The 144,179-nt window shown below is 44.7% G+C and overlaps 3 long non-coding RNA genes across 3 annotated transcripts; 1 reads left to right on the top strand and 2 right to left on the bottom strand.

The window, feature by feature from the left end:
- Positions 1–75,810: 75,810 nt before the first annotated feature.
- LOC125396466 (uncharacterized) lies at positions 75,811–93,176 on the bottom strand. Its single transcript, XR_015735008.1, has 3 exons — positions 90,185–93,176; positions 86,703–86,904; positions 75,811–82,130 (listed from the first exon to the last, which is right to left on the bottom strand). It is a non-coding gene; the product is annotated as an uncharacterized LOC125396466 (long non-coding RNA).
- Positions 93,177–101,911: 8,735 nt separating this feature from the next.
- LOC148119689 (uncharacterized) lies at positions 101,912–114,593 on the bottom strand. The gene is made up of 2 exons (XR_015735006.1): positions 103,824–114,593; positions 101,912–102,769 (listed from the first exon to the last, which is right to left on the bottom strand). It is a non-coding gene; the product is annotated as an uncharacterized LOC148119689 (long non-coding RNA).
- A 1,537-nt stretch (positions 114,594–116,130) lies between these two features.
- On the top strand, positions 116,131–117,595 carry LOC148119688 (uncharacterized). The gene is made up of 2 exons (XR_015735007.1): positions 116,131–116,241; positions 116,491–117,595. It is a non-coding gene; the product is annotated as an uncharacterized LOC148119688 (long non-coding RNA).
- Positions 117,596–144,179: the final 26,584 nt, after the last annotated feature.

The following is a 144,179-nucleotide window of genomic DNA, read 5'->3' as shown; positions in this document are numbered from 1 at the left end:
CTAAGATCCAAGACTACTCCAAGAAGATAAGAACACAACAAAGGGTTTAACTAGGTCACCTTAAGTATATTTAAGTGAATATAATAGCTGGGCAATATGGATACTTTGTAAGGTGAATTTCCTACAGTATCTGCTTATGGTCAAGTTCCTGAATCAGAAACTGGGTCTTCACACAGATTTGATGCTGTTGCGGTCAAGTCGACTCTTTGCCAGCAACAGCCTTTATTATTAAGCTCAATCTCTGTCCCCAGACCCTTGCTTCTGCTCTGCGGGGTGTCCAGCAGCCCAACCTGGTTACTGGGAAACACCTGTATGAACCTGTCCTGCCTGGGTGGGGTGGAGGTTCAGCTTCCTCAGGGTTCGACTGCAGTCAGGAGTGTGGCTGTACCCCAAGAAGTCGTGCTCAAAATGACAAAGTGCAAGGTTGTGGCTGCCCGGATACTTTGCATGTCAATGATCCCTTTTCTTATTAAGCTTTACAGATGGCTGCAAAATGAAAGTCAAATTCTGGCGGCGGGACCTATGCAGATCCCTGGGGAGCAAAGTCCCCTAGATTCTGGTCCCTCAGTAGTAGGAAGCACTTACTAACCCGAGCCTGGTCTGCTATTTCTCCCTGCAGCAGTTTTCTCCCTGCACATGTCTGCCCATGGCTCCTGGGCTGGGACTGGAGTTTCAGAGTTTTCTAAGCCGAGGTGGGGCCCTTCTCTTTTGTTGAAGGCAAGTCTCTGCCTCCCCCGCTCCCGCTAAAGATGCCAGGGAACCTCTGGGCTCCGGTTCATTGACCACCAGGGCGCTGGTTATGAATTTCGCTGTTTTCAGCTGGGCACTGACTTGGCCGATGAAAAGCGCCATCTCCCACCATGGCAAAGAAATCCGGGATGCAGCAGGATGGTTAGTAATCTTGACAGTGGTTTCTCTGTCAGTCCACCAGAGCCTCATGGCGGAGGAAGCGAACGACTTTGAGCACGTTTGGAAGCCTCGGCTCATTTTCTGGTTTTGTTTTAGCAGAAGGACTGATGTTATTATTTTCTGTAGCAGCGTTCGTTTTCGGCTTTTAAAAACCGATATCATTTTAGTGGTTTTCTTCTTGAGTTTTGCAGTCTGCCTCAAACCCCGCCCACTGGGTTGCGTCAACACTCGGGAAGCCAGTGACAGCCGGGCTCCGCCCCTACTTGGAATGGTAAAAAGAGAGAGCCCAGAGGCTAAAGCGGGCTCTGCCTCATTTTACCCAGCTTCCTAAGGAAGGCTATTTCACCACTCTGTGTGAGACTGAAAACCTGTCGCCGAGAGCTTAAAGGGTATAAAAATTCACTGCTGAGAAAAACAAAAACGGTATATGATTTTACAGACGAGATAAACCAAACCAGTATAAGAATTTACTAATGCGAAATACCAAAACGGTTTAAGAATTTACAGCGAGTAAAACATGACAATTTGAGACTTTTCATCGGAGAAAAACCAATCCGCTCTAAGAAACTGTACCCAATCTGGTAAGCAAATGCTGCTGCTCTAAACTTTGTAAGACTGAAAAAACCCTGTGTCTACCTGAATCTTCGTGCTGGGGGAGGTGTTTGTGCCATGGAGCCAAATGTCTGGTCTGTGTCAGTGAGAGAGGCTTGGGATGCCTCAGGAATAGCAGCTGCGGAGCCAGGTCTTGTGGGGTCCTGACCTGGGATCAGCTGCAGCCTTGGAAAATGCCTATCTTGCTGCCCTTGAGTAAGCTCTCCTTTGGTGAGGGCTGCTCTTCCCCTGAGGAAGGTCTCCCTAGACTGGGGGCAGGCTTGGGGGGACTGCCCTGGGACAGGGATTCTGGCAGAGTGCAGGGCAAGCCTGGAGGCTGCTCCCCTGCCTTCTGTCCTGAAAGTCAGCAAGCAGAGGCTGTGGTGGGAGAGGAAGCCCAGGCTGAAGCCCCACCTTGCAGGCTCATGCTGCAGCAGCCCCCATCCCTCTTGGATCCCCAGCCTGGTGCTTCACAGCAGGAAGCCCAGACCTCTGACCAGGAGCCCCTAGGCCAGTGGGGTGTGCCTGCAGCCTCCAGCTGGTGGAGAAGAGGCCCCTTTGCTTTCTCAGGCCTCCTGGAAAGGTCTTGTTGTTGCCCAGCTTTCTCCTTCAGACCTGCCTGCTGCCCTTCAGCCTGTGGCACCAGGCAGCCTTAGAAATAGCAGGCGCCTTGGGGCTACTGCTCCCTGCAAGCATGCTTCCTTTCTGATGCCTCCAGCTTCAAAATAAAAACGCACTGATAAATGCTTAACAGTTTCTGGTCAATGTGTCAGTTATTTTATGGTTAAAGCGTCATTTGCGGAGTAGAGCTGGGTGAGGTGGTGCAGACCTGTACTCCCAGCACTCTACCTGCAGAGGCAGGAGGCTGGCTGCAAATTCCAAACTCACCACTTAATAGCACAGCCAGATCAGTCCTGGCTTTCCTGGGACTCAGTCTGTAGACCAGGCTGACCCCGAAGTCAGAGGAGCCCCTGCCTCTGCCTCCTGAGTGCAGGGAGTAAACATGTGAGCCACCAACCCAGCATCATTTCCTTTTTATCACAATACTTTTTATCTTATTTTCCTATAACACTATTTCTTTTTGTGATTTCATGTCATTTCATTATCTGATTTCACTTCACTACATCTCCTCGTCAGTCTTTCAAAATACATTTGATTTATATCATGCCGCATGGGTGATATCTATGGCCCTATTGTTTCTTTTCCTGGCATCACGTCATGCCATTATTTCTTTCCCTGGGTCGTCCCATCGCATCCCCTGTGTTATCACATGACGTCTCACGGCAGTGAGTGACATCGTACATCATTTTGACTCATGTCATTTTATAACTGGGTGTTATGGTCTCATTTTAGTTCTTGATTTCTTTTTCTCAACTTCCCACTTGAGTTCATTGTCATCCCCGTCTTTTACTGCACAACTTCACCTGCATCCACTGAAATTAATCCCATGACTTTACAATTCATTTCAGCTCCTTCCCTGATTCACATCTAGTCCTCAATATTATTTCATCTCATTGCTTCCTTTCATGGCCATCTCATGACTCTTTTATTACTTTAAATTATCTTTCATTGTATTCACTAAGTTTCATTTGAGTTTTGTCTTGTTAGTTCATTTTACCCCATTATTTTATCTCATTTTCTCTTTCAAGTTCCACTGCATTTCACCCCATTTTCTCTATTGCCGTCTTTCTCCAGCTTTCAGTTCAGTTTCATTTCTTTTCATGAGGCCATGAAATCACCATGGCATTTTAATTTTTATTCTGTTTCATGAGCTCCTTTGAGCCTTCTGTTTAGCTCTTTTTACATTTATTTTTACATTATAGTTGTTGCAGGGTCCACATAGATCTAAAACAACGCAGGCTCACAAGAGTTCACTGTGCAGAGCAAGATTATCATTGAATTGGGAACAAGGCTCAACAGTCAGGGACCACAGGAACCTTCAGAACTAACTGAGACCCAGAATGTTCTATCAGGCAGGTTATTTTACCCAGAAAACCACAAACATCCTTGCCAACCCAAACAGGATACAAGTTCTGCACTACATCCATCAGATACATTTCTTTTTTGTGTGTTTAGATCTAAAGTTGATTAAGAGGCTACTTTCATGCCAAGGAGGAAGTTCTTCTGCCCTAATGGGAAATTCCAGAGCCAGACAGTGGTGGTACAGGCCTTTCATCCCAGCACCCAGAAGGCAGAGGCAGGTGGATTTCTGTGACTTTGAGGCCAGCATGTTCTACTAGAGCTAATTCCAGGATAGGCTACAAAACTACAGAGAAACTTTTAATCAAAAAAATTAAAAAAACAACAGCAACAAAACAAAACAAAAACCCAAAACGAAAAACAAGAAACAGAAAAACAAACAAAAATTGTAGGGAAATTCCAGTTTCCCAGGGTCTGGGATCTTGAACTTTGCTTTGCCTCCATCTTAAAATGGAGTCTGGAAACAAGATGGCAGTACTTAGGGCAAGTTTCCTTTGTTTGATCCCTACATAGGGGATTATGTTACATGCTTCATTTGGGTATTACACTTCTTTATTTCATTGTTTGTCACCTCATAATTTTATCATACTATGCCAGTGTATTTCCTTCATTCAAATGATTTCATTGTCACATTTCAGCCAAGCTTTGTAACTTGGGTACAATGAGGCTGAACTGGCCACAGTCAGAATGCTCTAAGTCTTTAAACCGTTTTGGTTACTAAATGCTGTAAAATCTTACGCAGTTGATTGTCGGTTTTTTCCTTCCTCTGTAAAGTCTTACACCATTTTTGCTTTTCTCTGCTCTAAAGTCTTAAACCGTTTTCGGTTTTCTCTGCAGTCAAGGTTTCTAACCTTTGGGTTTCACTTTGCAGTAAAGGTTTAAACCTTTCTGGTTTCTCTCAGATGTAAATAAAGTCTTAAACCTTTCTGAGTTTTCTGCTTTTAATCTTACACCATCTTGGATTCACTCTGCTGTCAATCTAATATCTTTGAGTTTTCTCCACTGTAAAGTCTTAAACCGTTTTTGTATTTTTCTGCTGTAAAATTTTGATCGTTTTGTTTCTCTCTGTTACAGTTCCTTATGGTGCTTTGCTTTATTTTTTCTTCTGTAAAATTTTATACTGTTTTTGTTTCTCTCTGCTGTAAAGAATTAAACTGTTTTGGTTTTTTCTCTGTTCTAATGTCTAATACCATAGCTTCTTGGTGACAGTTTTGAGTATTACAAATATTAGTACAACAGTATTTTTTTTTGCTGTCAACCCTTTACCATTTTTATTTTTCTTCTGCTGAACATTTTATACCGTTTCTGCTTCCCTCTGCTATACTTTTTATATCATTTTTTTTTTCTGTAATGTCTTATGCTGTTTTGGTTTCTCTCTGCTATAAAGTCTTATAACGTTTTAGTTTCTTGGAGATAGTTTGTCATTCTTACACAGATTAGTACATCAGTATTTTCTTTGCTGTAAATTCATATGCCTTTTGGTTTTGTTTTTCTGCGAACTTTTTATAGCAGTCTTGTTTCTCTCTGCTGTAAATTCTTATAACGATTTTTTATTTTCTGCTGTAACATTTTATACCATTATAGTTTTACTCTCATGCAAAATCTTATATCATTTTCGTTTCCTGGCGACAGTTTTTCAGTCTTACATAGATTAGTAGAATAGAAAAGTATTTGTTTCCTAACTTGGGTACAATGAGGCAGAGCCTGTCTCAGTCAGGGGCTCTGCATTTCTTACAGTCCCAGCTGGAGACAGAGCCCTGCTGTCACTGAGAGCCTCAGTCTTGACACAGTCCCAGTGGGCTGCTTGTGAGGCAGAAGGCAATCTCTAGAAGAAAACCGTTAAATTTACATCGTTTTCTAAGAGTGGAAAGCAAAGGCTGCTACCGAGAAGAAGAGGATGAACACTTCCGCGAACAAATGGCAGTTAGACCTACCAGGCAGCGAAAATCTAAAGGTGCTGGAAGCTGCTTGCATCTGCAGCCATGGCACTCTGGAGGACTGACAGAGAAACCACTGTGTACCCGGGTTGCACGTGTGGTTCTCTGCCAGTGTGGGACCTGGCAGTGCCCATCGACCAAGGTCAGGGATCTCCTGAAAACACAAACAGCCAAGCTGGAGGCCCCTTAGCTGTGCTGTGTCCCTGATGGCCCCTAGGTGCTTCCCCACCCCCCTCACACCCCCACAGAAGAGCCTTGCCTTCAAAAAGGGGAAGTGCACCCTCTGGATTTAGAAACCTAAAACTCACAGTCCCAGCCCAAAGCCCCTGGAGTACATTTGCAGAGAGAAATCTGCTCCATGGAGAAATCTCAGACCAGGCTCTGGCTGGTTTGCTTGCTACGACTGAGGGATATGAATCTTAGTGCCCTTCCTACAGAGCGATTTGCAGAGGTATGGACCTCTGAAATTTGACTTCCATTTTGCAGCCATCATTAGAGGAGGAATAAGAAAAGGGATCAATGCTATGCACAACATCCAGGCAAGACAAGAGAGGACTTTGTCCATTTGAGTCAGGACTTCTTGGGGGCAGCCATGCTCCTGAGAGTAACCAGACCTGCAGGCAGCTGGTTGACCACCTCAGGCAGGCCAGCTTCACCCAGTCCTTTGCTGCTCACCAAAATGAGCGGCTGAACACCCTGCAGGACACAGTACAGGTACTGGATTAGAGACTAAGCTTAAAAATGGTCGTTTCTGGCAAATACTTGGTTTGACCAGCAGCTGTTCAAATCTCTGTGAAGACCCAGTTTCTTATTTAGGAGCCTGACCCGCAACAGATACTGTGAGAAATTCTTCCCATTAAATATCCATTTGGCACTTTGGAATCCATTGGCAATCATATACCAAGTGTTAGTATTAATTTTAAACTTAAGGTGATAGTTAAACCTTTTATTGTGTCCTTGTCTTTTTGGAATAATCCTTCATGTTAGGACTAATATTTGACTAAACGTTATGGGTTTCATCGACAAGTAGTATTTATCTTCATTACCAAAATATGGTAAGATACTATACCTTCTGATGATTCCTTATGTGATCATTTTTACTCTATGTATTTTATCACTTCTACGAGGTAGCAAACAACTTAATTCTAGCAAGATAGTCATATTTCCTTGAAAACACTGGGTGCTCTGTCTCAAAAAATACAGAGGCCTCCAGAGGTCTGGAGACCTTTTCCTCACCTGAATGAAAATGAAAAATCCATTCAGCATTGAAACCTTACTCTGCCAGGTGTCTAGAGACTGCTTTTCTTCAAAGAAAAAAAATCACAGTAATTTAAAATCTATGCCGGAAAATTTCACAATCGAACACCACACATTTTGTTGCCCGTGGATCTGATCTTTTCAGCCTTGTAATGAACAGTAGCCATTTTCATGGCAATGTCCCCTTCAAATAGATGTCACCATTTCAGAAAAAGTCAATTTCATTATGAAGAAATATTCTGTTTCATATAAATCCTTCCGTTAAAAAAAGAAGAAACTGTCTTTTTCATAAAATTCAATCATTGTAAACAACGATTCCATCCAGTCAATAAAAGTTCCAAATGAAAAGGTATCATTTTCATTTTCATAAAGTTCAATCGTTCTTATGAAAAGTCAATGCTTTTGATAAAAGTCTGATTGTAAATAAAAAGCTGAATATTTATGAGAAACTTTGTCTCAAAAAATAAAACAAACAACAACAAAACAAAATAAAAACCCCATATCAAAACTAACCAAACAAAAATGGTAGGGAAATTCCAGCTCCCTATGGTCTGGGGTCTGCAACTTTGCTTTGTCATTCTTATACAGGTTAGTTCATGAATATTTTGTTTGCTGTAAATTCATATACCTTTTGTTTTGTTTTTCTGCTAAACTTTCTATATCGTTCTTGTTTCTCTCTCCTCTAAAATTCTTATACCGATTTTTTTTTTTATTTTCTGCTGTTAAACCTTATACCGTTTGGTTTTTCTCTGATGCAAAGTCTTATATCAGTTTAGTTTCCTGGCATAAGTTTTTTAGTCTTACATAGATTAGTACAATAGCATTTATTTAGTAACTTTGGTACAATGAAGAAATATTCTGGTTCATATAAATCCTTCCATAAATAAACAACAAGAAGAAGCTGTCTTTTTCATAAAATGCAATCATTTTAAACAAGGATTCCATCCAGTGGATAAAAGCCCAAACTGCAGGGGGAAAAAAAGTGAACCATTTTCATAAAAGGCCAGTTTTTCATAAAGAGTCATTCCTAAGTGCAAGTTTCAAATGAAAAGGTATCATTTTCATTTTTATAAAAGTTAATCGTTCTTATGAAAAGTCAACGCTTTTGATAAAAGTCCAATTGTAAATAAAAAGCTGAACCTTTATGAGAAAGTTTTAGGAAAGGTTCAAACTTTAGATAAAAGTTGACCCTTTCTATCCTTTTATCTAGAGGCAAACCCTTTAATAAAAGTTCATTTTTTTCTTTCTGGAGAACTCCTCTACTATAAAGTTCATTCTTTAAAGAAAAGCAGTCTCTGGGCACCTGAAAGAATAAGACTTCAATGATGAACAGATTTTTCATGTTCACTCTTGGCAAACAGAAAGGTCTTCAGGGCCTCTGGAGGTGTCTGGTCCTTGTGAGACAGAGCAGCCTGTGTTTTCACAGAAATACGACTGACTATCTTTATGATTAGGTCGCTTTCTGCATCGTAAGAGTGAAAAAATAAGCAGTGAAATCCATCCCAGAGCAGGTTGCCAGAAGTTACCGTGTCTAACTGTGTTTTGTTGATGAAGGCAAACACTATTTATTGATAAAAATCCACAATGTTTTGTCAAACATTAGGCCTAAGATCCAAGACTACTCCAAGAAGATAAGAACACAACAAAGGGTTTAACTAGGTCACCTTAAGTATATTTAAGTGAATATAATAGCTGGGCAATATGGATACTTTGTAAGGTGAATTTCCTACAGTATCTGCTTATGGTCAAGTTCCTGAATCAGAAACTGGGTCTTCACACAGATTTGATGCTGTTGCGGTCAAGTCGACTCTTTGCCAGCAACAGCCTTTATTATTAAGCTCAATCTCTGTCCCCAGACCCTTGCTTCTGCTCTGCGGGGTGTCCAGCAGCCCAACCTGGTTACTGGGAAACACCTGTATGAACCTGTCCTGCCTGGGTGGGGTGGAGGTTCAGCTTCCTCAGGGTTCGACTGCAGTCAGGAGTGTGGCTGTACCCCAAGAAGTCGTGCTCAAAATGACAAAGTGCAAGGTTGTGGCTGCCCGGATACTTTGCATGTCAATGATCCCTTTTCTTATTAAGCTTTACAGATGGCTGCAAAATGAAAGTCAAATTCTGGCGGCGGGACCTATGCAGATCCCTGGGGAGCAAAGTCCCCTAGATTCTGGTCCCTCAGTAGTAGGAAGCACTTACTAACCCGAGCCTGGTCTGCTATTTCTCCCTGCAGCAGTTTTCTCCCTGCACATGTCTGCCCATGGCTCCTGGGCTGGGACTGGAGTTTCAGAGTTTTCTAAGCCGAGGTGGGGCCCTTCTCTTTTGTTGAAGGCAAGTCTCTGCCTCCCCCGCTCCCGCTAAAGATGCCAGGGAACCTCTGGGCTCCGGTTCATTGACCACCAGGGCGCTGGTTATGAATTTCGCTGTTTTCAGCTGGGCACTGACTTGGCCGATGAAAAGCGCCATCTCCCACCATGGCAAAGAAATCCGGGATGCAGCAGGATGGTTAGTAATCTTGACAGTGGTTTCTCTGTCAGTCCACCAGAGCCTCATGGCGGAGGAAGCGAACGACTTTGAGCACGTTTGGAAGCCTCGGCTCATTTTCTGGTTTTGTTTTAGCAGAAGGACTGATGTTATTATTTTCTGTAGCAGCGTTCGTTTTCGGCTTTTAAAAACCGATATCATTTTAGTGGTTTTCTTCTTGAGTTTTGCAGTCTGCCTCAAACCCCGCCCACTGGGTTGCGTCAACACTCGGGAAGCCAGTGACAGCCGGGCTCCGCCCCTACTTGGAATGGTAAAAAGAGAGAGCCCAGAGGCTAAAGCGGGCTCTGCCTCATTTTACCCAGCTTCCTAAGGAAGGCTATTTCACCACTCTGTGTGAGACTGAAAACCTGTCGCCGAGAGCTTAAAGGGTATAAAAATTCACTGCTGAGAAAAACAAAAACGGTATATGATTTTACAGACGAGATAAACCAAACCAGTATAAGAATTTACTAATGCGAAATACCAAAACGGTTTAAGAATTTACAGCGAGTAAAACATGACAATTTGAGACTTTTCATCGGAGAAAAACCAATCCGCTCTAAGAAACTGTACCCAATCTGGTAAGCAAATGCTGCTGCTCTAAACTTTGTAAGACTGAAAAAACCCTGTGTCTACCTGAATCTTCGTGCTGGGGGAGGTGTTTGTGCCATGGAGCCAAATGTCTGGTCTGTGTCAGTGAGAGAGGCTTGGGATGCCTCAGGAATAGCAGCTGCGGAGCCAGGTCTTGTGGGGTCCTGACCTGGGATCAGCTGCAGCCTTGGAAAATGCCTATCTTGCTGCCCTTGAGTAAGCTCTCCTTTGGTGAGGGCTGCTCTTCCCCTGAGGAAGGTCTCCCTAGACTGGGGGCAGGCTTGGGGGGACTGCCCTGGGACAGGGATTCTGGCAGAGTGCAGGGCAAGCCTGGAGGCTGCTCCCCTGCCTTCTGTCCTGAAAGTCAGCAAGCAGAGGCTGTGGTGGGAGAGGAAGCCCAGGCTGAAGCCCCACCTTGCAGGCTCATGCTGCAGCAGCCCCCATCCCTCTTGGATCCCCAGCCTGGTGCTTCACAGCAGGAAGCCCAGACCTCTGACCAGGAGCCCCTAGGCCAGTGGGGTGTGCCTGCAGCCTCCAGCTGGTGGAGAAGAGGCCCCTTTGCTTTCTCAGGCCTCCTGGAAAGGTCTTGTTGTTGCCCAGCTTTCTCCTTCAGACCTGCCTGCTGCCCTTCAGCCTGTGGCACCAGGCAGCCTTAGAAATAGCAGGCGCCTTGGGGCTACTGCTCCCTGCAAGCATGCTTCCTTTCTGATGCCTCCAGCTTCAAAATAAAAACGCACTGATAAATGCTTAACAGTTTCTGGTCAATGTGTCAGTTATTTTATGGTTAAAGCGTCATTTGCGGAGTAGAGCTGGGTGAGGTGGTGCAGACCTGTACTCCCAGCACTCTACCTGCAGAGGCAGGAGGCTGGCTGCAAATTCCAAACTCACCACTTAATAGCACAGCCAGATCAGTCCTGGCTTTCCTGGGACTCAGTCTGTAGACCAGGCTGACCCCGAAGTCAGAGGAGCCCCTGCCTCTGCCTCCTGAGTGCAGGGAGTAAACATGTGAGCCACCAACCCAGCATCATTTCCTTTTTATCACAATACTTTTTATCTTATTTTCCTATAACACTATTTCTTTTTGTGATTTCATGTCATTTCGTTATCTGATTTCACTTCACTACATCTCCTCGTCAGTCTTTCAAAATACATTTGATTTATATCATGCCGCATGGGTGATATCTATGGCCCTATTGTTTCTTTTCCTGGCATCACGTCATGCCATTATTTCTTTCCCTGGGTCGTCCCATCGCATCCCCTGTGTTATCACATGACGTCTCACGGCAGTGAGTGACATCGTACATCATTTTGACTCATGTCATTTTATAACTGGGTGTTATGGTCTCATTTTAGTTCTTGATTTCTTTTTCTCAACTTCCCACTTGAGTTCATTGTCATCCCCGTCTTTTACTGCACAACTTCACCTGCATCCACTGAAATTAATCCCATGACTTTACAATTCATTTCAGCTCCTTCCCTGATTCACATCTAGTCCTCAATATTATTTCATCTCATTGCTTCCTTTCATGGCCATCTCATGACTCTTTTATTACTTTAAATTATCTTTCATTGTATTCACTAAGTTTCATTTGAGTTTTGTCTTGTTAGTTCATTTTACCCCATTATTTTATCTCATTTTCTCTTTCAAGTTCCACTGCATTTCACCCCATTTTCTCTATTGCCGTCTTTCTCCAGCTTTCAGTTCAGTTTCATTTCTTTTCATGAGGCCATGAAATCACCATGGCATTTTAATTTTTATTCTGTTTCATGAGCTCCTTTGAGCCTTCTGTTTAGCTCTTTTTACATTTATTTTTACATTATAGTTGTTGCAGGGTCCACATAGATCTAAAACAACGCAGGCTCACAAGAGTTCACTGTGCAGAGCAAGATTATCATTGAATTGGGAACAAGGCTCAACAGTCAGGGACCACAGGAACCTTCAGAACTAACTGAGACCCAGAATGTTCTATCAGGCAGGTTATTTTACCCAGAAAACCACAAACATCCTTGCCAACCCAAACAGGATACAAGTTCTGCACTACATCCATCAGATACATTTCTTTTTTGTGTGTTTAGATCTAAAGTTGATTAAGAGGCTACTTTCATGCCAAGGAGGAAGTTCTTCTGCCCTAATGGGAAATTCCAGAGCCAGACAGTGGTGGTACAGGCCTTTCATCCCAGCACCCAGAAGGCAGAGGCAGGTGGATTTCTGTGACTTTGAGGCCAGCATGTTCTACTAGAGCTAATTCCAGGATAGGCTACAAAACTACAGAGAAACTTTTAATCAAAAAAATTAAAAAAACAACAGCAACAAAACAAAACAAAAACCCAAAACGAAAAACAAGAAACAGAAAAACAAACAAAAATTGTAGGGAAATTCCAGTTTCCCAGGGTCTGGGATCTTGAACTTTGCTTTGCCTCCATCTTAAAATGGAGTCTGGAAACAAGATGGCAGTACTTAGGGCAAGTTTCCTTTGTTTGATCCCTACATAGGGGATTATGTTACATGCTTCATTTGGGTATTACACTTCTTTATTTCATTGTTTGTCACCTCATAATTTTATCATACTATGCCAGTGTATTTCCTTCATTCAAATGATTTCATTGTCACATTTCAGCCAAGCTTTGTAACTTGGGTACAATGAGGCTGAACTGGCCACAGTCAGAATGCTCTAAGTCTTTAAACCGTTTTGGTTACTAAATGCTGTAAAATCTTACGCAGTTGATTGTCGGTTTTTTCCTTCCTCTGTAAAGTCTTACACCATTTTTGCTTTTCTCTGCTCTAAAGTCTTAAACCGTTTTCGGTTTTCTCTGCAGTCAAGGTTTCTAACCTTTGGGTTTCACTTTGCAGTAAAGGTTTAAACCTTTCTGGTTTCTCTCAGATGTAAATAAAGTCTTAAACCTTTCTGAGTTTTCTGCTTTTAATCTTACACCATCTTGGATTCACTCTGCTGTCAATCTAATATCTTTGAGTTTTCTCCACTGTAAAGTCTTAAACCGTTTTTGTATTTTTCTGCTGTAAAATTTTGATCGTTTTGTTTCTCTCTGTTACAGTTCCTTATGGTGCTTTGCTTTATTTTTTCTTCTGTAAAATTTTATACTGTTTTTGTTTCTCTCTGCTGTAAAGAATTAAACTGTTTTGGTTTTTTCTCTGTTCTAATGTCTAATACCATAGCTTCTTGGTGACAGTTTTGAGTATTACAAATATTAGTACAACAGTATTTTTTTTTGCTGTCAACCCTTTACCATTTTTATTTTTCTTCTGCTGAACATTTTATACCGTTTCTGCTTCCCTCTGCTATACTTTTTATATCATTTTTTTTTTCTGTAATGTCTTATGCTGTTTTGGTTTCTCTCTGCTATAAAGTCTTATAACGTTTTAGTTTCTTGGAGATAGTTTGTCATTCTTACACAGATTAGTACATCAGTATTTTCTTTGCTGTAAATTCATATGCCTTTTGGTTTTGTTTTTCTGCGAACTTTTTATAGCAGTCTTGTTTCTCTCTGCTGTAAATTCTTATAACGATTTTTTATTTTCTGCTGTAACATTTTATACCATTATAGTTTTACTCTCATGCAAAATCTTATATCATTTTCGTTTCCTGGCGACAGTTTTTCAGTCTTACATAGATTAGTAGAATAGAAAAGTATTTGTTTCCTAACTTGGGTACAATGAGGCAGAGCCTGTCTCAGTCAGGGGCTCTGCATTTCTTACAGTCCCAGCTGGAGACAGAGCCCTGCTGTCACTGAGAGCCTCAGTCTTGACACAGTCCCAGTGGGCTGCTTGTGAGGCAGAAGGCAATCTCTAGAAGAAAACCGTTAAATTTACATCGTTTTCTAAGAGTGGAAAGCAAAGGCTGCTACCGAGAAGAAGAGGATGAACACTTCCGCGAACAAATGGCAGTTAGACCTACCAGGCAGCGAAAATCTAAAGGTGCTGGAAGCTGCTTGCATCTGCAGCCATGGCACTCTGGAGGACTGACAGAGAAACCACTGTGTACCCGGGTTGCACGTGTGGTTCTCTGCCAGTGTGGGACCTGGCAGTGCCCATCGACCAAGGTCAGGGATCTCCTGAAAACACAAACAGCCAAGCTGGAGGCCCCTTAGCTGTGCTGTGTCCCTGATGGCCCCTAGGTGCTTCCCCACCCCCCTCACACCCCCACAGAAGAGCCTTGCCTTCAAAAAGGGGAAGTGCACCCTCTGGATTTAGAAACCTAAAACTCACAGTCCCAGCCCAAAGCCCCTGGAGTACATTTGCAGAGAGAAATCTGCTCCATGGAGAAATCTCAGACCAGGCTCTGGCTGGTTTGCTTGCTACGACTGAGGGATATGAATCTTAGTGCCCTTCCTACAGAGCGATTTGCAGAGGTATGGACCTCTGAAATTTGACTTCCATTTTGCAGCCATCATTAGAGGAGGAATAAGAAAAGGGATCAATGCTATGCACAACATCCAGGCAAGACAAGAGAGGACTTTGTCCATTTGAGTCAGGACTTCTTGGGGGCAGCCATGCTCCTGAGAGTAACCAGACCTGCAGGCAGCTGGTTGACCACCTCAGGCAGGCCAGCTTCACCCAGTCCTTTGCTGCTCACCAAAATGAGCGGCTGAACACCCTGCAGGACACAGTACAGGTATTGGATTAGAGACTAAGCTTAAAAATGGTCGTTTCTGGCAAATACTTGGTTTGACCAGCAGCTGTTCAAATCTCTGTGAAGACCCAGTTTCTTATTTAGGAGCCTGACCCGCAACAGATACTGTGAGAAATTCTTCCCATTAAATATCCATTTGGCACTTTGGAATCCATTGGCAATCATATACCAAGTGTTAGTATTAATTTTAAACTTAAGGTGATAGTTAAACCTTTTATTGTGTCCTTGTCTTTTTGGAATAATCCTTCATGTTAGGACTAATATTTGACTAAACGTTATGGGTTTCATCGACAAGTAGTATTTATCTTCATTACCAAAATATGGTAAGATACTATACCTTCTGATGATTCCTTATGTGATCATTTTTACTCTATGTATTTTATCACTTCTACGAGGTAGCAAACAACTTAATTCTAGCAAGATAGTCATATTTCCTTGAAAACACTGGGTGCTCTGTCTCAAAAAATACAGAGGCCTCCAGAGGTCTGGAGACCTTTTCCTCACCTGAATGAAAATGAAAAATCCATTCAGCATTGAAACCTTACTCTGCCAGGTGTCTAGAGACTGCTTTTCTTCAAAGAAAAAAAATCACAGTAATTTAAAATCTATGCCGGAAAATTTCACAATCGAACACCACACATTTTGTTGCCCGTGGATCTGATCTTTTCAGCCTTGTAATGAACAGTAGCCATTTTCATGGCAATGTCCCCTTCAAATAGATGTCACCATTTCAGAAAAAGTCAATTTCATTATGAAGAAATATTCTGTTTCATATAAATCCTTCCGTTAAAAAAAGAAGAAACTGTCTTTTTCATAAAATTCAATCATTGTAAACAACGATTCCATCCAGTCAATAAAAGTTCCAAATGAAAAGGTATCATTTTCATTTTCATAAAGTTCAATCGTTCTTATGAAAAGTCAATGCTTTTGATAAAAGTCTGATTGTAAATAAAAAGCTGAATATTTATGAGAAACTTTGTCTCAAAAAATAAAACAAACAACAACAAAACAAAATAAAAACCCCATATCAAAACTAACCAAACAAAAATGGTAGGGAAATTCCAGCTCCCTATGGTCTGGGGTCTGCAACTTTGCTTTGTCATTCTTATACAGGTTAGTTCATGAATATTTTGTTTGCTGTAAATTCATATACCTTTTGTTTTGTTTTTCTGCTAAACTTTCTATATCGTTCTTGTTTCTCTCTCCTCTAAAATTCTTATACCGATTTTTTTTTTTATTTTCTGCTGTTAAACCTTATACCGTTTGGTTTTTCTCTGATGCAAAGTCTTATATCAGTTTAGTTTCCTGGCATAAGTTTTTTAGTCTTACATAGATTAGTACAATAGCATTTATTTAGTAACTTTGGTACAATGAAGAAATATTCTGGTTCATATAAATCCTTCCATAAATAAACAACAAGAAGAAGCTGTCTTTTTCATAAAATGCAATCATTTTAAACAAGGATTCCATCCAGTGGATAAAAGCCCAAACTGCAGGGGGAAAAAAAGTGAACCATTTTCATAAAAGGCCAGTTTTTCATAAAGAGTCATTCCTAAGTGCAAGTTTCAAATGAAAAGGTATCATTTTCATTTTTATAAAAGTTAATCGTTCTTATGAAAAGTCAACGCTTTTGATAAAAGTCCAATTGTAAATAAAAAGCTGAACCTTTATGAGAAAGTTTTAGGAAAGGTTCAAACTTTAGATAAAAGTTGACCCTTTCTATCCTTTTATCTAGAGGCAAACCCTTTAATAAAAGTTCATTTTTTTCTTTCTGGAGAACTCCTCTACTATAAAGTTCATTCTTTAAAGAAAAGCAGTCTCTGGGCACCTGAAAGAATAAGACTTCAATGATGAACAGATTTTTCATGTTCACTCTTGGCAAACAGAAAGGTCTTCAGGGCCTCTGGAGGTGTCTGGTCCTTGTGAGACAGAGCAGCCTGTGTTTTCACAGAAATACGACTGACTATCTTTATGATTAGGTCGCTTTCTGCATCGTAAGAGTGAAAAAATAAGCAGTGAAATCCATCCCAGAGCAGGTTGCCAGAAGTTACCGTGTCTAACTGTGTTTTGTTGATGAAGGCAAACACTATTTATTGATAAAAATCCACAATGTTTTGTCAAACATTAGGCCTAAGATCCAAGACTACTCCAAGAAGATAAGAACACAACAAAGGGTTTAACTAGGTCACCTTAAGTATATTTAAGTGAATATAATAGCTGGGCAATATGGATACTTTGTAAGGTGAATTTCCTACAGTATCTGCTTATGGTCAAGTTCCTGAATCAGAAACTGGGTCTTCACACAGATTTGATGCTGTTGCGGTCAAGTCGACTCTTTGCCAGCAACAGCCTTTATTATTAAGCTCAATCTCTGTCCCCAGACCCTTGCTTCTGCTCTGCGGGGTGTCCAGCAGCCCAACCTGGTTACTGGGAAACACCTGTATGAACCTGTCCTGCCTGGGTGGGGTGGAGGTTCAGCTTCCTCAGGGTTCGACTGCAGTCAGGAGTGTGGCTGTACCCCAAGAAGTCGTGCTCAAAATGACAAAGTGCAAGGTTGTGGCTGCCCGGATACTTTGCATGTCAATGATCCCTTTTCTTATTAAGCTTTACAGATGGCTGCAAAATGAAAGTCAAATTCTGGCGGCGGGACCTATGCAGATCCCTGGGGAGCAAAGTCCCCTAGATTCTGGTCCCTCAGTAGTAGGAAGCACTTACTAACCCGAGCCTGGTCTGCTATTTCTCCCTGCAGCAGTTTTCTCCCTGCACATGTCTGCCCATGGCTCCTGGGCTGGGACTGGAGTTTCAGAGTTTTCTAAGCCGAGGTGGGGCCCTTCTCTTTTGTTGAAGGCAAGTCTCTGCCTCCCCCGCTCCCGCTAAAGATGCCAGGGAACCTCTGGGCTCCGGTTCATTGACCACCAGGGCGCTGGTTATGAATTTCGCTGTTTTCAGCTGGGCACTGACTTGGCCGATGAAAAGCGCCATCTCCCACCATGGCAAAGAAATCCGGGATGCAGCAGGATGGTTAGTAATCTTGACAGTGGTTTCTCTGTCAGTCCACCAGAGCCTCATGGCGGAGGAAGCGAACGACTTTGAGCACGTTTGGAAGCCTCGGCTCATTTTCTGGTTTTGTTTTAGCAGAAGGACTGATGTTATTATTTTCTGTAGCAGCGTTCGTTTTCGGCTTTTAAAAACCGATATCATTTTAGTGGTTTTCTTCTTGAGTTTTGCAGTCTGCCTCAAACCCCGCCCACTGGGTTGCGTCAACACTCGGGAAGCCAGTGACAGCCGGGCTCCGCCCCTACTTGGAATGGTAAAAAGAGAGAGCCCAGAGGCTAAAGCGGGCTCTGCCTCATTTTACCCAGCTTCCTAAGGAAGGCTATTTCACCACTCTGTGTGAGACTGAAAACCTGTCGCCGAGAGCTTAAAGGGTATAAAAATTCACTGCTGAGAAAAACAAAAACGGTATATGATTTTACAGACGAGATAAACCAAACCAGTATAAGAATTTACTAATGCGAAATACCAAAACGGTTTAAGAATTTACAGCGAGTAAAACATGACAATTTGAGACTTTTCATCGGAGAAAAACCAATCCGCTCTAAGAAACTGTACCCAATCTGGTAAGCAAATGCTGCTGCTCTAAACTTTGTAAGACTGAAAAAACCCTGTGTCTACCTGAATCTTCGTGCTGGGGGAGGTGTTTGTGCCATGGAGCCAAATGTCTGGTCTGTGTCAGTGAGAGAGGCTTGGGATGCCTCAGGAATAGCAGCTGCGGAGCCAGGTCTTGTGGGGTCCTGACCTGGGATCAGCTGCAGCCTTGGAAAATGCCTATCTTGCTGCCCTTGAGTAAGCTCTCCTTTGGTGAGGGCTGCTCTTCCCCTGAGGAAGGTCTCCCTAGACTGGGGGCAGGCTTGGGGGGACTGCCCTGGGACAGGGATTCTGGCAGAGTGCAGGGCAAGCCTGGAGGCTGCTCCCCTGCCTTCTGTCCTGAAAGTCAGCAAGCAGAGGCTGTGGTGGGAGAGGAAGCCCAGGCTGAAGCCCCACCTTGCAGGCTCATGCTGCAGCAGCCCCCATCCCTCTTGGATCCCCAGCCTGGTGCTTCACAGCAGGAAGCCCAGACCTCTGACCAGGAGCCCCTAGGCCAGTGGGGTGTGCCTGCAGCCTCCAGCTGGTGGAGAAGAGGCCCCTTTGCTTTCTCAGGCCTCCTGGAAAGGTCTTGTTGTTGCCCAGCTTTCTCCTTCAGACCTGCCTGCTGCCCTTCAGCCTGTGGCACCAGGCAGCCTTAGAAATAGCAGGCGCCTTGGGGCTACTGCTCCCTGCAAGCATGCTTCCTTTCTGATGCCTCCAGCTTCAAAATAAAAACGCACTGATAAATGCTTAACAGTTTCTGGTCAATGTGTCAGTTATTTTATGGTTAAAGCGTCATTTGCGGAGTAGAGCTGGGTGAGGTGGTGCAGACCTGTACTCCCAGCACTCTACCTGCAGAGGCAGGAGGCTGGCTGCAAATTCCAAACTCACCACTTAATAGCACAGCCAGATCAGTCCTGGCTTTCCTGGGACTCAGTCTGTAGACCAGGCTGACCCCGAAGTCAGAGGAGCCCCTGCCTCTGCCTCCTGAGTGCAGGGAGTAAACATGTGAGCCACCAACCCAGCATCATTTCCTTTTTATCACAATACTTTTTATCTTATTTTCCTATAACACTATTTCTTTTTGTGATTTCATGTCATTTCGTTATCTGATTTCACTTCACTACATCTCCTCGTCAGTCTTTCAAAATACATTTGATTTATATCATGCCGCATGGGTGATATCTATGGCCCTATTGTTTCTTTTCCTGGCATCACGTCATGCCATTATTTCTTTCCCTGGGTCGTCCCATCGCATCCCCTGTGTTATCACATGACGTCTCACGGCAGTGAGTGACATCGTACATCATTTTGACTCATGTCATTTTATAACTGGGTGTTATGGTCTCATTTTAGTTCTTGATTTCTTTTTCTCAACTTCCCACTTGAGTTCATTGTCATCCCCGTCTTTTACTGCACAACTTCACCTGCATCCACTGAAATTAATCCCATGACTTTACAATTCATTTCAGCTCCTTCCCTGATTCACATCTAGTCCTCAATATTATTTCATCTCATTGCTTCCTTTCATGGCCATCTCATGACTCTTTTATTACTTTAAATTATCTTTCATTGTATTCACTAAGTTTCATTTGAGTTTTGTCTTGTTAGTTCATTTTACCCCATTATTTTATCTCATTTTCTCTTTCAAGTTCCACTGCATTTCACCCCATTTTCTCTATTGCCGTCTTTCTCCAGCTTTCAGTTCAGTTTCATTTCTTTTCATGAGGCCATGAAATCACCATGGCATTTTAATTTTTATTCTGTTTCATGAGCTCCTTTGAGCCTTCTGTTTAGCTCTTTTTACATTTATTTTTACATTATAGTTGTTGCAGGGTCCACATAGATCTAAAACAACGCAGGCTCACAAGAGTTCACTGTGCAGAGCAAGATTATCATTGAATTGGGAACAAGGCTCAACAGTCAGGGACCACAGGAACCTTCAGAACTAACTGAGACCCAGAATGTTCTATCAGGCAGGTTATTTTACCCAGAAAACCACAAACATCCTTGCCAACCCAAACAGGATACAAGTTCTGCACTACATCCATCAGATACATTTCTTTTTTGTGTGTTTAGATCTAAAGTTGATTAAGAGGCTACTTTCATGCCAAGGAGGAAGTTCTTCTGCCCTAATGGGAAATTCCAGAGCCAGACAGTGGTGGTACAGGCCTTTCATCCCAGCACCCAGAAGGCAGAGGCAGGTGGATTTCTGTGACTTTGAGGCCAGCATGTTCTACTAGAGCTAATTCCAGGATAGGCTACAAAACTACAGAGAAACTTTTAATCAAAAAAATTAAAAAAACAACAGCAACAAAACAAAACAAAAACCCAAAACGAAAAACAAGAAACAGAAAAACAAACAAAAATTGTAGGGAAATTCCAGTTTCCCAGGGTCTGGGATCTTGAACTTTGCTTTGCCTCCATCTTAAAATGGAGTCTGGAAACAAGATGGCAGTACTTAGGGCAAGTTTCCTTTGTTTGATCCCTACATAGGGGATTATGTTACATGCTTCATTTGGGTATTACACTTCTTTATTTCATTGTTTGTCACCTCATAATTTTATCATACTATGCCAGTGTATTTCCTTCATTCAAATGATTTCATTGTCACATTTCAGCCAAGCTTTGTAACTTGGGTACAATGAGGCTGAACTGGCCACAGTCAGAATGCTCTAAGTCTTTAAACCGTTTTGGTTACTAAATGCTGTAAAATCTTACGCAGTTGATTGTCGGTTTTTTCCTTCCTCTGTAAAGTCTTACACCATTTTTGCTTTTCTCTGCTCTAAAGTCTTAAACCGTTTTCGGTTTTCTCTGCAGTCAAGGTTTCTAACCTTTGGGTTTCACTTTGCAGTAAAGGTTTAAACCTTTCTGGTTTCTCTCAGATGTAAATAAAGTCTTAAACCTTTCTGAGTTTTCTGCTTTTAATCTTACACCATCTTGGATTCACTCTGCTGTCAATCTAATATCTTTGAGTTTTCTCCACTGTAAAGTCTTAAACCGTTTTTGTATTTTTCTGCTGTAAAATTTTGATCGTTTTGTTTCTCTCTGTTACAGTTCCTTATGGTGCTTTGCTTTATTTTTTCTTCTGTAAAATTTTATACTGTTTTTGTTTCTCTCTGCTGTAAAGAATTAAACTGTTTTGGTTTTTTCTCTGTTCTAATGTCTAATACCATAGCTTCTTGGTGACAGTTTTGAGTATTACAAATATTAGTACAACAGTATTTTTTTTTGCTGTCAACCCTTTACCATTTTTATTTTTCTTCTGCTGAACATTTTATACCGTTTCTGCTTCCCTCTGCTATACTTTTTATATCATTTTTTTTTTCTGTAATGTCTTATGCTGTTTTGGTTTCTCTCTGCTATAAAGTCTTATAACGTTTTAGTTTCTTGGAGATAGTTTGTCATTCTTACACAGATTAGTACATCAGTATTTTCTTTGCTGTAAATTCATATGCCTTTTGGTTTTGTTTTTCTGCGAACTTTTTATAGCAGTCTTGTTTCTCTCTGCTGTAAATTCTTATAACGATTTTTTATTTTCTGCTGTAACATTTTATACCATTATAGTTTTACTCTCATGCAAAATCTTATATCATTTTCGTTTCCTGGCGACAGTTTTTCAGTCTTACATAGATTAGTAGAATAGAAAAGTATTTGTTTCCTAACTTGGGTACAATGAGGCAGAGCCTGTCTCAGTCAGGGGCTCTGCATTTCTTACAGTCCCAGCTGGAGACAGAGCCCTGCTGTCACTGAGAGCCTCAGTCTTGACACAGTCCCAGTGGGCTGCTTGTGAGGCAGAAGGCAATCTCTAGAAGAAAACCGTTAAATTTACATCGTTTTCTAAGAGTGGAAAGCAAAGGCTGCTACCGAGAAGAAGAGGATGAACACTTCCGCGAACAAATGGCAGTTAGACCTACCAGGCAGCGAAAATCTAAAGGTGCTGGAAGCTGCTTGCATCTGCAGCCATGGCACTCTGGAGGACTGACAGAGAAACCACTGTGTACCCGGGTTGCACGTGTGGTTCTCTGCCAGTGTGGGACCTGGCAGTGCCCATCGACCAAGGTCAGGGATCTCCTGAAAACACAAACAGCCAAGCTGGAGGCCCCTTAGCTGTGCTGTGTCCCTGATGGCCCCTAGGTGCTTCCCCACCCCCCTCACACCCCCACAGAAGAGCCTTGCCTTCAAAAAGGGGAAGTGCACCCTCTGGATTTAGAAACCTAAAACTCACAGTCCCAGCCCAAAGCCCCTGGAGTACATTTGCAGAGAGAAATCTGCTCCATGGAGAAATCTCAGACCAGGCTCTGGCTGGTTTGCTTGCTACGACTGAGGGATATGAATCTTAGTGCCCTTCCTACAGAGCGATTTGCAGAGGTATGGACCTCTGAAATTTGACTTCCATTTTGCAGCCATCATTAGAGGAGGAATAAGAAAAGGGATCAATGCTATGCACAACATCCAGGCAAGACAAGAGAGGACTTTGTCCATTTGAGTCAGGACTTCTTGGGGGCAGCCATGCTCCTGAGAGTAACCAGACCTGCAGGCAGCTGGTTGACCACCTCAGGCAGGCCAGCTTCACCCAGTCCTTTGCTGCTCACCAAAATGAGCGGCTGAACACCCTGCAGGACACAGTACAGGTACTGGATTAGAGACTAAGCTTAAAAATGGTCGTTTCTGGCAAATACTTGGTTTGACCAGCAGCTGTTCAAATCTCTGTGAAGACCCAGTTTCTTATTTAGGAGCCTGACCCGCAACAGATACTGTGAGAAATTCTTCCCATTAAATATCCATTTGGCACTTTGGAATCCATTGGCAATCATATACCAAGTGTTAGTATTAATTTTAAACTTAAGGTGATAGTTAAACCTTTTATTGTGTCCTTGTCTTTTTGGAATAATCCTTCATGTTAGGACTAATATTTGACTAAACGTTATGGGTTTCATCGACAAGTAGTATTTATCTTCATTACCAAAATATGGTAAGATACTATACCTTCTGATGATTCCTTATGTGATCATTTTTACTCTATGTATTTTATCACTTCTACGAGGTAGCAAACAACTTAATTCTAGCAAGATAGTCATATTTCCTTGAAAACACTGGGTGCTCTGTCTCAAAAAATACAGAGGCCTCCAGAGGTCTGGAGACCTTTTCCTCACCTGAATGAAAATGAAAAATCCATTCAGCATTGAAACCTTACTCTGCCAGGTGTCTAGAGACTGCTTTTCTTCAAAGAAAAAAAATCACAGTAATTTAAAATCTATGCCGGAAAATTTCACAATCGAACACCACACATTTTGTTGCCCGTGGATCTGATCTTTTCAGCCTTGTAATGAACAGTAGCCATTTTCATGGCAATGTCCCCTTCAAATAGATGTCACCATTTCAGAAAAAGTCAATTTCATTATGAAGAAATATTCTGTTTCATATAAATCCTTCCGTTAAAAAAAGAAGAAACTGTCTTTTTCATAAAATTCAATCATTGTAAACAACGATTCCATCCAGTCAATAAAAGTTCCAAATGAAAAGGTATCATTTTCATTTTCATAAAGTTCAATCGGTCTTATGAAAAGTCAATGCTTTTGATAAAAGTCTGATTGTAAATAAAAAGCTGAATATTTATGAGAAACTTTGTCTCAAAAAATAAAACAAACAACAACAAAACAAAATAAAAACCCCATATCAAAACTAACCAAACAAAAATGGTAGGGAAATTCCAGCTCCCTATGGTCTGGGGTCTGCAACTTTGCTTTGTCATTCTTATACAGGTTAGTTCATGAATATTTTGTTTGCTGTAAATTCATATACCTTTTGTTTTGTTTTTCTGCTAAACTTTCTATATCGTTCTTGTTTCTCTCTCCTCTAAAATTCTTATACCGATTTTTTTTTTTATTTTCTGCTGTTAAACCTTATACCGTTTGGTTTTTCTCTGATGCAAAGTCTTATATCAGTTTAGTTTCCTGGCATAAGTTTTTTAGTCTTACATAGATTAGTACAATAGCATTTATTTAGTAACTTTGGTACAATGAAGAAATATTCTGGTTCATATAAATCCTTCCATAAATAAACAACAAGAAGAAGCTGTCTTTTTCATAAAATGCAATCATTTTAAACAAGGATTCCATCCAGTGGATAAAAGCCCAAACTGCAGGGGGAAAAAAAGTGAACCATTTTCATAAAAGGCCAGTTTTTCATAAAGAGTCATTCCTAAGTGCAAGTTTCAAATGAAAAGGTATCATTTTCATTTTTATAAAAGTTAATCGTTCTTATGAAAAGTCAACGCTTTTGATAAAAGTCCAATTGTAAATAAAAAGCTGAACCTTTATGAGAAAGTTTTAGGAAAGGTTCAAACTTTAGATAAAAGTTGACCCTTTCTATCCTTTTATCTAGAGGCAAACCCTTTAATAAAAGTTCATTTTTTTCTTTCTGGAGAACTCCTCTACTATAAAGTTCATTCTTTAAAGAAAAGCAGTCTCTGGGCACCTGAAAGAATAAGACTTCAATGATGAACAGATTTTTCATGTTCACTCTTGGCAAACAGAAAGGTCTTCAGGGCCTCTGGAGGTGTCTGGTCCTTGTGAGACAGAGCAGCCTGTGTTTTCACAGAAATACGACTGACTATCTTTATGATTAGGTCGCTTTCTGCATCGTAAGAGTGAAAAAATAAGCAGTGAAATCCATCCCAGAGCAGGTTGCCAGAAGTTACCGTGTCTAACTGTGTTTTGTTGATGAAGGCAAACACTATTTATTGATAAAAATCCACAATGTTTTGTCAAACATTAGGCCTAAGATCCAAGACTACTCCAAGAAGATAAGAACACAACAAAGGGTTTAACTAGGTCACCTTAAGTATATTTAAGTGAATATAATAGCTGGGCAATATGGATACTTTGTAAGGTGAATTTCCTACAGTATCTGCTTATGGTCAAGTTCCTGAATCAGAAACTGGGTCTTCACACAGATTTGATGCTGTTGCGGTCAAGTCGACTCTTTGCCAGCAACAGCCTTTATTATTAAGCTCAATCTCTGTCCCCAGACCCTTGCTTCTGCTCTGCGGGGTGTCCAGCAGCCCAACCTGGTTACTGGGAAACACCTGTATGAACCTGTCCTGCCTGGGTGGGGTGGAGGTTCAGCTTCCTCAGGGTTCGACTGCAGTCAGGAGTGTGGCTGTACCCCAAGAAGTCGTGCTCAAAATGACAAAGTGCAAGGTTGTGGCTGCCCGGATACTTTGCATGTCAATGATCCCTTTTCTTATTAAGCTTTACAGATGGCTGCAAAATGAAAGTCAAATTCTGGCGGCGGGACCTATGCAGATCCCTGGGGAGCAAAGTCCCCTAGATTCTGGTCCCTCAGTAGTAGGAAGCACTTACTAACCCGAGCCTGGTCTGCTATTTCTCCCTGCAGCAGTTTTCTCCCTGCACATGTCTGCCCATGGCTCCTGGGCTGGGACTGGAGTTTCAGAGTTTTCTAAGCCGAGGTGGGGCCCTTCTCTTTTGTTGAAGGCAAGTCTCTGCCTCCCCCGCTCCCGCTAAAGATGCCAGGGAACCTCTGGGCTCCGGTTCATTGACCACCAGGGCGCTGGTTATGAATTTCGCTGTTTTCAGCTGGGCACTGACTTGGCCGATGAAAAGCGCCATCTCCCACCATGGCAAAGAAATCCGGGATGCAGCAGGATGGTTAGTAATCTTGACAGTGGTTTCTCTGTCAGTCCACCAGAGCCTCATGGCGGAGGAAGCGAACGACTTTGAGCACGTTTGGAAGCCTCGGCTCATTTTCTGGTTTTGTTTTAGCAGAAGGACTGATGTTATTATTTTCTGTAGCAGCGTTCGTTTTCGGCTTTTAAAAACCGATATCATTTTAGTGGTTTTCTTCTTGAGTTTTGCAGTCTGCCTCAAACCCCGCCCACTGGGTTGCGTCAACACTCGGGAAGCCAGTGACAGCCGGGCTCCGCCCCTACTTGGAATGGTAAAAAGAGAGAGCCCAGAGGCTAAAGCGGGCTCTGCCTCATTTTACCCAGCTTCCTAAGGAAGGCTATTTCACCACTCTGTGTGAGACTGAAAACCTGTCGCCGAGAGCTTAAAGGGTATAAAAATTCACTGCTGAGAAAAACAAAAACGGTATATGATTTTACAGACGAGATAAACCAAACCAGTATAAGAATTTACTAATGCGAAATACCAAAACGGTTTAAGAATTTACAGCGAGTAAAACATGACAATTTGAGACTTTTCATCGGAGAAAAACCAATCCGCTCTAAGAAACTGTACCCAATCTGGTAAGCAAATGCTGCTGCTCTAAACTTTGTAAGACTGAAAAAACCCTGTGTCTACCTGAATCTTCGTGCTGGGGGAGGTGTTTGTGCCATGGAGCCAAATGTCTGGTCTGTGTCAGTGAGAGAGGCTTGGGATGCCTCAGGAATAGCAGCTGCGGAGCCAGGTCTTGTGGGGTCCTGACCTGGGATCAGCTGCAGCCTTGGAAAATGCCTATCTTGCTGCCCTTGAGTAAGCTCTCCTTTGGTGAGGGCTGCTCTTCCCCTGAGGAAGGTCTCCCTAGACTGGGGGCAGGCTTGGGGGGACTGCCCTGGGACAGGGATTCTGGCAGAGTGCAGGGCAAGCCTGGAGGCTGCTCCCCTGCCTTCTGTCCTGAAAGTCAGCAAGCAGAGGCTGTGGTGGGAGAGGAAGCCCAGGCTGAAGCCCCACCTTGCAGGCTCATGCTGCAGCAGCCCCCATCCCTCTTGGATCCCCAGCCTGGTGCTTCACAGCAGGAAGCCCAGACCTCTGACCAGGAGCCCCTAGGCCAGTGGGGTGTGCCTGCAGCCTCCAGCTGGTGGAGAAGAGGCCCCTTTGCTTTCTCAGGCCTCCTGGAAAGGTCTTGTTGTTGCCCAGCTTTCTCCTTCAGACCTGCCTGCTGCCCTTCAGCCTGTGGCACCAGGCAGCCTTAGAAATAGCAGGCGCCTTGGGGCTACTGCTCCCTGCAAGCATGCTTCCTTTCTGATGCCTCCAGCTTCAAAATAAAAACGCACTGATAAATGCTTAACAGTTTCTGGTCAATGTGTCAGTTATTTTATGGTTAAAGCGTCATTTGCGGAGTAGAGCTGGGTGAGGTGGTGCAGACCTGTACTCCCAGCACTCTACCTGCAGAGGCAGGAGGCTGGCTGCAAATTCCAAACTCACCACTTAATAGCACAGCCAGATCAGTCCTGGCTTTCCTGGGACTCAGTCTGTAGACCAGGCTGACCCCGAAGTCAGAGGAGCCCCTGCCTCTGCCTCCTGAGTGCAGGGAGTAAACATGTGAGCCACCAACCCAGCATCATTTCCTTTTTATCACAATACTTTTTATCTTATTTTCCTATAACACTATTTCTTTTTGTGATTTCATGTCATTTCGTTATCTGATTTCACTTCACTACATCTCCTCGTCAGTCTTTCAAAATACATTTGATTTATATCATGCCGCATGGGTGATATCTATGGCCCTATTGTTTCTTTTCCTGGCATCACGTCATGCCATTATTTCTTTCCCTGGGTCGTCCCATCGCATCCCCTGTGTTATCACATGACGTCTCACGGCAGTGAGTGACATCGTACATCATTTTGACTCATGTCATTTTATAACTGGGTGTTATGGTCTCATTTTAGTTCTTGATTTCTTTTTCTCAACTTCCCACTTGAGTTCATTGTCATCCCCGTCTTTTACTGCACAACTTCACCTGCATCCACTGAAATTAATCCCATGACTTTACAATTCATTTCAGCTCCTTCCCTGATTCACATCTAGTCCTCAATATTATTTCATCTCATTGCTTCCTTTCATGGCCATCTCATGACTCTTTTATTACTTTAAATTATCTTTCATTGTATTCACTAAGTTTCATTTGAGTTTTGTCTTGTTAGTTCATTTTACCCCATTATTTTATCTCATTTTCTCTTTCAAGTTCCACTGCATTTCACCCCATTTTCTCTATTGCCGTCTTTCTCCAGCTTTCAGTTCAGTTTCATTTCTTTTCATGAGGCCATGAAATCACCATGGCATTTTAATTTTTATTCTGTTTCATGAGCTCCTTTGAGCCTTCTGTTTAGCTCTTTTTACATTTATTTTTACATTATAGTTGTTGCAGGGTCCACATAGATCTAAAACAACGCAGGCTCACAAGAGTTCACTGTGCAGAGCAAGATTATCATTGAATTGGGAACAAGGCTCAACAGTCAGGGACCACAGGAACCTTCAGAACTAACTGAGACCCAGAATGTTCTATCAGGCAGGTTATTTTACCCAGAAAACCACAAACATCCTTGCCAACCCAAACAGGATACAAGTTCTGCACTACATCCATCAGATACATTTCTTTTTTGTGTGTTTAGATCTAAAGTTGATTAAGAGGCTACTTTCATGCCAAGGAGGAAGTTCTTCTGCCCTAATGGGAAATTCCAGAGCCAGACAGTGGTGGTACAGGCCTTTCATCCCAGCACCCAGAAGGCAGAGGCAGGTGGATTTCTGTGACTTTGAGGCCAGCATGTTCTACTAGAGCTAATTCCAGGATAGGCTACAAAACTACAGAGAAACTTTTAATCAAAAAAATTAAAAAAACAACAGCAACAAAACAAAACAAAAACCCAAAACGAAAAACAAGAAACAGAAAAACAAACAAAAATTGTAGGGAAATTCCAGTTTCCCAGGGTCTGGGATCTTGAACTTTGCTTTGCCTCCATCTTAAAATGGAGTCTGGAAACAAGATGGCAGTACTTAGGGCAAGTTTCCTTTGTTTGATCCCTACATAGGGGATTATGTTACATGCTTCATTTGGGTATTACACTTCTTTATTTCATTGTTTGTCACCTCATAATTTTATCATACTATGCCAGTGTATTTCCTTCATTCAAATGATTTCATTGTCACATTTCAGCCAAGCTTTGTAACTTGGGTACAATGAGGCTGAACTGGCCACAGTCAGAATGCTCTAAGTCTTTAAACCGTTTTGGTTACTAAATGCTGTAAAATCTTACGCAGTTGATTGTCGGTTTTTTCCTTCCTCTGTAAAGTCTTACACCATTTTTGCTTTTCTCTGCTCTAAAGTCTTAAACCGTTTTCGGTTTTCTCTGCAGTCAAGGTTTCTAACCTTTGGGTTTCACTTTGCAGTAAAGGTTTAAACCTTTCTGGTTTCTCTCAGATGTAAATAAAGTCTTAAACCTTTCTGAGTTTTCTGCTTTTAATCTTACACCATCTTGGATTCACTCTGCTGTCAATCTAATATCTTTGAGTTTTCTCCACTGTAAAGTCTTAAACCGTTTTTGTATTTTTCTGCTGTAAAATTTTGATCGTTTTGTTTCTCTCTGTTACAGTTCCTTATGGTGCTTTGCTTTATTTTTTCTTCTGTAAAATTTTATACTGTTTTTGTTTCTCTCTGCTGTAAAGAATTAAACTGTTTTGGTTTTTTCTCTGTTCTAATGTCTAATACCATAGCTTCTTGGTGACAGTTTTGAGTATTACAAATATTAGTACAACAGTATTTTTTTTTGCTGTCAACCCTTTACCATTTTTATTTTTCTTCTGCTGAACATTTTATACCGTTTCTGCTTCCCTCTGCTATACTTTTTATATCATTTTTTTTTTCTGTAATGTCTTATGCTGTTTTGGTTTCTCTCTGCTATAAAGTCTTATAACGTTTTAGTTTCTTGGAGATAGTTTGTCATTCTTACACAGATTAGTACATCAGTATTTTCTTTGCTGTAAATTCATATGCCTTTTGGTTTTGTTTTTCTGCGAACTTTTTATAGCAGTCTTGTTTCTCTCTGCTGTAAATTCTTATAACGATTTTTTATTTTCTGCTGTAACATTTTATACCATTATAGTTTTACTCTCATGCAAAATCTTATATCATTTTCGTTTCCTGGCGACAGTTTTTCAGTCTTACATAGATTAGTAGAATAGAAAAGTATTTGTTTCCTAACTTGGGTACAATGAGGCAGAGCCTGTCTCAGTCAGGGGCTCTGCATTTCTTACAGTCCCAGCTGGAGACAGAGCCCTGCTGTCACTGAGAGCCTCAGTCTTGACACAGTCCCAGTGGGCTGCTTGTGAGGCAGAAGGCAATCTCTAGAAGAAAACCGTTAAATTTACATCGTTTTCTAAGAGTGGAAAGCAAAGGCTGCTACCGAGAAGAAGAGGATGAACACTTCCGCGAACAAATGGCAGTTAGACCTACCAGGCAGCGAAAATCTAAAGGTGCTGGAAGCTGCTTGCATCTGCAGCCATGGCACTCTGGAGGACTGACAGAGAAACCACTGTGTACCCGGGTTGCACGTGTGGTTCTCTGCCAGTGTGGGACCTGGCAGTGCCCATCGACCAAGGTCAGGGATCTCCTGAAAACACAAACAGCCAAGCTGGAGGCCCCTTAGCTGTGCTGTGTCCCTGATGGCCCCTAGGTGCTTCCCCACCCCCCTCACACCCCCACAGAAGAGCCTTGCCTTCAAAAAGGGGAAGTGCACCCTCTGGATTTAGAAACCTAAAACTCACAGTCCCAGCCCAAAGCCCCTGGAGTACATTTGCAGAGAGAAATCTGCTCCATGGAGAAATCTCAGACCAGGCTCTGGCTGGTTTGCTTGCTACGACTGAGGGATATGAATCTTAGTGCCCTTCCTACAGAGCGATTTGCAGAGGTATGGACCTCTGAAATTTGACTTCCATTTTGCAGCCATCATTAGAGGAGGAATAAGAAAAGGGATCAATGCTATGCACAACATCCAGGCAAGACAAGAGAGGACTTTGTCCATTTGAGTCAGGACTTCTTGGGGGCAGCCATGCTCCTGAGAGTAACCAGACCTGCAGGCAGCTGGTTGACCACCTCAGGCAGGCCAGCTTCACCCAGTCCTTTGCTGCTCACCAAAATGAGCGGCTGAACACCCTGCAGGACACAGTACAGGTACTGGATTAGAGACTAAGCTTAAAAATGGTCGTTTCTGGCAAATACTTGGTTTGACCAGCAGCTGTTCAAATCTCTGTGAAGACCCAGTTTCTTATTTAGGAGCCTGACCCGCAACAGATACTGTGAGAAATTCTTCCCATTAAATATCCATTTGGCACTTTGGAATCCATTGGCAATCATATACCAAGTGTTAGTATTAATTTTAAACTTAAGGTGATAGTTAAACCTTTTATTGTGTCCTTGTCTTTTTGGAATAATCCTTCATGTTAGGACTAATATTTGACTAAACGTTATGGGTTTCATCGACAAGTAGTATTTATCTTCATTACCAAAATATGGTAAGATACTATACCTTCTGATGATTCCTTATGTGATCATTTTTACTCTATGTATTTTATCACTTCTACGAGGTAGCAAACAACTTAATTCTAGCAAGATAGTCATATTTCCTTGAAAACACTGGGTGCTCTGTCTCAAAAAATACAGAGGCCTCCAGAGGTCTGGAGACCTTTTCCTCACCTGAATGAAAATGAAAAATCCATTCAGCATTGAAACCTTACTCTGCCAGGTGTCTAGAGACTGCTTTTCTTCAAAGAAAAAAAATCACAGTAATTTAAAATCTATGCCGGAAAATTTCACAATCGAACACCACACATTTTGTTGCCCGTGGATCTGATCTTTTCAGCCTTGTAATGAACAGTAGCCATTTTCATGGCAATGTCCCCTTCAAATAGATGTCACCATTTCAGAAAAAGTCAATTTCATTATGAAGAAATATTCTGTTTCATATAAATCCTTCCGTTAAAAAAAGAAGAAACTGTCTTTTTCATAAAATTCAATCATTGTAAACAACGATTCCATCCAGTCAATAAAAGTTCCAAATGAAAAGGTATCATTTTCATTTTCATAAAGTTCAATCGGTCTTATGAAAAGTCAATGCTTTTGATAAAAGTCTGATTGTAAATAAAAAGCTGAATATTTATGAGAAACTTTGTCTCAAAAAATAAAACAAACAACAACAAAACAAAATAAAAACCCCATATCAAAACTAACCAAACAAAAATGGTAGGGAAATTCCAGCTCCCTATGGTCTGGGGTCTGCAACTTTGCTTTGTCATTCTTATACAGGTTAGTTCATGAATATTTTGTTTGCTGTAAATTCATATACCTTTTGTTTTGTTTTTCTGCTAAACTTTCTATATCGTTCTTGTTTCTCTCTCCTCTAAAATTCTTATACCGATTTTTTTTTTTATTTTCTGCTGTTAAACCTTATACCGTTTGGTTTTTCTCTGATGCAAAGTCTTATATCAGTTTAGTTTCCTGGCATAAGTTTTTTAGTCTTACATAGATTAGTACAATAGCATTTATTTAGTAACTTTGGTACAATGAAGAAATATTCTGGTTCATATAAATCCTTCCATAAATAAACAACAAGAAGAAGCTGTCTTTTTCATAAAATGCAATCATTTTAAACAAGGATTCCATCCAGTGGATAAAAGCCCAAACTGCAGGGGGAAAAAAAGTGAACCATTTTCATAAAAGGCCAGTTTTTCATAAAGAGTCATTCCTAAGTGCAAGTTTCAAATGAAAAGGTATCATTTTCATTTTTATAAAAGTTAATCGTTCTTATGAAAAGTCAACGCTTTTGATAAAAGTCCAATTGTAAATAAAAAGCTGAGCATTTATGAGAAAGTTTTAGGAAAGGTTCAAACTTTAGATAAAAGTTGACCCTTTCTATCCTTTTATCTAGAGGCAAACCCTTTAATAAAAGTTCATTTTTTTCTTTCTGGAGAACTCCTCTACTATAAAGTTCATTCTTTAAAGAAAAGCAGTCTCTGGGCACCTGAAAGAATAAGACTTCAATGATGAACAGATTTTTCATGTTCACTCTTGGCAAACAGAAAGGTCTTCAGGGCCTCTGGAGGTGTCTGGTCCTTGTGAGACAGAGCAGCCTGTGTTTTCACAGAAATACGACTGACTATCTTTATGATTAGGTCGCTTTCTGCATCGTAAGAGTGAAAAAATAAGCAGTGAAATCCATCCCAGAGCAGGTTGCCAGAAGTTACCGTGTCTAACTGTGTTTTGTTGATGAAGGCAAACACTATTTATTGATAAAAATCCACAATGTTTTGTCAAACATTAGGCCTAAGATCCAAGACTACTCCAAGAAGATAAGAACACAACAAAGGGTTTAACTAGGTCACCTTAAGTATATTTAAGTGAATATAATAGCTGGGCAATATGGATACTTTGTAAGGTGAATTTCCTACAGTATCTGCTTATGGTCAAGTTCCTGAATCAGAAACTGGGTCTTCACACAGATTTGATGCTGTTGCGGTCAAGTCGACTCTTTGCCAGCAACAGCCTTTATTATTAAGCTCAATCTCTGTCCCCAGACCCTTGCTTCTGCTCTGCGGGGTGTCCAGCAGCCCAACCTGGTTACTGGGAAACACCTGTATGAACCTGTCCTGCCTGGGTGGGGTGGAGGTTCAGCTTCCTCAGGGTTCGACTGCAGTCAGGAGTGTGGCTGTACCCCAAGAAGTCGTGCTCAAAATGACAAAGTGCAAGGTTGTGGCTGCCCGGATACTTTGCATGTCAATGATCCCTTTTCTTATTAAGCTTTACAGATGGCTGCAAAATGAAAGTCAAATTCTGGCGGCGGGACCTATGCAGATCCCTGGGGAGCAAAGTCCCCTAGATTCTGGTCCCTCAGTAGTAGGAAGCACTTACTAACCCGAGCCTGGTCTGCTATTTCTCCCTGCAGCAGTTTTCTCCCTGCACATGTCTGCCCATGGCTCCTGGGCTGGGACTGGAGTTTCAGAGTTTTCTAAGCCGAGGTGGGGCCCTTCTCTTTTGTTGAAGGCAAGTCTCTGCCTCCCCCGCTCCCGCTAAAGATGCCAGGGAACCTCTGGGCTCCGGTTCATTGACCACCAGGGCGCTGGTTATGAATTTCGCTGTTTTCAGCTGGGCACTGACTTGGCCGATGAAAAGCGCCATCTCCCACCATGGCAAAGAAATCCGGGATGCAGCAGGATGGTTAGTAATCTTGACAGTGGTTTCTCTGTCAGTCCACCAGAGCCTCATGGCGGAGGAAGCGAACGACTTTGAGCACGTTTGGAAGCCTCGGCTCATTTTCTGGTTTTGTTTTAGCAGAAGGACTGATGTTATTATTTTCTGTAGCAGCGTTCGTTTTCGGCTTTTAAAAACCGATATCATTTTAGTGGTTTTCTTCTTGAGTTTTGCAGTCTGCCTCAAACCCCGCCCACTGGGTTGCGTCAACACTCGGGAAGCCAGTGACAGCCGGGCTCCGCCCCTACTTGGAATGGTAAAAAGAGAGAGCCCAGAGGCTAAAGCGGGCTCTGCCTCATTTTACCCAGCTTCCTAAGGAAGGCTATTTCACCACTCTGTGTGAGACTGAAAACCTGTCGCCGAGAGCTTAAAGGGTATAAAAATTCACTGCTGAGAAAAACAAAAACGGTATATGATTTTACAGACGAGATAAACCAAACCAGTATAAGAATTTACTAATGCGAAATACCAAAACGGTTTAAGAATTTACAGCGAGTAAAACATGACAATTTGAGACTTTTCATCGGAGAAAAACCAATCCGCTCTAAGAAACTGTACCCAATCTGGTAAGCAAATGCTGCTGCTCTAAACTTTGTAAGACTGAAAAAACCCTGTGTCTACCTGAATCTTCGTGCTGGGGGAGGTGTTTGTGCCATGGAGCCAAATGTCTGGTCTGTGTCAGTGAGAGAGGCTTGGGATGCCTCAGGAATAGCAGCTGCGGAGCCAGGTCTTGTGGGGTCCTGACCTGGGATCAGCTGCAGCCTTGGAAAATGCCTATCTTGCTGCCCTTGAGTAAGCTCTCCTTTGGTGAGGGCTGCTCTTCCCCTGAGGAAGGTCTCCCTAGACTGGGGGCAGGCTTGGGGGGACTGCCCTGGGACAGGGATTCTGGCAGAGTGCAGGGCAAGCCTGGAGGCTGCTCCCCTGCCTTCTGTCCTGAAAGTCAGCAAGCAGAGGCTGTGGTGGGAGAGGAAGCCCAGGCTGAAGCCCCACCTTGCAGGCTCATGCTGCAGCAGCCCCCATCCCTCTTGGATCCCCAGCCTGGTGCTTCACAGCAGGAAGCCCAGACCTCTGACCAGGAGCCCCTAGGCCAGTGGGGTGTGCCTGCAGCCTCCAGCTGGTGGAGAAGAGGCCCCTTTGCTTTCTCAGGCCTCCTGGAAAGGTCTTGTTGTTGCCCAGCTTTCTCCTTCAGACCTGCCTGCTGCCCTTCAGCCTGTGGCACCAGGCAGCCTTAGAAATAGCAGGCGCCTTGGGGCTACTGCTCCCTGCAAGCATGCTTCCTTTCTGATGCCTCCAGCTTCAAAATAAAAACGCACTGATAAATGCTTAACAGTTTCTGGTCAATGTGTCAGTTATTTTATGGTTAAAGCGTCATTTGCGGAGTAGAGCTGGGTGAGGTGGTGCAGACCTGTACTCCCAGCACTCTACCTGCAGAGGCAGGAGGCTGGCTGCAAATTCCAAACTCACCACTTAATAGCACAGCCAGATCAGTCCTGGCTTTCCTGGGACTCAGTCTGTAGACCAGGCTGACCCCGAAGTCAGAGGAGCCCCTGCCTCTGCCTCCTGAGTGCAGGGAGTAAACATGTGAGCCACCAACCCAGCATCATTTCCTTTTTATCACAATACTTTTTATCTTATTTTCCTATAACACTATTTCTTTTTGTGATTTCATGTCATTTCGTTATCTGATTTCACTTCACTACATCTCCTCGTCAGTCTTTCAAAATACATTTGATTTATATCATGCCGCATGGGTGATATCTATGGCCCTATTGTTTCTTTTCCTGGCATCACGTCATGCCATTATTTCTTTCCCTGGGTCGTCCCATCGCATCCCCTGTGTTATCACATGACGTCTCACGGCAGTGAGTGACATCGTACATCATTTTGACTCATGTCATTTTATAACTGGGTGTTATGGTCTCATTTTAGTTCTTGATTTCTTTTTCTCAACTTCCCACTTGAGTTCATTGTCATCCCCGTCTTTTACTGCACAACTTCACCTGCATCCACTGAAATTAATCCCATGACTTTACAATTCATTTCAGCTCCTTCCCTGATTCACATCTAGTCCTCAATATTATTTCATCTCATTGCTTCCTTTCATGGCCATCTCATGACTCTTTTATTACTTTAAATTATCTTTCATTGTATTCACTAAGTTTCATTTGAGTTTTGTCTTGTTAGTTCATTTTACCCCATTATTTTATCTCATTTTCTCTTTCAAGTTCCACTGCATTTCACCCCATTTTCTCTATTGCCGTCTTTCTCCAGCTTTCAGTTCAGTTTCATTTCTTTTCATGAGGCCATGAAATCACCATGGCATTTTAATTTTTATTCTGTTTCATGAGCTCCTTTGAGCCTTCTGTTTAGCTCTTTTTACATTTATTTTTACATTATAGTTGTTGCAGGGTCCACATAGATCTAAAACAACGCAGGCTCACAAGAGTTCACTGTGCAGAGCAAGATTATCATTGAATTGGGAACAAGGCTCAACAGTCAGGGACCACAGGAACCTTCAGAACTAACTGAGACCCAGAATGTTCTATCAGGCAGGTTATTTTACCCAGAAAACCACAAACATCCTTGCCAACCCAAACAGGATACAAGTTCTGCACTACATCCATCAGATACATTTCTTTTTTGTGTGTTTAGATCTAAAGTTGATTAAGAGGCTACTTTCATGCCAAGGAGGAAGTTCTTCTGCCCTAATGGGAAATTCCAGAGCCAGACAGTGGTGGTACAGGCCTTTCATCCCAGCACCCAGAAGGCAGAGGCAGGTGGATTTCTGTGACTTTGAGGCCAGCATGTTCTACTAGAGCTAATTCCAGGATAGGCTACAAAACTACAGAGAAACTTTTAATCAAAAAAATTAAAAAAACAACAGCAACAAAACAAAACAAAAACCCAAAACGAAAAACAAGAAACAGAAAAACAAACAAAAATTGTAGGGAAATTCCAGTTTCCCAGGGTCTGGGATCTTGAACTTTGCTTTGCCTCCATCTTAAAATGGAGTCTGGAAACAAGATGGCAGTACTTAGGGCAAGTTTCCTTTGTTTGATCCCTACATAGGGGATTATGTTACATGCTTCATTTGGGTATTACACTTCTTTATTTCATTGTTTGTCACCTCATAATTTTATCATACTATGCCAGTGTATTTCCTTCATTCAAATGATTTCATTGTCACATTTCAGCCAAGCTTTGTAACTTGGGTACAATGAGGCTGAACTGGCCACAGTCAGAATGCTCTAAGTCTTTAAACCGTTTTGGTTACTAAATGCTGTAAAATCTTACGCAGTTGATTGTCGGTTTTTTCCTTCCTCTGTAAAGTCTTACACCATTTTTGCTTTTCTCTGCTCTAAAGTCTTAAACCGTTTTCGGTTTTCTCTGCAGTCAAGGTTTCTAACCTTTGGGTTTCACTTTGCAGTAAAGGTTTAAACCTTTCTGGTTTCTCTCAGATGTAAATAAAGTCTTAAACCTTTCTGAGTTTTCTGCTTTTAATCTTACACCATCTTGGATTCACTCTGCTGTCAATCTAATATCTTTGAGTTTTCTCCACTGTAAAGTCTTAAACCGTTTTTGTATTTTTCTGCTGTAAAATTTTGATCGTTTTGTTTCTCTCTGTTACAGTTCCTTATGGTGCTTTGCTTTATTTTTTCTTCTGTAAAATTTTATACTGTTTTTGTTTCTCTCTGCTGTAAAGAATTAAACTGTTTTGGTTTTTTCTCTGTTCTAATGTCTAATACCATAGCTTCTTGGTGACAGTTTTGAGTATTACAAATATTAGTACAACAGTATTTTTTTTTGCTGTCAACCCTTTACCATTTTTATTTTTCTTCTGCTGAACATTTTATACCGTTTCTGCTTCCCTCTGCTATACTTTTTATATCATTTTTTTTTTCTGTAATGTCTTATGCTGTTTTGGTTTCTCTCTGCTATAAAGTCTTATAACGTTTTAGTTTCTTGGAGATAGTTTGTCATTCTTACACAGATTAGTACATCAGTATTTTCTTTGCTGTAAATTCATATGCCTTTTGGTTTTGTTTTTCTGCGAACTTTTTATAGCAGTCTTGTTTCTCTCTGCTGTAAATTCTTATAACGATTTTTTATTTTCTGCTGTAACATTTTATACCATTATAGTTTTACTCTCATGCAAAATCTTATATCATTTTCGTTTCCTGGCGACAGTTTTTCAGTCTTACATAGATTAGTAGAATAGAAAAGTATTTGTTTCCTAACTTGGGTACAATGAGGCAGAGCCTGTCTCAGTCAGGGGCTCTGCATTTCTTACAGTCCCAGCTGGAGACAGAGCCCTGCTGTCACTGAGAGCCTCAGTCTTGACACAGTCCCAGTGGGCTGCTTGTGAGGCAGAAGGCAATCTCTAGAAGAAAACCGTTAAATTTACATCGTTTTCTAAGAGTGGAAAGCAAAGGCTGCTACCGAGAAGAAGAGGATGAACACTTCCGCGAACAAATGGCAGTTAGACCTACCAGGCAGCGAAAATCTAAAGGTGCTGGAAGCTGCTTGCATCTGCAGCCATGGCACTCTGGAGGACTGACAGAGAAACCACTGTGTACCCGGGTTGCACGTGTGGTTCTCTGCCAGTGTGGGACCTGGCAGTGCCCATCGACCAAGGTCAGGGATCTCCTGAAAACACAAACAGCCAAGCTGGAGGCCCCTTAGCTGTGCTGTGTCCCTGATGGCCCCTAGGTGCTTCCCCACCCCCCTCACACCCCCACAGAAGAGCCTTGCCTTCAAAAAGGGGAAGTGCACCCTCTGGATTTAGAAACCTAAAACTCACAGTCCCAGCCCAAAGCCCCTGGAGTACATTTGCAGAGAGAAATCTGCTCCATGGAGAAATCTCAGACCAGGCTCTGGCTGGTTTGCTTGCTACGACTGAGGGATATGAATCTTAGTGCCCTTCCTACAGAGCGATTTGCAGAGGTATGGACCTCTGAAATTTGACTTCCATTTTGCAGCCATCATTAGAGGAGGAATAAGAAAAGGGATCAATGCTATGCACAACATCCAGGCAAGACAAGAGAGGACTTTGTCCATTTGAGTCAGGACTTCTTGGGGGCAGCCATGCTCCTGAGAGTAACCAGACCTGCAGGCAGCTGGTTGACCACCTCAGGCAGGCCAGCTTCACCCAGTCCTTTGCTGCTCACCAAAATGAGCGGCTGAACACCCTGCAGGACACAGTACAGGTATTGGATTAGAGACTAAGCTTAAAAATGGTCGTTTCTGGCAAATACTTGGTTTGACCAGCAGCTGTTCAAATCTCTGTGAAGACCCAGTTTCTTATTTAGGAGCCTGACCCGCAACAGATACTGTGAGAAATTCTTCCCATTAAATATCCATTTGGCACTTTGGAATCCATTGGCAATCATATACCAAGTGTTAGTATTAATTTTAAACTTAAGGTGATAGTTAAACCTTTTATTGTGTCCTTGTCTTTTTGGAATAATCCTTCATGTTAGGACTAATATTTGACTAAACGTTATGGGTTTCATCGACAAGTAGTATTTATCTTCATTACCAAAATATGGTAAGATACTATACCTTCTGATGATTCCTTATGTGATCATTTTTACTCTATGTATTTTATCACTTCTACGAGGTAGCAAACAACTTAATTCTAGCAAGATAGTCATATTTCCTTGAAAACACTGGGTGCTCTGTCTCAAAAAATACAGAGGCCTCCAGAGGTCTGGAGACCTTTTCCTCACCTGAATGAAAATGAAAAATCCATTCAGCATTGAAACCTTACTCTGCCAGGTGTCTAGAGACTGCTTTTCTTCAAAGAAAAAAAATCACAGTAATTTAAAATCTATGCCGGAAAATTTCACAATCGAACACCACACATTTTGTTGCCCGTGGATCTGATCTTTTCAGCCTTGTAATGAACAGTAGCCATTTTCATGGCAATGTCCCCTTCAAATAGATGTCACCATTTCAGAAAAAGTCAATTTCATTATGAAGAAATATTCTGTTTCATATAAATCCTTCCGTTAAAAAAAGAAGAAACTGTCTTTTTCATAAAATTCAATCATTGTAAACAACGATTCCATCCAGTCAATAAAAGTTCCAAATGAAAAGGTATCATTTTCATTTTCATAAAGTTCAATCGGTCTTATGAAAAGTCAATGCTTTTGATAAAAGTCTGATTGTAAATAAAAAGCTGAATATTTATGAGAAACTTTGTCTCAAAAAATAAAACAAACAACAACAAAACAAAATAAAAACCCCATATCAAAACTAACCAAACAAAAATGGTAGGGAAATTCCAGCTCCCTATGGTCTGGGGTCTGCAACTTTGCTTTGTCATTCTTATACAGGTTAGTTCATGAATATTTTGTTTGCTGTAAATTCATATACCTTTTGTTTTGTTTTTCTGCTAAACTTTCTATATCGTTCTTGTTTCTCTCTCCTCTAAAATTCTTATACCGATTTTTTTTTTTATTTTCTGCTGTTAAACCTTATACCGTTTGGTTTTTCTCTGATGCAAAGTCTTATATCAGTTTAGTTTCCTGGCATAAGTTTTTTAGTCTTACATAGATTAGTACAATAGCATTTATTTAGTAACTTTGGTACAATGAAGAAATATTCTGGTTCATATAAATCCTTCCATAAATAAACAACAAGAAGAAGCTGTCTTTTTCATAAAATGCAATCATTTTAAACAAGGATTCCATCCAGTGGATAAAAGCCCAAACTGCAGGGGGAAAAAAAGTGAACCATTTTCATAAAAGGCCAGTTTTTCATAAAGAGTCATTCCTAAGTGCAAGTTTCAAATGAAAAGGTATCATTTTCATTTTTATAAAAGTTAATCGTTCTTATGAAAAGTCAACGCTTTTGATAAAAGTCCAATTGTAAATAAAAAGCTGAGCATTTATGAGAAAGTTTTAGGAAAGGTTCAAACTTTAGATAAAAGTTGACCCTTTCTATCCTTTTATCTAGAGGCAAACCCTTTAATAAAAGTTCATTTTTTTCTTTCTGGAGAACTCCTCTACTATAAAGTTCATTCTTTAAAGAAAAGCAGTCTCTGGGCACCTGAAAGAATAAGACTTCAATGATGAACAGATTTTTCATGTTCACTCTTGGCAAACAGAAAGGTCTTCAGGGCCTCTGGAGGTGTCTGGTCCTTGTGAGACAGAGCAGCCTGTGTTTTCACAGAAATACGACTGACTATCTTTATGATTAGGTCGCTTTCTGCATCGTAAGAGTGAAAAAATAAGCAGTGAAATCCATCCCAGAGCAGGTTGCCAGAAGTTACCGTGTCTAACTGTGTTTTGTTGATGAAGGCAAACACTATTTATTGATAAAAATCCACAATGTTTTGTCAAACATTAGGCCTAAGATCCAAGACTACTCCAAGAAGATAAGAACACAACAAAGGGTTTAACTAGGTCACCTTAAGTATATTTAAGTGAATATAATAGCTGGGCAATATGGATACTTTGTAAGGTGAATTTCCTACAGTATCTGCTTATGGTCAAGTTCCTGAATCAGAAACTGGGTCTTCACACAGATTTGATGCTGTTGCGGTCAAGTCGACTCTTTGCCAGCAACAGCCTTTATTATTAAGCTCAATCTCTGTCCCCAGACCCTTGCTTCTGCTCTGCGGGGTGTCCAGCAGCCCAACCTGGTTACTGGGAAACACCTGTATGAACCTGTCCTGCCTGGGTGGGGTGGAGGTTCAGCTTCCTCAGGGTTCGACTGCAGTCAGGAGTGTGGCTGTACCCCAAGAAGTCGTGCTCAAAATGACAAAGTGCAAGGTTGTGGCTGCCCGGATACTTTGCATGTCAATGATCCCTTTTCTTATTAAGCTTTACAGATGGCTGCAAAATGAAAGTCAAATTCTGGCGGCGGGACCTATGCAGATCCCTGGGGAGCAAAGTCCCCTAGATTCTGGTCCCTCAGTAGTAGGAAGCACTTACTAACCAGAGCCTGGTCTGCTATTTCTCCATGTAGCAGTTTTCTCCCTGCACATGTCTGCCCATGGCTCCTGGGCTGGGACTGGAGTTTCAGAGTTTTCTAAGCCGAGGTGGGGCCCTTCTCTTTTGTTGAAGGCAAGTCTCTGCCTCCCCCGCTCCCGCTAAAGATGCCAGGGAACCTCTGGGCTCCGGTTCATTGACCACCAGGGCGCTGGTTATGAATTTCGCTGTTTTCAGCTGGGCACTGACTTGGCCGATGAAAAGCGCCATCTCCCACCATGGCAAAGAAATCCGGGATGCAGCAGGATGGTTAGTAATCTTGACAGTGGTTTCTCTGTCAGTCCACCAGAGCCTCATGGCGGAGGAAGCGAACGACTTTGAGCACGTTTGGAAGCCTCGGCTCATTTTCTGGTTTTGTTTTAGCAGAAGGACTGATGTTATTATTTTCTGTAGCAGCGTTCGTTTTCGGCTTTTAAAAACCGATATCATTTTAGTGGTTTTCTTCTTGAGTTTTGCAGTCTGCCTCAAACCCCGCCCACTGGGTTGCGTCAACACTCGGGAAGCCAGTGACAGCCGGGCTCCGCCCCTACTTGGGATGGTAAAAAGAGAGAGCCCAGAGGCTAAAGCGGGCTCTGCCTCATTTTACCCAGCTTCCTAAGGAAGGCTATTTCACCACTCTGTGTGAGACTGAAAACCTGTCGCCAAGAGCTTAAAGGGTATAAAAATTCACTGCTGAGAAAAACAAAAACGGTATATGATTTTACAGACGAGATAAACCAAACCAGTATAAGAATTTACTAATGCGAAATACCAAAACGGTTTAAGAATTTACAGCGAGTAAAACATGACAATTTGAGACTTTTCATCGGAGAAAAACCAATCCGCTCTAAGAAACTGTACCCAATCTGGTAAGCAAATGCTGCTGCTCTAAACTTTGTAAGACTGAAAAAACCCTGTGTCTACCTGAATCTTCGTGCTGGGGGAGGTGTTTGTGCCATGGAGCCAAATGTCTGCTCTGTGTCAGTGAGAGAGGCTAGGGATGCCTCAGGAATAGAAGCTGTGGAGCCCAGGTCTTGTGGGGTCCTGACCTGGGATCAGCTGCAGCCTTGGAAAATGCCTATCTTGCTGCCCTTGAGTAAGCTCTCCTTTGGTGAGGGCTGCTCTTCCCCTGAGGAAGGTCTCCCTAGACTGGGGGCAGGCTTGGGGGGACTGCCCTGGGACAGGGATTCTGGCAGAGTGCAGGGCAAGCCTGGAGGCTGCTCCCCTGCCTTCTGTCCTGAAAGTCAGCAAGCAGAGGCTGTGGTGGGAGAGGAAGCCCAGGCTGAAGCCCCACCTTGCAGGCTCATGCTGCAGCAGCCCCCATCCCTCTTGGATCCCCAGCCTGGTGCTTCACAGCAGGAAGCCCAGACCTCTGACCAGGAGCCCCTAGGCCAGTGGGGTGTGCCTGCAGCCTCCAGCTGGTGGAGAAGAGGCCCCTTTGCTTTCTCAGGCCTCCTGGAAAGGTCTTGTTGTTGCCCAGCTTTCTCCTTCAGACCTGCCTGCTGCCCTTCAGCCTGTGGCACCAGGCAGCCTTAGAAATAGCAGGCGCCTTGGGGCTACTGCTCCCTGCAAGCATGCTTCCTTTCTGATGCCTCCAGCTTCAAAATAAAAACGCACTGATAAATGCTTAACAGTTTCTGGTCAATGTGTCAGTTATTTTATGGTTAAAGCGTCATTTGCGGAGTAGAGCTGGGTGAGGTGGTGCAGACCTGTACTCCCAGCACTCTACCTGCAGAGGCAGGAGGCTGGCTGCAAATTCCAAACTCACCACTTAATAGCACAGCCAGATCAGTCCTGGCTTTCCTGGGACTCAGTCTGTAGACCAGGCTGACCCCGAAGTCAGAGGAGCCCCTGCCTCTGCCTCCTGAGTGCAGGGAGTAAACATGTGAGCCACCAACCCAGCATCATTTCCTTTTTATCACAATACTTTTTATCTTATTTTCCTATAACACTATTTCTTTTTGTGATTTCATGTCATTTCGTTATCTGATTTCACTTCACTACATCTCCTCGTCAGTCTTTCAAAATACATTTGATTTATATCATGCCGCATGGGTGATATCTATGGCCCTATTGTTTCTTTTCCTGGCATCACGTCATGCCATTATTTCTTTCCCTGGGTCGTCCCATCGCATCCCCTGTGTTATCACATGACGTCTCACGGCAGTGAGTGACATCGTACATCATTTTGACTCATGTCATTTTATAACTGGGTGTTATGGTCTCATTTTAGTTCTTGATTTCTTTTTCTCAACTTCCCACTTGAGTTCATTGTCATCCCCGTCTTTTACTGCACAACTTCACCTGCATCCACTGAAATTAATCCCATGACTTTACAATTCATTTCAGCTCCTTCCCTGATTCACATCTAGTCCTCAATATTATTTCATCTCATTGCTTCCTTTCATGGCCATCTCATGACTCTTTTATTACTTTAAATTATCTTTCATTGTATTCACTAAGTTTCATTTGAGTTTTGTCTTGTTAGTTCATTTTACCCCATTATTTTATCTCATTTTCTCTTTCAAGTTCCACTGCATTTCACCCCATTTTCTCTATTGCCGTCTTTCTCCAGCTTTCAGTTCAGTTTCATTTCTTTTCATGAGGCCATGAAATCACCATGGCATTTTAATTTTTATTCTGTTTCATGAGCTCCTTTGAGCCTTCTGTTTAGCTCTTTTTACATTTATTTTTACATTATAGTTGTTGCAGGGTCCACATAGATCTAAAACAACGCAGGCTCACAAGAGTTCACTGTGCAGAGCAAGATTATCATTGAATTGGGAACAAGGCTCAACAGTCAGGGACCACAGGAACCTTCAGAACTAACTGAGACCCAGAATGTTCTATCAGGCAGGTTATTTTACCCAGAAAACCACAAACATCCTTGCCAACCCAAACAGGATACAAGTTCTGCACTACATCCATCAGATACATTTCTTTTTTGTGTGTTTAGATCTAAAGTTGATTAAGAGGCTACTTTCATGCCAAGGAGGAAGTTCTTCTGCCCTAATGGGAAATTCCAGAGCCAGACAGTGGTGGTACAGGCCTTTCATCCCAGCACCCAGAAGGCAGAGGCAGGTGGATTTCTGTGACTTTGAGGCCAGCATGTTCTACTAGAGCTAATTCCAGGATAGGCTACAAAACTACAGAGAAACTTTTAATCAAAAAAATTAAAAAAACAACAGCAACAAAACAAAACAAAAACCCAAAACGAAAAACAAGAAACAGAAAAACAAACAAAAATTGTAGGGAAATTCCAGTTTCCCAGGGTCTGGGATCTTGAACTTTGCTTTGCCTCCATCTTAAAATGGAGTCTGGAAACAAGATGGCAGTACTTAGGGCAAGTTTCCTTTGTTTGATCCCTACATAGGGGATTATGTTACATGCTTCATTTGGGTATTACACTTCTTTATTTCATTGTTTGTCACCTCATAATTTTATCATACTATGCCAGTGTATTTCCTTCATTCAAATGATTTCATTGTCACATTTCAGCCAAGCTTTGTAACTTGGGTACAATGAGGCTGAACTGGCCACAGTCAGAATGCTCTAAGTCTTTAAACCGTTTTGGTTACTAAATGCTGTAAAATCTTACGCAGTTGATTGTCGGTTTTTTCCTTCCTCTGTAAAGTCTTACACCATTTTTGCTTTTCTCTGCTCTAAAGTCTTAAACCGTTTTCGGTTTTCTCTGCAGTCAAGGTTTCTAACCTTTGGGTTTCACTTTGCAGTAAAGGTTTAAACCTTTCTGGTTTCTCTCAGATGTAAATAAAGTCTTAAACCTTTCTGAGTTTTCTGCTTTTAATCTTACACCATCTTGGATTCACTCTGCTGTCAATCTAATATCTTTGAGTTTTCTCCACTGTAAAGTCTTAAACCGTTTTTGTATTTTTCTGCTGTAAAATTTTGATCGTTTTGTTTCTCTCTGTTACAGTTCCTTATGGTGCTTTGCTTTATTTTTTCTTCTGTAAAATTTTATACTGTTTTTGTTTCTCTCTGCTGTAAAGAATTAAACTGTTTTGGTTTTTTCTCTGTTCTAATGTCTAATACCATAGCTTCTTGGTGACAGTTTTGAGTATTACAAATATTAGTACAACAGTATTTTTTTTTGCTGTCAACCCTTTACCATTTTTATTTTTCTTCTGCTGAACATTTTATACCGTTTCTGCTTCCCTCTGCTATACTTTTTATATCATTTTTTTTTCTGTAATGTCTTATGCTGTTTTGGTTTCTCTCTGCTATAAAGTCTTATAACGTTTTAGTTTCTTGGAGATAGTTTGTCATTCTTACACAGATTAGTACATCAGTATTTTCTTTGCTGTAAATTCATATGCCTTTTGGTTTTGTTTTTCTGCGAACTTTTTATAGCAGTCTTGTTTCTCTCTGCTGTAAATTCTTATAACGATTTTTTATTTTCTGCTGTAACATTTTATACCATTATAGTTTTACTCTCATGCAAAATCTTATATCATTTTCGTTTCCTGGCGACAGTTTTTCAGTCTTACATAGATTAGTAGAATAGAAAAGTATTTGTTTCCTAACTTGGGTACAATGAGGCAGAGCCTGTCTCAGTCAGGGGCTCTGCATTTCTTACAGTCCCAGCTGGAGACAGAGCCCTGCTGTCACTGAGAGCCTCAGTCTTGACACAGTCCCAGTGGGCTGCTTGTGAGGCAGAAGGCAATCTCTAGAAGAAAACCGTTAAATTTACATCGTTTTCTAAGAGTGGAAAGCAAAGGCTGCTACCGAGAAGAAGAGGATGAACACTTCCGCGAACAAATGGCAGTTAGACCTACCAGGCAGCGAAAATCTAAAGGTGCTGGAAGCTGCTTGCATCTGCAGCCATGGCACTCTGGAGGACTGACAGAGAAACCACTGTGTACCCGGGTTGCACGTGTGGTTCTCTGCCAGTGTGGGACCTGGCAGTGCCCATCGACCAAGGTCAGGGATCTCCTGAAAACACAAACAGCCAAGCTGGAGGCCCCTTAGCTGTGCTGTGTCCCTGATGGCCCCTAGGTGCTTCCCCACCCCCCTCACACCCCCACAGAAGAGCCTTGCCTTCAAAAAGGGGAAGTGCACCCTCTGGATTTAGAAACCTAAAACTCACAGTCCCAGCCCAAAGCCCCTGGAGTACATTTGCAGAGAGAAATCTGCTCCATGGAGAAATCTCAGACCAGGCTCTGGCTGGTTTGCTTGCTACGACTGAGGGATATGAATCTTAGTGCCCTTCCTACAGAGCGATTTGCAGAGGTATGGACCTCTGAAATTTGACTTCCATTTTGCAGCCATCATTAGAGGAGGAATAAGAAAAGGGATCAATGCTATGCACAACATCCAGGCAAGACAAGAGAGGACTTTGTCCATTTGAGTCAGGACTTCTTGGGGGCAGCCATGCTCCTGAGAGTAACCAGACCTGCAGGCAGCTGGTTGACCACCTCAGGCAGGCCAGCTTCACCCAGTCCTTTGCTGCTCACCAAAATGAGCGGCTGAACACCCTGCAGGACACAGTACAGGTACTGGATTAGAGACTAAGCTTAAAAATGGTCGTTTCTGGCAAATACTTGGTTTGACCAGCAGCTGTTCAAATCTCTGTGAAGACCCAGTTTCTTATTTAGGAGCCTGACCCGCAACAGATACTGTGAGAAATTCTTCCCATTAAATATCCATTTGGCACTTTGGAATCCATTGGCAATCATATACCAAGTGTTAGTATTAATTTTAAACTTAAGGTGATAGTTAAACCTTTTATTGTGTCCTTGTCTTTTTGGAATAATCCTTCATGTTAGGACTAATATTTGACTAAACGTTATGGGTTTCATCGACAAGTAGTATTTATCTTCATTACCAAAATATGGTAAGATACTATACCTTCTGATGATTCCTTATGTGATCATTTTTACTCTATGTATTTTATCACTTCTACGAGGTAGCAAACAACTTAATTCTAGCAAGATAGTCATATTTCCTTGAAAACACTGGGTGCTCTGTCTCAAAAAATACAGAGGCCTCCAGAGGTCTGGAGACCTTTTCCTCACCTGAATGAAAATGAAAAATCCATTCAGCATTGAAACCTTACTCTGCCAGGTGTCTAGAGACTGCTTTTCTTCAAAGAAAAAAAATCACAGTAATTTAAAATCTATGCCGGAAAATTTCACAATCGAACACCACACATTTTGTTGCCCGTGGATCTGATCTTTTCAGCCTTGTAATGAACAGTAGCCATTTTCATGGCAATGTCCCCTTCAAATAGATGTCACCATTTCAGAAAAAGTCAATTTCATTATGAAGAAATATTCTGTTTCATATAAATCCTTCCGTTAAAAAAAGAAGAAACTGTCTTTTTCATAAAATTCAATCATTGTAAACAACGATTCCATCCAGTCAATAAAAGTTCCAAATGAAAAGGTATCATTTTCATTTTCATAAAGTTCAATCGTTCTTATGAAAAGTCAATGCTTTTGATAAAAGTCTGATTGTAAATAAAAAGCTGAATATTTATGAGAAACTTTGTCTCAAAAAATAAAACAAACAACAACAAAACAAAATAAAAACCCCATATCAAAACTAACCAAACAAAAATGGTAGGGAAATTCCAGCTCCCTATGGTCTGGGGTCTGCAACTTTGCTTTGTCATTCTTATACAGGTTAGTTCATGAATATTTTGTTTGCTGTAAATTCATATACCTTTTGTTTTGTTTTTCTGCTAAACTTTCTATATCGTTCTTGTTTCTCTCTCCTCTAAAATTCTTATACCGATTTTTTTTTTTTATTTTCTGCTGTTAAACCTTATACCGTTTGGTTTTTCTCTGATGCAAAGTCTTATATCAGTTTAGTTTCCTGGCATAAGTTTTTTAGTCTTACATAGATTAGTACAATAGCATTTATTTAGTAACTTTGGTACAATGAAGAAATATTCTGGTTCATATAAATCCTTCCATAAATAAACAACAAGAAGAAGCTGTCTTTTTCATAAAATGCAATCATTTTAAACAAGGATTCCATCCAGTGGATAAAAGCCCAAACTGCAGGGGGAAAAAAAGTGAACCATTTTCATAAAAGGCCAGTTTTTCATAAAGAGTCATTCCTAAGTGCAAGTTTCAAATGAAAAGGTATCATTTTCATTTTTATAAAAGTTAATCGTTCTTATGAAAAGTCAACGCTTTTGATAAAAGTCCAATTGTAAATAAAAAGCTGAGCATTTATGAGAAAGTTTTAGGAAAGGTTCAAACTTTAGATAAAAGTTGACCCTTTCTATCCTTTTATCTAGAGGCAAACCCTTTAATAAAAGTTCATTTTTTTCTTTCTGGAGAACTCCTCTACTATAAAGTTCATTCTTTAAAGAAAAGCAGTCTCTGGGCACCTGAAAGAATAAGACTTCAATGATGAACAGATTTTTCATGTTCACTCTTGGCAAACAGAAAGGTCTTCAGGGCCTCTGGAGGTGTCTGGTCCTTGTGAGACAGAGCAGCCTGTGTTTTCACAGAAATACGACTGACTATCTTTATGATTAGGTCGCTTTCTGCATCGTAAGAGTGAAAAAATAAGCAGTGAAATCCATCCCAGAGCAGGTTGCCAGAAGTTACCGTGTCTAACTGTGTTTTGTTGATGAAGGCAAACACTATTTATTGATAAAAATCCACAATGTTTTGTCAAACATTAGGCCTAAGATCCAAGACTACTCCAAGAAGATAAGAACACAACAAAGGGTTTAACTAGGTCACCTTAAGTATATTTAAGTGAATATAATAGCTGGGCAATATGGATACTTTGTAAGGTGAATTTCCTACAGTATCTGCTTATGGTCAAGTTCCTGAATCAGAAACTGGGTCTTCACACAGATTTGATGCTGTTGCGGTCAAGTCGACTCTTTGCCAGCAACAGCCTTTATTATTAAGCTCAATCTCTGTCCCCAGACCCTTGCTTCTGCTCTGCGGGGTGTCCAGCAGCCCAACCTGGTTACTGGGAAACACCTGTATGAACCTGTCCTGCCTGGGTGGGGTGGAGGTTCAGCTTCCTCAGGGTTCGACTGCAGTCAGGAGTGTGGCTGTACCCCAAGAAGTCGTGCTCAAAATGACAAAGTGCAAGGTTGTGGCTGCCCGGATACTTTGCATGTCAATGATCCCTTTTCTTATTAAGCTTTACAGATGGCTGCAAAATGAAAGTCAAATTCTGGCGGCGGGACCTATGCAGATCCCTGGGGAGCAAAGTCCCCTAGATTCTGGTCCCTCAGTAGTAGGAAGCACTTACTAACCAGAGCCTGGTCTGCTATTTCTCCATGTAGCAGTTTTCTCCCTGCACATGTCTGCCCATGGCTCCTGGGCTGGGACTGGAGTTTCAGAGTTTTCTAAGCCGAGGTGGGGCCCTTCTCTTTTGTTGAAGGCAAGTCTCTGCCTCCCCCGCTCCCGCTAAAGATGCCAGGGAACCTCTGGGCTCCGGTTCATTGACCACCAGGGCGCTGGTTATGAATTTCGCTGTTTTCAGCTGGGCACTGACTTGGCCGATGAAAAGCGCCATCTCCCACCATGGCAAAGAAATCCGGGATGCAGCAGGATGGTTAGTAATCTTGACAGTGGTTTCTCTGTCAGTCCACCAGAGCCTCATGGCGGAGGAAGCGAACGACTTTGAGCACGTTTGGAAGCCTCGGCTCATTTTCTGGTTTTGTTTTAGCAGAAGGACTGATGTTATTATTTTCTGTAGCAGCGTTCGTTTTCGGCTTTTAAAAACCGATATCATTTTAGTGGTTTTCTTCTTGAGTTTTGCAGTCTGCCTCAAACCCCGCCCACTGGGTTGCGTCAACACTCGGGAAGCCAGTGACAGCCGGGCTCCGCCCCTACTTGGGATGGTAAAAAGAGAGAGCCCAGAGGCTAAAGCGGGCTCTGCCTCATTTTACCCAGCTTCCTAAGGAAGGCTATTTCACCACTCTGTGTGAGACTGAAAACCTGTCGCCAAGAGCTTAAAGGGTATAAAAATTCACTGCTGAGAAAAACAAAAACGGTATATGATTTTACAGACGAGATAAACCAAACCAGTATAAGAATTTACTAATGCGAAATACCAAAACGGTTTAAGAATTTACAGCGAGTAAAACATGACAATTTGAGACTTTTCATCGGAGAAAAACCAATCCGCTCTAAGAAACTGTACCCAATCTGGTAAGCAAATGCTGCTGCTCTAAACTTTGTAAGACTGAAAAAACCCTGTGTCTACCTGAATCTTCGTGCTGGGGGAGGTGTTTGTGCCATGGAGCCAAATGTCTGCTCTGTGTCAGTGAGAGAGGCTAGGGATGCCTCAGGAATAGAAGCTGTGGAGCCCAGGTCTTGTGGGGTCCTGACCTGGGATCAGCTGCAGCCTTGGAAAATGCCTATCTTGCTGCCCTTGAGTAAGCTCTCCTTTGGTGAGGGCTGCTCTTCCCCTGAGGAAGGTCTCCCTAGACTGGGGGCAGGCTTGGGGGGACTGCCCTGGGACAGGGATTCTGGCAGAGTGCAGGGCAAGCCTGGAGGCTGCTCCCCTGCCTTCTGTCCTGAAAGTCAGCAAGCAGAGGCTGTGGTGGGAGAGGAAGCCCAGGCTGAAGCCCCACCTTGCAGGCTCATGCTGCAGCAGCCCCCATCCCTCTTGGATCCCCAGCCTGGTGCTTCACAGCAGGAAGCCCAGACCTCTGACCAGGAGCCCCTAGGCCAGTGGGGTGTGCCTGCAGCCTCCAGCTGGTGGAGAAGAGGCCCCTTTGCTTTCTCAGGCCTCCTGGAAAGGTCTTGTTGTTGCCCAGCTTTCTCCTTCAGACCTGCCTGCTGCCCTTCAGCCTGTGGCACCAGGCAGCCTTAGAAATAGCAGGCGCCTTGGGGCTACTGCTCCCTGCAAGCATGCTTCCTTTCTGATGCCTCCAGCTTCAAAATAAAAACGCACTGATAAATGCTTAACAGTTTCTGGTCAATGTGTCAGTTATTTTATGGTTAAAGCGTCATTTGCGGAGTAGAGCTGGGTGAGGTGGTGCAGACCTGTACTCCCAGCACTCTACCTGCAGAGGCAGGAGGCTGGCTGCAAATTCCAAACTCACCACTTAATAGCACAGCCAGATCAGTCCTGGCTTTCCTGGGACTCAGTCTGTAGACCAGGCTGACCCCGAAGTCAGAGGAGCCCCTGCCTCTGCCTCCTGAGTGCAGGGAGTAAACATGTGAGCCACCAACCCAGCATCATTTCCTTTTTATCACAATACTTTTTATCTTATTTTCCTATAACACTATTTCTTTTTGTGATTTCATGTCATTTCGTTATCTGATTTCACTTCACTACATCTCCTCGTCAGTCTTTCAAAATACATTTGATTTATATCATGCCGCATGGGTGATATCTATGGCCCTATTGTTTCTTTTCCTGGCATCACGTCATGCCATTATTTCTTTCCCTGGGTCGTCCCATCGCATCCCCTGTGTTATCACATGACGTCTCACGGCAGTGAGTGACATCGTACATCATTTTGACTCATGTCATTTTATAACTGGGTGTTATGGTCTCATTTTAGTTCTTGATTTCTTTTTCTCAACTTCCCACTTGAGTTCATTGTCATCCCCGTCTTTTACTGCACAACTTCACCTGCATCCACTGAAATTAATCCCATGACTTTACAATTCATTTCAGCTCCTTCCCTGATTCACATCTAGTCCTCAATATTATTTCATCTCATTGCTTCCTTTCATGGCCATCTCATGACTCTTTTATTACTTTAAATTATCTTTCATTGTATTCACTAAGTTTCATTTGAGTTTTGTCTTGTTAGTTCATTTTACCCCATTATTTTATCTCATTTTCTCTTTCAAGTTCCACTGCATTTCACCCCATTTTCTCTATTGCCGTCTTTCTCCAGCTTTCAGTTCAGTTTCATTTCTTTTCATGAGGCCATGAAATCACCATGGCATTTTAATTTTTATTCTGTTTCATGAGCTCCTTTGAGCCTTCTGTTTAGCTCTTTTTACATTTATTTTTACATTATAGTTGTTGCAGGGTCCACATAGATCTAAAACAACGCAGGCTCACAAGAGTTCACTGTGCAGAGCAAGATTATCATTGAATTGGGAACAAGGCTCAACAGTCAGGGACCACAGGAACCTTCAGAACTAACTGAGACCCAGAATGTTCTATCAGGCAGGTTATTTTACCCAGAAAACCACAAACATCCTTGCCAACCCAAACAGGATACAAGTTCTGCACTACATCCATCAGATACATTTCTTTTTTGTGTGTTTAGATCTAAAGTTGATTAAGAGGCTACTTTCATGCCAAGGAGGAAGTTCTTCTGCCCTAATGGGAAATTCCAGAGCCAGACAGTGGTGGTACAGGCCTTTCATCCCAGCACCCAGAAGGCAGAGGCAGGTGGATTTCTGTGACTTTGAGGCCAGCATGTTCTACTAGAGCTAATTCCAGGATAGGCTACAAAACTACAGAGAAACTTTTAATCAAAAAAATTAAAAAAACAACAGCAACAAAACAAAACAAAAACCCAAAACGAAAAACAAGAAACAGAAAAACAAACAAAAATTGTAGGGAAATTCCAGTTTCCCAGGGTCTGGGATCTTGAACTTTGCTTTGCCTCCATCTTAAAATGGAGTCTGGAAACAAGATGGCAGTACTTAGGGCAAGTTTCCTTTGTTTGATCCCTACATAGGGGATTATGTTACATGCTTCATTTGGGTATTACACTTCTTTATTTCATTGTTTGTCACCTCATAATTTTATCATACTATGCCAGTGTATTTCCTTCATTCAAATGATTTCATTGTCACATTTCAGCCAAGCTTTGTAACTTGGGTACAATGAGGCTGAACTGGCCACAGTCAGAATGCTCTAAGTCTTTAAACCGTTTTGGTTACTAAATGCTGTAAAATCTTACGCAGTTGATTGTCGGTTTTTTCCTTCCTCTGTAAAGTCTTACACCATTTTTGCTTTTCTCTGCTCTAAAGTCTTAAACCGTTTTCGGTTTTCTCTGCAGTCAAGGTTTCTAACCTTTGGGTTTCACTTTGCAGTAAAGGTTTAAACCTTTCTGGTTTCTCTCAGATGTAAATAAAGTCTTAAACCTTTCTGAGTTTTCTGCTTTTAATCTTACACCATCTTGGATTCACTCTGCTGTCAATCTAATATCTTTGAGTTTTCTCCACTGTAAAGTCTTAAACCGTTTTTGTATTTTTCTGCTGTAAAATTTTGATCGTTTTGTTTCTCTCTGTTACAGTTCCTTATGGTGCTTTGCTTTATTTTTTCTTCTGTAAAATTTTATACTGTTTTTGTTTCTCTCTGCTGTAAAGAATTAAACTGTTTTGGTTTTTTCTCTGTTCTAATGTCTAATACCATAGCTTCTTGGTGACAGTTTTGAGTATTACAAATATTAGTACAACAGTATTTTTTTTTGCTGTCAACCCTTTACCATTTTTATTTTTCTTCTGCTGAACATTTTATACCATTTCTGCTTCCCTCTGCTATACTTTTTATATCATTTTTTTTTCTGTAATGTCTTATGCTGTTTTGGTTTCTCTCTGCTATAAAGTCTTATAACGTTTTAGTTTCTTGGAGATAGTTTGTCATTCTTACACAGATTAGTACATCAGTATTTTCTTTGCTGTAAATTCATATGCCTTTTGGTTTTGTTTTTCTGCGAACTTTTTATAGCAGTCTTGTTTCTCTCTGCTGTAAATTCTTATAACGATTTTTTATTTTCTGCTGTAACATTTTATACCATTATAGTTTTACTCTCATGCAAAATCTTATATCATTTTCGTTTCCTGGCGACAGTTTTTCAGTCTTACATAGATTAGTAGAATAGAAAAGTATTTGTTTCCTAACTTGGGTACAATGAGGCAGAGCCTGTCTCAGTCAGGGGCTCTGCATTTCTTACAGTCCCAGCTGGAGACAGAGCCCTGCTGTCACTGAGAGCCTCAGTCTTGACACAGTCCCAGTGGGCTGCTTGTGAGGCAGAAGGCAATCTCTAGAAGAAAACCGTTAAATTTACATCGTTTTCTAAGAGTGGAAAGCAAAGGCTGCTACCGAGAAGAAGAGGATGAACACTTCCGCGAACAAATGGCAGTTAGACCTACCAGGCAGCGAAAATCTAAAGGTGCTGGAAGCTGCTTGCATCTGCAGCCATGGCACTCTGGAGGACTGACAGAGAAACCACTGTGTACCCGGGTTGCACGTGTGGTTCTCTGCCAGTGTGGGACCTGGCAGTGCCCATCGACCAAGGTCAGGGATCTCCTGAAAACACAAACAGCCAAGCTGGAGGCCCCTTAGCTGTGCTGTGTCCCTGATGGCCCCTAGGTGCTTCCCCACCCCCCTCACACCCCCACAGAAGAGCCTTGCCTTCAAAAAGGGGAAGTGCACCCTCTGGATTTAGAAACCTAAAACTCACAGTCCCAGCCCAAAGCCCCTGGAGTACATTTGCAGAGAGAAATCTGCTCCATGGAGAAATCTCAGACCAGGCTCTGGCTGGTTTGCTTGCTACGACTGAGGGATATGAATCTTAGTGCCCTTCCTACAGAGCGATTTGCAGAGGTATGGACCTCTGAAATTTGACTTCCATTTTGCAGCCATCATTAGAGGAGGAATAAGAAAAGGGATCAATGCTATGCACAACATCCAGGCAAGACAAGAGAGGACTTTGTCCATTTGAGTCAGGACTTCTTGGGGGCAGCCATGCTCCTGAGAGTAACCAGACCTGCAGGCAGCTGGTTGACCACCTCAGGCAGGCCAGCTTCACCCAGTCCTTTGCTGCTCACCAAAATGAGCGGCTGAACACCCTGCAGGACACAGTACAGGTATTGGATTAGAGACTAAGCTTAAAAATGGTCGTTTCTGGCAAATACTTGGTTTGACCAGCAGCTGTTCAAATCTCTGTGAAGACCCAGTTTCTTATTTAGGAGCCTGACCCGCAACAGATACTGTGAGAAATTCTTCCCATTAAATATCCATTTGGCACTTTGGAATCCATTGGCAATCATATACCAAGTGTTAGTATTAATTTTAAACTTAAGGTGATAGTTAAACCTTTTATTGTGTCCTTGTCTTTTTGGAATAATCCTTCATGTTAGGACTAATATTTGACTAAACGTTATGGGTTTCATCGACAAGTAGTATTTATCTTCATTACCAAAATATGGTAAGATACTATACCTTCTGATGATTCCTTATGTGATCATTTTTACTCTGTGTATTTTATCACTTCTACGAGGTAGCAAACAACTTAATTCTAGCAAGATAGTCATATTTCCTTGAAAACACTGGGTGCTCTGTCTCAAAAAATACAGAGGCCTCCAGAGGTCTGGAGACCTTTTCCTCACCTGAATGAAAATGAAAAATCCATTCAGCATTGAAACCTTACTCTGCCAGGTGTCTAGAGACTGCTTTTCTTCAAAGAAAAAAAATCACAGTAATTTAAAATCTATGCCGGAAAATTTCACAATCGAACACCACACATTTTGTTGCCCGTGGATCTGATCTTTTCAGCCTTGTAATGAACAGTAGCCATTTTCATGGCAATGTCCCCTTCAAATAGATGTCACCATTTCAGAAAAAGTCAATTTCATTATGAAGAAATATTCTGTTTCATATAAATCCTTCCGTTAAAAAAAGAAGAAACTGTCTTTTTCATAAAATTCAATCATTGTAAACAACGATTCCATCCAGTCAATAAAAGTTCCAAATGAAAAGGTATCATTTTCATTTTCATAAAGTTCAATCGTTCTTATGAAAAGTCAATGCTTTTGATAAAAGTCTGATTGTAAATAAAAAGCTGAATATTTATGAGAAACTTTGTCTCAAAAAATAAAACAAACAACAACAAAACAAAATAAAAACCCCATATCAAAACTAACCAAACAAAAATGGTAGGGAAATTCCAGCTCCCTATGGTCTGGGGTCTGCAACTTTGCTTTGTCATTCTTATACAGGTTAGTTCATGAATATTTTGTTTGCTGTAAATTCATATACCTTTTGTTTTGTTTTTCTGCTAAACTTTCTATATCGTTCTTGTTTCTCTCTCCTCTAAAATTCTTATACCGATTTTTTTTTTTATTTTCTGCTGTTAAACCTTATACCGTTTGGTTTTTCTCTGATGCAAAGTCTTATATCAGTTTAGTTTCCTGGCATAAGTTTTTTAGTCTTACATAGATTAGTACAATAGCATTTATTTAGTAACTTTGGTACAATGAAAAAATATTCTGGTTCATATAAATCCTTCCATAAATAAACAACAAGAAGAAGCTGTCTTTTTCATAAAATGCAATCATTTTAAACAAGGATTCCATCCAGTGGATAAAAGCCCAAACTGCAGGGGGAAAAAAAGTGAACCATTTTCATAAAAGGCCAGTTTTTCATAAAGAGTCATTCCTAAGTGCAAGTTTCAAATGAAAAGGTATCATTTTCATTTTTATAAAAGTTAATCGTTCTTATGAAAAGTCAACGCTTTTGATAAAAGTCCAATTGTAAATAAAAAGCTGAGCATTTATGAGAAAGTTTTAGGAAAGGTTCAAACTTTAGATAAAAGTTGACCCTTTCTATCCTTTTATCTAGAGGCAAACCCTTTAATAAAAGTTCATTTTTTTCTTTCTGGAGAACTCCTCTACTATAAAGTTCATTCTTTAAAGAAAAGCAGTCTCTGGGCACCTGAAAGAATAAGACTTCAATGATGAACAGATTTTTCATGTTCACTCTTGGCAAACAGAAAGGTCTTCAGGGCCTCTGGAGGTGTCTGGTCCTTGTGAGACAGAGCAGCCTGTGTTTTCACAGAAATACGACTGACTATCTCTATGATTAGGTCGCTTTCTGCATCGTAAGAGTGAAAAAATAAGCAGTGAAATCCATCCCAGAGCAGGTTGCCAGAAGTTACCGTGTCTAACCGTGTTTTGTTGATGAAGGCAAACACTATTTATTGATACAAACCCACAATGTTTTGTCAAACATTAGGCCTAAGATCCAAGACTACTCCAAGAAGATAAGAACACAACAAAGGGTTTAACTAGGTCACCTTAAGTATATTTAAGTGAATATAATAGCTGGGCAATATGGATACTTTGTAAGGTGAATTTCCTACAGTATCTGCTTATGGTCAAGTTCCTGAATCAGAAACTGGGTCTTCACACAGATTTGATGCTGTTGCGGTCAAGTCGACTCTTTGCCAGCAACAGCCTTTATTATTAAGCTCAATCTCTGTCCCCAGACCCTTGCTTCTGCTCTGCGGGGTGTCCAGCAGCCCAACCTGGTTACTGGGAAACACCTGTATGAACCTGTCCTGCCTGGGTGGGGTGGAGGTTCAGCTTCCTCAGGGTTCGACTGCAGTCAGGAGTGTGGCTGTACCCCAAGAAGTCGTGCTCAAAATGACAAAGTGCAAGGTTGTGGCTGCCCGGATACTTTGCATGTCAATGATCCCTTTTCTTATTAAGCTTTACAGATGGCTGCAAAATGAAAGTCAAATTCTGGCGGCGGGACCTATGCAGATCCCTGGGGAGCAAAGTCCCCTAGATTCTGGTCCCTCAGTAGTAGGAAGCACTTACTAACCAGAGCCTGGTCTGCTATTTCTCCATGTAGCAGTTTTCTCCCTGCACATGTCTGCCCATGGCTCCTGGGCTGGGACTGGAGTTTCAGAGTTTTCTAAGCCGAGGTGGGGCCCTTCTCTTTTGTTGAAGGCAAGTCTCTGCCTCCCCCGCTCCCGCTAAAGATGCCAGGGAACCTCTGGGCTCCGGTTCATTGACCACCAGGGCGCTGGTTATGAATTTCGCTGTTTTCAGCTGGGCACTGACTTGGCCGATGAAAAGCGCCATCTCCCACCATGGCAAAGAAATCCGGGATGCAGCAGGATGGTTAGTAATCTTGACAGTGGTTTCTCTGTCAGTCCACCAGAGCCTCATGGCGGAGGAAGCGAACGACTTTGAGCACGTTTGGAAGCCTCGGCTCATTTTCTGGTTTTGTTTTAGCAGAAGGACTGATGTTATTATTTTCTGTAGCAGCGTTCGTTTTCGGCTTTTAAAAACCGATATCATTTTAGTGGTTTTCTTCTTGAGTTTTGCAGTCTGCCTCAAGCCCCGCCCACTGGGTTGCGTCAACACTCGGGAAGCCAGTGACAGCCGGGCTCCGCCCCTACTTGGGATGGTAAAAAGAGAGAGCCCAAAGGCTAAAGCGGGCTCTGCCTCATTTTACCCAGCTTCCTAAGGAAGGCTATTTCACCACTCTGTGTGAGACTGAAAACCTGTCGCCGAGAGCTTAAAGGGTATAAAAATTCACTGCTGAGAAAACAAAAACGGTATATGATTTTACAGACGAGATAAACCAAACCAGTATAAGAATTTACTAATGCGAAATACCAAAACGGTTTAAGAATTTACAGCGAGTAAAACATGACAATTTGAGACTTTTCATCGGAGAAAAACCAATCCGCTGTAAGAAACTGTACCCAATCTGGTAAGCAAATGCTGCTGCTCTAAACTTTGTAAGACTGAAAAAAACCCTGTGTCTACCTGAATCTTCGTGCTGGGGGAGGTGTTTGTGCCATGGAGCCAAATGTCTGGTCTGTGTCAGTGAGAGAGGCTTGGAATGGGTCAGGAATAGCAGCTGCGGAGCCAGGTCTTGTGGGGTCCTGACCTGGGATCAGCTGCAGCCTTGGGAAATAAAAACGCACTGATAAATGCTTAACAGTTTCTGATCAATGTGTCAGTTATTTTATGGTTAAAGAGTCATTTGCGAAGTAGAGCTGGGATAAAAAGAAAGTGATGCTGGATTGATGGCTCACATGTTTACTCCCTACACTCAGGAGGCAGAGCCAGGGGCTCCTCTGAGTCCACTCTGTAAATAACACTTTAATTTTGTTTAGTTCTTTTCATAATTTATTTTTACCTTATAGCTGTTGCAGGGTCCACATAGATCTGAAACAATGCAAGCTACAGAGAAACTTTGTCTCTAACAAAACAATACAAAATAAAAAACAAAAAGTTCGGACATTCCTGCTCCCCAGGGTCTTGGATCTTGAACTTTGCTTTGCCTCCATTTTAAAATGGAGTCTGGAAACAATATGGCAGTACTTAGGGCTAGTGTTGCAGACCTGGGCTCCCAGAACTCTACCTGCAGAGGCAGGAGGCTGGCTGCAAATTCCAAACCCAGCACTTCAGCACAGCCAGATCAGTCCTGGCTTTCCTGGGACTCACTCTGTAGACCAGGCTGACCCTGAACTCAGAGGAGCCCTGCCTCTGCCTCCTGAGTGCAGGGAGTAAACATGTGAGCCACCAACCCAGCCTCATTTTCTTTTTATCACAATACTTTTAATCTTATTTTCCTATAACATTATTTCGTTTTATTTTGTGATTTCATGTCATTTCGTTATCTGATTTCACTTTGCTACATCTCATCATTAGTCTTTTAAAATATAATTTCATTTCTTTCATGCCGCATCGGGTCAGTTCACTCTATTGTTTCATTTCATGGGATCACTGCATGTCGTCTCTTTCCCGCATTTCACTACATTCATTGTGTGTTATTACGTGACATTTCAGGGCAGTAAACGTTATCACATATCATTCTGACTCATGTCATATTAAACTGTGTGTCGTGGTCTCATATTCGTTCATGATCTCCTTTTATCAACATACTATTTCAGTTTATCATTTTCCAGCCTTTTATCTGTTATTTTACATGCATCCAATTAAATTCATCCTTTCATTTCATTTTTCCCTCATTTCATTCCTTTGATTATTTTTCATTCTTTTTTTTACAAGAAATCATTCATTGTCTTTCACTTTTGCTTCATTATTTTATAAAAGCATCATTTCTTTGTATCATAAACTTCATTTCATTATCCGTTCTGATCATCACTTTGTTTTCTCTTTTTTCATCGTTTCATGGAATACTGTGTTTGCCAACATTTTATGTTCAATTTTGCTATATTTTATTTTAGTTTATAATTTGACTTTGTGATTTTGTGTTTCACTTTATTTTGTTTTAACAAGATATTTCATCTTACTTTCCTATTTTCTGTCATTTAATTCTTACATTTCCCTGCATCTTATGTCACTCAATGCTTCATGACGTCAGCCTTGTATCACTAGTTTCATTCTTTGATATGACATTTTATTTAAACATATTGCATTCCTTGAATTTAATTTCAATTCGTCTTTTCAAGTCATCTGAATTTCATTTCATATTCCCCACTGAATTTTATTGCAGACATTTATAGTTGATGACATGTCTCTTTTTATTTTACATTAAATTCATGGACTATATTTGAGTTCAGTTTATTTATTTATTTATTTATTTATTTATTTATTTATTCTGAGACTTTGTTTCTCTGTGTAGCTCTTGAACCTGACCTGGAACTCACTGTGTAGACCAGGCTGGCCTCACACTCAGAGACATCTGCCCACCTCTGCTTTCTGATGCTGGGATTGAAATCTTGCCCCACCACCTCCTGACGAGTTAAGTGTCTTATCTTCTCATTATACCATAAAGCCATCATTTCATATTTTATTTTGTTTCATTAGCTCATTCAATCCCCGTTTTAGCTTCTTCTCATTCTCCTATTCATCAATTCACCTTCCACTCCGCTGCCTTGTGTTATACATCCGTGCCTCATATCACATGTCCTTAATTACTGCCCTGTGGATTGCATGCATCCCATCTTATTCTGTTACAACGCGGTTTCATTTTGTTCCTGCCATTTCCTTAACGTCCCCTTCATTTTACGTCACTCACTACACCACATCATCACCCTTCATCAAATCACTATTTCCTGTTATCAGTTAATTTTGTGTATTATCTCATTTCATTCAGTCACTTCGTTCCATTATTTCTCTCATCTCATTAATAAATATCATTGTACTTGATTAATTGACATTTCTCCTCATTTCACGATTTTACCTTTCATTTCAGCTCCTTCCATGATTCACATCTAGTCCTCAATATTATTTCATCTCATTGCTTCCTTTCATGGCCATCTTATGAATCTCTTATTTCAGTAAATTTTCTTGAATTGTATTCACTAAGTTTCATTTAATTTTTGTCTTGTAGGTTCATTTTACCTCATTATTTCATCTCATTTTCTTTTTTTAAATATTTATTTATTATGTATACAATATTCTGTCTGTGTGTGTGCCTGCAGGCCAAAAGAGGGCACCAGACCTCATTACAGATGGTTGTGAGTCACGATGTGGTTGCTGGGAATTGAACTCAGGACCTTTGGAAGAGCAGGCAATGCTTTTAACCTCTGAGCCATCTCTCTAGCCCCCGTCTCATTTTCTTTTTGAAGTCCCACTGCTTTTCACCCATTTTCTCTATAGCAGTCTTCTCTAGCTTTCAGTTCAGTTTCATTTCCTTTCATGAGGCCATGAAATCACCATGGCATTTTAATTTTTATTCTGTTTCATGAGCTCCTTTGAGCCTTCTGTTTAGCTCTTTTCACATTTATTTTTACATTATAGTTGTTTCAGGGTCCACATATATCTGAAACAATGCAGGCTCACAAGAGTTCACTCAGAGCAAAAATTATTATAGAATTGGGAGCAAAGCTCAACAATAAAGGACCACAGGAGACTCCAGAACTGACTGAGGCCCAGAATGTTCTATCAGGCAGGTTATTTTACTAAGAAAACCACAAACATCCTTGCCACACCAAACAGGATACAAGTTCTGCACTGCAGCCATCAGATATATTTCTTCTTTTTGCTTACAAAGAGCAAGAATTTTAGGGGAAACCAAAGTTAATTAAGAGGCTACTTTAATGCCAAGGAGGAAGTTCTTTTGCCCTAATGGAAAATTCCAGAGCCTGACATTGGTGGTACAGGCCTTTCATCCCAGCACTCAGAAGGCAGAGGCAGATGCATTTCTATGAGTTTGAGGCCAGCATGTTCTACAAGAGCTAATCCAGGGTAGGCTACAAAGCTACAGAGAAAACTTGTCTCAAAAAACCAAAAATAGATAGATAGATAGATAGATAGATAGATAGATAGATAGATAGATAGAAAGAAAAATTAAGAAAATTCTACCACCCCAGGTTCTGCGATCTAAAACTCTGCTTTATCTCCATCTGAAAATGGAGTCCGGGAACAAGATGGCAGTACTTAGGGCAAGTTTCTTTTGCTTGATCGCAACATAGAGGCTTATGTTACGTGTGACATTTGGGTATTATACTTCTTTATTTCATTGTTTGTCACCTCATAATTTTATCACACCTTGTCAGTGTATTTTCTTATTTCAAATAATTTTATTGTCACATATCAGTCAAGCTTTGTAACTTGGGTACAGTGAGGCTGTGCTGGCCACAATCGGTCTTCTGGAAGTCTTAAGCCTTTTTGGTTACTAACCGCTGTAAATCTTAAACAGTTGTTTTCTGTGTGTGTTCTTTTTCCCCCTCTGTAAAGTATTAAACCATTTTCACTTTTCATTGCCCTAAAGTCTTAAACCGCATTAGTTTGTCTCTGCAGTCAAAGTTTAAAACCATTGGGTTTCTTTTTGAAGTAAATAGTTTTCGTTTCTCTAAGATGTAAAGTCTTAAACCAATATGGGTTTTCTCCTCTTCTAATCTTATACCATCTTGGATTCACTCTGCTATCAAATCTTTTACCTTTGAGTTTACTCGACTAAAGTTTTAAACCATTTTTGTATTTTTCTGCTTTAAAATTTTGATCATTTTTGTTACTCTCTGTTGCAATTTCTTATATTGTGTTGGTTTTTTCCTTCTGTAAAACTTTATACTGCTTTGTTTCTCTCTGCTGTTGTCTTAAACCGTTTTGCTTTTCTCTGCTGTACAGACCAATACCATTTTAGCTTCTATATGACAGTTTTTAATATTACACAAATTAGTATAACAGCAATTTCTTTGCTGTAAACTCTTTACCATTTTGATTTTACTTCTGCTGAAAATTTTATACCGTTTCTGTTTCCCTCTGTTGTAATTTCTTATACTGTTACTTTTTTCTGTTATAAACATTTATACTATTTTTGTTTCTCTCTGCTGTAACTTCATACACTTTTTTCCTCTGTAAAATCATACACTGCTTTGTTTTTTTCCTGCTACAAATTCTTATATTTTTTACTGTCTTGGAGACAGTTTTTCACTCTTACACAGAGAAGTACATAAGCATTTTTTTGCTATAAATTTAGTTAACATATTGTTTTGTGTTTCTGCTAAAAATTTTATACTATTCTTGTTAATCTTTGCTATATATTCCAATTTTTTATATTCTGCTGTAAAATTTCATACCGTTTTTGATTTCTCTGAAACAAAGTCTTATACCATTTTAGTTTGCCAGAGACAGTGTTTCAATCTTACAAAGATTGGTACAATAGCATTTGTTTAGTAACTTGGGAACAATGAGGCAGAGCCTGTCTCAGTCAGTGGGCTCTTAATTTCTTACATCCCAGCTGGGGACAGAGCCCTGCAGTCTCTGACTGCCTCAGTCTTGACACAGCCCAAGGGGGCTGCTAGTGAGGCATGCTGTAGTCTGCACCACCTCACCCAGCTCTGCTTTGCAAATGACTCTTTCACCATAAAATAAATGACACGTTGACCAGAAACTGTTAAGCATTTATCAGTGCGTTTTTATTTTGAAGCTGGAGGCATTCAGAAAGGAAGCATGCTTGCAGGGAGCAGTAGCCCCAAGGCGCCTGCTATTTCTAAGGCTGCCTGGTGCCACAGGCTGAAGGGCAGCAGGCAGGTCTGAAGGAGAAAGCTGGGCAACAACAAGACCTTTCCAGGAGGCCTGAGAAAGCAAAGGGGCCTCTTCTCCACCAGCTGGAGGCTGCAGGCACACCCCACTGGCCTAGGGGCTCCTGGTCAGAGGTCTGGGCTTCCTGCTGTGAAGCACCAGGCTGGGGATCCAAGAGGGATGGGGGCTGCTGCAGCATGAGCCTGCAAGGTGGGGCTTCAGCCTGGGCTTCCTCTCCCACCACAGCCTCTGCTTGCTGACTTTCAGGACAGAAGGCAGGGGAGCAGCCTCCAGGCTTGCCCTGCACTCTGCCAGAATCCCTGTCCCAGGGCAGTCCCCCCAAGCCTGCCCCCAGTCTAGGGAGACCTTCCTCAGGGGAAGAGCAGCCCTCACCAAAGGAGAGCTTACTCAAGGGCAGCAAGATAGGCATTTTCCAAGGCTGCAGCTGATCCCAGGTCAGGACCCCACAAGACCTGGGCTCCGCAGCTTCTATTCCTGAGGCATCCCTAGCCTCTCTCACTGACACAGAGCAGACATTTGGCTCCATGGCACAAACACCTCCCCCAGCACGAAGATTCAGGTAGACACAGGGTTTTTTCAGTCTTACAAAGTTTAGAGCAGCAGCATTTGCTTACCAGATTGGGTACAGTTTCTTAGAGCGGATTGGTTTTTCTCCGATGAAAAGTCTCAAATTGTCATGTTTTACTCGCTGTAAATTCTTAAACCGTTTTGGTATTTCGCATTAGTAAATTCTTATACTGGTTTGGTTTATCTCGTCTGTAAAATCATATACCGTTTTTGTTTTTCTCAGCAGTGAATTTTTATACCCTTTAAGCTCTCGGCGACAGGTTTTCAGTCTCACACAGAGTGGTGAAATAGCCTTCCTTAGGAAGCTGGGTAAAATGAGGCAGAGCCCGCTTTAGCCTCTGGGCTCTCTCTTTTTACCATTCCAAGTAGGGGCGGAGCCCGGCTGTCACTGGCTTCCCGAGTGTTGACGCAACCCAGTGGGCGGGGTTTGAGGCAGACTGCAAAACTCAAGAAGAAAACCACTAAAATGATATCGGTTTTTAAAAGCCGAAAACGAACGCTGCTACAGAAAATAATAACATCAGTCCTTCTGCTAAAACAAAACCAGAAAATGAGCCGAGGCTTCCAAACGTGCTCAAAGTCGTTCGCTTCCTCCGCCATGAGGCTCTGGTGGACTGACAGAGAAACCACTGTCAAGATTACTAACCATCCTGCTGCATCCCGGATTTCTTTGCCATGGTGGGAGATGGCGCTTTTCATCGGCCAAGTCAGTACCCAGCTGAAAACAGCGAAATTCATAACCAGCGCCCTGGTGGTCAATGAACCGGAGCCCAGAGGTTCCCTGGCATCTTTAGCGGGAGCGGGGGAGGCAGAGACTTGCCTTCAACAAAAGAGAAGGGCCCCACCTCGGCTTAGAAAACTCTGAAAATACAGTCCCAGCCCAGGAGCCATGGACAGACATGTGCAGGGAGAAAACTGCTACATGGAGAAATAGCAGACCAGGCTCTGGTTAGTAAGTGCTTCCTACTACTGAGGGACCAGAATCTAGGGGACTTTGCTCCCCAGGGATCTGCATAGGTCCCGCCGCCAGAATTTGACTTTCATTTTGCAGCCATCTGTAAAGCTTAATAAGAAAAGGGATCATTGACATGCAAAGTATCCGGGCAGCCACAACCTTGCACTTTGTCATTTTGAGCACGACTTCTTGGGGTACAGCCACACTCCTGACTGCAGTCGAACCCTGAGGAAGCTGAACCTCCACCCCACCCAGGCAGGACAGGTTCATACAGGTGTTTCCCAGTAACCAGGTTGGGCTGCTGGACACCCCGCAGAGCAGAAGCAAGGGTCTGGGGACAGAGATTGAGCTTAATAATAAAGGCTGTTGCTGGCAAAGAGTCGACTTGACCGCAACAGCATCAAATCTGTGTGAAGACCCAGTTTCTGATTCAGGAACTTGACCATAAGCAGATACTGTAGGAAATTCACCTTACAAAGTATCCATATTGCCCAGCTATTATATTCACTTAAATATACTTAAGGTGACCTAGTTAAACCCTTTGTTGTGTTCTTATCTTCTTGGAGTAGTCTTGGATCTTAGGCCTAATGTTTGACAAAACATTGTGGGTTTGTATCAATAAATAGTGTTTGCCTTCATCAACAAAACACGGTTAGACACGGTAACTTCTGGCAACCTGCTCTGGGATGGATTTCACTGCTTATTTTTTCACTCTTACGATGCAGAAAGCAACCTAATCATAAAGATAGTCGTATTTCTGTGAAAACACAGGCTGCTCTGTCTCACAAGGACCAGACACCTCCAGAGGCCCTGAAGACCTTTCTGTTTGCCAAGAGTGAACATGAAAAATCTGTTCATCATTGAAGTCTTATTCTTTCAGGTGCCCAGAGACTGCTTTTCTTTAAAGAATGAACTTTATAGTAGAGGAGTTCTCCAGAAAGAAAAAAATGAACTTTTATTAAAGGGTTTGCCTCTAGATAAAAGGATAGAAAGGGTCAACTTTTATCTAAAGTTTGAACCTTTCCTAAAACTTTCTCATAAAGGCTCAGCTTTTTATTTACAATTGGACTTTTATCAAAAGCGTTGACTTTTCATAAGAACGATTAACTTTTATAAAAATAAAAATGATACCTTTTCATTTGAAACTTGCACTTAGGAATGACTCTTTATGAAAAACTGGCCTTTTATGAAAATGGTTCACTTTTTTTCCCCCTGCAGTTTGGGCTTTTATCCACTGGATGGAATCCTTGTTTAAAATGATTGCATTTTATGAAAAAGACAGCTTCTTCTTCTTGTTTTTTTACGGAAGGATTTATATGAACCAGAATATTTCTTCATTGTACCAAAGTTACTAAATAAATGCTATTGTACTAATCTATGTAAGACTAAAAAACTTATGCCAGGAAACTAAACTGGTATAAGACTTTGCATCAGAGAAAAACCAAACGGTATAAGGTTTAACAGCAGAAAATAAAAAAAAAATCGGTATAAGAATTTTAGAGGAGAGAGAAACAAGAAGGATATAGAAAGTTTAGCAGAAAAACAAAACAGAAGGTATATTAATTTACAACAAACAAAATACTCATGTACTAATCTGTGTAAGAATGACAAAGCAAAGTTGCAGACCCCAGACCATAGGGAGCTGGAATTTCCCTACCATTTTTGTTTGGTTAGTTTTGGTATGGAGTTTATATTTTGTTTTGTTGTTGTTGTTTGTTTTATTTTTTGAGACAAAGTTTCTCATAATACTCAGCTTTTTATTTACAATCAGACTTTTATCAAAAGCATTGACTTTTCATAAGAACGATTGAACTTTATGAAAATGAAAATGATACCTTTTCATTTGGAACTTTTATTGACTGGATGGAATCGTTGTTCAAAATGATTGCATTTTATGAAAAAGACAGTTTCTTCTTTTTTTAACGGAAGGATTTATATGAAACAGAATATTTCTTCATAATGAAATTGACTTTTTCTGAAATGGTGACATCTATTTGAAGGGGACATCGCCATGAAAATGGCTACTGTTCATTACAAGGCTGAAAAGGTCAGATCCACGGGCAGCAAAATGTGTGGTGTTTGATTGGGAAATTTTCCGGCATAGATTTTAAATTACTGTGATTTTTTTCTTTGAAGAAAAACAGTCTCTAGACACCTGGCAGAGTAAGGTTTCAATGCTGAATGGATTTTTCATTTTCATTCAGGTGAGGAAAAGGTCTCCAGACCTCTAGAGGCCTCTGTTCCTTTTGAGACAGAGCACCCAGTGTTTTCAAGGAAATATGACTATCTTGCTAGAATTAAGTTATTTGCTACCTCGTAAAAGTCATAAAATACATAGAGTAAAAATGATCACATAAGGAATCATCAGAAGGTATAGTATCTTACCATATTTTGGTAATGAAGATAAATACTACTTGTCGATGAAACCCATAACGTTTAGTCAAATATTAGTCCTAACATGAAGGATTATTCCAAAAAGACAAGGACACAATAAAAAGTTTAACTATCACCTTAAGTTTAAAATTAATACTAACACTTGGTATATGATTGTCAATGGATTCCAAAGTGCCAAATGGATATTTAATGGGAAGAATTTCTCACAGTATCTGTTGCGGGTCAGGCTCCTAAATAAGAAACTGGGTCTTCACAGAGATTTGAACTGTTGCTGGTCAAATCAAGTATTTGCCAGAAACGACCATTTTTAAGCTTAGTCTCTAATCCAATACCTGTACTGTGTCCTGCAGGGTGTTCAGCCGCTCATTTTGGTGAGCAGCAAAGGTTTGGGTGAAGCTGGCCTGCCTGAGGTGGTCAACCAGCTGCCTGCAGGTCTGGTTACTCTCAGGAGCATGGCTGCCCCCCAAGAAGTCCTGACTCAAATGGACAAAGTCCTCTCTTGTCTTGCCTTGATATTGTGCATAGCATTGATCCCTTTTCTTATTCCTCCTCTAATGATGGCTGCAAAATGGAAGTCAAATTTCAGAGGTCCATACCTCTGCAAATCGCTCTGGAGAAAGGGCACTAAGATTCATATCCCTCAGTAGTAGCAAGCAAACCAGCCAGAGCCTGGTCTGAGATTTCTCCATGGAGCAGATTTCTCTCTGCAAATGTACTCCAGGGGCTTTGGGCTGGGACTGTGAGTTTTAGGTTTCTAAATCCAGAGGGTGCACTTCCCCTTTTTGAAGGCAAGGCCCTTCTGTGGGGGTGGGGAAGCACCTAGGGGCCATCAGGGACACAGCACAGCTAAGGGGCCTCCAGCTTGGCTGTTTGTGTTTTCAGGAGATCCCTGACCTTGGTCGATGGGCACTGCCAGGTCCCACACTGGCAGAGAACCACACGTGCAACCCGGGTACACAGTGGTTTCTCTGTCAGTCCTCCAGAGTGCCATGGCTGCAGATGCAAGCAGCTTCCAGCACCTTTAGATTTTCGCTGCCTGGTAGGTCTAACCGCCATTTGTTCGCGGAAGTGTTCATCCTCTTCTTCTCGGTAGCAGCCTTTGCTTTCCACTCTTAGAAAACGATGTAAATTTAACGGTTTTCTTCTAGAGATTGCCTTCTGCCTCACAAGCAGCCCACTGGGACTGTGTCAAGACTGAGGCTCTCAGTGACAGCAGGGCTCTGTCTCCAGCTGGGACTGTAAGAAATGCAGAGCCCCTGACTGAGACAGGCTCTGCCTCATTGTACCCAAGTTACTAAACAAATACTATTCTACTAATCTATGTAAGACTGAAAAACTGTCGCCAGGAAACGAAAATGATATAAGACTTTGCATGAGAGTAAAACTAAAATGGTATAAAATGTTACAGCAGAAAATAAAAAATCGTTATAAGAATTTACAGCAGAGAGAAACAAGACTGCTATAAAAAGTTCAGCAGAAAAACAAAACAAAAAGACATATGAATTTACAGCAAAGAAAATACTGATGTACTAATCTGTGTAAGAATGACAAACTATCGCCAAGAAACTAAAACGTTATAAGACTTTATAGCAGAGAGAAAGCAAAACAGCATAAGACATTGCAGAAAAAAATGATATAAAAATTATAGCAGAGGGAAGCAGAAATGGTATAAAATGTTCAGCAGAAGAAAAACAAAAATGGTAAAGAGTTGACAGCAAAAAAAATACTGTTGTACTAATATTTGTAATACTCAAAACTGTCACCAAGAAGCTATGGTATTAGACATTAGAACAGAGAAAAAACCAAAACAGTTTAATTCTTTACAGCAGAGAGAAACAAAAACAGTATAAAATTTTACACAAGAAAAAATAAAGCAAAGCACCATAAGGAACTGTAACAGAGAGAAACAAAACAATCAAAATTTTACAGCAGAAAAATACAAAAACGGTTTAAGACTTTACAGTGGAGAAAACTCAAAGGTATAAGATTGACAGCAGAGTGAATCCAAGATGGTGTAAGATTAAAAGCAGAAAACTCAGAAAGGTTTAAGACTTTATTTACATCTGAGAGAAACCAGAAAGGTTTAAACCTTTACTGCAAAGTGAAACCCAAAGGTTAGAAACCTTGACTGCAGAGAAAACCGAAAACGGTTTAAGACTTTAGAGCAGAGAAAAGCAAAAATGGTGTAAGACTTTACAGAGGAAGGAAAAAACCGACAATCAACTGCGTAAGATTTTACAGCATTTAGTAACCAAAACGGTTTAAAGACTTAGAGCATTCTGACTGTGGCCAGATCAGCCTCATTGTACCCAAGTTACAAAGCTTGGCTGAAATGTGACAATGAAATCATTTGAATGAAGGAAATACACTGGCATAGTATGATAAAATTATGAGGTGACAAACAATGAAATAAAGAAGTGTAATACCCAAATGAAGCATGTAACATAATCCCCTATGTAGGGATCAAACAAAGGAAACTTGCCCTAAGTACTGCCATCTTGTTTCCAGACTCCATTTTAAGATGGAGGCAAAGCAAAGTTCAAGATCCCAGACCCTGGGAAACTGGAATTTCCCTACAATTTTTGTTTGTTTTTCTGTTTCTTGTTTTTCGTTTTGGGTTTTTGTTTTGTTTTGTTGCTGTTGTTTTTTAATTTTTTTTTGAGAAAAAGTTTCTCTTTTTAGCTTTGTAGCCTATCCTGGAACTAGTTCTTGTAGACCTGGCTGGCCTCGAACTCACAGAAATCCACCTGCCTCTGCCTTCTGAGTGCTGGGATGAGAGGCCTGTACCACCACTGTCTGGCTTTGGAATTTTCCATTAGGGCAGAAGAACTTCCTCTTTGTCATGAAAGTAACCTCTTAACCAACTTTGGATCCCCAAGACATTCTTGCTGTTCATAAAAACAAAAAAAGAAATGTTTCTGATGGCTGCAGTGCAGAACTTGTATCCTGTTTGGGGTGGCAAGGATGTTTGTGGTTTTCTGAGTAAAATCCATGCCTGATAGAACATTCTGGGTCTCAGTCAGTTCTGCATTCTCCTGTGGTCCCTGACTGTTGAGCCTTGCTCCCAATTCAATGATAATCTTGCTCTGAGTGAGCTCTTGTGAGCCTGCATTGTTTCAGATCTATGTGGACCCTGCAACAGCTATAAGGTAAAAATAAATTATGAAAAGAACTAAACAAAATTAAAGTGTTATTTACAGAGTGGACCTGAATATGATGGGTCAGGCCTGTACTCCCAGAACTCTGTCTTCACATGTACGGGGAGCATGGCTGAAAATTCCAGGCCAGTCACTTCAGCACAGCCAGGATCCGGCCAGCCACATTCCACAGGCCAGACTCTGAGGCTACTTTCTTAAACATTGCAGTTCATGTGGAGTCACAAAGGACCCTAAACGAAACAGTGCAACCCCTGATTTCTGGGAGTCTCATAGAATCATTGTAGTACAAAGTACTCAGTTTTCTGACAGATACTTGGATAGATGGATCAGTCCTAAGGTTCCATAAATAAACCCATGCCAGAGGCAACCCCCAAGTCCAAAGCTGACTGACAAAAAAAGTAGACAAAACACTTCTCAGGGTACTCCCAGGGGCAAGCACTTACTGAACAGGACTCTAGTCACTAGGGAAATAGCGCCACCAACTGGCAAGTGAATATCATGGACTTGAAAACCTTTGGCCCAGCAAAGGAAATAAATGTTCAAATACCTGCAGAGGGGGAGAGACATTCTGACAATCTCTCATCTGTCAGAGGATTCCTGTCTAAAAGACACCACCAAGAACCCAGAGTTTTAAGGAAGAAAACGTCAAATCTCCTAACCAACAAAAGGCCTGACCAAGTGAATAGCCCATTCTCAGAGCCTGAAATGCAAACGCCAATCCACACGGGCGGTGGGGGGGGGGGGGTGGAATGCTCATTCTTACTGAGCAGGTTCGAGCACACTCAGAGATTCCGTCATATCCCAGTTAGATCGGCAACGGTGATCATCAAGAGAGCTAACAAAAACATATCCTGGAGGGTGGGGGTGAAGGAGCCCTTACAGCCCTGCCCACAACAACTTGGAGGAGGAACCAGTCTAGATTTCCGTTAATGGAGAGATGGGCAAAGAAGGAATGTTTTGCACCCACAATGAATTTTGTTTGCACTCACAGAGAAGACTGGCACCGCGTGGTCTGCAGGAAGATGGATAGAACTAGAGACAATCACACTGAGTGAAAGAAGTCAGTCTCAGAATGGCAGATCCTGCATGCCTCTCAGGTGTGACTCCCCCTACACACGCTAGATACATGGAATACTGTATGTTATGAAGGCATGAAAGCGTCTGGAAAAACTTTGTGGACAGCAAAGGGACCTAATGGAAGAAGGTAGGTTTGTGGAATCAGAGGGCATGGTGGATGGAATAGGCCGAGAGAGAGTTATATATTTGCATGGAATTATATATTGCAACCACATATCCTCCAATAAATAAAACAGTTTGAAATCAGTTAATAAACGGATGAATGTAGCAATGAATTTATAAATGACAAACATCTTGAGCTGAGAGTCCACCAGTAGGAAACAGGGGGCACAGACTGGTGGGTGCAGTGGACAGATCACCACATCTGGGGTGCCTGGGTCTTTTCTGCAGATCTCTAAAGACAGAAAAACCAGCAAGGTTCCAGGTTGTCACTGCCACTGATTCTACCCCTGCAAGAAACAGAGTCAATGTCAAGCCCCATTCGTGATTACGTTTTCAAGGTGTTCTTCTCCTCATTTGTTTTTCTTTCCAAATGGAAAGATGGGTTTCTTTTGGGTGAGAGTTGCAGTGGGATCCGGTCCATCGCAGCAGGGCAGGCAGAGCAGCAGGAAGAACAGTGCAGAGCAGTTAAGCAGAGATGGAACAAGACGCGGGTTCAGGCTATCAAACCTCAGAGCCTGCCTCCTCTCTCCGAGCCCTCCACTCCCTCCAGCAAGGCTCTAGTACCTAAGGCAGCATTTCTCAGTCTGTGGGCCATGACCCCTTTGGGGGTCAGATGACCCTTTCACAGGGGTCGCTTAAGACATTTGGATAACACAGATGTTTACGCTACAGTTCGTAACCGTAGCAAAATAACAGTTATGAAGAAGCAATGAAAATAATTTTATGGCCGGGGACACCACAACATTAGAACTGCACTTAAGGGTCATAGCACGAGGAAGATTGAGAGCCACTGGCTTAAACTGTTCAGAACCTTTCCTTGCCTGTCTCTCCGTTGTGGAATATCTAGGTTGGTTCTCTTCCCAAGCTGCTGTGAACAGGGCTGTAAGAATCACTGATACACAATTTTCTCTAGGGCGTGATGACTCAGAGCCTTTGAGGTAAATATCAAAACCTGGTAAAGCTGTGTCCCATGGAAGGTCCCTTTTTTTCTGGTTTTTGGGGATCCTCTATCTTATGAGTCACTGTGTATTTGCTGGGAATTGAACTCAGGACCTCTGGAAGAGCAGTCAGTGCTCTTAATCACTGAGCCATCTTTCTAGCCCTCATTTTGGTCTTTCTTGTTGCTGCTGAGAATGGAACCCCCGGACCTCGTCATTCTAGACAAGTGACCATCAGTGAGCTATATTCCTAATCCTCTGACTTTCACTTTTTGACAAGAACGTGGAGATTTGGAGAGGACAACTCAGTAAGTAAAGAATTTTTCCAGGAATAGCAAGAGGACCAGACTTGATCCCCAGCACCCACATAAAGCCAGGCATTGGGATGTGTGCTTGTAAACCCAGCACTGGGCAGACAGAGACAAGGAGGATGATGTGTACCTGCTGGCCCGCCTGTCTACTGACTAAAGAGTGCAGGTCAGTGAGAGAGCCAGTCTCCAAACGGAAGACGGAAAGTGAGGGACATCAACCTCTGGCTTCCACGCAAATGCACCAACCACATAAACGCCCACTGTACGGCATAACAACCTTTATGTTCCAGGGCCCAGCACATCAAAATCAATCAAAATCACCCTTGAAACTCCAAGGCAAGAAATGACAAACTAGAAGAAAGGAAGTGGGTTCCTCTTGAAATACAAAATATGAGCTTAGATTGAAAAAATGCTGTATCTAACTAAGAGAGGAAGCTTAAACTACTTGGCTTGTGATAGAACACTGGGTGCGGGGAGGGGAGGAATTGTTAACACACCCAAGTTTTACCACGAATGTGATGCAGATGTGCCAATATCTATTTTCCATTAGGAAGAGAAAAACAGAATAAAGAGATTGGCATGAGGCCCAGACTATCCTACCCTCTCCACTCTGAGTTCTTTCCTGCTGGTTTCTGTGTTTTTCTGACGTTTTGGGTGAAGGGCCTCTGGCTCCCAGGTGGGCAGGGCCTCTCTGATGTTACTAATGAGGAAGTGCAGACGTGGTAGTGGATTCCTTGTTACACAACCTCACCTGGGCTCCAACCAGCCTCTTCCTGAGAATCCTCTTTCCTCTAAACCAAATGGAGTTTACTGGAACACCGTTACTGTCATTGAGCAATTACTTCCTACTGTGTTAGCACAATGAATAAGGTTATAATGAGTGTGGTGACGTGCCACCCAGAAGGGCATGGCAGAACCTCTTTACACAAAAGAGACTTGTTGAAGTGAGCAGGAAACCCCAGATCTATCTGTTAGCAAGAGCCGGTGTGAGAGCCACAGTAAGCAAAGTCAGAGATGGTCTGAAATAGAAATTAGGACCTTAAGGCTGGAGTGAAGGCTCAGGACCCCTGTGAGAGGGCTGCTGTAGCCTTAGATCTGTCAGGACAGGTAGGAGCCGGGGAGTTTGTACTCGAAAAGCACCAAGGATAGGGCTGCAGGGACAGTGGAGAGAGCATGGGGCTTACCCTGTCCCCTCTGTAGTGGACTTCGGGTGGTGATTTTCTCCCTTTGTCATCAAAACAACAGCCCTGACCTTTCGCAAACACTGTGTTATATGAAAGCGGCCAGCATTTATCAGGAAGCTGGCAATGGTACCACCGCCCTGAGGTCCACATTCTGTTCATGGAGGGAGATCCGCAGGCAAACTGTGTCAAATGGCATCTGAGTCTTAGGTGTCCCCACAGTGGGATAGAAACAAATACAGTCATCTCACACACATTTCCCTCTCCTCGGCCTTCATACCATTTCTCTTGAGAGTGATGGTTAACTGGGGACACAGGTTAAACAGTGACAGGCATAAATGTGACTTTGCACATGACAAGGCGTTTCATATTACCATGCAAGATGGCGCTGCGGTGATTTTATTTCCAGGTGGAGATGGAGCTTTAGAGGACGGCCTCGTGTGCAGCGTGAACACATGCCACAGATAAAGACCTGCGTGTGAAAATCAAAATCTCCAGCTACTGGAAAACAGAGACTGCTGCCTTTTCTGATTTCTCTTGCAGAATTAAGGACTGTTATAGCAGGCAAAGGCTCTGCCACTGGGCTACATCCACAGTCACCAAAATGACATTATGTCATTGAATTCAGGTAGAATATAGGAAGCAGCTATCATAAAGTTGTTATCAGTCAAAGTATTGATGAATTTGTCTATGTGGATCTATCAACTGCACCTGCTGATAAGAGGTAATAGACAAGTTAAATGTGGCATCATTCTTCAAGAAAACATAGTAAATACACATGACAAAGGAGAAATATACAGTATAGAAAAGGAAAATATCCTTTAATTATAATTACTTTTTGTTTTATGATATAGTCATACCGTTTATCCTCTCTCTTTCCTCCCTCCAACCTCTTGCTCTCTTTTAAATCATGGCCTTTTTTAAAATACAGCTGTGTATTTCTTTAACACATATTTTCCTTGTACATATGCATGCATACATATTCATAAATATAACCTGTTTACTCCTTATAATGGTATTTGTATGTATATGCTTTCATGGATGACCATTTATTACTGGATAACAATTGGTGTGCTCTTCCCTGGGGAAGACTATTTATTCCATTTTCAGCATCCCTTGATGGCTTGTAGTCCTTTGACTAGCGCTAAGGCCTCACCAGCTTTCCTGTCCATTTAGCATGGTTACTGGTGTCACCCTGTTAAGGTCGTACTTAGGGTGTCATATTGGTGAGACTCTTGGGTGCATCTTCTCTTCTATTTGTAGAAGATTGATCTCCCAGCAAAATTCTTCTTTCTCTGGCTCCCACAATCCTTCTGCCCCCCTCTTCTGAAATGACCCTAGACCATAAAGGATTAACATATTTTTAAGTTCCCAAATTAAGGAAAAATTATCAGGGCTGAAGAGATGGCTGAATGGTTAAGACTGTTCTTCCTGACTGATCTTCCAGAGGTATTGAGCTCAGTTCTCAGTAACCACATGGCAATGCACAGTCTGTTGCCCTCTTCTGGTGGGTACACATATATACAGACAAAATGCCTGAATACATAAGATACATGCATAAATAAATCTTGAAAAATACGTTTTATCAAGTTTTACTTACAAGAGACTAATAAACACTTATAGCATTTACTTTCTAGGTTAGATCCACTAAAAGATTTCTCAACATCCAAAACAAACATTTAAAAGCTCCCAAAGAGAAACAATAGGTAAACACAATTCAAGTACTTTTTAATACATGACAAGCTTTTCCACAATATGTATTATGAAGTCCCTTTAGAATCTAAGAAGAGTCAAAAACATTATTTCTAGCCAGGCTCTGGTGGTACATACTTTTAATTCCAGCATTTAGGAGGCAGAGGCTGGCATATCTCTGTGAGTTCGAGGCCAGTCTAGTCTACAAAGCGAGTTGCAGGACAACCAGGACTGTTACATAGAGAAACTCTCTCTTGAAAAAATCAAACAAACAAACAAAAACCCAACAACAACAAAAAGCCAGCCCCTCCCCCCCCCCAAAAAAAGCACTATTTCTATTTGTAGCCAGATAGAAACTGTAGCTTGGCTATTGTCAAGATGGCTGCCACTCTGGACCACGAGCCAAAGCTCTTAGAATGAAGCACTGGCCTTTGTGTGTAGTCACGTGCAAGCCAAGCAAACAAACAAAAGCCTTTTATTACTGCTGATTTGTGTCTAAAACTTCAAGCCTGGCTCATTCACTATTGTCCTCTCTACACAGTAAAGACCTGAAAATTTAAAATAGTCAAGGAGATAAAAAGAGGACTTGATCAATAAAATTTTTAACACTTTTAAATTTTTTTATTTTATTATTCTACATGTGCAGCGTCTTTGTCTGCGTGTAAGTCTCTGCACCATATATATTCAGTACCAGCAGAGGCCAGAAGAAATGTGGGATCCCCTGGAATTGGAGAAATGGTTTTGAGCTGCTATTTGGGTACAGGGAATCCAATGTCCATCCTCTGGAAGAGAAGATCTGCTCTTAGTGGATGTGACAGTTCTCCAGTCTCACCAAGCATCGTTACTAAAACGCACTCAGTTTCATTTGTGATTGAGAACTACATATTTATGACACAATGCCTACACAGCCACCAAAATGCCTAAAATGCAGAGAACATAAAATGCACAAAATAGACAAGGAGTTGGGCAAGTGATATCTTCATACACTGCTGGTTGGGTGTCATTTGGTATAGCAGTTTATACATGTGCTTCTTAGTAGCTACTCAAGCCGAGCATATAGACAACACTACTTCCAGTAATAAAGACACATGCCATACTATCTGAAAAAACACTGTTCACAATAGCTCTGAACCGGAAGTTATGTCTATCCACAGTAGGACTGATAAGTTACAGTCTGGTCGCAGCATGGGCTAATACATAGGAAAGAGAATAAACAAGCTGAAATTTCACCTATCAGGAGTGAATACAGGCAATGAGGAAGAAGGAAGATAGGAAAACACACATGAGACACACATTTATACAACATGTAAACACATACGTGTCTGTGCTGGTAAGAGCCAGGATGGTGGGCCAGACAGATAGTTCAGTGGTTAGGAGTGATTGCTGCTCTTGCAGAGGGCTCAGGTCTGGCTCCCAGCATGCACATCAGGAGGTCCCCACCCACCTGTCACTCCACCTCCAAGGGATCCAGTGCCCTCCCCTGGATACACATATGTACATAATTGAAAATAAAATGACTTCGGGCTGGAGAGATGGCTCAGAGGTTAAGAGCACTGACTGTTCTTCCAGAGGTCCTGAGTTCAATTCCCAGCAACCACATGGTGACTCACAGCCATCTATAATGAGATCTGGCGCCCTCTTCTGGCATGCAGGCATACATGGAAGAAATGTTGTATACATAATAAATAAATCTTTAAAAAAAAAAGAAAAGAAAAGAAAATTACTTCAAAAAGAAGTCTGGAAAGTGACTTTCTTTTTCTGTTGCTAATAACTGCTGCAAGCTGGTCAAATTATAACTAAAAGAAATAAATTAATGTCCAAGGAGTGGGATAGCAGTGTGGTAGTTTGGATATAATTGGACCCCATAAGCTCATAGGGAGTGGCACTATTAGGAGGTGTGACTTTATTGGAGTAGGTATGGCCTTGTTGGAGGAAGCATGTCCCTGTAGGGGTGGGCTTTGAGGTTTCCTATGCTCAGGATACCTCCCAGTGTCACACAGATCACTTCCTGTGGCCTCCAAGATGTAGGACTCTAAGCTACTTCTCCAGCACCATGTCTGCCTGCAGGCCATCATGTCCTACCATGATGATAATGGACTAAGCCTGCAAGTGAGCCACACCAATGAAATGTTTTCATTGATGAGAGTTGCTATTGGTTGTGGTGTCTCTTCACAGCAATAGACACCCTAAGACAGGCAGTTGAGTGTCCCCACTGGGCTCCCTCAAGCCAATCCCAGTCCCTGCTATTCTTACCGACAACTCATGGGGTCTGCAGAAGACTGCCATCCGTGAGAAAGCTGCAGTGAGAATCACCCCAGAGCCTGAACATAGTCGCTGCATCTGCAGCAAGTCTCCACCTGCTGTGCTGGCCCCAGAAGGCAGCCATGAACTGGGCTGACCTACACTAGTTTGGGGTGCATAAGCAATAAAGCACAGTGTGCACCCAAAGTGAGGATCATATTATGCCCATGTGTAGTAGACGTGTCTGTGATTAAAAGTCAGAGGGAGCATGGGAAGGGTCCTGTGCAGTGAGCAAGGGCTTACGCAATCCGAGCCTGTCAGTGAAAAGAGAACCAAACTGAAGGGTAAAAACTTCCCACTTTTACAACTGAATTTAGGTTTCAGCACTCTGAGAAGGGCAAACAGATGTCTCTCCCAGCAAAGCTCCCTTTATCAACAACACCCTTGCATTCAGGGACAAAGGAGCACAAACAAGGCCTGAGTTAGCTCCACAATGTCTCAGGAACAGTTCCTGCGTCCCCTTGACACTTACCCAAGTATGTCCAAAGATAAAGCCGCAACCAATTAAAAGTATACTAATGTGACTGCTGCTTGCTTAACCAATTATGCTTAAGATGACCTAACCACTCCTGAAATTCCCCTAGCTGTGCTTAAAAGAAGCCTGCAAGCTCCTTTCGGGGTCGTCACCCTGAGAAGTCCCGGCATATAATGCTCTTGCAAACTATTTGAGTCTGGGGTCTTCCATCAGCATTTTCTCGGACACTTACACATACACGTTACCCCCACCCCCATCCCCAAGCCTCTTTCTCTTTCTCTCTTGGTTTTTTTGAGACAGGGTTTCTCTGTGTATCCCTGGTTGTTCTGGAACTCACTCTGTCACCCAGGGTGGCTTCAAACTCACAGAGATCTGCCTGCCTCTGCCTTCTGAGTGCTGGGATTAAAGCATATGACACCACCTCCCCTGGCTGACTCCTTCTCTTGAACCACACAGAAGGAAGCTGCAGACGCTTACTGGAGCCTGTGAGCACCTTGCCTCATGTGTTCCCCTGTCTGCTTTATCAACTTATCTCTGATCTGCAAGATTTTGCTTTGAATAAAGTTTTCTGGCTACTCTGCAACCTGTTCAGGCTTTTAAATTTACTGTTGAATTTAGGGGCCAGGATCCAGAAATACCAAACCTAGACCCCAACTACTGATAACAAAGCCATACTGCAGCCAGTATGTGCTGGGCCTCTAATTCCAGCTTAAGAAGTGGAAGCAGGAGAATCAGGAGCTTCAGGTCATCCTCAGCAGTATCAAGACTAGCCTCAGCTAAGTGAGGTATTGTTTAAAAAAACAAAACAAATAAACAACAGAAAAAAAACTCTACCCTCCAATCTGGATCTTGAGGAGAGAGAGAAATCACATAGCCCCTATGAGAGGCAGGTGTGATGTTGCACGCCTTTAATCCCTGTGCCCAGGATGTAGGCTGATCTGTGAGTTTGAGTCCAGCCTGATCTAAGAGTGAATTAATTCCAGTCTTGCCAGAGAATCACACTGAGGTGCTGCTTCAAAAAAAGAAGAGAAGGAGAAGGGAAAATAAGAAAGTGTGTGCCGAGGCCGCTTCCACCAGGACTGCTCTGCTCACAGAGGCCTGGCAGACATTCGGCTCCTGCAGCCTTTGGTGTGAGACTGAGATGCCTGTGAAGCTGCAGCGCCCAGGAGGACAAGGACTCTGTCAGCGACTTCATCCTTCATCCATTACTCCTGTGATCCTAGAGTAAACACCTGACAGAAACAAGGGGAAAGATGTAGTCTGCTCCATGGTCTCACTCAGGAGTTTGGGGTCTCTGTGAGTTTGAGGTCAGACTGTTCTATTTTTCTAGTCAGGGTTTTTCTGTTTAGCTCAGCTGTTCAGGAATCCACTCTGTAGACTAGGCTGGTCTTGAACTCACAGAGATCTTCTTGCCTCTGCTTCTGAATTAAAGGCTCTTGGCGCCACCACCCAGAGGCACAGGGCTCTTTACCCAAACAAGGTAATTATGGCTCTCCACACTTCCTGCTCATTTGTCCATTGCAGGAAATCTGAACAGCTCCTCCCCAAAGCTTTTGGTTTTGACCTTAACAGGATTAAGCTCTGAACCAATGCTATGCAAATCCCTGCTAATCCCCACAGGGTGGGTTAGGCTAATCCCCACAGGGTGGGTTAGGCTAATCCCCACAGGGTGGGTTAGGCTAATCCCCACAGGGTGGGTTAGGATATCTGCAGGCACCTCCAGGGGAAAACTATATAAAGGCAGTTCCACCACTGGAGAGCATCCAGTGCCTCTTCCCTGCTCTGCTGCTTAGCCAGGCTGCACAGCTGAAGCTATGGCTTGGTCTCCACCAGCCTCGGAGGAGCTGACTGGAAGGAGGTACTACCCAAAGCCCCACATGCCGCCAAAGATGAACCGAGAACAGGCTTGGGCCTGGGCACTGGATAATTTCGAGGCCCTGAGCCACCTCTCCTGCCAGCACCCTCAGTGCCGTGAAAGTAGATGCGGCAGCAGAGTCACACCGGATAGAGTCGCCTATGAGGCTGAGAGGGGACAGAAGCGCCGTAGAGAGCCACGTGTCGAGGAACCAAAGGCTGAAATTGAAGAGAGACTTTGGACTCCTCCAGAAGTAGGAGGCGCTTCCAGTATGGAGGCCCAGTGGGCTCTGAACCAGCCATGGGATGACAGCGTCCACAGCAGCGGAGAGACGCAGGCACAGAGGGAATCCTGGAGCCTGGGTCGCCCCTGGAAAGTGCGGAAAACAGGCTTACATGAGAGAGGAACCTGAAAAGACACCCAAGTCATGGATAGCAGACAACCATGGCATTCTTCAATCTCCTCCCTGGAAGGAGCCAGAGAAGCTCCAGAGAGAGCCTCCTGCTTTCTCTGGGGACTTAAGACAGGGATGTGTCCTGAATACCTAGGACCCTTGAAGTCTGCTTTGTCCTCTTGACTGTTCGAGGGTTTCTCTTCTTAAAGTTAATAAGTTAAGGAATTCTTACTTAAATCTATGTGAACTAGTTACATTCTGATGGAAAGTGTCCACAATTAAAATCTCTCTACCACCTGTGTAGTTCTTCAGGGGCAAAGTCAGGATTGGAGTCTGGATAGGAAATGGTTAATAATCAAGTCAGAGCTGTACTTCCCTGTGGGTGTGGGTGAAGTTTGGGGGTGTGTGGAGAAGTGGGCGGGGTTTAGGGATGTTGGGAAGATGTGGGTGGAGTTTGGGGGTGTTGGGAAGATGTGGGTGGAGTTTGGGGATGTGTGGAGAAGTGGGCGGAGTTTAGGGATTTGGGGAAGATGTGGGTGGAGTTTGGGGGTGTTGGGAAGATGTGGGTGGAGTTTGGGGTGTTGGGAAGATATGGGTGGAGTTTGGGATGTGTGGAGAAGTGGGCGGAGTTTAGGGATGTTGGGAAGATAGGTGGAATTTGGGGATGTGTAGAGAAGTGGGCGGAGTTTAGGGATGTTGGGAAGATGTGGGTGGAGTGTGTGGGGTGATGGAAAGATGTGGGTTGGGTTTCCGGCGCTGTTGGGAAGATATGACTATTAACAGGGTCCATAGGGACGAATGGGCAGCCCACTTACTAGGGTTCTTGATTAAATACGGTTTTCTGTGGGAGGCCAAGTGAAGCATGAATACAGTTTGAAAGTGATCTGCAGGCTACAATGACAAGGAAAGAGAACTCTGACTTTGGATCTTCTGAATTGACAACCAAGAAATGCCAGGGTCTCAGGTCCAGGCCAGTACAGAATCCTTCCTGTAAGCCCTACCCATTTCAGATTTTACCTGCTCCAACAAATGGTAGGCCGGTGAATGGGGTCAAGGAACAACAAAAGGCCTCTATGGTTTATAATTTAACAATTAAAAATTCTTTCCGAGCCAGGTGTAGCTGTGTACACCTTTAATCACTGCACTCTGGAGGCTGCAGATCTCTGTTCAAGGCCAGACTGCTCTACACAGCGAGTTCCAGGGCAGCAAGGGCTACACAGTGAGACCCTGTCTCCAAAGGGGTGGGCTCTTTCTTTTCAGGTTGGGTAGAGAGATGAGCTCAGGATTTTAGGGGTTAGGTTCTTCAATAAAGCCAGCCACGTGCAAGGGTCTGGGGTGGCGTCTGTGCGCAGGACATGGTGAAGATCAGTAGCAGCCCTAGAACAAAGGACTTTCCAGACGTTAATAGAATTAGAGGGGAAGGGCTGTGAGCGTGGCAGATCAATGAAGGTGTTGGACTGGATATAAACCACAGCTTAGGAAGCAAACCAAACTGCTCCAGGGCATGCTGGGAGACAAGGAGTTTAGAGAAGGTGTGAAAGGGTTGTAAGGCGTGGCTAATCCCCCACAGGGGCAGCCTCAGGGATCTACCAGCTCAGAGAACACAGGGTGAAAAGGGGCCAGCAACCCAGGGACAGTGGTGGCCCACATGAGATCTGGATAATCGGATCCTATAGATTTGGGGGGTTGGGTTTTTTTTTTGTTTTTGGTTTGGTTTGGTTTTTGGGTTTTTTTGTTTTGTTTTGTTTTGTTTTTGTATTTTGAAACAGGGTTTCCCTGTTTTAGAGCCTGTCCTGGAACTAGCTCTTGTAGACCAGCTGGCCTTAAATATACAGAGATCCACCTGCCTCTGCCTCCCAAATGTTGGGATTAAAGGCATATGCCACCACTGACAGGCTTGATTCTTAAAAAAAAAAAAAAAAAAAAAAAAAAAATTCCTGACAAGGAAGGTGGAAATTTATTTTCTAGTTTGGAAATTGTTTTTGTTACTTTGTTATTTTTTAAACAATCTTTTTTTTAACCTTACTATCCCAGTTACCCCTCCCTTCACTGCTCCTGTTCCCCCCACCTTCTTCCCACCCCACCCCACCCCACCCCATCCACTCTGTACATACATGTATGTATGTCATATATATTTAGCAAAAGAAGCTGGAGAATAGTGGTCAACAAGAGTGATAATGAAGAATGTCTTAGGGTTTCTATCACTGTGATGAAACACCATGACCCAAAGCAACATGGGGAGGAAAGTGTTTATTTCAGCTCACACATTCTAATCATAGTCCATCGTGAAGGGAAGTCAGGGCAAGAACTCAAGGCAGGATCCTGGAGGCTGGAACAGAAGCAGAAACCACGGGAGAGCACTACATACTGGCTTACTCCCCACGGCCTTCTCAGCCTGCATTCACATATATATAACCCAGGTCCACCTGCCCAGGGGTGTCCTACCCAAGTGTGAACTGTGCCCATCCTCATGTGTCATTAGCTAAGAACGATTTATAGAGAATGGCCCACACTCTTGCCCCCAGGTCAATATGGTGGCTACATTTTCTCAAATGAGCTTCCCAGATGACTGCAGCTGATGTCAGGCTGGCATTACAAGGAGCCAGCATAAATGCCTTTGTCTTTTTGCTACTTGAAAGGAGAAGGCTGCCTTCAGCTCTTACTGAGATTGGTACTTGGTTCACGTTGTATCTTTGAGCAAGTGTGTCCCTGGTCACGTTTTTGTCTTAAATCAGATCAAAATGCTTTTTAGCATTCGTGAAGATTATTATCATTCTTTAACCTTTCAATGTGGATATTTGTGTTAGTAGGTTTCTTAACATTAAATTACATTTGCAATTAAAAAAAATATTTTCAGGCTGGAGAGATGGCTCAGCGGTTGAGATCTTTGGCTGCTATTCCAGCAGACCCAGGTTCAATTCCCAGCACCCACATGGCAGCTCACACCTGTGTGCAACTCCAGTTTCAGGGGATCTGACACCTTCACACCAACGCACATAAAATAAACTTAAATAAATTCATTTTTAAAAACATTATTTTCAATTTTAAAAAGGGCAGAAGCCCCAGAACAAGCCTGGATGGCCCATTGTGGGTTCCCCTACTCTAGTCTGTGGTCAGGAAGAATTCAGGAGTGTTGGTTCCTGTGATTTTGTTACACAAAACAGGTAATGGTTTACCCTAGAACATTGCCTTTTAGGCAAATTTTGGGTTAGATGGAAACATGCTTTAGATAAGGAGTAATTCTATCTGAAGTGTTTCATTGTCGCCAGCAGTTTCTCCTCCTCCTGGGTTGTTTGTTTGTTTGTTTGCCTGTTTGTTTTGAAATGGTCTCTTTATGAAACCCGACTGTCCTGGAATTGCTGTGTAGAACAGGCTGGCCTCTAACTCAGAGATCCCACAGCCTTTGTCTCCTGAGTGCTGGGATTAAAGGCACGAGATACCACACTGGCTGCTTTTTAAAAATATTTGGAATATTTGTTCAGATGTGATGTTGTAATTTTTAAAAATTCTATTCGATTTTGAAAATTTTGTAACTCGCTTTTATTTAAGTGTTTTATTTATTTAGGTTCTTGAGATTTTTTGTTTTGTTTTGTTTTTTGTTCTGTTTTGTTTTCTCAAGACAGGGTTTCTCTGTGTCATCTCTGTCCTGGAAGGCACTCTGTGCAGATATCTGTCTGCATTTGCCTCTGGAGTGCTAGAATTAAAGGCGCGTGCCATCACTGTCCGGCAACTTTTTATTTTTAGTTTTATTTTTTATTGGTTTCTCGAGACAGGGTTTCTCTGTAGCTTTGGAGTCTGTCCTGGAACTAGCTCTTGTAGACCAGGCTGGTCTCAAACTCACAGAGATCCACCTGCCTCTGCCTTCTGAGTGCTAGGATAAAGGTGTGCGCCGCTTCCGCCCAGCATAACTTTTTATATCTTTATTGTGTGTGTTACTCATGATATGTGAGTGAGTGCAGGCATGCTAGACCCGCAGCTCGCTGTGGAGGTCATGGGACAGCCACCAAGGCAATACTCAGTCCACCATGGGGTCAGAGGGTGAAGCTCAGGTCATATTTATTTATTTATTTATTTGTCCATCCATCCATCCATCCATCCATCCATCCATCCATCCATCCATCCATCCATCCATCCATCCATCCGTTTATTGCTCACTGCGGATTTTCTTGAGAATCTCCACTGTAGCTCTTTACTAAGTGTTCTTACTGGGGCAGATACCAAGATGCCAAGCTAGTGCAGTCTCCCAGGGCGACCGAACTGTTGCGAGCTGTTTCCACTAGGTGGCAGCCAAGGCTCAAGCTGGAGGGCCCGGGTACCAAAAAGCTTCTCTAAAGCAGGTCTCCCTAGCAACCTTTGAGCCTTTCTCCTGGGAAGTCTAAGGCATTTAGACTTGGGTTTGTCCCTCTTAGTACAAACCCTAAACGCACAGAACGTTTTCGTATTTGCAATAAGAAAGGCGAGAATCGCAAGCAGGTTATTTTTTGACTGGAAAATGAAATGGAGGTTTTATTCAGGAGACTTTGGCACAATCTTATCAAAAGACTTACCAGAGAAGTTTCTGGGCATGAGGAATTGAAGTTGAGACACAAAATACTACTCGGAGAAATAATTTATTCCTTTTTCATGGTTTTTCGAGATAGGGCTTCTCTGTGCAGCAGTCCATGCTGTCCTGGGATTTCCTGTAGATCAGGCTGCCTCAAGGTCACAAAATCAGGAAGAGTAGAAGACAGGAAATAATCAAACTGAGTGCTGAAATCAATAAAATAGAAACAAAGAAAACAACACAAAGAATCAATGAGACACAGTGCTGCTTCTTTGAGAAAATCAACAAGAAACACAAACCCTTATCCAAACTAATCAAAAGGCAGAGAGAGAACATATTAATTAATAAAATCAGAAAAGAAAAGGCAGACATAACAATAAACACTGAGGAAATCCAGAGAATCATTAGGTCATACTACAAAAACCTGTACTCCATAAAATTGGGAAATGTAAAAGAAATAGACAATTTTCTGGAGAGATATCATATACCAAAATTAAATCAAGACCAGATGAACAATTTAAATAGACCTAAAAACTGTGAGGAAATAGAAGCTGTCATTAAAAGCCTCCAACCACAAAAAGCCCAGAGCTGGATGGTCTTAGTACAGAATTCTACCAGAACTTCAAAGAAGAGCTAATACCTATACTCCTCAAAGTGTTCCACATAATAGAAAGAGAAGAAACATTACCAAACTCTTTTTATGAGGCTACAATTACCTTGATACCAAAACCACATAAAGACTCAACCAAGAAAGAGAATTACAGATCAGTTTCATTCATGACCACTGATGCAAAAGTACTCAATAAAATACTAGCAAACAGAGTCCAAGAACACATAAAAAAAAAAAAAAAACTTTAACCCTGATCAAGTCGGCTTCATCCCAGAGATGCAGGGATGGTTCAACATACAAAAATCTATCAATGTAATCCATCATATAAATAAACTTAAAGAAAAAAAACATATGATTATCTCATTAGATGCTGAAAAAGACATTTAACAAAACTTAACACCCGTTCATGATAAAGGTCTTGGAGAAATCAGAGATACAAGGAACATGTCTAAACATAGTAAAAAGCAATACACAGCAAGTCAACAGCCAATATCAAATTAAATGGAGAGAAACCCAAAGCGATTCCATGAAAATCAGGAAAAAGACAAGGTTGTCCACGCTCTTTATATCTCCAACATAGTTCTTGAAGTTCTGTTTAGAGCAATAAAACATCAAAAGAAGATCAAGGAGATACAAATTGGAAAGCAATAAGTCAAACTTTCACTATTTGCAGAAAATATGATAGTATACATAAGTGACCCCAAAAAAACTCTAGCAATAAACTCCTACAGCTGACATACCTTCAGTGACATGACAGGATACAAGATCAACTCAAAAAATAAAAATCAGTAGCCCTCCTATATACAAACAATAAAGGGGCTGAGAAATCAGAGAAATATCACCTTTCACAATAGCTACAAATAGCATAAAATATCTTGAGGTAACACTAACCAAAGATGTGAAATACCTATTCAACAAGAACTTTAAATCTTTGAAGATAGAAATTGAAGATGATACCAGAAAATGGAAAGATCTCCCATGTTCTTGGGCAGGAAGAACCAACATAATAAAAAATGACAATCCTACCAAAAGCAATTTATAGATTCAATGCAATCCCCATCAAAACCCTAACACAATTCTTCACAGTCCTTGAAAGAACAATAATCAACTTCATATGGGAAAACAAAAACCTAACATACCAAAACAATCTTGTACAAAAAGGAACTTCCGGAGGCATCACTGGTGTGGGAGGTCCTTCTGTTTATGTGTTGCTTTCATTGGTTGAATGCCTTGGCCTTTTGATAGGGCAGAACTTAGGTAGGCGAAGTAGACAGAACTGAATGCTGGGAAGAGGGACAGAAGGAGAGCCACCATGGATCTGCCAGAGACAGACATGCTGAATCTTTCCCAGTAGGCCACTGCCACATGATAATATAACAGAAATGGGTTAAATCAAGATGTGAGAGTTAGCCTATAAGAGGCTAGAGATAATGGACCAGGCAGTGATTTAATTAATACAATTTCTGTGTGATTATTTTGGGGGTCAAACTAGCAGGGCAGCCAGAAAAAGGAGCCCTACTCTCTACAACACATCATCATCCCTGACATCAAGCTCTATTACAGAATTACAATACTGAAAACAGCCTGGTAGTGGCATAAAAACAGAGAGGTTAAGCAATGGAATCATCCACATGCACAAAACTCAAACCCAGATGGATTAAAGACCTCAAAATAAATCTGACTATACTAAACCTGATAAAAGAGAAAGTGGGAAGTAGCCTTCAATGCATAGGCACCGGAGACCTCTTCCTAACTATAACCCCAGTAGCATAAACACTGAGAGCAACAATAAATAAATGGGACCTCCTGACACTGAAAAGCTTCTGTCAAGCAAAGGACACAGTCAATAAGACAAAAGGGCAGCCTACTGAATGGAAAAGATCTTCGCTAACCCCACATCAGATAGATGAATGATCTCCAAAATATATAAAGAACTCAAGAAATTAGGCATAAAAGTTCCAAATAACCCAATTGAATATGGGGTACAGAACTAAACAGAAAATTCTCAACAGAAGAATTTTAAATGGCTGAAAGACACTGAAGGTAATGTTCAACATCCTTAGTCATCAGGGAAATGAAAATCAAAACAATTCTGAGATTCCATCTTAAACCTGTCAGAATGGCTAAGATTCAAAACATCAATGATAGCTTATACTGGAGAGGATGCAGAATAAGGGGAACACTCATACATTGCTGGTGGGAATGCAAACTTGTACAACCACTTTGGAAATCAGTATGACTGTTTCTCAGAAAATGGGGGATCAATCTACTTCAGAATCCAGCAATACCACTCTTGGACATATGCCCAAAAGCTGCTCAATCATACTACAAAGACATATGTTCAACTATGTTATTAGCAGCATTATTTGTAATAGCCAGAACCTAGAAGCAACCTAGATTCCCCTCAACTGAAGAATGGATAAAGAAAATGTGGCACATTCACACATTAGAGTACTACTCAAAGGTAAAATAATAATAATAATAATGAAATGATAATAATAATAATAATAAATGACATCTTGAATTGCATGCAAATGGGTGGAACTAGAAACCAACATCCTGAGTGAGGTAACTCAGACCCAAAAAGATGAATATGGCATGTACTCACTTATAAGTGGATACTAGCTGTAAGCAAAGGACATTGAGTCTATAGTTCATGATCTTAGAGAAGCTAAGTAAGAAAGTGAACCCTAAGAAAAACTTTCCACCTGGAAAGTCAAAATAGACACGATCACCTAACAAAATTGGGAACATGGGGTGAGGGGGAAAAGGGAGGGGAGAAAATAAATAAATAAATAAATGGATAAATAACCCTTCCTATACAGTCTACAGCTCAGCTTCTGAGTTTGCCAGCTACAGACCAGACACTTCTTCACCTCAGGGATCCCTGTGGCGCCAGCACTCAGCCTAAGTGAAGATTCTCGGTGCACAACACCAGGACTAGCAATGCCCGCCGGTAATCCACACTCCACGCATGTATGGGATTTGTCAGTCGGTCTGAACCGCTGTCAGCAGGCCCGAGCTGCAATCCGACTGCAATTTCTAACTGCATCCGTGATTTTCTGCTTTAGTCCTTTCGTTTTGGGCTGGAATCAGGCTCTACAAAGTGGCTCTCCCGCGGGATTCCACCCGAACCACGGTCCAGAGGACGTGAGCAAAACGTTGCAAGAAACGGCTGACGCCCGGGTTTGAGTGTGCACCAGATGCGATTAGGACGCCGCGATTTCGTTTCGTTTTCGAGTTCTCTACACTTGGCTTTTATATCAACGCTGAAAATTCACCCAATTTCTTTCAGTAGCAGATTCAAGTAACGACTGCCATCAGCAAAGATACGTTTTGGTCTGGCAAGTGTCCCAAGACATCCGACCCGAACCGAATCGAAATGGACGAATTTGTTATTTTTTTCCCACAACCTAATCCCCATCGCGCCGGCGCTCCCTTCACTGCACCAATGGTTTTCAGGGACGTCACGGGTCAGGACTCTCCGACGGCCGCCCGTCTCTCTCCTTTCACCGATCACGACGCAGCTAAGGTCCCTACGAGCGCCCCTACTGCGGGTAAGACTCCAGTCCACGCCTGCCTGACCGTTTCTCACTCTCACTGGAACCAATGAAGAAGACCCGGGCGGAAGCAGAAACGCTTCTGACGCCAAACGCAGCTCCGCCTACCGGCTGAATTCCCGACAACTCTACACCGCCGGCCGCCAGCCTCGCTGTGGCGCGGGCACTCAGCCTCGCCACGATTCCCGGTGCATAGAGTCAGCGCTGAGGGTTTCCCGACTCCTGCTCCGCTGTCCGCGAGCGCCACGATTCATCCACCGGGTCGATTTTCGATCGGATGGCAGCAAGCTCGAGCTGCCGTCCGATCGCGATTTCAACCCGCGTCCCTGATTTTCCCCACAGCTTCTTTCGTTTTTCACACCGAATCAGGCTCTGCCAGGCAGGCTGCCGCGGGATTCCACCCGAACCACGAACCACGGTCCCGACTACGTGAAAAACGCTGCAAGAATTGTCTGAGGCCCCAGGGCGAGTCCTCACCAGTTGCGGTCTCAGGACGCGGCGGTTTGGTTTCGTTTTCGCGTCCTCTACACTTGGCTAGCCACCGTTTATATAAACGCTGAAAATTCACCCGATTTCTTTCGGAAGCAGATTCAGTACTGACTGCCATCGGCAAAGATAAGTTTTTGGCAGGGAAAGTGTCCCAAGACATCCGACCCGAACCCAATGGAAATAGACTAATTTGGTCTGTCCTTCCCCTTCCCCCGCGCAACCGAATCTCCATCGCCTGGAGGTCCTTTCACTGCACCAAAGGTTTTCAGGGACGTCACGGGTCAGGATTCGAGAATGGCCTGCTCTCCGACGGCCGTCTCTCTCTTTCACCAGTCACGGCGCAGCTAAGGTCCCTACGAGTGCCCCTACTGTGGGCAAGAAGCCGGACCACGCCTGCCTGAGGACTTCTCAACCGCACCGCTGCTGGTGAAGAAGTTCCAGGAAGCAGCTCCGCCTCTGAGCTGCTGTCCGGACCGGTCTTTACCGCCAGCGTCGCTGTGGCGCGCGCGCTCAGTCTCGCCACGATTCCCGGTGCACAGAGTCAGCGCTAAGAGTTTCCTGGCCCTTGCTCCGCTGTCCCCGAGTGCCACGATTCATCCACCGAGTCGACTTCCTATCTGAAGTCAGCAAGCTCGAGCTGCAGGCCGACCGCCCTTTCAAACCGCGTCCCCGATTTACCCCATAGCTTCTTTCGTTTTTCAGACTGAATCAGGCTCTGCCAGGCAAGCTGCCCCGGCATTCCACCCGAACCACGAACCACGGTCCCGACTACTTGAGCAAAACGCTGCAAGAATTGTCTGACACACCAGATGCGGTCTCAGGACGCCGCGGTTTGGTTTCGTTTTCGCGTCCTCTACACCAGGCTAGCCACCGTTTATATAAACGCTAAAATTCATCCGATTTCTTTCGGTAGCAAGTTCAGAACCAAATGCCATAGGCAAAGACACGTTTTGGCCGGAAAGTGTCCCACCATTCGTCCCGAAACGAATGGAAATAGACGAATTCGGTGTTTTTTTTTTTCCGCAACCTAATCTCCATTGCATCTGCTTTCCTTTCACTGTGCTGAGGGTTTTCTGGGACAGCACGGGTCAGAACTCGAGAATGGACTTGTCTCCGTGGCCCTCTCCGTCTCTCTCCTTTCACTCAGCCCTATCACATCTCCTGGTGCACAGAGCCTGCGCTAAGGGATTTCCCTGGCAATGATCCGCGATTATCTGTGATTCATCCGTGGAGCCGACTTCCCATCGTCTGTCAGCAGGCCCGGACTGCAATCAGATTGCCATTTCGAACCACATCCGTGATTTTCCCCACAGCTTCTTTCGTTTTTCAAACTGAATCCAAACTCTGCCAGGCAGGCTGGCTCGGGATTCGCCCCGAATCGGGAACCACTATCTGGACGATGCCAGCAAAAATGCTGAAAGAGATAGCTTTGCCCTGTTGCAAGCGTGCAACTGGTGCAGTCGGGACGCCACGGTTACGGTTCGCTATGGGATTTTCTATGGTCAAGCTCACGCTCACGGTCGTTTCTTTTTCTTTCTTTCTTTCTTTTTTTTTTTTAAGATGTATTTATTTATTATGTATACAGTGTTCTTTCTGTATGCTTGCTGGCCAGAAGAGGGCACCAGATCTCATTACAGATGGCTGTGAGCCACCACGTGGTTGCTGGGAATTGAACTCAGGACCTCTGGAAGAGCAGTCAGTGCTCTTAACCTCTGAGACATCTCTCCAGCCCCCTCACGGTCGTTTCTAAGAGGTGAAAATTCACTGGGTTTCTTTAGTTAGCCGATTCCGACACGAAGCCGTCAGCAAATGCTCATTTTTTCCCGGGCAAGTGTCACAAGACGTTCGACCCCGGTCCCCTGGAAGATGACAAATTCGGGGTTTGTACCAATGGATTTTTTGTCCCTTTCGCTGTGCCTACGGTTTTTGGCGACACCACGGTCCAGGGCTCGAATATGGCGCTGTCTTTGATGGCTCGAGGTCGTTTCTCCATAAGCAGTGCCAGTAAGGCCCAGGCTAAGGCTCCTACCGTGAGCAAGACGCCAGAATAGGAAGGTCAGCCTCTGAGATTTGATCTGGCCTTGAGAACCTTTCTCAGTCCAAGGTTAGAGAAGCCCTGGTCCAAGATGGTGGGTGGGAAGAGGGGGAGATGCGACTAAAGGGGATGGTGTGCTTGCAGCCAAACTCTTCTGACAACATTCCACACCTAGCTGCGGAACCTACCATTTTTCACCTCAGGGTAGTGTAGGTACCCAGGTCTTTTTCCCTTTTCTTCCTTGGCATTTCGCAGGGCTGTTTGACCTCTGGCCCCTGGAGATTCTGCACTAGCACTGGCTTGAGGGTAGCTTAGAAAGAATTTGGATGTCTTTGTTATGATAATTCCACCTGTAAACAAGGTTGCGGTTGTGGGCCCTACAAACCTCCCACGCCTGCCTCCCCACCCCCCCCCCACCCCCCCACCCTCCCACTCCCTCACCCCCCCACCCCCCCACCCCACCCCCAGCTGATTCTGCCTGAGGCGCTGGGAATGTATCAATCTATTCTACTGCTCCTGATGGGAGGGGGCCATGCCCTTTTGAACCCTCTTGCCTCCTGGTATAAATACCGGACTTGAGTTTAATAAAGGGCTTTTTTGCTCTTTGGCAAGCGAGCAGGTCTCTTGTGTTTGTCTGTTTAAACCCTTAGGACAATCGTCCATTCTCGTGGCCCTGGTTCAGGAAAGAACGCTCCTGGATTAGGCCTGGGTATCCACAGAAAGTGCGGAGGCTTACAGGGTAGTGCCAGCACTCAGCCTCTAGGCTATTCTGGTGCCCAAAGCCAGCTCTTTGGCTTTCTGGACCCATGTTCAGCCGGTATTATTGCTTCCTACTCTGATGTCGGATAGGCTGCTAGCAAGTTTGGACTGTGTTTCTTTTGTGATGCCCATGGTTAGTGCTCCCATGAACTGCTGCCTGGAATTGCCATCCCCTTGCTGTCCTTCCTGGAATCCTATGGGATCCACCCCAGGCGAGTTTTCTTACCCCTGGCAACCCTGGACCACGCCGGCCTGAGGGCTTCTCCCTCACACTCTGCGGATTTTGGTCTGTCCTTGCAACCCAGGACAAGTCCATAGTTATTCTGCCAGCCCTTCTTTCCCATCATTGGGAGGGAACAGTGGGAGCTGGTGCTCTTGAAGGTAGGAATCAGAAAGCTATATAATTCATCGGAAGATACTTAACTCCGCCCCCAGCTACAGGCAGTTTCTTGATTCACTGGTATTTATTTGGCTTGACTATCAGCATCCCATGGAGTAGTTGAATTTTCAGCTCTGTAATTTAGGAAACACTGTGTCAGGTTTGTATTTTTTTATAATTTTTAATGCTAGGACACACCTACTTCTGCACCTGGGTACCATAGCTAATTTAATTTAGATTGTTGTTAGAACCTTTCTTCTTTCTTGTTCCTCCTCCCAAACCCTCCCATCCCAACTCTTCTTCAAATTCCTAGGAAATTTTTTCACTAATAGTTAATGCATGAACATTTTTATATTTACAGATAATACAAAATATACTCTGAATTATAGTTTCTGAAGCTATGACTCGAGCAACACTGCAACTCTTTCTTTGTGCCTCTACAGTCTTAATCCTGCATCTCTAACACTTGGGCAGGTCTCTATGCCTGGGGCTCTTTGCTGGGGAAGAGTATTTTTCTTGCTCTCAACATTCCTTCTGTTTTATGTTGTTGCTGTTTGTTTGTTTGCATGTGTGCTTGTTTGCATCCCCAACAAAGAGCCCCATATTGGTTATCCAATGCCAAATGCTCAGCCTTGAATGCATGTTCATACAAGTGACATTATGCAGACTAATCGGTTTAAATGTATGTGTTTAGGAATATATACATATACACATGTATGTACACACAATAACACACATATATATGTAACAAATAAATAAAAAGAGGGCATTATCATACAGGGGGATGGAAGGAAGAAAAACAGTAATTAAATAAAGTAATTAAATTCTAATTTCAAAAAGATACAGAAGTTTTAAATGTCAATATTTTTGAGCCAAGCTTGATGGCACACACTTTTAATCCAAACAACCTGAAAGCAGAGGCAGGATGATCTCTGGCAGTTCAGGGCCAAACTGTTCTACACAGCTGGTTCCAGGACAGCCTGGGCTCTGTAGAAAGACACTTTCTCAAAATAGGTACATAGATGATAGATGATAGATAGATAGATAGATAGATAGATAGATAGATAGATAGATAGACAGACAGACAGAACCAGATTCTTTCTAAATTCAGTGTTTAATTAAAGCCAGTTCTTTACATAATTGTTGGTCAGTCTTGAAAGGAAGCTTGTTCACCAAGAGTCACCCTTTGAATAAATGTTCATCCTTTAAATGAAGTGCTGTACTTGCCCTAGAAAGTCTGTTGTGTAATGTAGGCCATTCTAATAAAAACTCGATTTCATGCGAGTAGCTCTTTTGAATGTGGTGTCCATGATTTGAAGAAAAGCAGTTTCTAAGACCTCACACACTAGACATAAATCAGCTTCCCTTGCTTTTACTGAAACAGAGCGATCTTAACCTAAAGGTAATGCTTTCTATAGTTTGTAAAACAGGAAAGAATAAGATCAGGCAAAACCATCCAAGAAGATGCCAGAAGTGATAATTACAAAACATATATATTTGAAAAAAGAGCTTCAAAATTGCATTAAGAAGAAAACCAATCATTTTTACTGGAAATTTGCCCCAAGATAAAGGACTCTTCCGAAGAGAAAAAAAACATAAGGGCACAACCAAAAAATTAACTATGTCAGAAAAGTTTATGAAATTTAAAACTTAAATGTGGCCTGTGTCTTCCAACACTTACCTGGTACCAGCATTTCAATGTTTACATCACAAGAATTACTTAGTTTCTGCAAGGATCAGGCCTGAATCAGGAAGTGGGCCTCCCAAAGAGGAGATTCTGTTGCCATTTAAATTCAGTCTATGCTGCTTTTTCCTTTTGAAAGCTTAGTAAGTTTTTCCAACTAGTGCCAATTTCCTGCTGGATGCTGAGCAACCCAGCTTGGAGAAGAAGAGGAAAGGACTGGCTTAGCCTGGCCTGCGGGAACAGAGGCTTCCAGGTCGGGATGCAGCCTTGAGTGTGACTGCTCAGTCATAACAAGACTGATTCAGGTGGTAGTAGTGGCTCACACTTTTAATCCCAGCACTCCAGATGCAAAGTCAGGCCAATATCTGTGAGTTCAAGACCAGCCTGGTCTAAAGAGGTAGTTCCCTGACAGTTGGGGCAATTACACTTTGAAACAAAAAGACCTGATCAAGCAGACAAAACACACAGATTTTGCTCCCTGGATTTCTATTGGTCCCACTTCCCATTTCTGTATTCACCCCTAAGGATGGCTTCGGTCTGGAAGCCACATTCATCCAGGCTGGAGACCAAAAGCTCCTGGCTCCGTGGTGAAAAAGATGGCACATTTCTGGTAGCTGTGTAGTAGAAGCCTTGCCAGCAAGGAAAGGCTGGCAACCTCTGGATAGGGCCAATTTCTCTCTGCAAATGGCCACAGTTGGCTCTTGAGCTATGCCTGAGATTTTTTTCAGTTTTCAGTTAGACTCGTGGGTGAACTTTCCCTTGTTCAAGAAAAGCGGTTTTTTGACTGTCAGGGGTCATGCTTTCTAGACTTCTCAGTGTGTTTTCAGCAGGGCACTGACCTTGGCAGACAAGCTGCTGAGGACCCAGTTAGGAAATCCATTTCTCTGCTGATTGGAGCAAGGGCTAATTCTCCAGGCAGCACCCCTGGGGCTAAACTGTCAGCTCAGACCATTCTGCAATAATCCACTGGAGCCCCACCCCTCTTCTTCCTGAGCTCAGCCCTGGCCTGCCTTCAGTTTGTTTGCTCCCCTGCTGACTGGGTGAGTCACTCCATCTTCCTAGGGCAAGTTTGCTTCTGGTTTTTAGCAATAATAAAACTGAAACCACTCTCTCTGAGCTTTCTTGAGGTGAGGACGGGGTTTGCAAACAAGTATTCAGCTAGTACTATATTTATTTAGTAGATTGTTAATGGGCAGAGCCATCTGCACAGCAAGGTATGCCTCATCACACCTGGGCTCCTAAGAACGCACAGCTATCTAAAACTTGTTTGTTTGTTTGTTTGTTTTGGTTTTTTTGGGACAGGCTTTCTCTGTAGTGTTGGAACCTGTCCTGGAACTAGCACTTGTAGACCAGGCTAGCCTCGAACTCACAGATATCTGCCTGCCTCTGCCTCCACATGCTAGCATTAAAGGCCTGCTCCACCTCCACCTGGCCCCTTAACTCAGTAATATAGAAAAACTGAAACAGAAACTGCAGGGATGGGGATTCAGGGCACTGCAGCTGTAGCCTCTGCTACTGTGAGTTGTGTTTGTGCTCTGGAACTAAGTTACTGCTCTGCTCCTTTGCTGGAGGAGGCACAGACACAGAGACCCAGCCTGCTGGTCAAACTCCAAAGTCATACTAGCTGCCTGTCATGCTCCTTCTAAATGTTTCATTTGTTCTATGATATCAAATGTTGTTTACAGAGCAAAGCTGGGGGTGATGGTGCAGAGCTGTGATCCCCAGACTCTACCATCAGAGAGGAAGATGGGGAGGGGCTGCAAATTCCAGGACAGGAAGTATCAGGCCAGCATTGGCCTCCCAGACTTACTCTGGAAATTTTCATAAATACTGCAATTCACGTAGAATTCCAAATGACCCAGGATAACCACACTGTCGCTACACACACACACACACACACACACACACACATACATACACATACACACACATGGAACAATGCAGAATGTGTCACCACATCCGGTCTCTGGGAGTTTATATAGCTACAGTAGTAGAAACAGCACACACTTCACTGACAACTGTACACTTGGATAGACCTAAGGTTCCATAAACAAGCACTTGCCAAAACTGCACTTGGTTTTTCACACAGATGTATAAATTAGACTTTTATTTCTAACACAGGTTTTCTCTGGGTAGCATTGACTTTCCTGAAACAAGCCGGCCTTGACCTCAGAGATTCACCTGCCTTCACCTCTGGGATTAAAGACATGTTTTGCTGCTGAACAGCAAAAATAATCTTTTGAGAAATGACAAAACCTTCAACAAATGGTCCTTGGAAAGCTGAATGACCACAAGCAGGAAGTAACTAGATCCCTCACTGTGTCTCCCTGGGGGTCACCAGTTCACACAGATCCATTCTTCCCAGGAACTCAAAGCTCTATAGCTGGCAGATAAAATACCCAAACACTCAGGATCCCTCATGGGCAAGCACTGCTGAGCAGGGCTCCAGCACTGAAGAAATTGTGCTGCCAATGGCAAGAGGCAGGCCATGAAGCTGAGAACCTCAGGTCCACTAAAGACAATGGTCAAATGCCCACAGAATGGGAAAACTCTTTGATGGCTTTCATCTGGCAGAGGATTAGTGTCTACAACACACCAATGACTCAGATTTTAAAAAGCATTTTGTAAGAAACTCTTTCTCTTTACTAATTCTAATTTTTATGTGCGTTGGTGTTTTGAGTGAATGCTGGTCTGTAGGTGGGCATCAGAAGTCCTGGACATGGAGTTACAGAAAGAAGGGAGCTGCCATGTGTGTTCTAGGAACTGAACCCAGGTCCTCTGTAAAGGCGGCTGCGGCTCTCACCACCTGAGCCATCTCTACAAGCCCCAGAATTCATTTGTTAAAGAAGAGAACATGGAATCATGCAAACTACAAAAGGTCCAGCAAAGAGAACTGCTGGAGCCAGCATCAGCAGGCCAGAGACACTGGAGAGGAGAGGGGGATCAGCCTCTAAACACACACAGGAGACTTCTCTCAGGGAGCAAAATTCAATTCGTGTTAGTTTTTCTCTTTCTTTTTCTTGTCTCTTGATTGTTCTTTTATCCCCTTTATACCACTCAAGACAATAGATTCTACACAAAGAAACTATTTTTTAACCTCACAACCACAACTTATATTTTCCTAAAACAGTATCTTTTTTTAAAAGATTTATTTTATTACTTATGTATACAGCATCTGCCTGCATGTATCCCTGCAGGCCAGAAGAGGGCACCAGACCTCATTACAGATGGTTGTGAGCCACCATGTAGTTGCTGGGAATTGAACTCAGAACCTCTGCAGGCAATGCTCTTAACCTCTGAGCCATCTCTCAGCCCCCTAAAACAGTACCTTTATACAAAAAAAGCTCACAGTATGATCACAGGTTACATATTTTTCTCAGGAACCCACAAGTGGTTAAACATTTTTCTTTGTATTAATTTGTATTAATTAAGATGTGTAATGACAACTTCTCCCCAAGCAATGATTCTTCTATTAACGATTACCAAATTTTAAGCCAGTCAAGCACCATTCAGCCAGGTCCTTTGTACTGGCAGGAAGCTTTCTGTGGTTACAGTGTAGCAGATTAATATCCTATTGCCACTCTACCAACCCTAAACAAGTGGTCTAACTAACCATCTAGTTTTCTTTCTTATTTATACACATTATTTCATTTAAATTTCCTTTGGCAACTTTGTTTTCTCGGTGTGCACATCAGATCCTGGGATTCATTCTGTAAGCTACATGACCAAGGAAATCACACCCAACCTTGAGTTGGGATTTGGGGACATAATTGCTTTCTTTGATTGTCAGCCGACTTTTCCACAGATAGAATTTCTGTTTCTTCAATGCATGAAACTTCTTGTTCTGATTCTCCATTCTCGGAAAGAGGAGGCTGTCTTATTTCTGTCTTTTGTATTTTTCCTTGAAGCAACTGCAGAGCAGACTAAACTATTTCCAAGACCACCTTCACTGTCTTCACCACCTGGATCTCTTAGGCTGACATAGAAAGTCCAGTTGAATCTCTGACCCACCTAAGAGTCATTGCTCTTATAAAAATCATCTTCATGATCTGCAAGGAAATTGCCCAGAGAGGAGTGCGATTTTCCCTTGAAGCAATCCCACTTTACTAGAAGCAGTGTGATTCTTTCACATAGTAATCACACCGTGGGAGAAACAGTAAGAACACAATAGCAGCAAGCAGGAGAAAATACAGCAGAAGATGGAAGTATCATGGAGACAACCAGCAATCCCTGCTCCCTCACCCATGGGCGTTTCCACTCCAGGGAGCACCCATCACAGCTTTGCTTTCTGGTAGGCTATATTCCAAGGGCTCCATCCCAGACTGCAGCTCTTCGGACATGTCAGCCACCTGTGGTCATGCCGTCAGAGGCTGCAGTACAAACGCCAGTCTGCATGGGGGAAAGTGTTCATCCTTGCTAGCCAACTGAGCAGGCACTGACACTACTCTGAGATTCTTCTTATCCCAGTCAGAGCAGCAATGGTGGTCATCAAGAAAGCAAGGGAGAACTAATGCTGGGGAGAAGGTAGGGGGAGTGTGGAAAAGATGGGGCCCTAGTAGTCTGCTAGTGAGAATGTAATGTCCTTGGGTTCCTGTGGGATTGGGATGGAGGATCATCACCGAAACTAAAGAGACCTTCCAGGGGACCCATATTTTCATGAGGGCTGAGACCTAACAGCAAGGTTTCAACATGTGTGTCTTGGGAAGCAACTCCAAGGCTTTTCTCTGACTTTGCTTCCTTTTTCCCAGGAATCAGTTTAGTTCCCACCCCCACCTCTCTTCCCTGTGCTGACCCTAGACAGTTTCTTTATTAACCAGTGGTATTCACAGCATACAGAGGGGAAATTCACATCAACCATTGGTCTTCAGTTCTAAAAAATAGATGTGGGGTTCTTTGTTTGTTTTCTATTTACGGGGTAAACCTTCCTCACTTTTCAGGGGCTGTTAACAGGTCAAAACCATTCTTTTGTGCGGAGCAACATTATACAGGTCACATATTTCTGCATTGTATCAGTGGCCAGGCTCTCAAGCCACAATAGCAGCTGAGGTGTTAACAGCATCTTCAGACTGGCTGTCTTCTGGGCTCAGGATATGCTGATGTTGTGCCGATCCTTCCTAATTATGAGGACCACCTGGGAAGAGGTAGTCATTCCAAGCTAGTGACTGAGCTGCAGATGTGACTTTAGCCCTGCTTCCCCTAAAACAAAATGCTAATAACCTTTCCCCTCAACTTTCCTTGGGAGATGAAAGCTGTTTTGAGAATAAAAGCACAGGTGATATTCAGATTTAAATGAACCCTGAGACTCCCTTCTCATATGGCTGTGTAAACTGTGTCTCAGTTATCCCCACCCCAATCCAGAGAGATAGTTGATGATGTTGGGGTTGGACCCCCACACTTTTGTCAAACCTCCCCTCTCCCATCAGGACCTGTAATTCTGGGAGTGACTTCTTTCTCTTAGTGTGATTACCTCCAGTTGCACTCACCTTCGTACAAATCACACACTTCATTCTTAACTATAGGTGAAAACAACCCCATAGCATTAGTAAACATCCTTCTTTTCCCCCTTCTTTCCGTTATGAGATGTCTAGTTGGTTCCCTCACTTAGTGTGGACAGGGCTGTAAGAAACACTGATGTGCAAGGATCTCTAGGGCATGTTGACTTAAAGTCTTTGAGGTAAATACCAAGAACCAGAAATATGGGGTCCCCTGGAAGGTCTCTTTAATTTCTGTGAGGATCCTCCATCCCAATTCTACAGTAACCCAAGGAGTTTACACTCTCACCAACAGTCTACAAGGAGTTTACACTCTCACCAACAGTCCACAAGGAGTTTCCACTCTCACCAAGAGTCTACATGGAATTTACACTCTTGTTGGAGCCCATGTAGCTCCAACACAAATATCTATTTTCCCTAACTGGACTGGTACGGAGGTGCAAGGAATAACCAGACACAACTTACAACATTATTACGGAAAAGGACATCTGAGGCTTCGTCCTCCTGATGATCTCCCCTGAAGATCTCTGTGTTTATTCTCCAAACATCTTTTATACTAATACATAAACTGGGTGGGGAAAAATACATCATCATACTGTCTCCTAGGTAACCAGGTGAATGGTCACATCCACATCTACCTGTCTGCTGAGTATGCTAGCTGTCACCTAGGTTTGAATTAGCATCTCTATAAGGCATCCTCCAAATTACAAAGAAAGGGAGCAGCCAACATCCTGACCTTTATCAGGCAGAGACAGCCTGTCTGCAGGGCTACGGGATCATTTCTGAGCAGCCCAATGGCTGCAGAGCCTGGCTGCTATACCATAAAGAAATATGGGCCCACACATTCTCCCCAACCGTCTACAAGGAGGTTACACTCTCACCAACAGTCTACAAGGGCTCCATCTTTTCCACACTCCCCCTCACCTTCTCCCCAGCATTAGTTCTCCCTTGTTTTCTTGATGACCACCATTGCCACTCTGACTGGGATGAGATGGATCTCAGTGGTGTTAGCACCTCTCACAGCTGGCTAGCAAGGATGAACATGGCAGTTGTGCTGCTGCCTCTGCCAATGACATGATCACTTTGCTAGACCTTTTGTCGTTTGGGTCATCCCATGTTCTCTTCCTTAATAAGAGACTTCTGCCTCCTGGAGACATGATTCAGCAGTTGCTAGCACCAGCTGCCTTTCCAGAGAATCCAGGCTAAATTCCCAGCACACACTTGGCAGCTCACAACTGTGTAAATCCAATTCCAGGGTATCTGACACCCACAAACAGACAAGCAATCAGGCAAAACACCAATACACATAAAAATCAAACATAAATGAGACAAAGAGTTTCTTTTAAAAAGATTTTTAAAGGCTGCGTGCTTTGTGGATTGTAGACACTAATACTCCACCTGATGAAAAGCTGTCAGAGTTTCTTCCATGTGGTGGACATTGGACCACTTCCTTTGCTGGACCTAAGAATTTCAGTTTGATGAAGCTCCTCTTCCATTCATAGCACTATGTCTTAGTGCTACAGCCCTGCTCAGCAAGTGCTTGCCTATGAGGGATCCTGAGAGTTTGGGATTCTTTTTTATCTACCACCTTTAGAGTTTTGAGTTCCATAGGAAGAATTGATCTGTGTTCAATGGTGTCCCTATAGGGTGACACAGAGTGAGATCTAGGTGCATTCTACTTGTGGCCATTCAGTTTTCAAAGAACCATTTCTTGAAGTTTTTGTCATTTTCCAAAAGTTTAGTTTTTTACTATTAATTATCTCCACGTTTTTTTCTGCTCCCCTCTTTGCCTCTCCTCCCCACTTGAACCCTCCCAAGGTCCCCATGCTCCCAATTTACTCACAAGATCTTTTTCTACTTCCCATGTCAATTAGATCTATGTATGTCTCCCTTAGTGTGCTAATCTTTGTCTAGGTTCTCTGGGATTGTGATTTGTAGGCTCGGTTTCCTTGCTTTATGTTTAAAGCACTTATGAGTGAGTACATGTGATAATTGTCTTTCTGTCTCTGGGGTACCTCATTTAAAATGATGTTTTCTCATTCTATCCATTTGCCTGTAAAATTCAGGATATCGTTATTTTTTATTCTGCTGTGTAGTACTCCATTGTGTAAACATACCCATTTTTCTTATCCATTCAACAGTCAAGGGGCATTTAGGTTGTTCCCAGGCTCTGGCTATGACAAACAGAGCTGCTATGAACATAGTTGAGCACATGTCCTTGTGGCATGATTGAACATCCTTTGGATATATACACAATAGGGAAATACTGTGTCTTGAGGAAGGTTGTTTCCTAATTTTCTGAAAAATCGCCACACTGATATAAAAAGTGGCTGTACCAACTTGTACTACCACCAGCAATGCGAAAGTGTTCCTTTTACCCTGCTACCTCTCCAACACAAGTTGTCATCAGTGGTTTTGATCTTGGCCATTCTTATAGGTGTATGATGGAATTTCAGGATGGTTTTGATTTGCATTTCTCTGATAACTAAGGATGTTGAGCATTTCCTTAAGTGTCTTTCAGCCATTTTAGATTCCACATTTGAGAGTTCTCTATTTACATCTGTACTCCATTTTTTATTGCATGATTTGTTCTTTTCATGATCAATTTCTTGATTTCTTTGTATATTTTAGAGATCAAACCTCAGTCTGATGTGGGGTTAGTGAAGATTTTTTTCCCAATATATAGGCTGCCATTTAGTCTTCTGGATAATGTCTTTGGCTTTGCAGAAGCTTTTAAATTTAAGGAGGTCCCATGTACTCATTGTTTCTATCAGTGTCTGGGAGGGGACTACAGGGCTGCAAGTCCAGAGCACCTTCCTTGCCTAATATGCTGCCAGCAATGTGGCTGCTGCACACTGGTGCTCCACAGCTGGGAGCCTTAGACAGCTCCAGGAGACTTTCAGCATTTCAAAGTGAGTTCTTGCCAAGAAGATCCTTGCCTAAACCTCTCCAGGTTGTCTTCAGTACAGCCGGTTCCTCCCAAAATAAACGCATCAATGTGCTTTCAGTGGTCCGTGTCAGTTTTTAATTACTTAATTCATAAACGTAATTTACTTGGTTGTACTCGGGCCACTTTCAAAGACCACACCCACCCCGACGCTCATATTTCTAGGATTCCTGGAAAGGCTGGTGTGGGGACCAGGGTGGTCAGTCCTCAGGCTCTCAGGTGAAAGAGGTGGGTAGGCACCGCTGGGGTCTGGCATGCTGGGCTGTTTGTGGTGGGGGTGTGAGGAGGAAGTGCTATCCAATAGTGGAAATGCTGTTAATGCCAGTCCTCAGCGCAGACCCCAAGCTGCAGGCCCCCCACTTCCTTGCAGCCGGCTTCCCTCTGAGGCAGGCACTGGGCCAAGTGCCACTTCGCTGTGCACAGCGCCCAATGCTGCAGTTTTACAAGGTTGCTGCGGAATTCCATCCCGACCTCGTTCCCGACGACTGGAGACACACGGTGCTGTGCAAGATACGTCTGATGCCCGGGCGCCAGTCAGCACCCTATAGTGGTCAGGAGGCCGCGGTTTCTTTCCATGTTCGCGTCCTCCACGTTCGATTCTCCGTTCTTACTATACACGCTGTGAATTATCCCGATTCCTTTCCGTAGCAGAATCAGTGCCAACTTCCCGATGCAGAGACACGTTTTGGTCGGGTAAGGGTCCCAAGATATCTGACCCGAACCGCAAGGAAGACGAGGGATTCGGTGTGTAAGTGTCCCCAACCCCCAATCCCGAATCTCCGTCGCTCCGTGCTCCGACGGTGTTCGGGAACTTTCAGGGGTCAGGACTCGAGTATGGCCCCGTCTCCTAAGGCCTTCCCGTCGCCTTCGTTTTTAGTGTTCGGTCGCGACGCAGCTAAGGTCACTCCGAATGCCCCCACTGCGGGCAAGTCGCCCGGTCACGGCTGCCCGACCGTTTGTCTCTCTAACCGGAGCCAAAGGAAAGATAGGGCAGAAGCAGAAACGCTACTGACGCCAAACGAAGCTCAGCAGGCCGGCTGCAACGCTGGCCACTGGCCTCGCTGTGGCGCCAGAACTCAGCGCCACCGCGATTGCCTGTGCAGGGAGCTAGCACTATGGGGTTCCAGGGCTATGGTGGCGCTGTCCGCGAGGGAGGTGATTCGTCCACCGAGCCGAATTTCTATCCTACCTTAGCTCTCTCGACCTACAATATGACGGTGATTTTCAAACCACGTCCGTGATTTTCTGCTTCTGTCCTTTCGTTTGTAGACCGGAATCAAACTCTTTATGTAAGGCTGCTGCGTGATTCGATACACACGACCAAGCGGACGATGGGTCCGTGTCCGCAGCATTTGACGGACAGGACGAGTGCAGAGCCCCCAGGATAGACCTGGGGGGGCAAGTTTGCACCTCCCCACACCGGCCACCGGTCCGCGGTTTCCTTCCACGTTCGCCTACTCTACGTTCTGTTCTTCATCTTTACTATACACACTGTAAATTCACCCGATTCCTTTCCGTAGCAGAATCAGTGTCAACATCCGTGGGCAAAGACACGTTTTGGTAGGGCAAGGGTCCCAAGACATCCGACTCGAACCGCTTGGAAGACGACTGCTTCGGTGTTTGCCCACCCCAACCCCACCCCCGTATGTCCGTCGCGCCTTATATCCATTCCTCCCGCGGACGGTGTTCGGGGACTTTCAGGGGTCAGGACTCGAGTATGGCCCCGTCTCCTAAGGCCTTCCCGTCGCCTACGCTTTTAGCGTTCAGTCACGATGCAGCTAAGGTCACTCCGAGTGCCCCCACGGCGGGCAAGTCGCTGGGCCACGGCTGCCCGACCGTTTCTCTCCCTCACGGGAGCCAAAGGAAAGACCGGGGCAGAAGCCAAAACGCTACTGATGCCAACGGCAGCTCAACAGGCCCACTGCGCCGCCGCCAGCAGCTTTTTGTCGCTGTGGCGCCGGAACTCAGCGTCACCGCGAATAATGGCCCCGCATTCTTTCAAGACTACAAATACCCAGGCCTGGAGGACCCTGTAACAGCTCTGCTGCCTGCTTCTGTGCGCCCTCTGCTGTCCTCCCGGTGCAAGTGCTGCTCAAGCGAAGCGATGGTAACGAGGACGGAGCAGCGGTTCTGGAGAAGACCACGACGGGAGCCAGTGCAGAGCCGACGTCGACGGGGACGAGGCCGGAGCCGAGGGCATGGTGTACGAGTCTGCAGCCAACAACGACGACCTGTGCGAGTCCGCCAGAGCCGACGGAGGGGGCGAGTATGGAGCCAAAGACGGGGTTCGAGGCTGCAGACGACCTGAACGATGGGTGCAAGTCTGGACCTCCTTCATTTTCTAATATGCTGCCTGCGATATGGCTGCTGCACACCGGTGCTCCACAGCTGGGAGCCTTAGACAGCTCCAGGAGACTTTCAGCGTTTCAAAATGAGCTCTATGCCAAGGAGATCCTTGCCTAAACCTCTCCAGGTTGTCTTCAGTACAGCCGGTTCCTCCAAAAATAAACGCATCAATGTGCTTTCGGTGGTCCGTGTCAATTCTTAATTACTTAATGCATAAACGTAATTTACTTGGTTGTACCCGCGCCACTTTTCAAAGACCACACCCACCCCGACGCTCATATTTCTAGGATTCCTGGAAAGGCTGGTGTGAGGACCAGGGTGGTCAGTCCTCAGGCTCTCAGGTGAAAGAAGTGGGTAGGCTCCGCTGGGGTCTGGGGTGCTGGGCTGTGGGGGGCTGGGGGGTGAGGAGGAAGTGCATTCCAATAGTGGAAAGGCTGTTGATGCCAGTCTTCAGCTCAGACCCCAAGCTGCAGGCCCGCCACTTGCTTGCAGCCGGCTTCCCTATGAGGCAGGCACTTGGCCAAGTGCCACTTTGCCCACAGCATCGTGCACAGTGCCCGATGCTGCAGTTTTCCAAAGTTGCTGCGGAATTCTATCCCGACCTCGTTCCCGACGACGGGAGACACACGGTGCGGTGAAAGAAACGTCTGGTTGTCAGGTGCCAGTCAGCACCCTATAGTGGTCAGGTGGCCGCGGTTTCCTTCCACGTTCGCATTCTCTACGTTCTGTTCTTCATCTTTACTATACAAGCTGTAAATTCACCCGATTCCTTTCCGTAGCAGAATCAGTGCCAACTATCCTATGCAGAAACACGTTTTGATCGGGAAAGGGTCCCAAGACATCCAACCGGAACGGCATGGAAAACTACTGATTCGGTGTTAAACCCCTCCCTCCGAATCTCCATCGAGCCTGCATTCCATTCCTTGCTCCGACGGTGTTCGGGGATTTTCATAGGTCAGGACTCGAGTATGGCCCTGTCTCCGACAGCCTTCTCCCTCGCCTCCGTCTTCAGAGGTCGGTCGCGACGCAGCTAATGTCCTTCCGAGTGCCCCCACTGCGGGTAAGTCGCCCGGTCACGGCTGCCCTACCGTTTCTCTCTCTCACCGGAGCCAAAGAAAAGACCAGGGCAGAAGCAGAAAGGAGACCGACGCCAAATGCAGCTCAGCAGGCCGGCTGCGCCGCCGGCCGCTGGTGTCGCTGTGGCGCCGGACCTCAACGTCACCGTGATTGCCGGTGGACGGAGCTAGCACTCACGTCCGCCAGTGAAGTGATTCGTCCACTGAGCCGAATTCCTATCGGACGTCAGCTCGCCCGAACTGCAATCCGACAGTGATTTTCTGCTGCTGTCCTTTGGTTTGGTCACCGGAATCAAATTCTGTATGTAAGGCTGCTGCGGGATTCGATCCGCATGACCAAGTCAACGATGGGTCCGGGTCCCCAGCAGATGATGGACGGGATGAGTGCAGAGACGACTAATGGGAAAATGGGGGGGGGCAGACTGTATCCCCCTCCCATACCGGCCAGGGGGCCGAGATTTCCTTCCCTGTTCGCGTTCTCTACTTTCGGTTCTCTGTCGTTACTACACATGCTGTAAATTCACCCGATTCCTTTTCATAGAAGAATCAGAGCCAACTTCCGTGGGCAAAGATACGTTTTGTCGGACAAGGATCCCAAGACATCCGACCCGAACCGCATTGAAGACGACGCATTCGGTGTGTCTGTGTCCCACCCGAATCACCTTCGCGCCTGCGTTCCATTCCTCCCGCCTATAGTGTTCGGGGATTTTCAGAAGTCAGGACTTGAGTATGGCCCTGTACCCAAGGCCTTCCCGTCGCCTCTGATTTTAGCGGTCGGTCGCAACGCAGCTAAGGTCCCTCCGAGTGCCCCCACGGCGCCAAGTCGCCTGGCCACGGCGGCCCTACCGTTTGTTTCTCTCTCTCACCAGAGCCAAAGGAAAGACCAGGGCAGAAGCAGAAACGCTACTGACGCCAAACGCAGCTCAGCAGCTCCGCCGCTGGCGTCGCTGTGGCGCCGGAACTCAGCGTCACCGCGATTGCCTGTGCACGGAGCTAGCACTAAGGGGTTCCCCGACCACGGTGGCGCTGTCCGCGAAGGATGTGATTCGTCCACCGAGCCGAATTACTACCGAATGTCAGCTCGCCTGAGCTGCAATCCGAAGCGGATTTTCACACAGCGTCCGTGATTTTTCTGCTACCGGCCTTTGGTTTGGACACCGGAATCAAACTCTGTACGTAAGGCAGCTGCGTGATTCGATCCGCTCGACGAAGCCGACGACGTGGACCGGTTCGAGTCCGCAGCCAATGACTGGGGCCAGCGTGCAACCTAGGACCGGTCCGAGGTGCGGTTGGGGGGGCGGAGCATACGATGGGTACGGGTCCACAGCAGATGATGGACTGAATCAGTGAGGAGCCTACGACCCGGTCAACGGTGGCATGTCTACACACGATACCCTAGGTCTAGAGACCGTAGTTTCTTTTCTGAAATTTCGCAATTTTCTGACCCCGCCTTCTTTCAAGACTACAAATACCCAGGCCTGGAGGAGCCTGTAGCACCTCTGCTGCCTGCTTCTGTGCACCCTCTGCTGTCCTCCCGGTGCAAGTGCTGCTCAAGCGAAGCGATGGCAACGACGACGGAGCAGCGGTTCTGGAGAAGACCACGACGGGAGCCAGTGCAGAGCCGACGTCGACGTGGGCGAGGACGGAGCCGAAGGCATGGTGTGCGTGTCTGCAGACAACAACGACGACCTGTGCGAGTCCGCCAGAGCCGACGGAGGGAGCGAGTATGGAGCCAAAAACGGGGTTCCAGGCTGCAGACGACGAGGAGGGCGACGGGTGCAAGTCCGGAACAGCTTCATTTTCTAATATGCTGCCTGCGATGTGGCTGCTGCACACCGGTGCTCCACAGCTGGGAGCCTTAGACAGCCTCAGGAGACTTTCAGCATTTCAAAATGAGCTCTATGCCAAGAAGATCCTTGCCTAAACCTCTCCAGGTTGTCTTCAGTGCAGCCGGTTCCTCCCCCAAATAAACACATCAATGTGCTTTCGGTGGTCCGTGTCAGATTTTAATTACTTAATACATAAACGTAATTTACTTGGTTGTACCCGCGCCACTTTCAAAGACCACACCCACCCCGAAGCTCATATTTCTAGGATTCCTGGAAAGGCTGGTGTGGGGACCAAGGTGGTCAGTCCTCAGGCTCTCAGGTGAAAGAGGTGGGTAGGCACCGCTGGGGTCTGGGGTGCTGGGCTGTGGGGGGCTGGGGGGTGAGGAGGAAGTGCATTCCAATAGTGGAAAGGCTGTTGATGCCAGTCTTCAGCTCAGACCCCAAGCTGCAGGCCCGCCACTTGCTTGCAGCCCGCTTCCCTATGAGGCAGGCACTTGGCCAAGTGCCACTTTGCCCACAGCATCGTGCACAGTGCCCGATGCTGCAGTTTTCCAAAGTTGCTGCGGAATTCTATCCCGACCTCGTTCCCGACGACGGGAGACACACGGTGCGGTGAAAGAAACGTCTGGTTGTCAGGTGCCAGTCAGCATCCTATAGTGGTCAGGTGGCCGCGGTTTCCTTCCACGTTCGCATCCTCTACGTTCTGTTCTTCATCTTTACTATACAAGCTGTAAATTCACCCTATTCCTTTCCGTAGCAGAATCAGTGCCAACTTCCCTATGCAGATATACGTTTTGGTCGGGTAAGGGTCCCAAGATATCTGACCCGAACCGCAAGGAAGACGAGGGATTCGGTGTGTCCGCGTCCCCAACCCTCCTCCCCCGAAGCTCCTTCGCGCCTGCGTTCCATTCCTCGCGCCGATCGTGTTCGGGGACTTTCAGGGGTCAGGACTCGAGTATGGCCCCGTCTCCGAAGGCCTTCCCGTCGCCTCCGTTTTTAGTGTTCGGTCGCGACGCACCTAAGGTCATTCCGAATACCCCCACTGCGGGCAAATCGCCTGGCCACGGTTGCAGGACCGTTTGTCTCTCTCACGGAGCAAAGGAAAGATCAGGGCAGAAGCAAAAATGCTACTGACGCCAAAGGCAGCTCAGCAGGACCGCTGCACCGCTGGCCACTGGCGTCGCTGTGGCGCCAGAACTCAATATCACCGCGATCCCCAGTGCTCCGGTTCCAGGGCTACGGTGGCGCTATCCGCGAAGGAGGTGATTCGTCCACCGAGCCGAATTCCTATCCTACCTCAGCTCTCTCGAGCTGCAATCCGACGGTGATTTTGAAACCACGTCCGTGATTTTCTGATTCTGTCCTTTCGTTTGTAGACCGGAATCAAACTCTGTATGTAAGGCTGCTGCGTGATTCGATCCGCACGACCAAGCGGACGATGGGTCCGGGTCCGCAGCATTTGACGGACAGGACGAGTGCAGAGCCGCCAGGATAGACGTGGGGGGGGGCAAGTTTGCACACACACCCCGTACCGGCCACCGGTTCGCGGTTTCCTTCCACCTTCGCGTCCTCCACGTTCTGTTCTTCATCTTTACTATACACGCTGTAAATTCACCCGATTCCTTTCCGTAGCAGAATCAGTGCCAACTATCCTATGCAGAAACACGTTTTGATCGGGAAAGGGTCCCAAGACATCCAACCGGAACGGCATGGAAAACTACTGATTCGGTGTTAAACCCCTCCCTCCGAATCTCCATCGAGCCTGCATTCCATTCCTTGCTCCGACGGTGTTCGGGGATTTTCATAGGTCAGGACTCGAGTATGGCCCTGTCTCCGACAGCCTTCTCCCTCGCCTCCGTCTTCAGAGGTCGGTCGCGACGCAGCTAATGTCCTTCCGAGTGCCCCCACTGCGGGTAAGTCGCCGGGTCACGGCTGCCCTACCGTTTCTCTCTCTCACCGGAGCCAAAGAAAAGACCAGGGCAGAAGCAGAAACGAGACCGACGCCAAATGCAGCTCAGCAGGCCGGCTGCGCCGCCGGCCGCTGGTGTCGCTGTGGCGCCGGACCTCAACGTCACCGTGATTGCCGGTGGACGGAGCTAGCACTCACGTCCGCCAGTGAAGTGATTCGTCCACTGAGCCGAATTCCTATCGGACGTCAGCTCGCCCGAACTGCAATCCGACAGTGATTTTCTGCTGCTGTCCTTTGGTTTGGTCACCGGAATCAAATTCTGTATGTAAGGCTGCTGCGGGATTCGATCCGCATGACCAAGTCAACGATGGGTCCGGGTCCCCAGCAGATGACGGACGGGATGAGTGCAGAGACGACTAATGGGAAAATGGGGGTGGGGGGGCCAGTCTGTATCCCGCTCCCATACCGGCCAGGGGGCCGCGATTTTCTTCCACGTTCGCGTTCTCTACTTTCGGTTCTCCGTCGTTACTACACATGCTGTAAATTCACCCGATTCCTTTTCATAGAAGAATCAGAGCCAACTTCCGTGGGCAAAGATACGTTTTGTCGGACAAGGATCCCAAGACATCCGACCCGAACCGCATTGAAGACGACGCATTCGGTGTGTCTGTGTCCCACCCGAATCACCTTCGCGCCTGCGTTCCATTCCTCCCGCCTATAGTGTTCGGGGATTTTCAGAAGTCAGGACTTGAGTATGGCCCTGTACCCAAGGCCTTCCCGTCGCCTCTGATTTTAGCGGTCGGTCGCAACGCAGCTAAGGTCCCTCCGAGTGCCCCCACGGCGCCAAGTCGCCTGGCCACGGCGGCCCTACCGTTTGTTTCTCTCTCTCACCGGAGCCAAAGGAAAGACCAGGGCAGAAGCAGAAACGCTACTGACGCCAAACGCAGCTCAGCAGCTCCGCCGCTGGCGTCGCTGTGGCGCCGGAACTCAGCGTCACCGCGATTGCCTGTGCACGGAGCTAGCACTAAGGGGTTCCCCGACCACGGTGGCGCTGTCCGCGAAGGATGTGATTCGTCCACCGAGCCGAATTACTACCGAATGTCAGCTCGCCTGAGCTGCAATCCGAAGCGGATTTTCACACAGCGTCCGTGATTTTTCTGCTACCGGCCTTTGGTTTGGACACCGGAATCAAACTCTGTACGTAAGGCAGCTGCGTGATTCGATCCGCTCGACGAAGCCGACGACGTGGACCGGTTCGAGTCCGCAGCCAATGACTGGGGCCAGCGTGCAACCTAGGACCGGTCCGAGGTGCGGTTGGGGGGGCGGAGCATACGATGGGTACGGGTCCACAGCAGATGATGGACTGAATCAGTGAGGAGCCTACGACCCGGTCAACGGTGGCATGTCTACACACGATACCCTAGGTCTAGAGACCGTAGTTTCTTTTCTGAAATTTCGCAATTTTCTGACCCCGCCTTCTTTCAAGACTACAAATACCCAGGCCTGGAGGAGCCTGTAGCACCTCTGCTGCCTGCTTCTGTGCACCCTCTGCTGTCCTCCCGGTGCAAGTGCTGCTCAAGCGAAGCGATGGCAACGACGACGGAGCAGCGGTTCTGGAGAAGACCACGACGGGAGCCAGTGCAGAGCCGACGTCGACGTGGGCGAGGACGGAGCCGAAGGCATGGTGTGCGTGTCTGCAGACAACAACGACGACCTGTGCATGTCCGCCAGAGCCGACGGAGGGAGCGAGTATGGAGCCAAAAACGGGGTTCCAGGCTGCAGACGACGAGGAGGGCGACGGGTGCAAGTCCGGAACAGCTTCATTTTCTAATATGCTGCCTGCGATGTGGCTTCTGCACACCGGTGCTCCACAGCTGGGAGCCTTAGACAGCTCCAGGACACTTTCAGCGTTTCAAAATGAGCTCTATGCCAAGAAGATCCTTGCCTAAACCTCTCCAGGTTGTCTTCAGTGCAGCCGGTTCCTCCCCCAAATAAACACATCAATGTGCTTTCTGTGGTCCGTGTCAGATTTTAATTACTTAATACATAAACGTAATTTACTTGGTTGTACCCGCGCCACTTTCAAAGACCACACCCACGCCGAAGCTCATATTTCTAGGATTCCTGGAAAGGCTGGTGTGGGGACCCGGGTGGTCAGTCCTCAGGCTCTCAGGTGAAAGAGGTGGGTAGGCACCGCTGGGGTCTGGGGTGCTGGGCTGTGGGGGGTTGTGGGGGGGGTGAGGAGGAAGTGCTATCCAATAGTGGAAAGGCTGTTGATGCCAGTCCTCAGCTCAGACCCCAAGCTGCAGGCCCGCCACTTGCTAGCAGCCCGCTTCCCTGTGAGGCGGGCACTTGGCCAAGTGCCACTTTGCCCACAGCATCGTGCACAGTGCCCGATGCTGCAGTTTTCCGAGGTTGCTGCGGAATTCTATCCCGACCTCGTTCCCGACGACGGGAGACACACGGTGCGGTGAAAGAAACGTCTGGTTGTCAGGTGCCAGTCAGCACCCTATAGTGGTCAGGTGGCCGCGGTTTCCTTCCACGTTCGCGTCCTCTACGTTCTGTTCTTCATCTTTACAATGCAAGCTGTAAATTCACCCTATTCCTTTCCGTAGCAGAATCAGTGCCAACTTCCCTATGCAGATATACGTTTTGGTCGGGTAAGGGTCCCAAGATATCTGACCCGAACCGCAAGGAAGACGAGGGATTCGGTGTGTCCGCGTCCCCAACACTCCACCCCCTTAGCTCCGTCGCGCTTGCGTTCCATTCCTCGCGCCGATCGTGTTCGGGGACTTTCAGGGGTCAGGACTCGAGTATGGCCCCGTCTCCGAAGGCCTTCCCGTCGCCTCCGTTTTTAGTGTTCGGTCGCGACGCACCTAAGGTCATTCCGAATACCCCCACTGCGGGCAAATCGCCTGGCCACGGTTGCAGGACCGTTTGTCTCTCTCACGGAGCAAAGGAAAGATCAGGGCAGAAGCAAAAATGCTACTGACGCCAAACGCAGCTCAGCAGGACGGCTGCACCGCTGGCCACTGGCGTCGCTGTGGCGCCAGAACTCAATATCACCGCGATCCCCAGTGCTCTGGTTCCAGGGCTGTGGTGGCGCTATCCGCGAAGGAGGTGATTCGTCCACCGAGCCGAATTCCTATCCTACCTCAGCTCTCTCGAGCTGAAATCCGACGGTGATTTTGAAACCACGTCCGTGATTTTCTGATTCTGTCCTTTCGTTTGTAGACCGGAATCAAACTCTGTATGTAAGGCTGCTGCGTGATTCGATCCGCACGACCAAGCGGACGATGGGTCCGGGTCCGCAGCATTTGACGGACAGGACGAGTGCAGAGCCGCCAGGATAGACGTGGGGGGGGGGGCAAGTTTGCACACACACACCCCGTACCGGCAACCGGTCCGCAGTTTCCTTCCACGTTCGCGTCCTCTACGTTCTGTTCTTCATCTTTACTATACACGCTGTAAATTCACCCGATTCCTTTCCGTAGCAGAATCAGTGCCAACTATCCTATGCAGAAACACGTTTTGGTCGGGAAAGGGTCCTAAGACATCCAACCGGAACGGCATGGAAAACTACTGATTCGGTGTTAAACCCCTCCCTCCGAATCTCCGTCGAGCCTGCATTCCATTCCTTGCTCCGACGGTGTTCGGGGATTTTCATAGGTCAGGACTCGAGTATGGCCCTGTCTCCGACAGCCTTCTCCCTCGCCTCCGTCTTCAGAGGTCGGTCGCGACGCAGCTAATGTCCTTCCGAGTGCCCCCACTGCGGGCAAGTCACCGGGCCAGGGTTGCAGGACCGTTTCTCTCTCTTACCGGAGCCAAAGAAAAGACCAGGGCAGAAGCAGAAACGAGACTGACGCCAAACGCAGCTCAACAGGCCGGCTGCGCGGACGGCCGCTGGTGTCGCTGTGGCGCCGGACCTCAACGTCACCGTGATTGCCAGTGGACAGAGCTAGGACTCATGTCCGCGAGTGAAGTGATTCGTCCACTGAGCCGAATTCCTATCGGACGTCAGCTCGCCCGAACTGCAATCCGACAGTGATTTTCTGCTGCTGTCCTTTGGTTTGGTCACCGGAATCAAATTCTGTATGTAAGGCTGCTGCGGGATTCGATCCGCATGACCAAGTCAACGATGGGTCCGGGTCCCCAGCAGATGACGGACGGAATGAGTGCAGAGACGACTAATGGGAAAATGGGGGGGGGGCAGACTGTATCCCCCTCCCATACCGGCCAGGGGGCCGAGATTTCCTTCCCTGTTCGCGTTCTCTACTTTCGGTTCTCTGTCGTTACTACACATGCTGTAAATTCACCTGATTCCTTTCCATAGAAGAATCAGAGCCAACTTCCGTAGGCAAAGATACGTTTTGTCGGACAAGGATCCCAAGACATCCGACCCGAACCGCATTGAAGACGACGGATTCGGTGTGTCTGTGTCCCCCCGACCCCCCACACCCGAATCACCTTCGCGCCTGCGTTCCATTCCTCCCGCCTATAGTGTTCGGGGATTTTCAGAAGTCAGGACTTGAGTATGGCCCTATCTCCGACGGCCTTCTCCGTGGCCTCTGTTTTTAGCGGTCGGTCGCGACGCACCGAAGGTCCCTCCGAGTGCCCCCACGGCGGGCAAGTCGCCTGGCCACGGCTGTCCGACCGTTTGTTTCTCTCTCACACCAGAGCCAAAGGAAAGACCAGGGCAGAAGCAGAAACGCTACTGACACCAAACGCAGCTCAGCCGCTGGCGTCGCTGTGGCACCAGAACTCAGCGTCACCGCGATTGCCTGTGCACGGAGCTAGCACTAAGGAATTCCCCGACCACGGTGGCGCTGTCCGCGAGGGATGTGATTCGCCCACCGAGCCGAATTACTACCGAATGTCAGCTCGCCTGAGCTGCAATCCGAAGGGGATTTTCAAACAGCGTTCGTGATTTTCTGCTACCGGCCTTTGATTTGGACACCGGAATCAAACTCTGTATGTAATGCAGCTGCGTGATTCGATCCGCTCGACTAAGCCGACGACGTGAACCGGTTCGAGTCCGCAGCCAATGACTGGGGCCGGCCCGCAGCCGAGGACCGGTCCGAGGTGCGGTTGTGGGTGGGGCGGGGCATATGATGGGTAGGGGTCCACAGCAGATGACCGACGGAACCAGTGAGGAGCCGACGACCTGGACAACGGTGGCATGTCTACACACGATACGGTAAGTCTAGAGGCCGTGGTTTCTTTTCTGAAATTTCGCAATTTTCTGACCCCGCCTTCCTTCAAGACTACAAATACCCAGGCCTGGAGGAGCCTGTAGCAGCTCTGCTGCCTGCTCCTTTGCACCCTCTGCTGTCCTCCCGGTGCAAGTGCTGCTCAAGCGAAGCGATGGCAACGACGACGGAGCAGCGGTTCTGGAGAAGACCACGATGGCAGCCAGTGCAGAGCCGACATCGACGGGGGCGAGGACGGAGCCGAGGGCATGGTGTGCGAGTCTGCAGTCAACAACGACGACCTGTGCATGTCCGCCAGAGCCGATGGAGTGGTCGAGTATGGAGCCAAAGATGGGGTTCCAGGCAGCAGACGACGAGGACGACGGGAGCAAGTCCTGAGCTCCTTCATTTTCTAATATCCTGCCTGCGATGTGGCTGCTGCACACCGGTGTTCCACAGCTGGGAGCCTTAGACAGCTCCAGGACACTTTCAGCGTTTCAAACTGAGCTCTATGCCAAGAAAATCCTTGCCTAAACCTCTCCAGGTTGTCTTCAGCACAGGCAGTTCCTCCCAAAATAAACGCATCAATGTGCTTTCGGTGCTCCGTGTCAGTTTTTAATTACTTAATACATAAACGTAATTTACTTGGTTGTACCCGCGCCACTTTTCAAAGACCACACTCACCCCGAAGCTCATATTTCTAGGCTTCCTGGAAAGGCTGGTGTGGGGACCAGGGTGGTCAGTCCACAGGCTCTCAGGTGAAAGAGGTGGGTAGGCACCGCTGTGGGGTCTTGGGTGCTGGGCTGTGGCGGGTGGGGGCGGGGAGGAAGTGCTCTCCAATAACGGAAAGGCTGTTGGTGCCAGTCCTAAGCTCAGACCCCAAGCTGCAGGCCCCCCACTTCCTTGCAGCCCGCTTCCCTGTGAGGCAGGCACTGGGCCAAGTGCCACTTCGCTGTGCACAGAGCCCGATGCTGTAGTTTTTAGGTTGCTGCGGAATTCTATCCCGACCTCGTTCCCGACGACGGGAGACACACGGTACAATGCAAGAAACGTCTGGTGTCCAGGTGCCAGTCAGCACCCTATAGTGGTCAGGTGGCCGCGGTTTCTTTTCCTGGTGTTCGATTCTCCATCGTTACTATACACGCTGTAAATTCACCGGATTCCTTTCCGTAGCAGAATCAGTGCCAATTTCCCTATGCAGAGACACGTTTTGGTCGGGTAAGGGTCCCAAGACATCCCGAGGGATTCGGTGTGTCCATGTCCCAAACTCCCCACCCCCGAAACTTCGTTGCGCCCGCGTTTGATTCCTCCCGCCAAAGGTGTTCAGGGAGTTTTAGGGGTCAGGACTCGAGTATGGCTCCCGTCTTCGAAGGCCTTCTTGTCACCTCTGTTTTTAGCGTTCGGTGGCGACGCAGCTAAGGTCCCACCGAGTGCCCCCACGGAGGGCAAGTCGCCCGGTAATGGCTGCCCGACCATTTGTCTCTCTCACCGGAGCCAATGGAAAGACCAGGGCAGACGCAGAAATGCTACTGAGGCCAAATGCAGCTCAACAGGCAGGCTGCGCCGATGGCCGCTGGTGTCGCTGTGGCGCCGAAACTCCGGGTCACTGTTGTAGCCTGAGTGGGGAGCTAGCACTATGGGGTTCCAGGGCCACGTTGGCGCTGTCCGCGAAGGCTGTGATTGGTGCACGGAGCTGAATTCCTATCGGAGGTCAGCTGGCCCGAGCTGCAATCCGACGGTGATTTTCAAAACGCTTCCGTGATTTTCTGCTACTGTCCTTTGGCTTGTTGACCAGAATCAAACTCTGTATGTTGTGTTGTTTCGGGATCGATCCGCATGACCAAGCTGCGGTTTCTTTTCTGAAATTTCGCCATTTTCTGACGTTGCCTTCCTTCATGTCTACAAATACCCAGGCCTGGAAGGAGCCTGTAGCAGAGGTTGGTAGAGTGGCAATAGGATATTAATCTGCTACACTGTAACCACAGAAAGCTTCCTGCCAGTACAAAGGACCTGGCTGAATGGTGCTTGACTGGCTTAAAATTTGGTAATCGTTAATAGAAGAATCATTGCTTGGGGTGAAGTTGTTATTACACATCTTAATTAATACAAATTAATACAAAGAAAAATGTTTAACCACTTGTGGTCTCCTGAGAAAAGTATGTAACTTGTGATCATACTGTGAGCTTTTCCTGTGTTTTAGGAAAATATGAGTTGTGGTTGTAAGGTTATTTTTCCTTGCATAGAAACTATTGTCCTAAGTGGTGTAACATGAGGGCCTGCTTGTTGGGATTTCTGTCCCACCCAGTTTTCACAGTCTTTAGGTCCCAAGGAAAATCACACAGAGAGTCTACATTATATATAAACTGATTGGCCCATTAGCTCAGGCTTCTTATTAACTCAAAACTTATATTAACCCATTATTCTTATCTTTGTTAGCAACACGGCTTGGTACTTTTTCAGTGGCACAGGTCACATCTTCCTTCTTACTTCTTCCATGTCTGGACAGGACTGTGAAGCAATGGGGTTCCTCCTTCCCAGAATTCTCCTACTCTCATTGCAAAGGAAAATATCCATAGTCTTTGGTGTATTGTAGACACTAATGATCTGCCAGATGAATGCCATCAAAGAGTTTTCCCATTCTGTGGGCATTTGACTATTGTCTTTAGTGGACCTGAGGTTCTCAGCTTCATGGCCTACCCCTTGTCATTGACAGCACAATTTCTTCAGTGCTGGAGCCCTGTTCAGCCAGTGCTTACCCGTGAGTGATCCTGAGTGTTTGGGTATTTTATCTGCCACCTATAGAGCTATGGAGTTCCTGGAGAATCAACCCTTGCTCAGCTCAGCAGAGAAATGGATTTCCTAACTGGGTTTTCGGCAGCTTGTCCAGCATGGAGCCTGGAGCTTTTGGTCTCCAGCCTGGATGAATGTAGCTTCCAGACAGAAGCCATCCTTAGGGGAAAATACAGAAATGGAAAGTGGGACTAAAAGAAATCCAGGGAGCAACATCCGTAAGCTTTGTCTGCTTGAATCACATCCTGCTGTTAGGTTTCTTTCTGTAATTGCCCTTCTGTCAGGGAACTAGCTCTTGTAGACCAGGAGTGCTGGGATTAAAAGCCTGAGCCACCTCTGCCTGGTGGAATCAGTCCTCTTATGACTCAGCCTTCACAGTCAAGGCTGCATCCCAACCTGGAAGCCTCTGTTCCCGCAGGCCAGGCTAAGCCAGTCCTTTCCTCTTCTTCACCAAGCTGGGTTGCTCAGCATCCAGCAGGAAATTGGCACTAGTTGGAAAAACTTACTAAGCTTTCAAAAGGAAAAAGCAGCATAGACTGAGTTTAAATGGCTGCAGAATCTCATCTTTGGGAGGCCCACTTCCTGATTCAGGGCCTGATCCATGCAGAAAGTAAGTAATTCTTGTGATGTAGACATTGAAATGCTGGTACCAGGTAAGTGTTGGAGGACACACCCCACTCCTGAGTTTTAAATTTTATAAACTTTTCTGTGACACAGTTAATTTTTTGGTTGTGCCCTCATGTTTCTTCCTCTTTGGGAAACTTTTTTATCTTGGGTCAAATTTCCAGTAAAAATGATTGGTTTTCATGTTAAAGTGATTTTGAAACTCCTTTTCCAAAACATATACGTATTGTAATTATCTCTTCTGGATTCTGCTTGGATGGTTTTGCCCTATTTTATTCTTTCTAGTTTTACCAGGAGTTGTGTTGGGGCTGAGTGAAAGGAGAGAGACGGAAAGGGCCACCGGAGACAAGGCCATTCTCGAGTTCTGACTTGTGATGTCCCAGAAAACCCTCAGCACAGTGAAAGGAAAGCAGATGCAATGGAGATTAGGTTGTGGGGGTAGGAGGAACAACGAATTGATCTATTTCCATTCGTTTCGGGAAGAATGATGGGAAACTTTCTGGCCGAAACGTGTCTTTGCCTTTAGCATTTGGTAAATCGGGTAAATTTTAGCCTTTATATATATGGTTGCTAGCTTAGTGTAGAGGACACGAAAATGAAACCAAACCCCTGTGTCCTGAGACCGCATCTGGTGTGGACTCGCCCTGGGGCCTCAGAAGGTTCATGCAGCGTTTTTTCACCTAATCGGGACCGTAGTTTGCTGTTCGCGTGGAATCCCGGGACAGCCTGTCTGGCAGAGCCTGATTCAGTCTGAAAAACAAAAGAAGCTACGGAGACAATAACGGACGCGGTTTGAAACAAGCGATCGGACTGCAGCTCGAGCTTGCTGCCATCCGATCGAAAGTCGACTGGGTGGATGAATCATGGCGCTCGCGGAAAGCGCCGTAGGGGCCGGCAAACCTCTGTGCACCCTGAAGAGGAATCCTTGCAAGGCTGAGTGCCCGCACCACAGCGACGCCAGCGGCCGGCGGTACAGAGGAGTCCCGACTGCAGCCGGCAGGCGGAGCTGCGTTTGGGGTCAGAAGCATTTCTGCTTCTGCCTGGGTCTTCTCCATTGGCTCCAGTGAGAGTGAGAAATGGTCAGGCAGGCTTTGTCTGTCGTCTTGACTGCAGTAGGGGCACTCGTAGGAATCTTAGCTGCCTCGCGACTGCAAAAAGAGAAGAGAAAGAGAAGGCCGGCCTAGACAAGGCCATACTTGAGTCCTGACACCTGGAAGCCCCAACCCCTGCCCCGAAAACTTTGGGCGCAAGAAATGGAAAGCAGGCGCGACAGAGATTCGGAGGTGCAGACACCGAATTCCTCGTCTTCATTCGGTTCGGGTCGGATGTCTTAGGACCCTTGCCTGACCAAAACGTGGTTTTGCCCACGGAAGTTGGCACTGAATCGCTATGGAAAGGAATCGGGTGAATTTACAGCGTTTATATAAACGACAGCGAACAGGAAAAGTAACCGCGGACTCCTGAGCGCTATAGGGTGCGGACTGGCACCCGGGCAGCAGACATTTCTTGCACCGCACCGTGCGTCTCCCGTCGTCGGGATCGTGGTATGGATGGAATTCCGGAGCAACCTTGGAAAACTGCAGGATCGGGCGCTGTGCACCGTGAAGTGGCACTTGGCCCAATGCCTGCCTCACAGTGACCCCAGCAGCAAAGAAGTGGCCGGCCTGCAGCTTAGAGGCAGAGCTGAACTGTCATCAACAGCCTTTCTGCTATTAATTGGCTACCACTTCCTCATCACCCCTGACCCCAGATCCTAGCGGCGCCTACTCACCCCGTTCACCCGAGGGCCTGAGGACTGACCACCATGGTCCCCACACCAGCCTATCCAGGAATCCTGGAAACGTGGGCTTCGGGGTGTCGTCAGTACCTTTGAAAACTGGCGCAGGTACAACCAAGTAAAATGCGTTTATGTTTTAAGTAATTAAGAATTGACACGGACCACCGAAAGCATATTGACGTGTTTATTTTTGGAAGAAACCGGCTGCAGTGAAGACCAAACCGGCTGGGACGAAGTAAACAGGTTTAGGCAAAAATCATCTTGGCAGGGAACCCACTTTCAAACTCTGATAGTCTCCTGGAGCTCTCTAAGGCCCTCTGCTGTGGAACACCAGTAAGCGGCAGCCATATGAAATGCAGAGTATTAGGCAAGGAATGCGCTCCGGACATGGACACGTCCTCGTCTGCAGACTGGACCTCCGTCCTCGGCTACCTACTCGAACCCGCCGTCGGCTCCGGGCCGCGCCCGTCGTGGGCTGCACATACGCACACGTCGTCCTCGGATCCCGGACCGAACTGGGCGTCGGCTCCGGACATGCCTTCTGAGTCGGTTGCAGCCTCCCCCCTGACATAGGACCCGGAATCGTCGGGACCGTCGTCCCTGTCGTCCCGTCCTCGGGACAGAACCGATCGCCGTTGCTCCGTGGTCGGAACGGGACGGGTTCTCGACTCCCTGTGGTCGGGACGGGACGGGTACCCGTCGTCCCGTGGTCAAGACAGGACCGGTCCCCGTAGTTCCGTTGTCCTGACTGTACTGGTCCCCGTCGTTCCGTGGTCTGGTCCGGACCGGTCCCCGTCGTCCAGCGGTCTGGACAGAACCGGTCCCCTTCGTCCCCGGGTCGGGACGGGACAGGTCCCAGTCATCCCTTGGTCGGAACTGTCGTCCTGTGGTCCGGTCGGGACCGGTCTCCGTCGTTCCGTGGTCGGGACGAAACCGGTTCCCGTAGTCGCGTCGTCGGTACAGGACCCGTCGGCGACCTTTCCCTGTTGACCCGGCGTCGGGACAGGACCGGCCCCTGTAGTCCAGCCGTCGGAACAGGACCTGTCGACTTCCTCCCGTCCTCGGGACAGGACCGGTCCCTGTTGTCCTGTCATCTTGACTGTACTGGTCCCCGTCGTCCCGTGGTCTGGTCCGGACCGGTCCCGGTCGTCCAGCGGTCGGAACTGAACCGGTCCCCGTCGTCCCGCGGTCGGTACGGGACAGGTCCCCGTCATCCCTTAGTCGGGACCGTCGTCCCGCGTCCCAGACGGGACCGGTCCTAGTCGTTCCGTTGTCGGGATGAAACCGGTCCCCGTAGTCCCGTCTTCGGTATGGGACCCGTCTGCGACGTCCCGCGGTCGGGGTGGGACCGGTCCTCGTCGTCCCGCAGTCTGGACGAGACCAATCCTCGTCGTCCGGTCCCCTTCGTCCTGTCGTCCTGACCGTACTGGTCCCCGTCGTCCCGTGGTCTGCTCCGGACCGGTACCCGTGGTCCCGCGGTCGGGACGGAACCGGTCCCCGTAGTCCTGTCGTCGGTGCGGGACCCATCCGCGACGTCCTGCGGTTGGGACGGAACTGGTCCGCGTCTTCCCGCGGACGGGACGGGACCCGTACTCGTCGTCCCGTCGTTGGAACGGACTTGTCCCAGTCGTCCCGTCGTCGCAACAGGAATCGTCTCAGTAGACGACTCCGTACTTTGCCCCATCTTCTCCTCCGCACTCGACCGCGTAGTCCGCTCGGGACCTGCTGCTCTGTCACCCACACCATCGCTCCAACAGCACTTGCACCAGGAGGACAGCAGCGCATGCACAGGAGCAGGCAGAAGAGCTGCTACAGGCTGCTCAGGCCTGGGTATTTGTAGTCTTGAAGGAAGGCGGGGACAGAAAATTGCGAAATTTCAGAAAAGGAACCACACCTCTAGACCCGTAGGTGGTGCAGCTGACTCGTTCCTTCGTCGAAACAGGAGTCGAAGTCGTCCGCATCGTTCCGTGCTCGGGAACTTTGTTTCGCGATCGGGACGGGACTTGTCCCCGTTGTTCCATAGTCGGAATGGGACTGGTCCTAGTCGTTGCTTTGTGGGAAAGAGACTATTCCCTTTCGTCCCGTCGTCGGAACGGGACTGGACACCCTTATGCCATCGTCAGAACGGCTCTGGTCCCCATTTCGCCGTCGTCAGGACAGGACTCGTCCCCGTCGTCCCTTGATCGGGACGGGACTGGTCCCCATCGTCCCATTATCGGGACGAAACCAGTCCCCGTCGTCCCAAAGTCGAGACCCAACCCGTCCGCGGTCCCATCATCCCTTGGTCAGGAACGCTCCCCATAGTTCCGTGGTCGGGACGGTACCCGTCTGCATCGTCCGGTGGTCGGGACGGGACTGGGCCCCGTCGTCCCGTTGTCCTGACTGTACTGGTCCCCGTCGTCATGCGGTCTGGTCCGACTGTGCCCATCGTCCCACGATCTGAATGGGACCCGTCTGCGTTGTCTCCTGGTCGCGACGGGACTCGTCACCGTCGTCCCGTTGTCCTGACTGTACTGGTCCCTGTCGTCCCGTGGTCTGTTCGGACCGGTGCCCGTCGTCCCGCGGTCTGGACGGGACCAGTATGCGTCGTCCCGCGGTCGGTACGGGACCCGTCCGCTAGTCCCTTGGTCGGAATGGGACCCGTCCCCATCGTCCCGTCCCGTTGTCGGGACGAAACCTGTCTCTGTCGTCCCATGGTCGAGACCGAACCCGTCCGCGGTCCCATCTTCCCTTGGTCGGGACCGCTCCCCGTCGTTCAGTGGTCGGGACGGGACAGGTCCCCGTCGTCCCGTTGTCCTAACTGTACTTGTCTCCGTCGTCCCGTGGTCTGTTTCGGACCCGTGCCCTTCGTCCCGCGGTCGGAACGGGACACATTCGCGTCGTCCCGCAGTCCAGACTGCACCCGTCCGCGTCGTCACGCGGTCGTGACGGGACCGGTCCGCGTCGTCCCGCGGTCGTGTCCTGTCCGCGTTGTTTCGTTTTGGGGACGGGATTGGTCTCAGATGTTGCTTTGTGGGAAAGGGACTATTCCCATTCGTCCCGTCGTCGGAACGGGACTGGACACCCTTGTGCCACCGTTTGAATGGCTCTGGTCCCCATCTCCCAGTCGTCAGGACGGGACCGGTCCCCGTTGTCCCGTTGTCCTGACTGCACTGGTCCCCATCGTTACGTGGTTTTGTTCAGACCGGTGCCCGTCGTCCCGCGGTCGGGACGGTACCGTTCCGCGTCGTCCCGCGGTCGGGACTGCACCCGTCCCCGTCGTCCAGTGGTCTGGTCCGGACCGGTACCCGGAGTACCGCGGTTGGGACGGGACCTGTCCCCATCTTCCCTTGGTCGGGACCGCTTCCCGTCATTCCGTGGTCGGGATGAAAACTGTCCCATAGTCAGGACAGGACCCGTCCCAATCGTCCCGCCCAGGACAGGACCCATCCCTGTTGGCCCGCGGTCGGGAAGGGACCGGTCCCAGTCATCTCTTGGTCGGGACCGTCGTCCCGTGGTCCGGACGGGACCGGTCCCCGTCATTCCGTGGTCTGGACGAAACCGGTCCCCGTAGTCCCGTCGTTGGTACGGGACCTGTCCGCGACGTTCCGCGGTCGCGACGGGGCCGGTCCCCTTCGTGTCGTCGTCTTGACTATACTGACCACCTTCGTCCCGAGGTCTTGTCCGGACCGGTCCCCGTGGTCCCGAGGTCGGGATGGAACAGGTCCTCATCGTCCCACGGTCAGAACAGTACCCGTCCCCGTCGTCCCTTGGTTGGGACAGGACTGGTCTCCATCGTTCCTTGGTTGGGACCCTCGTCCCGTGGTCCGGACGGGAATGGTTCCCGTCGTTACGTGGTCGGGACAAAACCGGTCCCCATATTCTCATGGTCGGGATGGGATCCTTCCCCCGTCTTTCTGCCGTCTGGGCGGGATCCGGCCTCGTCGCCCTTTGGTCGGGAAGGAACCCGTCCCTGTCGTCCAGTCGTCGAGAAGGAACCGAACCCCGTCGTCCCGTGGTCGGGACAGGACCGGTCCGTGTCCTCCTTTGGTAGGGACTGGACTCGTCCCCATCGTCCCATTGTGGGAACGGGACTCGTCCCAGTAGATGATTCCTGACATGGCCCCATCTTAGGCTCCGCACTCGCCCCCATCTCCTGCTCTGGACTCGCACCCGTCCTCAGCTGCGCACTCGCCCCAATAATCGACTCTGGACTCGCACCCATTCTCGGCTGCGGACTCGCACCCGTCCAAGTCGTTGGCATCGTCGTCGGAATCGACTCACACAGTAACCTTACATACAGAGTTCCTTTCCGGTCTCAAAACAAAAGGACAGTAGCAGAAAATTACTGACGCGGTTTGAAAATCGCGGTCCTATTGCAGTTCGGGCGAGCTGGCAACCGATCGGAGGTCGACTCGGTGGACTAATCGCTGCACTCCTGAACAGCGCCACAGGGGCGGAGAAACCTATAGAGCTAGCTCTGTGCACCCCGAATGGTGGCGACGCTGAGAGCCCTCGCCACAGCTATGCCAGCAGTCCGCGGTCTAGAGGAGTCCCGACTGCAGCCGGCAGGCGGAGCTGCCTTTGGCGTCAGAAGCGTTTCTGCTTCTTCCCGGGTCTTCCCCATAGGCTCCAGGGAGAGTGAGAAAACGTCAGGCAGGCTTTGTCTGGCGTCTTGCCCGCACAGGGGGCACTTAGCCGCGTCGCGACCGCTAAATCAGAGGAGACCGAGAAGACCTAGGAGACGTTAGGTATCGTGGTTCGGATCCAATACCAACGCAGTCTGTTTTGCTCATCCTGATTTGTGCAGCAAAACGAAAGGACCGAAGCAGAAAGTCACGGACGCAATTTGACATCGCGGTCGGTATACAACTCAGGCGTGCTCACAGCCGATCAGAAGATGTGCCTTGGTAGACGAATCGCAGACACGCGTGGATTACCGGTGGGCAAAGGTGTTCGTGACAGTGTGCTGCACCTGGGATATCCACTAGGCTGAGTGCCGGGGTCATAGCGCCCCCTGTGGACTGAGAAGGAAGCGTTTTTGGCTTCTGACTGGGACTTCTTCAGTTTCCCAGGGATGATTGAGCCATTGAGAAGCAGTCTTGGCGGTCCAACTGAGTGTCTTTCCCGCGGTAGGAGAGAACTCCGGGACGGCAGCAGTACCATGACTGGAAAATAGACGGTAAGAGGAAGAGGCCATCGGAGACAGCATGAATCCCAATATCTGTCACTGGGATTTTACCATTTGTGTTACTTTGGCTATAAACTGACTGTAATTCTAGTTCCAAGGGAATTTTGTTGTATGAATTAGCAGAGTCACTTTATCTGGGGTAGACATTAGAGCGAGCATGTGTAGTAGGAAGGTTGTGGGTTCGTGTGGGTTCATGAAAGAAGACCCAGGGCACCTGAAGGATGAATCTGTTCTTTCAAGCAGCACTGAGACTCCCTCCCTTAACCAAGGGCATTTTTTTTCTTGTTCTCCAATTTACACCTTTAGCGAGTTAATTTCCATATCCCAAAACATCTAAGTCTGTCAAAAGGACAATGCCAAATGCAAGTTCTCCATCAAGGACTATCCCAGTGTGCTGAATTTTCCCCACCAAGTTTTTTTTATTATTATTATTTATTACAAATACAGTGTTCTGCTGTATGTATACTTGCAGGCCAGAAGAGGGCACCAGATCTCACTACAGATGGTTGTGGAGCTGCCATGAGGTTGCTGGGAATTGAACTCAGAACCTCTGGAACAGCAGCCAGTGCTCTCACCCTCTGAGTCATCTCTGAGCCATCTCTCCAGACCCCCAACCATGTTTTGAATAGGCTTTGTAAATTTGGGAAACTCTCAGACATGATTTACATAATTGAAACAGAAGGTACTGAAGACAAGGGCAGATTAAGGGCACGTGCCCTCTCCCAGGAATCAGGCCAGTTGCAGCCCTGTCCAGCTGCACTCCTGGAGGGGTCTCCCTGTAGCCTACTTTTTTTATTTATATTTTTTGGGTTTTTTTTTTTTAGAAGTACTTTGAAGAAGACTTGTGCAAACAGTGGCTGGCTGTTTTCTGTGATTTGTAGGATTGTTTTACTGAAGGAGCATTGCAGACATTCCATGACTTTGGTCAGAAGATACCTCAGCCATACCTGAGGCTCCTCTATTATTGTGCAATGCACATGACACATAATAAAGAACTAGAGTCATGCGGGCATGGGATGCTCTCCTTTAGCAAGACATGTAAATTAGATTTGGAACCTTGGTATGAGAAAATATTTTATGTAACAACCAATAAATAAGCCTTCGTATAGCTGTTCGGAAATCAGCCCATCAGTGAGCCTGGACCTTCCTTCTGACACATAGGCCTTAACATTTCATCTTGGAGTGTCTTTCTTTTTTCAAGTGACCGGTGCTACATGGTGCACCCCCAAAAAAATCTGATGCTTTCTATTACTGTTTGTACAAGTAGGCACTACATGCACATGTTACACAGACATACATACAGGAAACACTCATACACATATAATAAATAAATAAATCTAAAACCCATTTACATAATTAACTAAACATAAAACAGACAGGGTAAGGAATGACAGTTTCAATTAGAAACCCATGAATGGGAGTCCCGCAAAAGCAGGCACAAGGCATTAAAAAAAAAAGCCTTGACTGACATTTCTAATCTAGGACTATGGCTTTAAAGTTGGTGAGGGGGAAAGAAATGAAGCTGACAGTAGGAAATGCCATTATGGTAAATGCGGTTGTCTTCTTCTTGAGACTAAAGGTCCTCGGGTAAATGTCTGTCTTGGACTACAGGAATGGGTCTATGGTGAAATGTGTGTGCTGTTCTCCCAGAATTTGGTCCCCAGAATCCATATCTGACATCGCACAACTTCTAATTCTAGCTCAGGGATACACACACATGAACAAAAACTTTTAAAGAAGTAGTCTTTAAAAAAATAGAGTCTGGCTCATAGCAACTCTCGTCCTAAAACATGCATTTTTACTAAGATAAATTCCATGTGGATTTATTTTGTTTCAGCAAAGTCACCTTACAGAGGCTGGCATATATTTGCAGTCTCAAAATAACCAGCTGGATGTAATCAGTATGCCAAACGGACAGATTTAGAGTATGTCTCAGCTTTCCCTTGCTGTGAAAAGACGCCACTTCCAATACAACTTCTAAAAGAACACACTTAATTGGAGGCTTCCTTTCAGTTTCTGAGGTTTAGCCCATGCTCCACAGCAGTGTGCCCATGCCTTTGCCTTGGGGCACATGTCTAGGGTGGTTTGTCTGGCAACAACACTTGGTGGAGAAGACAACCAGTTTTGCTTGCTCTCCTGGAAGAGTCCCTAGTCTGGTGCGGCCTGGCTGCTGCCACCACAGTTGTTGGCACCAGGAAACTAAAGAGAACAGTAAGTTCCTCTGAGTTACTGCTTCCTGCAAGCATGCTTCCTTGCCGAATGTCTTCATTTTCAAACTAAAAACTCATTCAAGCTGCCTGTCATGTTCCTACTAAATCTTTAGCTTGTTTTATGTTTGAAAACTGTTATTTACAGAGCAGAGCTGGGGGTTGTGGTGCAACGCTGTGACCTTCAGAGGAAGAGGAAGTTCGGCTACAAATTCCTGTCCATTCACTCCAAGAAAGCAATTATCAGGCCAGCATTTCCCACCCAGACATACTCTGTGGAAATTTTCTTACACATTGCAATTCAGTTGGAATCATAAATGAACCATGATAGTCAGAATGTGCCGGAAGCAAAGGCCTGTCTTTTGGGATCTATATTTTTGGCAGTTTACAGTCATCTTAAGTTTACAAGTTAAGTAAAATATTCACCTCTATCACCTCTGCAGGGTAAGTTCTGGGCCTAGGAAATTAATCTGGTATCTTATCTCCTAGTGAGGCAACAGTCTACAGGATTTAGAAGCAATTAGCACCTCCTTTGTTAGTTGATATCTCTTTCTCTCAGCCAGAGACTTTCCAGACTTGAATTCCAGCAGACTGGACTTTTCTGACACCCCATCCTCTCCTTGCCCTTTTGCTATATAACAGCTTCTGAGAAAAAATGAACTTTGCAACTTCATCAGAAAGCCTGTCTTGCTGTCATTTCTCTTGTCTCTTGTCCGCTCCTTTCCTGTTCCTCCTCCAGGTTTATCAGGGACCTTCCGTTCATGTCCCGCTGGCTGGGATAAAATGTCCCAATAAAAACAAAACCAAACAAAACAATCCTGTTAACGTTACCATACATGATCTCTGAAAGTTTCATAGAGCCATAGAAGTAGAAACAACATTCAATTCACTAACAACCAGATACTTGTATATATGTATCAGGCCTTAGGATACACAAGACTGTCTCCAAGATATATATATATATATATATATATATATATATATATACACACACACCTTTTATCACATGCCTGGGTTTCTGTGTGTAACCCTGACTGCCCTGGAACAATCTGGCCTCGAACTCAGAGATTTGCCTACTTCTGCTGGGATTAAAGACATGCACTGCCAATAAACAGCAAAAATAAAATTTTGATCAACAAAATAGAAACAAAGAAAACAATACAAAGAACCACTGAACAAAGAATTGGTTCTAAATGAAAATCAACAAAATAGACAAACCTTGATCCAAACTAACTAAAAGGCAGGGAGAGAATATCCAAATTGACAAAATCAGAAGTGAAAAAGGGACATAACAGCAGGCATAGAGGAAACACAGAGAACCATCAGCACTAAGGTGGGAGTGTAGGCCCCGCCCCTAGCATCTATCCCAGCCCTCAGATCTGAGAGTTATACTGGTCTGGACTCCAAATCTCAGCAGGCCCAAACTCTCAGGATCCTTCATGGGCAAGCACTTGCTGAGCAGGACTTCAGCACTAAGACATAGTGCTATGAATGAGAAGAACGACATCATGAAACTGAAATTCTTAGGTCCAGCAGAGGAAGTGGTCTAATGTTCACCAAATGGAAGAAACTCTTTGAGAGCTTTTCATCTGGTGAAGTACTAGTCTCTATAATACACAAAGCACTTAGCCTTTAAAAATCTTTTTAAAAGAAACTCTTTGTCTTGCTTATGTTTGATTCTTATTTGTATTGGTGTTTTTACTGAATGTTTGTCTGTATGTGGGTGTCAGATTCTGGAGGGGTTCCCAGTAAGAATTAAATAAAAAAATTAAAAAATTTAAAAAAATTAAAAAAAAAGAAAAACGCTTTACTGAGTCAGGTAAGCCATACCCAAAAAGAGGAATATGGTATGTATTCACTCATAAGTGGATTCTAGCCATAATTAAAGGTCTTTGAGCCTATTATTCGTGATCCTAGAGAAGCTGGATAGGAGGGTGAACTGGAAGAAAATTCAGGTAGTTTTCCTCCTGGAGATTGGAAATAGACAAGAGTCCCAGGTAACCTCAGGTGCATGGGGTGGTGGGAAGGTTGTTGGAAGGGGAGAGGGTTAGAGAGAAGGGAGCAGGGGAGGAATGGGGAAAGCTCGGGGGACTGGGAGGGGGGAGGGAGGAAGGATAGATATGGGATCAGGGAAGAATATATCTCAACTAAGGAGAGTCAGTTTAGGGTTTACCAGAAACTTGATTATAAATGGGATCCCAGGTCCAAGGAGAGCACAGTGAAAGAAATGCAGATGCAATGGAGATCAGGTTGTGGGGGGTGTGGGGGACGGGACACCGAATTAATCTATTTCCATTCCTTCCGGCCGAATGCTGGGACACTTCCCGGACAAAACGTGTCTTTGCCTATGGCATTTGGTTCTGAACTTGCTACCGAAAGAAATTGGGTGAATTTTAGCGTTTATATAAATGGTGGCTAGCCTAGTGTAGAGGAGGCGAAAACGAAACCAAACCTCTGCGTCCTGAGACCACATCTGGTGTGGACTCGCCCTGGGGCCTCAGACGCTTCATGCAGCGTTTTTCACCTAGTAGGGACCGTGATTCATGGTTAGGGTGGAATCCCGGGGCAGCCTGTCTGGCAGAGCCTGATTCAGTATAAAAATCGAAAGAAGCTACGGAGACAACATGGACGCGGTTTGAATCGCGATCGGACTGCAGCTCGAGCTTGCTGCCATCCGATCGAAAGTCGACTCGGTGAAAGAATCGTGGCACTCGCGGAAAGCGCCACAGGGGCCAAAACCCATTGCAAGCTCCGTACACCCAGAATTGGAGACCTTGCTAAGCTGAGTGCCCGCCCCACAGCGACGCCAGCGGCCGGCGGTGTAGAGGAGTCCCGACCGCAGCCGGCAGGCGGAGCTGCGTTTGGCGTCAGAAGCGTTTCTGCTTCTGCCTGGGTCTTCTCCATTGGCTCCTGGGAGTGTAAGAACCGGTCAGGCAGGCTTTGTCTGTCGTCTTGCCTGTAGTAGGGGCGCTCATAGGAACCTTAGCTGCGTTGCGACTGCTAAAAGAGAGGAGAAAGAGAAGGCCGGCCTAGACAAGGCCATACTCGAGTCCTGACAGATGAAAGCCCCCCGAAAACCTTTGGTGCGAGGAATGGAATGCAGGCGCAAAAGAGATTCGGAGGTGCAGACACCGAATCCCTCGTCTTGCATTCTGTTCGGGTCGGATGTCTTAGGACACTTGCCCGACCAAAACGTGTTTTTGCCCACGGAAGTTGGCACTGAATTGCTATGGAAAGGCATCGGGTGAATTTACAGCGTTTATGTAAACGACAGCGAACCGAACATAGTGGACGCGAACAGGAAAAGAAACCGCGGACTCCAGAGCGCTATAGGGTGCGGACTGGCACCTGGGCAGCAGACGTTTCTGGCACCGCACCCTGTGTCTCCCATCATCGGGATCGCGGTATGGATGGAATTCAGGGAACTAGCTCTTGTAGACCAGGAGTGCTGGGATTAAAAGTGTGAGCCACCACTGCCACCTGAATCAGTCTTATTATGACTGAGCAATTACACTCAAGGCTGCATCCAGACCTGGAAGCCTCTGCTCCCGCAGGCCAGGCTAAGCCAGTCCTTTCCTCTTCACCAAGCTGGGTTGCTCAGCATTCAGCAGGAAATTGGCACTAGTTGGAAAAACTTACTAAGCTTTCAAAAGGAAAAAGCAGCATAGACTGAGCTTAAATGGCAGCAGAATCTCATCTTTGGGAGGCCCACTTCCTGATTCAGGGCCTGATCCTTTCAGAAACTAAGTGATGTATGTAGACATTGAAATGCTGGTACCAGGTGAGTGTTGGAGGACACACCCAACATTTAAGTTTTAAATTTTATAAACTTTTCTGTGACATAGTTAATTTTTTGGTTGTGCCCTTACGTTTTTTCCTCTTTGGGAAACATTTTTATCTTGGGTCAAATTTCCAGTAAAAATGATTGGTTTTCATGTTAAAGTGATTTTGAAGCTCCTTTTCCAAAATATATATGTATTGTAATTATAACTTCTGGATTCTGCTTGGATGGTTTTACCCCATTTTATGTTTTCCAGTTTTACAGACTATAGAAAACATTACGTTTTGGTTAAGATCGCTCTGTTTCAGTAAAAGCAAGGGAAGCTGATTTAGGTCTAGTGTGTGAGGCCTTAGAAACTGCTTTTCTTTCAAATCACGGACACCACATTCAAAAGAGCTTCTCGCATACCATCAAGTTTTTATTAGAAGAACGGCCTACATTACACAACAGACTTTATAGAAAGAGGACAGCACTTCATTTAAAGGATGAACATTTATTCAAAGAGTGACTCTTGGTGAACAAGCTTCCTTTCCAGACTGCCCAGCACTTATGTAAATAACTGGCTTTTGTTAAACATGAATTTAAAAAGAATCTGGTTCTGTCTGTCTGCCTGTCTGTCTATCTATCTATCTATCTATCTATCTATCTATCTATCTATCATCTATCATCTATCATCTCTCTACTTATTTTGAGAAAGTGTCTCTCTACAGAGCCCTGGCTGTCCTGGAACCAGCTGTGTAGAACAGGCTGGCCCTGAACTGCCAGAGATTGTCCTGCCTCTGCTTCCAGGTTGTTTGGATTAAAAGTGTATGCCATCAAGCTTGGATCAAAAATATTGACATTTAAAACTTCTGTATCTTTTTGAAATTAGAATTCAATTACTTTATTTAATTACTGTCTTTCTTCTCTCCAACCCCCTCTATGTATCCCTATGGTAATGCCCTTTTATTTTATCTGCTACATATGTATGTGTGTTACTGTGTGTGCATACATGTGTGTTCATGTGCATATTCCTAAATATATACATTTAAATTGATTAATCTGTATAATGCCACTTGTATGTATATGCGTTCAAGGCTGAGCATTTGGCATTGGATAACAACCAGTCTGGGTCTCTTTGCTAGGGAAGAGTAATTTTCTTTCTCTCAACATTCCTTCTTCTGTTCTATGTTGTTGCTGTTTGTTTGTTTCCATGTACGCTTGTTTGCTGCTGTTTGTTTATTGAGGAGGGTTTCTCTGTGTAGCCCTGGCTGTCTTGAAACTTACTCTGTAGTCCAGGCTGGCCTCAAATTTATGAAATTAGCCTGCCTCTGCCTCCTGAGTGCTGGGATTAAAGCTGTGTGTCACCACTGCCAGGTGACTCTCAGGGTTCCTTTCTTACCTGTTTTTTTTTTTTTTTTTTTTTTTGGACTAAAGCTCAGGCCTCAAGAGGTTCCTACTTCCAGGTCAGCAAACCTATCTTTGTTCTCCTTATAAAGAGGCAACCATGTTAAGATTACTCTGCAATGGTGTAGCAGAAGGAGGATTTACATGAGAAGGATCTACTTTAGTATAGAGCTTGTGATTTTGAAAATGAATGATTCTTCATCCAAAAACTGACATTTTATGGAACAAATCAAGCTTTTCTTTAAAGATTGGGTTTTTTTTATTTGAAGAATTGACTCTCCATTAACATGGTATTTTATTGAAATGATAATATTTTTGGACACGTTGAATACTTTTTTAAGTATTGACTTAACAGTAACCCCACAAAGCAATGTTTGACAACCATGCTAATTAAGCCAACTAAAAGCATTAAGTTCTTTTTATTGATGGCTAGATAAACAGGAGTCTTGTGCCTCTGAAAAATCTCTTGGGATCCAAGTTACGCATATAGAATTTTTAATGAGAAAAACCTCAGAGACAATAGTTAATTAGCATCCAAGTTCAATAATGATCAGGGTAGTATTAAAATGCTCACTCCTGACATGTTATGTCAGTTACTTTCTTGTCCATGGTTTTGTGATATTTTGGTTTACTTTAATTATTTTGGTAAATACATGTGGACCATAGTCACGGCCATGGAAATCTCAAATGTGTGGGCATTGAAGTATGGCAAAGAGAGGGCTGAGAACTGTCTATGCAAAACCAACATGCAGTCAGGAGAGGGTGGTGTTACCCTCGACATTTCAGACTCTTAAAAAAAATGACTTTTCATGAAAATGATTGACAGATTAGATATTAAGTATCTCTGGGGTCTGTTGTTTCTCCGGCCTTCAAGAACATCGGGCATGCAAGTGCTATTCAGACATCCATGGATGCCAGTATAAAAGACCTGGCTGAATGGTGCTTGACTGGCTTAAAATTCTTTGATCATTAATAGAAGAATCATTGCTTTGGGGTAAAGTTGTTCTTACACATCTTAATTAATGTAAATTAATACAAAGAAAAATGTTTAACCACTTGTGGGCTCCTGACAAAAATATGTAAGTTGTGATCATACTGTGAGCTTTTCCTGTGTTTTAGGAAAATATCAGTTGTGGTTGTGAGGTTATCTTTTCTTGCATAGAAACTATTGTCCTAAGTGACACAACATAAGGCCCTGCTTGTTGGGGTTTCTGTCCTGCCTAGTTCCCACAGTCTTTAGATGCCAAAGAAAATCACAGAGAGTATACATTATATGTAAACTGATTGGCCCATTAGCTCAGGCTTCTTATTAACTCAAAACTTATATTAACCCATTATTCTTATCTATGTTAAACATGGCTCGGTACTTTTTTCAGTGGCACAGGTCACATCTTCCTTCTTTTTTCTTCCGTGTCTGGGCAGGACTGTGGAGCAATGGGCTTCCTTCTTCCCAGAATTCTCCTGTTTTCATTGCAAAGGAAAATATCCATAGTCTTTGGTGTATTGTAGACACTAATCCTCTGCCAGATGAAAGCCATCAAAGAGTTTTCCCTCTCTGTGGGCATTTGACCACTACCTTTAGTGGACCTGAGGTTCTCAGCTTTATGACATCCCTCTTGCCATTGGCAGCACAATTTCTTCAGTGCTGGAGCCCTGCTCAGCCAGTGCTTGCCCATGTGTTTGGGTATTTTATCTGCCACCTATAGAGCTTTGAGTTCCTGGGAAGAATGGACCTGTGTGAACTAGTATCCCCCAGGAAGACACAGAGAGGGATCTACTTGTATCTATTTGTGGTTATTCAGTTTCCAAAGACCATTTTTGAAGGTGTTGTCATTTCTCAAAAGCTAGTTTTTGCTGTTCAGCAGCAAAACATGTCTTTAATCCCAGAGGTGAAGGCAGGTGAATCTCTGAGGTCAAGGCCGGCTTGTTTCTGGGAAGTTGATGCTACCCAGAGAAAACCTGTGTTGAAAATAAAGGTCTATTTTATGCATCTGTGTGAAAAACCAAGTGCAGTTTTGGCAAGTGCTTGTTTATGGAACCTTAGGTCTATCCAGTGTCCCGTTGTCAGTGAAGTGTGTGCTGTTTCTACTACAATAGCTCTATACACTCCCAGAAACCAGATGTGGTGACACATTTTGCATTATTTCGTGTATGTGTGCTGTGTGTGTGCGCGCGCCCGCGGGCGTGTGTGTGTGTAGTAACACTGTGGTTATCTTGGGTCATTTGGAGTTCTACATGAATCTCAGTGCTTAAGAAAATTTCGAGAGTAAGTCTGGGAGGCCAATGCTGGCCTGATACTTCCTGTCCTGGAATTTTCAGGCCCTCCCCATCTTCCTCTGATGGTAGAGTCCAGGGATCACAGCTCTGCACCATCACCCCCAGCTTTGCTCTGTAAACAACATTTGATATCATAGAACAAATGAAACAATAAGGAGGAGCATGACAGGCAGCTGGTGTGACTTTGGGGTTTGACCAGCAGGCTGGGTCTCTGTGGCTGTGCCTCCTCCAGCAAAGGAGCAGAGCAGTAACTCAGCTCCCGAGCACAAACACAACTCACAGTAGCAGAGGCTACAGCTGCAGTGCCCTGAATCCCCATCCCTGCAGTTTCTGTTTCTGTTTTTCTATATTACAAAGTTTAGGAGCTGGACACAGATGGTGCATGACTTTAATCCCAGCAGGAGTCAGAGGCAGGCGAATCTCTGTGAGTTTGAGGTCAGCCTGGTCTACAAATACTAGTTCCAGGACAGGTTCCAAAGCTACAGAGAAACCCTGTCCCCTAAGAAACACACACACACACACACACACACACACACACACACACAAACACACAGAAAAAAAAATTTAGGACAGCTGTGAACCCAGGTGTGATGAGGCATTGCTTGCTGTCCAGATGACTCTGCCCCTTAACAATCTACTAAATTAATAAAGTACTTGCTAAGTACTTGTTTGCAGACCTCCTCTGGGCCTCAAGAAAACTCAGAGAGAGTGGTTTCAGTTTTATTATTGCTAAAAACCGGAAGCAAACTCGCCCTAGGAAGAGGAGTGACTCTCTTGGTCAGCAGGGGACAAACAAACTGAAGGCAGGCCAGGGTTGAGCTCAGGAAGACGAGGGGTGGGGCTCCAGTGGATTAGTGCAGAATGGTCTGAGCTGGCAGCTTAGCCCCAGGGGTGCTGCCTGGAGAATCAGACCTTGGTCAGCTCAGCAGAGAAATGGATTTCCTAACCTGGTCTGTAGCAGCTTGTCTGTCAAGGCCAGCACCCTGCTGAAAATACACTGAGAATTCTAGAAAGCATGACCCCTGGCACCCAAAAAACGCTTTCCTTCAGCAAGGGAATGTGCACCCACTAGCCTAAATGACAACTGAAAAAAATCTCAGGCACAGCCCAAGAGCCAACTGTGGCCATTTGCAGAGAGAAATCTGCCCTATCCAGAGGTTGCCAGCCTTTCCTTGCTGGCAAGGCTTCTACTACAAAGCTACCAGAAATGTGCCATCTTTTTCACCTCAGAGCCAGGAGCTTTTGGTCTCCATCCTGGATGAATGTAGTTTCCGGACAGAAGCCATCCTTTGGGGTGAATACAGAAATGGGAAGTGGGACCAAGAAAAACCCAGGGATCAAAATCTTTGTGCTTTGTCTCCTTGAATCAGGTCATGTTTGTTTAGTTTCTTTGTGTAAATTGCCCTACTGTCAGGGAACTAGTTCTTGTAGACCAGGAGTGCTGGGATTAAAAGCCTGAGCCACCACTGCCACCTGAATCAGTCTTGTTATGACTCAGCAGTCACACTCAAGGCTGCATCCCGACCTGGAAGCCTCTGTTCCCGCAGGCCGGGCTAAGCCAGTCCTTTCCTCTTCTTCTCCAAGCTGGGTTGCTCAGCATCCAGCAGGAAATTGGCACTAGTTGGAAAAACTTACTAAGCTTTCAAAAGGAAAAAGTAGCATAGACTGAGTTTAAATGGCTGCAGAATCTCATCTTTGGGAGGCCCACTTCCTGATTCAGGGCCTGATCCTTTCAGAAACTAAGTAATTCCTGTGATGTAAACATTGAAATGCTGGTACCAGGTAAGTGTTGGAGGACACACCCCACACCTGAGTTTTAAATTTTATAAACTTTTCTGTGACACAGTTAATTTTTTGGTTGTGCCCTCACATTTTTTGGGAAACTTTTTTTATCTTGGGTCAAATTTCCAGTAAAAATGATTGGTTTTCATGTTAAAGTGATTTTGAAGCTCTTTTTCCAAAATATATATGTATTGTAATAATAACTTCTGGATTCTGCTTGGATGGTTTTGCCCTATTTTATTCTTTCCAGTTTTACAAACTTTAGAAACCATTACCTTTTGGTTAAGATCGCTCTGTTTCAGTGAAAGCACAGGAAGCTGATTTAGGTCTAGTGTGTGAGGCCTTAGAAACTGCTTTTCTTCAAATCATGGACACCACATTCAAAAGAGCTTCTCGCATACCATCAAGTTTTTATTAGAATAATGATCTACATTAAATGACAGACTTTCCAGGGGGAGGACAGCACTTCATTTAAAGTCTGAACATTTATTCAAAGGGTGCCTCTTGGTGAACAAGCTTCCTTTCCAGACTGCCCAGCATTTATGTAAAGAACTGGCCTTTTGTTAAACATGAATTTAAAAAGAATCTGGTGCTGTCTGTCTTCTGCCTGTCTGTCTGTCTATCTATCTATCTATCTATCTATCTATCTATCTATCTATCTATCTATCTACTTATTTTGAGAAAGTGTCTCTCTACAGAGCCCAGGCTGTCCTGGAACCAGCTGTGTAGAACAGGCTGGCCCTGAACTGCCAGAGATTGTCCTGCCCTTCCAGGTTGTTTGGATTAAAAGTGTGTGCTATCAAGTTTGGCTCAAAAATATTGACATTTAAAACTTCTGTATCTTTTTGAAATTAGAATTCAGTTACTTATTTAATTACTGTCAAGCTTCTCTCCATCCCCCTCTAGGTATTCCTTTGACAATGCCTCTTTTCTTTATTTGCTACATATGTATGTGTGTTACTGTGTGTGCATACATGTGTGTTCATGTGCGTATTCCTAAATATATACATTTAAATTGATTAATCTGTATGATGTCACTTGTATGTATATGCGTTCAAGGCTGAGCATTTGGCATGGGGTAGCCCATCTGGGTCTCTTTGCTAGGGAAGAGTAATTTTCTTTCTCTCAACATTCCTTCTTCTGTTCTATGTTGTTGCTGTTTGTTTGTTTCCATGCATGCTTGTTTGCTGCTGTTTGTTTATTGAGGAGGGTTTCTCTGTGTAGCCCTGGCTGTCTTGAAACCTACTCTGTAGGCCAGGCTGGCCTCAAATTTATGAAATTAGCCTGCCTCTGCCTCCTGGGTGCTGGGATTAAAGCTGTGTGTCACCACTGCCAGGCTACTCTCAGGGTTCCTTTCTTGCCTGTGTTTTTTGTCTAAAGCTCAGGTCTCATGAACTTCCTACTTCCAGGTCAGCAAATCTATCCTTGTTCTTTTTATAAAGAGACAGCCAGGCCTCGAGGACACTGCACCCCTGTAGCAATAGGAGGATTTAGATGGGAAGGGTCTACTTTAGTACAGGGCTTGGGATTTGTAAATGAATGACTCTTCATCCAAAAACTCACTTTTTGGGGAACAGATCAAGTTTTTCTTTAAAGATTGTTTTTTTTTTAATTTGAAGAATTGATTCTCCATTAAATTGATAGTTTATTGAAATGATAATCTTTTTTGTACACGTTGAAAATTTATTTAAGGATTGACTTAATAATAACTCCACAAAGCAATGTTTGACAACCATGCTAATTAAGCCAACTAAAAGCATTAAGTCATTTCTATTGAGGGCTAGATAAACAGGAGTCTTTTGCCTCTGAAATATCTCTTGGAATCCAAGTTACGTGTCCAGAATTTCTAATGGGAAAAACCTCAGTGACAATAGTTAATTAACATCCAAGTTTGATAATGATCAGGGTAATATAAAATGCTCACTCCTGATATGTCAGTTACTTTCTTGTCCATAGATTTATGATATTTTGGTTTACTTTAATTATTTTGGTGAATACATGTGGACCATAGTCACGGCCATGGAAATCACAAACATGTGGGCATTGAAGGGTGGCAAAGAGAGGGCTGAGAACTGTCTATGCAAAATCAACACGGAGTCAGGACAGGGTGGTGTTACCTTCAATATTTCAGACCCTTAAATATTTGATTTTTCAGGAAAATGATTTGCACATTATTTGTTTGTTTGTTTATTTCTCGACAGGATTGCTCAGTATGGCACTAGCTCTCCTGGAACTTGCTCTGGAGATCAGACTTGAACTCACAGAGATCCTCTTGCCTCTTCCTCCTGAGTGCTGAGACCAAAAGCATGGGACATTACCGCATAACTAGGTTAGGAATTTATTTAAAAAACTGACTTTTCATTTGAAAGGTTGATTTCATGGAAAAAGTCAGCCTTCATGGGAAGGATCAGTTTCTCACTGAGATCCCTAAGGCAAAGGAAGGACAGGGTAAATTTTCATTGTGTTGATTCAAGTTGTGTCCTTTGGATTTGAGTTCACCTCCACACACCAGCACTTAAAAACACAGAGAGCAGTCATTGTCTGTTTTCAGCGTTTGGCTGTCTCAGTTTTTCAGATCTAGACAGTGTTCCAGTAACATCCCCAGGGGAAGGCAAATGCCTTGAAGAAGATCCTGTATCCTGGAGCAGGGACAAGCATCTCTTGAGAATGGAACTGTCCACCCAAACAAAGGGGGCTTCCTGAGGCCACACTTACAGATGCAAAACTAGGCTAGAGATGACCATAGGGTCTGGAGAGTTCTAGAGGCTGCCGAGAACTCTAGAAATGACCATAGGGTCTGGAGAGCTCTAGAGGCTGCCGAGAACTCTCTGGACACAATCACATCCTAGCTTGTTCTCTGGTAAGCCTCCTCCTTTCAAATCCTAACTTTGAATACATTTTGGTAAAGCTCTATAATATCCTTTTCTGTTTCTCTTTTGAAACAATCCTTTATTTTAGGATGTAATTTAGACTGCAAACATTTGGTACTTTCAACCATCTTCATCCAAAGTAATTTTATTCAAACACAGAAAGTATGTCCTGGAACTCACTGTGTAGATCAGGCTGTCTCTGCACTCAGAGTGCTGAGACCAAGGGCCATGTACCAACACACTCACTAAGACAGACTTTTGCTTTTATTCTAAATCCAGTTTTATTTTGTCCTTTATAGAAAATGTTAAAAGCATGTATCTGAAATAATCAGTCAACAGTCTTGCTGCTTCTTGAATACGGTCATCCCCCAAGAGGCCCCAAGTTGGGCTTCAATATGACTCTAAAGTTACACACTGAACACGCTGTAGGATCCGTATGTCACCATTTCTGTCTATGCCATTAGCATAATGAAAAAGAAATTTAACATATAGATATATATGTATTTAATAAACATTTATTTTCATATCCTATGTCTCATAGTCTTGATTCTTAAAATTCATATATGTTATTTGTATGTTGAGACTCTTCTTGGATGAGTTCCAGGAGATCAGACACCCTCTTTTGGGATTTGCAGGCACCAGGCACTATTTAAAAAAAAAAACAAAACTTTATTTACCTTTATTTCATGTACATTGGTATAATGATGTCAGATTCTCTGGAACTAGAGTTACAGACAGCTGCAAGCTGCCATGTGGGTGCTGGGAATTGAACCCGGGTCCTCTGGAAGAGCAATCAGTGCTCTTAAACCACTGAACCATCTCACCAGCCCTGGCACCAGGCACTTAGGTGGTACACATAAACACAAATGCAAAATGCTAGTACACATCAAATAAGAAACTAAATTTAAATACTCTTGGAGAGTGTGGAGACAGATGACTCAGTGGTTTGAGTACATGTTTGCTGCGGGAGCTCTTTCCGCTCCTTCAGCCAATCGTTGCTGAGTTACCAGCCCATTGGGGCGTGGTCTCTCTCCCTTTAAAAAAGCAGCGGCTGTCCTCCACTCCCTCTTTGGCTTCTGGCTCCGCTTCCAGCTCCTAGACTCCTTTCCTGTTCGCGCAGAGGGGCTGTTGTCTGGGATGGTAATCTGTAAGTTTTTTCCCCTTTGAATAAATAACCATTCTATTAATCATAATTCTAAACTGGTGTGGGATTGTCTGTGACTTACGCCTTCATCTGGCGCCCCACGTTTGGTTGTAGAACCCCCGCTTCCCCCCCACTCAACTTGCTTGCTGCCAGCTCGGCTAGTCATGAGACCTCCCTCAGCTGCGGCCTGTGCCCTGTGTGTGAAGCCAGCAGTTCAATTAAACCCCACACCTCCCAAGCTCCACAGGCTCGGGACAATCTCTGCAAGCCTGGTTTTCTCTTTTCCGAGATGTTTTTAAATTTCCCTCGTAAGTGTGGTGCTTTAGTGGCATGAATCAGAACGACTCGGTCACGTGGAGGCATACGCGGCTTCCGGGTTGCTCTTTTCTACCCCTGGATTCTGGGTTTCTGGTTCCATGTATGGAATTGATTTAATTACATTTTCTTTCTTGAGCAACTTATATTTCCTAGTTTTTAACAAATACTAAGGCAGACACTGAAACAGGACCCGTTTCCGTCACCTTTGCAGTGGTTCTAGTCGCAACTTGGCAACAGCGCCGCCAACTAGACAAGAGGTAATATGGCAGTTTTTGTTTCCAACGCCAATTTTACTGTTTTCTTTATTAATACAATGGATTATGTGATGCAAGGTTTATATGACTATGGGGATATATTAATTTACTTGTTACTAGGTTTCAGTTTTCTTTTCAATATTTTATCATTAAGAAAGATACGATTTTTACGGACTAATATTGAACAACTAGTTGAAAGGATTAAAATTATTGAAAATCAGGGGTTATCTGAACAAGTGGATACTATAATAGACAAAATTGACTCCATGTCCAAGGGTACTAGGAAGTTACCTGAAAGGGTACAGGCTGTTGAATTTGACGTTCAGATGTTACCACCAAGTTTTGATAAGGTAACAGATAGAATGTACCTCCAGAATGGAAACCAAAAAACTGATACCTTACTGATACCTTAGTGAAATTCCTAGAAACACGGGTAGGTCAGGAGATTCAGGATTTAAGGGAGACAATGATAAAAAGATTAGAAATGATTGAAGAAATTATTGGAGCTGATGAACAGAGTAAGAAGGCACAAGGACAGGATACAATGCCACCACCAGCTGTTAGAACTGGCTTACCCAGGGTTCTAACAACATACCCTGTAATTTATTCTGACAAAGGGTCAACTTCTAAAGGCTCAAAGGGAGTTAAAGAAGCTAGATGGACACCAATAGCAATGAATGATTTAAAAGAAATTAAGCAAGCTGTTGTTAATTTTGGCTTGCACTCTGCATTTGTTAAGGAAATGATAAGGACTTGGGCTTCTAATGTCAGAGCTACCCCCCATGATTTCTCTCAGC

The sequence above is a fragment of the Myodes glareolus genome, chromosome 15 (genome assembly GCF_982192425.1).
Source record: "Myodes glareolus chromosome 15, mMyoGla1.1, whole genome shotgun sequence".
In the NCBI taxonomy this organism is placed as follows: domain Eukaryota; kingdom Metazoa; phylum Chordata; class Mammalia; order Rodentia; family Cricetidae; genus Myodes; species Myodes glareolus.
The sequence above is the reverse complement of the archived record's forward strand: the minus strand, read 5'-3'. Positions and strand labels throughout refer to the sequence as shown.